The sequence below is a fragment of the Cupressus sempervirens genome, chromosome 7, assembly GCF_028749045.1.
Source record: "Cupressus sempervirens isolate cs-2001-9-10 chromosome 7, ASM2874904v1, whole genome shotgun sequence".
NCBI lineage: Eukaryota > Viridiplantae > Streptophyta > Pinopsida > Cupressales > Cupressaceae > Cupressus > Cupressus sempervirens.
This window is the reverse complement of record NC_143124.1, coordinates 819276387-819420565: the sequence shown is the minus strand read 5'-3', so window position 1 is coordinate 819420565 and position 144179 is coordinate 819276387.

The following is a 144179-nucleotide window of genomic DNA, read 5'->3' as shown; positions in this document are numbered from 1 at the left end:
CTTCCTACCAAATAATAGTATAGGGCTTTTCTATAAAACAATGCTACTAGCTACCACATTTCTAAAATGATCAATTGCATGCCACTATCGACTATACTCTTGCACCTATGCTTGGTGCAAGCACTAGTACTAGTACTTAAGATACCACTGAATATCTAAATCATTTTTTTTCAAAGAAGCTGTAAGGCATAATTTGAGTGAATTTAAATACTTGAGGCAATTTCTGAGTGCGGATGTTTCAATTCCTTAGTGTCAAAACTTGAATATATTTCATGCTTATCATTTCCTCTAGCAATTCTTATGTAAAACATCATTAAAATAATTGTTCCCTTTGACAGCATCAAAGAGTGTATATATACAATATTTTTGAAGTTGTTTTGTGCTAAATGAACCTTTTCTGATCAAGTCTTGTAAATATCTTTGTTGGTACAACTGCAGATTTCTTACTGGCTTTGTACTAGTACCCAAGATTAACATTGATGACATTAGTAGAATTCCAAGTTTTGCTCTTGTATTCCTATTAATTGTACTTGATTGTTGAATATGTTACAGAAGAAAAAAATGCCAGTTAATTTACAGATTGGAATTGACTTGAATTGCTTGATGTATTTTTTAAATGTTGAGATGCATATACTAAGAATTTTTTGTTGCCGCAGGCCAAGCCATAGTTGACAAACAGGTCAAAGCTTCCAACTATTGTGGATCCTGTGATTAAAGAGTTACTGAACTTGAAATATCTTCAGCAAGTAAGTTGCATGCAAAATATTTATTTTGAAGGGAATTGACATTATTTTTAAAAATACATTCAGTTTATACAATTTTACTCATGTTTTGGTGGATAAAAACTTAACGTTCTTCCACATTTCTTGCCCATTTTATTTCATATCTGAAATAAGACATAATCTTGCCATTTTCAAATAGCTAAATGTCTTTAACTGTGATTGGAATTTGCCATAAAATTTATTTTTAAGGTTAGATTGTTAGCTAGTTCTGGTTGATCGCCATTTGAAAATTAGAGGTGCTAATCCTTTCATTGAAGAGAAAATTTATAGTGCACTACATATCATCACACTTACCCAAAAATGTTGAGCCAAACATTTGATTATCTAGATTGAAAGTCATTGTCCACTTCATAATCTTAGCAAGAAGAACACCATAAGCACTTGTGAACCAAGTATTTATGATGAAGCAAGAAGGAAAGAAAAATGAAAAAATGTGTTGAGTCGAGAGATAGACATTGGGAAGAAAGCCATTGATTATAAAAAGTATTAAATCAAGTTTAAAAATAATGTTTTAATTGACAAGCACAAAGCAAGATTAGTAGCTAAAGAGCAACAAATTTTCCTTGTACATCTGTGCACTATCTCCATGATTCCATGTTTGGTCCTTAGCCTCTTTGCAATAACCAGATGATCGATGATTGCCAAATAGTGCCAACATACTATGTGGAAAGGCCCTTTCTAGATCATGTCTCAATGCAACAATTTATCAAATGATGGCGCTTTGAGGGGACAATGATCATCTTCAACCGTGTGACTTTGGCTCATTGCTTCAAATTTCTTAGAGGATATAGAAACTTACTGACTGTAAACAATAGGTATGTTCTTAGAAAAAAAATCCATACTCATTGTAAACAAAAAGTATGGACTTAATGCATATTTCATGAGTTGTGGTTCATAAAAACCCATACTTATCAAATTGAATTGTTTTTTTAATACCCAATGCATTGAAGTGACACTTACAATTTGAATTCATAACAACTATTTCTCATCAACTTAAATTGTTTGTTTAGTACCCATTGCATTGACGTGACACTTACAAGGTTGAAGTATTGCAACTTCCTAGAAGGTCTGCCTACTCAATTCCATGATGATCCAACTTTCCTTGATCGTTGGGAGAATGATGCAGAAGCATTAAGGTCAAGGTTGAAGGCATTAGAAGACATTAAGGTATCAAGATAACCAACATGACCATGTTAAAATAGTTGATGTAATAAGACCCTGTGAAAGTCCTTTTTGATATGTTTGTAATCATTTTAGTTACATTTGAAAACATTAATTAACAAAAACCATATGTGCAGATATAAACATTAATCACAACATGTCCAATCTATTTGTAGCTATATTTTCCTGTGAAGAAAGACCATGCCTGACAATTTGAACCCAGAACAAAATAATGAGACAATGGTTGCATTGTGGGCTCAGTTTCAAAGAAAACCTGATAAATGTTATTTCCCTTGCAAAAAGTGTAAGGGCTTAAAGAATTGAAGAATTCTAATCACAACAGCCCAGAGTCATTGTAGGCAATATGGTCATGTTGAAAGGGGGCCACAAATTTTGTCCATTGCTGAATGTGGATTTCCTACTAGAGGAACATGGAGGTGTGAATATCCAAGCTGAGGATAACACTCCCATGGAAGAAGATGATAATGTACTAGAGGACATGATTGAAGAAGATGGTACTGAGGCAAGTGATGAAGAGGCTCACAATGATGGTACTAGAAAATTTGATAATAATGATGAAGATGGTCTTGATATACCTTTACTTGAGAAGGCACACGAGCCCTTATATGAAGGCTCCCAAACAACTCTACTGTCGGCTATAGTGTTGTTGGTGAACTTAAAGGTTATGAATAGTGTATCCAATGTAGCAATGTCACGTATGCTAAGGTATGTCATTTTTGTCATCTTCAATGTTAGCATACAATTACTATTCATTATATTAACAATGCATATTTGTTGTTGTAGGTTGATTTGTGAGTTTTTGTTACCACCATCAAACATTTTGCCTCGTTCGTACCAAGAATTATCTAACATTATGGATCAAATTGGAATGAATTATCAGACAATACATGCATGTCCCAATGATCACATTCTATATCATAAACAACATGAATTTGCAATAGAATTCACTTATTGTGATGTTAGTAGATATCGGTCAGATCAAATAACAAAAAAAGTGCCTCACAAGGTTCTTTAGTACATTCCCATTATTCCACGTCTTGAATGGTTATTCAAGTGTACTAGCTTGGCACAATTTATGGATTACCATGCACTCAATAGAAGTAAGGATGACATTATGCGAATGCCTATCAATGGTTCTGCATTTAAAGAGATAGAAGAAACATGGTCACACTTTAAAGAAGAACCTCATAATCTAAAACTTTCATTGGCGGCGGACGGTGTCAATCCATATGGAGATATGAGATATGTTTACTCAGTATGGCCTATTTTTGTTATTAACAATAACATTACTCCTTGGATGTCCATAAAGAGGGAGCACATAATATTGTCAATGATTGTGCTAGGTATTTTTTATTTTATAGTTATCTAAATTAATTTATAAATAGTGCATAAAAATGGTTATAATAATTATGTAATGTTTATGTTCATTCAATTGCTAGGTAAATACCAAGTTAAACATATGAACATGTATATTGAGCCCATAATTGATGAGTTGTTGAAGTTATGGAATGGCATCACTATGTATGACATCTCTAGACCAATAGGACATCGACAATTTGAATTCCATGCAATGCTTGTATGGACAATACATGATGCCCCTGGGCTAACTCATTTTTGTGGTATGTTATATTGTTAAGATTACATATTTTTTGGTATGTTATAGTGCTTACACATTACTATCGAATGCTTAAGTTGAGCATAATCATTGTACATGATCCAATTATACATGATCTTTTAGGTCTTTAGACAAAAAGAAAATTTGCATGTCCAGTTTGTGGTCCGAAGATGAAATGTCATCATTCAAGAAGTTTAGGAAAGCAGGTGTTTGATGAGTTTAGACACTTTCTCCACCATAATCATAAGCATTGAATTGTCAAAAAATATCTTTTTAATGGGAAAGAAGAGACATCATCAAGGCCACGAAGAATCACACCTCATTTATGGAAGTTGGAATACGATCAACTAAATTGTCGAGGTAATGTCCAATTTATCGTCCAAATTTTACAATTTGTATTTTGATATTGTCTTATATTTACTAATGCTGTAACTGATACTCATGAAGGTCATCAAGGCATCAATGACCAACTTCTTAGAGGAATGAAAAGTTATCCTACTCAATTTAGTAGGTTACCATACTACAAGGATCTCCCAATCGCACATTTGTTTGATGCTATGCATATTGGAAAGAATGTAATAGAGACACTATGAAAAATGTTGGATGGAAGGCATGATAGAGAAAAAATTGCTAAAATTTGTACTCACATACATGAATCTAATCATGCACTAAAAGTTTTCATTGAATCAAATAAGAATGGAGACTGCATAAATACAAGTGCCCTTCCTTGGTTATTAACGGAGCAACAAAGTGATGCATTAAAAGAAGTCATTAAAAAAAAAAATTCCAACAAGATTTTCTGCAAATATAAGCACTCTTCTTTCAAAGAAAGGTGATTTTGGGCTAGGGTTGAAGACACATGATTGGCATACCTTCCTCAAGGTAAGTCATATTTTCTATTTATGGTATATTTGTAAGATTGAATGTAGTACCAATTGCATTATTTAATAATATATTGAAATGATCATTTTTTAGTGATTATAGTTCGTCCTACCTCTATCCCTTCCATAATAGTTTGACAACAATATTAAACAAGTTATATATGATCTTGGAATATACATGAGGTTAGAAGAGTATTTTTTCTTAGATTTGTAGCTTTTTATTTGAAATCTATTGTATAATTTTATTTGAAATCTCCTCTATGTGTTTTTTCATGTTGAATCTCTTTTAGGTGGTTATCATCTAAAGAAATTGATAAAAAAGATATAAAATATTGGAAGAGAAAAATTCCACAGCTTATGTGTGAAATGCAAAAGTGTTTACCTCTAACATTTTTTAATGCTCAAGAACACTACCTCATACATCAAGTTGAGGAGATTGAATTGTGTGGACCTGTACAAGCTAGATCAATGTGGATGGTTGAGAGGCACTTGAAATTTATGAAGGGCTTGGTTCAACAAAGAGAACATCCTGAGGGTTCTATGATAGAGGGATATACGATATACCTAACCATAGTGTATATCAGTGAATATCTTCCAAAGTTTGTAGCAGGTATCCATGTAGATTGTATTTGGAATCCCAACTGTAATGACAAATTCAAAGGGGAGTACCTAAAGGGGAAAGGTAGATTGAGGAGGGTGAGAGGTAATTATAAGTTTTTTTTTGTAATATAACAATTCTTATCCATCATCAATATATATAAGTTTTTTCTAACTTGTGTAATTATCTTCTTTATAGTTGGTCATGAGTGGGATGCACTACACTTGTACATTGCAAACAATCTTGATTGGATGACAGTGTGGATTAAACAGTCTCAAGAAAATGGTCACTCATTAACATGGGATGGTGTTGCATCATTGGTTAAAGAAGCTCATTGTAATGGAGATCCCAATGTTATGCCAATGGTACTTGATCTAATATATGGCTTAAGAGATACAAAGGTATGCATAAGATTACTAATCATGAGACATAAGTTTAATATCAACTCACAAATCAATGAGAAATTTTTTGACATGTTTGAATAATTTTAGGTCAAACATTACAAAGTTATTTACTACCATGGCTATAAATTTTGCACAAAAAAGTTAGATGAAATGAAGAAAATGTGTGATTCCGAGATAAGTGCTATGTTGGCGGTCACCAATATTTCATCTTGAACTGACATACATCCTCAACAATTTGAAAATTGATACTATGGCATTTTAGATGATATACTTGAGTGCGAATTTGATTCATTCAAAATAGTTCTATTTCTCATCAAATGGTTTAGGTTACGATTGAATTGAAATGATTCCGATAGGACTGTTATTGAACACGATAGCGGATTTACTATGATTAATACAAGGTCATTTGAGCCAATCGAAGATGAGCCCTATGTTCTTCCAAGTCAATGTGAGCAAGTGTTTTACTTTGGTGTTCCAGACAAGCTAGGTTGGTCATTTGTTGTTAGACATGACCCAAGAGGAAGGCCAGTAAAGTATGATGTGATCGAAGAAGAAGATATTGAAGAAGCACAAGAGGAAGTAAATGATTATCAGGAAAAATAGTTACCTAGTGATGAAGAAGAAGAAGATGGTGATGATTTTGGTCATGCTAATGATAATGACGATAATGATGATGATGATGCTGATGAAGATCATGATCATGGTGATGAAGATGGTGATGATCATGGCGATGATGGTCATGATGACGATAGTGATCAAGAGGATGATGATGGTGATGAAGATGGTGGTGGTGATGATGATGGTCAAAGTGACAAGTTTGATGATGATGATGATGATGATGACATGGATGAAGATCATGATGATCAATGAAATCTTCAGATACGATCAATGTCAACTATGATAGGGTCTTGTATGATCAAATATTTCTTTCCAAACCATATGTGCACATATAAACATTAAGTAGAACATGTCAAATATTTTTTTAGATATAAACATTAGTTACACTAAATTTTTAACTTAAGACAAATGATTTACATATACAATCTACTTTATTATTAATTTTTTTTTGGTAAGTCTATTGCTTTAATTTTGCGGCTGATTTCTAAGACTTACTAATTTTTTTCACAGGGCGATATAGATGCACCATCTCAGACACCTTCAATAGAGGTAAACATTAATTATTATAAATTTTAATGTTAATATAGAAACAAATGTCCTATTATTATGTTCTTTTCTTTATGGATTTGGAGTTATTTTGATGAAAGTATACGAATATTTGATGTCACAAATGATAGGAAAAAGCTACAATGATCGCTGATCAAATGCAATCTAAAATACGAGCATCATATCTACATGACATTGGCCTTAGTACTGACCTTGTATTCATCACCCAAAAAATTATGCAAAGATACACTGATGAGCTTGTTAAAATTATCATCAAGGGTAACAAAAGTGACAAGAAAGAGGCACTGAGAATAGAATTGGACCACAGAATCCAATCTTTGAAAGTAACCAGTAATAGAAGTTCAATAGATATTAATCTTTTATAGTATCTTATGGATCACAATCTCTAATTTTATGTTTTCTTGTATAGACATATGTGCCAGTTACGAGGTCACATGGTGAACATGGTCAGGATTGTTGCACAGTACCTTTGTGTAAGTAACACTTTGTTTGTTTTGATCAACATTATAACACTTACTTTTTTTTGTGTCGATGTTTCTCACTAGTATCCTATTTGATATTTATCCATTGCAAATTTCTTTGCTAACAATATTCTATTCTTCAGCTCATGATGAAGTGCAGACTCCTCCTTTAGTTGGTGGTCCACTATTGTCTGCTACATTGTCGGCAACAAGGACCATGCAAATATCATCGTCTATGCCTAGTAGAACTAGTAAAACCTTGTTTTGCTATATTTTGTAATGTGTTATATTTTGTAATGTCTTTCTACAAGTTGATGAACAACAAAGTAGCACATTAGTGCTTAAATGATGTCTACAAAAGCTTGCATACACACAAACACATGCATACACACACCACACATACATACATACATACATACATACATACATACATACATATATATATAGCCACACATAGAGAGACATGGACATAGGCAGGGAGGTAGACCAACAGAGAGTAGTACTAAAATTGCCATTTAATTGTATGATGTTTCAATTGATAGAGCAACAAAGAGCAATAAGTACTGAAGCTGATCCATTTCCTAGAGTAGTTCGTGTGATTAGTACTAGTTCGTATGGAGGGACATTGTTGATGAATAAGAAAACTATGTTTCCATTAAGAGAACACAAGCTTCCAGGTGCTTTAAAATTGATATTATTTAAAGTGTAAATTTAGTTTACTTTTACATTACTCATTTTGGACTGATAAATCTTTTATGTTTTTGTAGGTAATAATGCTTTCTTTCAACATCTTTTTCATATGACATTGAGACTATTTGGACCCACTATACATAAAAGGTACATAGTTTCATATCATTGCTACATAATTTTTGTTTTCTTCTATTTATTGTAATATATTAAAGTTATTAATCTAACAATCTATTTGTTTTTAAAAAGGTGGAATTTACAAGCTGTGGAATTAAAAAATCAGTTGATTGCATCCATTGAGGAGAAATTTGGGAAAAACATTTTTGACACTGGCCTACTTTTGAAAAGTGCAACAAAGTATATAAAGATTGTGAGGGATCAATATAGAAGGGCTCTTAAGGATAACCCAAAGTACGACCATCCTCCTATGGTTCCACTAATGGAGTGGAATGAAATAATAGAAGATGCAAAGGAGAAATGGGTATGTGAAGATAGAGATAATGAAGCAGCACAGGGAAAAAAGAGGTATTTCATTATAGTATTAAGTACATTGTAATCATGCACTAATTATTGATATTTGTAAATATATAATCTAAGATGTTTGAAATTGTTCATAGATTGCAAGACACATCCATGGCTACAAAAGCGAGAATAGAAAAGGTTGGCCAACACAAACTTGGCTCCGGTGGCTATATGAATCTGCAGGCTTGACTTGTAAGTAAAGCAATGAATTTTGTATTTTTTTTTTAATATAATGTTGCAAACAATTTTGTTTAATGAAACCATACATGGAAAACTAACGTTATCAAGCAAAAAACATAGGGCACAGATTTAAATGTGGAGGTCACAAATGAAGAGAGAAAAATTGCCTTGAAGGAAGGCTATAAAGTTGTGGTTACACACCTACGTGAAGAATCTGTAAGCCTTGCCCAAGAATCTAGTGCAAGAAATGATATCTCACAGGTAAATTGGTCAGATGAAAAGCAAATTAAATTAAATAGTTGAGAAGATTATTTTTTGGTATTAGTTTTAAACATAAATTGACTACATAACAATGTGCATAACATTTTACTACAACCTTCATATCCTACCACAGAACCTGCTCCTGATGAAGGCCATGATGTGCATTATAGTGGTGGAGATTTTAATTTTCTATTGGAAATTAATTATGCAATTATGAATACAATTTAACATCTTCAATTGGAATTTGACATGTATCCTTTTTTTGAATATTTCAGAGCATGTTGAACATCATGCTGAAGGAGTGGACCATGTTCCAAGTGTTCAACATGTTGACACGGTGGCATATCAAAATGTTAATGTAGATGATGTGGCATTTTCAGGTAAGAAAAATGCATTTTATGTTGTGCTCGTACTTAATTACAAACTTGTAACAGTTACAAAAAGAAAAAGAGTATGCCAATTTATCGCATTCACTTGTTCTTGCAACAGAGCCCCCTTTAGTGCAGCAACCTTTTGAAGGAGGAGAATGAAGCAGATATGGATGGTCCTATGAGCGCTTTTCTTAAGAGAGCTCAGAAAAACAAAAAAAAGAAATGATGTTTTAAAAATCTTCTTTGATAAACCTTGTTAGATAATGAAAGAACTTTGTTTTAAGTAATTTTTGATGAATGATGCGTATAAATAGCGATTTTTAATTTATGTTAATGAATATTGTTACGTGTTAATGAAGTTTTGATTAGTATTGTGTATTAATGAATTTTATATCATATTAATGAATGTTATGTGATTGTATTGATTGAATGTTATAGTTCATAAATGGATGAATGAAAGAATGAAGTATGTAATTAAATGATAATGGGTACTTTAGATTGGTGTTATGGGGAGAGGGGTGAGGCTAAATGAGCTTCCACCTTCACATGGTTGACCTTGTTAAGTAGAGAATATTATAGTATTCTTGAAACCAAGTGAAGCTCAAATTTGTTAAGTCTTCAAACACACATCCCAATTCTCTTTAACAAGACTGAAGTTTTTTCACTTGTAATAGTCTCATTGCAGTCATCTTTTGGTTCCTTGAACATATAGTTATTTCTTAGTTTGAATCCCAATTATTAGATATTTGTCCACATTGGAGTTAGTTTGGCATAGAAAGTTGCATATTTTATTATATATATTTAGTCAACTGAAAAAAATGTAGAAAACATTCCTATAGTTGATGTCTAACAAAAGAAGACAAGATGCATATACTATTTAGCATGGAAATCCTCATAGGTGAATTGTGTGTGTATGTACACACACACACACACATATATTTATGTATGTATGTATGTATCTATATAACTTCAAACAAATGTGTAGACTCAATTAGCAAGAGAAACCAACCTCAAATCCTGCAATGCAGAAGGAACTGACCTTTGAAATGAAAAGTGTTTATAATGTAGGTAGATTTGCCTTAGATCTCCTTTGAGGTCTTCAAAAAATCTGCCTTGTACTTATGAATACTCCACCAAGATTTGGAATAATGTTTTTCAATAAATTCTCTAAACTTGGAATATACCTTCATAAAAAATATGCCTTAGATCTGCTCATCATATTCAAAATAAGCCTTCACATGTCTGTTCACTTAGGTTTGATTTAGGTCTTCCACAAATTTGGCTTATAATTATGCTCTTGAATCTCTTAAAATCTTCTTTTTATTCAAATTATATTTAATGAATTGATTGATACAAATTTCCTCATACTTGAATCCAAATATCATTATCATTGTCAAACATAACACAGACATAAAATCATTTTGGTTATTCATTTGTTATACAAGTTAGTCTTATCTTTTTGGTTTCGACAAGTCATACACTTATGCATCTTTGGGATATCCACAAGCTATTAGAGATGTTTGGATGGTTCATGTCATTTTTTGTGCGTTGTTTGTAGGGTTTTTTCCATGAAGTCTAAGAATAGACATGTTGGATGTTTGTTATAGACATGTCCACCTATAAGAAAAGTATCAAATGTAGAAAAAATGAAAAGAAAATCTTGTAAGGGTTTTAGGTGTCTTTGGAAAGGTTAGTGAAGTTATAAAACCTTTGAAAAGGTTAGTGAAATATATTAAAGGCATATACGATTGTAAGTTGTCAAAGTTGACACTTTGTGTCAAATTAGACAACAAATTTCAGTTTATAACTAACTTGTAACAGTCAGATAGTTAGATAGTAGTGGTTGTTTACTATTGTTTGGTTATTTAGAAGGGATTTTTTGAGTGTTTGTGGGAGAAGTAGAGTTGGGGTGGTGAGACAAGGCATTGTGAAAAATTTTTAATCAATAAAATAATCCTATTCTCTGCAATTCAGTCTCTGTCCCATGGAACAGTGAGTTCCTATGATGTATCAAATGAATTTTGACTAATATTTAATATGAGAACATTTTATTATTTTTGTTATCTTGTCCATGCATTCTTTTAATTTCCATTGTGGGTTGAGTAAGGAATAATAGACTGGTGCATTCAAACCAATGACTGGTTAGACACAATCAACTATACTTATTCTGAAGTTTCCAATGTAGATTCTCTCCTACCACCTGTAGTCATTGTTATTGGTGGGAGAGAATGAGGTAGTGATAATTTATTAGTACTAGATTAACCAAATGTAGGAGAGTGGGAAAACTTGGTGTAAGTGCAGTGTTCGATGGTAATTTCTGATGGAGGTTTAGCCTGGATTAGACACCAGTCTAATAGACAGTGGATCATTTAATGTTTGAAGATGTTTGGGGGTGAATCCTTCATGTTTGGGGGGTGTCTTTATTACCAAAAATGAGATAGTAGAGTACTGCTAGTGTTATGATGGGAAAAATATGTCTTTCTTTGTGATAGACTATTTCTAAGTGATTTTTGTTGTTTCTTGCTATTGTCAAGCAGTCTTTGTTTTCCTTGAGACCATGAACAAAATTATCTACCATTTTTGCTAATGATAAACTTTTGACTTGAACAATGATAGATTTTATTATTAATGATTATAGTGGAACAACTTTTGACTTGTTCAAAAATTTTAGTCGAAGGTGTTGGAATTGATAGTGAACCCCAAGTTCCTAGAAATCACCTGCAACCAAAATGGATGTTACATATGTGTCTAAGAGAGAATATGATCCAGAAAGCATGCCTACTTTGGTGGTTTGGCTATTATTGCAGCACTACAAAGTTTGTTATAGTGTTTCTCATTTTTTTAAATAATAGGCAATTAGTTCATGATTTCATCATATCTTATAGTGGAACAACTCCAAGAATCTTGGGTAAATTGAATGCTATAAGACTTTCTTGTATAGGACACTCAATAATGTGGGCTAAGTGGTGGGCACAAAGAGGAACAAGAAAGGATATCTACAAGTGCACAGTGCAGTAGAATTCAAAAATGAAATTGAAGTGCTCTCATATTTTCATTATAAGAATCTAGTTAGGAAAATTGGTTTTCATCTCCATTCATGATGGAACTTACAATGATGCATATCCAAAACAATCTTTAACTTCTAGCAAACAAGTTAAACCTGAAGATAAGCTATTTGAAGACTTGGTTGACTTTGCCAAGGCAAAAAGTAGAACTTCACCCAGTAAAAGTGAAAGGTTTTAAAAATTAGAGGTTGTTCTCTGGGATGGTTTGTACTACATATCTTCAAGTATCTTGCTACAAGTAATGGTTTAGGTGTAGCATCAGTCTTATTGAAGCCACTATATATTCTTTTGTTCAATTGAGGTTTAATATTCTTTATGTGTTATATTATTCCTAGTCCACTGCAATTTAATTTATTTCTTGGTACTTTTTTTTTTCTGATATGAAATTCCTTTTGAAGATTTCTATATTGAAACAAATTTATGTTCTTACCTAGAAGGTAAACAATTTTAGTAATAGTGCCAAAAGATCCATATATATATATATATATATATATATATATATATATATTGCAATGTATTGCTGAAGCTTGTTCTATTTCAGATCTCAAGTAGTGTGTGAGCTGTTGGTGTTTCAAACTGCTGAAACTATCAAGCAACAAAATGCTTAATATCATAGTGAAATGACTCACACAATTTAGGGATTAGCCAATTCCCAATATCAACTATATGAATGAATCACTATAACCCAACTTCAATAAAACCAAATGATGGTTTCCTACTCTTTTGGCTCTGCTAAACCAAGGTGGGTATACCTAGGGATAATTCTAATGCAACTGTGTATGAAATTATCTTAGTTTCATTATGATTCTCATCTATTACCCTCACATACATACACAACTCGCTTCAATTCTTCAATGCTCTCAAACTTATACACATCCCTTATCAACAGATTTGGTCATAATTCTCCTAAAATTTACAAATATTCTTGGAAATAGCAGCTACCTAAGACTTAGGAATTAGATATAAATGAGTTGAGATCAGCATTTATAATTCTTGAATAGGATTGAAAATAATTTTGATTTTGTATGATGATTTGATATGCAGCAGCAGAATTCATCCTTGTTTACTTCTGATTTATAGGACTAGTGCCTTATCCATTGGGCAAGAAATTGACTATTGGCTGGAGATCTAATTCAAATAACTTGTATAAGAATTAATCAACTGCAATCACCTATCTCCATTCTTATGCAATATCCCTTTTATGAACTCATAAACCCTATTGATTTATTGAAGCATTTATATAATTGCTTGAATTAAAAGCAACAATAAAACCAGCATACAACCCATCCAGATTGCATTTAGCCAAATAAACCTTATTTAAATGACTTCAAAGTAAACAAACCCATAAACTGGAGATAGAAATTGATGACATAGATATAGTGTAACTACCCCTTTGTATTATCCTTTTGATATGTCTAATACAATAACCAATAGAAAACCAATTGAATGCCTATAATAGATTGCCATTTTTGTCATTTCAATTTGCTTATCAAAAAGTACAATGGAAGCAAACTCAAAACCTCTACATACTATTGGAACGACTGAATATGTACTCTTCTTGAAAGAAACAAAAAATTGCACAAGTCTCAGACCATTACAATGCCTTGAAAACTCATTTATATAGCATGAGTTGCAACAAGCAAAGGGAAATTGTGATATGACAAGTGTCCAAGGAACCAAGCATCATACAAAAGACAAAAACTATCACAAAAAAATGCCAAGTGTATCAAATATTCACTCAGGTAGGCCCGTTCCAATTTTTATTGTGAATCATCAACATTTGATTTGTCTCTCATTATTCTAGCTCCTTAGAATACGTGGCTACCAAGCTAGCCAAAGAAGGATGATCTTGTGATACCTCCAAATCAATTTTCTCTTGTGAGTTCTCACTGCTTTCACCCTGAGTAGGCATTATTACCTTTTCCCCTTTTCTTTTTTTTTCAGTTTTGGTGCTGAGGTATCAATAAATTGCACCTTGCCTTCTTGTTTCTCATCATCATCTAAACTGTTCTCCTCTAACTGCTTGTCCAAGAGAAGATCTGCCATCCAAGTGTCAAATTGTATATCATCCGGCCAGCTAAACTGTAGGATATTATTTTTCTTTCTTAAAATATAACCAGCCTCTATTTTAAAACCAAAAAATTCTTGCTTCAAAGAATCAAAAAATAATTGGACTTTAACCAATTCCTCTGTCATGGTGGCCCACCAGGGATGCCCGTTTTCATTAATAACTTTATTTATCCTTGTGTAGAAAAGGTCATCCAATTCTTTACTCCACTCTTCCTTATTTTTCAATTTCTTCTTTCTATCCAAGGCACAAGGAAATAGATCAAATTTTTGATTCGTGTACTTATTCAAATAAGAAACAATTTTTAGTTGCAGAGAAACTCTCCTGTTATCAAAATCTAATGAGTCATTAGCAATATCATACAATTTTTCAACATGGTCATTGGAAGATCTTATAACTGAAAAACATAGAAGGGTGATTTCCTTTTCCCTTCTTCCCCATTTATTAACAATAGGCTTGAGGGTATCATCATGAGTTTTCAATTCCTCCCATATATCTATTACTTTTGCCAACTAATCAAAGAATAAGGGCCACTCAATTTGTCCACTAAATACATTAGAGCCTTTCTAAGCTTATCCTCATATTGCGTATTTAACTCTACATGTAAGGCCCATAGTTTTCTCTTCTCTTCTTCAAATTCCTCAGCTATATAATATTTAGACCTTTGAGGTGTGTCTGGTATCTCTACAAGGGGGGGTGGATTTAAAACGTTCCACTGGAGGATGGGGGTATGCTATTCTTGGCCTTGTGGATTTCCCCATTACCTTGTTTTCAAGTTCAATTCTCCTTTTTACCTCCCTATTATAGGCCTCAAGAAGTGTTTCATATTTATTTTGTAACTCAGACATAACCTATTCCTCCTTCTTAGCAATGGCCAACAGAAACTTAGAAGAATCCACATTCCAATATGCTGCCTGTACATGTGAAGTGTCAGCAACCCTTCTTACAAGTATATTTCCCATCAACCTAGACTCATCTAATTGTGATGGTGTGGCTCTAGATCCCTTTCTTAATGACCAACTAACCAATGCATCTTGATCTTCAATGAATGAAGTGCCTTGGAAGTCTCTTCTATTTGGGTCTTGCAACTCCAATCTACTTGAAACAAAATTGAAAATTAATGCATTTGCAATATCCTAATTGGGCAATAATAAAATGTTAGATGCCTTTATCATTTTCCTCCCCTCCTCAAGGCTTATATTCTACAATTCCTTCATCATTTCTTCTTTAATTTGGTTTTGCATGGAAGTTTCATCCATTTCTAGATGCTCTGTTTTCATCATTTTACATTTCTCCTCGAAAACATTCATGTTTGTCCTCCATACAAACTGCTGAAAAACCCTTGATTTCACAAAATTGTCATCAGTCAAAAATTGATGACTTGTCTGCTCTAATACATGGTCCAACTCCCTGCCTCTATAATTAGCTATTGTTAGATCCAAAATTGGGAGAGGAAGTTCTGGAGGGTTACCCTCATCTAATTCTGCTTGAGTGATAAAAATATTTCCCTGTGATCCCATTTGTTCAACCTATTCACTAGTGAGCTGCTCTTCTCCAATCCTCAAAGGGGATTGGGTGGGTGAATATTACTCATCTTGAGGCCTTTCTTCTATCATTACCTTTTGCCTCTTAGGACTAGACTCTTCAAGTCTCTCCTCTTGGGCTATAATGGTAGATCCTATTATTTGTTTACCCTGGTCTATAGGAACCCTTTTATTCTGAATTATAGTATATTTGGGCCTCTTTTGTACAATTATTTTATTAGTTCTCACATTTGGAGTGAAAGCCAACCTCCTCATGACCTCTTTGGCCTTATTAGGATATGAATCAATAAAAATTTGTTTCTTTTCATTCATGACCTCCATTATTTTAGGGAAGGTATTCATGAGCTTACTTATTTTGTCAGCCTCTATAATAGCATTATCCAAAGGATCATATTTATTATCAAAACAATGAATGAATTCTAAGACCTGAAAATAAACTCTCCATTTTTCCTTTTTAGTTTTCGGCTCCTGCAATGAGAATTTATTCCTTATAATATCCTTTGAATAATAAGAATCATGCTTGACTGGTCCCAACTTGATTCTATGCCTCAAAATCTAATTGAAAAATCCCTTAGAATCACAAAAATGGGGATGAGAGACAACCATCATATACTGCTCCAAAATTTTATACAAAAAGATCCATCCCCCTTTTGTAATCACAAACTGATGGACCACTATGCAGGTAGGGAAAATTGACCCTAATTTCCTTTTCAACAAAATCATTTCTTCCACTCCCCCTAACTGCCATAAAACTTCAGCCATTTCCACCTTCAAAGGAACTTGGTAAGGCAAAACATGAGGGTTCCCCTTGAAACCATAGATTCTAAAAATAGTAGAAATAGGGTAGGGGATGATATCTCCCCAATTATGTGAAACTTTCAAGTCATGGGGGTTATCCATAGGCTTGGTGAGACTCATTAGTACTCTAGGGATTCTGGGATTGTCACTCAATGAGGTATCTCAATTTAGCAGCAAAATATCGATCAAATCTGACAAAACTAGCATTACTTGCATCCCAGGTCATATCTGCACTCCACAACTAGACTGACAATATTTCTCCATTGTCCTCTCTGTTTAGTTCCATATCATTACCAAAATATGTCACTCCTTTGAACAAAAACATATGCATTAATAGAGAGTAGTGACCAAAAAAAATTTCCACCTTGCCCTTTGCAATCCCAGCTAAACCAATGTGAATTTCTTCAGCCAAAAAGGAAGCAAAATAAAAAATAACATCTACACTAAAGGAAGCAATCTAAACCATCATGTACATGAAACCAATGGGCATAAATTCTTTCTCATCTTCACCAAAAAATCAGCATAAGGTTCTGTATATCTCTATAGCTCAGGAAGTGAAAAGACTCTTCTTAAAAGGCTCTCTAGAAGCTGCAGTAATTACTAGCAAAGTTCCTATTGTACCAATATGTGCCCTTAGTGCACCTCTCCTAATTACATCCTTCTTTGCTTTATATTCATTCTCTAATTCTAGCAGATTGATTTGCACATGGTAGTCTAATAATGGTTCTAGGTGAAAACCTCTCTAATTTCTTTAGGAGTAATTGAGACCAGAGGCATACCATCTTTTATTCTTACAACCCTAATGGCTTGGTCATAATTCTTAGCAATGGCTTCAAGAAAATCATAATCCATGAAAACACTTGGGACTACTAACTTTCCCAAATCAAAATTCCAGACATTAGCAGGCGGGGCAAACAACTTTCTTTTTGAAAACCACTTTTTAAACAAGATAAGGCCAGTTTGAGTAGTTGTTGCATCCCTAACCTAGTTCCCCTTGTCATATAGGCCATCAAAAATTTTAAGCCTAGGGTTTAACGAAATTAACTTTTTAACTTGTGCAAGCTCTATAGTGTAGACACCTAAATTCGATTACACTATTTTAGTAATCCTATTTAGTTATCTAAAAAGGGCATTATTAATTAAGCTTCTATTTAATTAATCCTTTGTCATCCCCTAGTTGATTAATTTAATTAATCATCTATAGTCCTAATTGATAAATCAAATAATCTATTATTTATCAATTAAATCCGTTTCTCCTATCTAATTCCAAAAATCCCCATTTATTAAATAAATCTATTTGATAAATGAAATCCTCAAATTCAAAAACCCCTAACCTATCTCTAATCCTCCATTTAGCCTAATCCACCCCATCCACCCATACTAACCAAGCTTAGCCACTAACTCACCCACCCTCATTAATGCCATCCACTTGCACATCTCTAACATCCCTAATCTAATCTTAAACCCAAGCCTAATCCACCCCCTAATGTTGTCACATTCCTTAAACAAGTTTAAGACTTTCCTAATCCAAACCAAAGTCTCCCCTCAAAAAATCCAACCACTAAGTCATGAGTGCTCTTACAAAACATAAAAGACTCTTACAAGCCCACTCATGACTCTTACACCCATCTTCCACACTCTTCCCTCTTCCACACTCATTCCTCTTACATCCCTCTTACATACTCAACCCCACTCATCATGCCTTTAACCAACCCTTTACCCTACCCTCTCACACTCATCCTCCTTGTGACAAGTGTCACCTTCCCATTGGTGCTAAACAAGCACAATCCATGTGCTCTCCTTTGAGTGCATCCTAGCCCTCCTTAAGCCTTCATCCATCCTTGCATCTAAGCCCTCCATCCCTCTACCCCTTAGCCTATAAATTGAATCCCATCCCAAGCCATTTCATCAACAATCTTTGAGCTAAAGTTACCATGCCCTTTTGAGAGCCAAAAGCCATACCCATACCCTTATAATGCCAAATTGAGAGCTCACAAAGCTACCAATTTGCCATTACCCATCTCCATTGAAGCAGCTTTTGAGCATCTTGAGCATACATCCATAGAAAAAGGACACATCTACAAAATCAAGAAAGCATGGAGTGTTTTCTCTTGTGAGGTTTGCACTTCTTGTTTGCTTTCTTTGTCTAAGCATATATGTGAATTTAGTTTTTTTGGTTTGTGAATGCTTACTTTATTTGTTAATGTTCTTTGCACACTAAAATTCTTGTTCTACATATAGTAGATTCTCGGAGTAATTCTAATAAATCATCATGGACATTCCTATCCATATAATTAATTTTCCTAGAGAATGGTTTCTTAGGAGGCATTTTGACAGTAGTGAGAGAATTGGAATACCATAGATGTTATAATATGAGTACTTACTTGACTTGCTGAACTTGTTCTTCTCTGAACTTCTAAAATTTCTCTTGAATGATAGAAGAATAGTTTCATGTCTTTACCAGGCTTAACACAACACAATCAATCAGGCTCTTGTGCTTAGAAAATTTGCAATCTCTATTTGCATGGGACTAGAATTAATGAAAATCTCTGTGCTATACTCTATTTCTCCCACACGCAAATCTTTCACTTATGATAAATGCGTTGAATAGAAAAATAGAGTGGCATCACACTTTCTTTTTTAAACTTATGCCGTTAATCCTTGAAAAATCCTATGATCTGGGAATGACAACTAAGTTGACTCAGCTTTCTTCTTAAAATATTGGCAGTCAAGCCAATAAAATACCTCCACTTGTACCTTTCCTTCAAGGCTGGCACTTCAAACTAGGCCTATGGATGACTACAGACACATGTCATCAACTCGCTAACTCGTTATACATAATTCTCGAGCACCTTTCCACAACGAGTTAGCAATGATCACTTATCTTACTTTAATCATGTGGTAGATAATTGAAACAACCTTTAAGAACACAATGGTGGGTCCATTACTCATTAACTTGCTATACCTAATTTTTGCACATCTCTTTATAGCGAGTCAATGAGCATCGTTGATCTAGACTTGATGTTGTGGACAACAATTTTACTTCAATAGTAGTGGGCCACACTCGCTAACTTGCTATACTTAACTTCCAAGCACTTCTTAATAGCGAGTCAATGCCACCCTTTGATCCTGGCTCAATCTTAGGATCAAAAATCTTCATACCTAGTACACGGGAAGTGGGTCCATGATATTGCTGTTGCTCAACTAGCTCAACACATTGGCACATATATATATATATATTTTCTAATCCCTACATGACATCACATGTCTTGGGCCTCACTGTGTCTGTGACTTTCAAGTGGGTCGCTATATCACTACCGACATAAAAACCAACAATCTAGCTAGCGATATGGAGAATTCTAATGAATCAAAATCTTCCTGCTCAAAGATGCTCAATGGGATGCCACCGTGTAACTCGATCTACACAACTCAACCTTATCACGTCACTCATTCAGGGTCCACCTTTGAGGAGTTTTAGTTACATTACCAGTTTTTGAGCAATTGCTACATCGCTACCAACATAGATACCAACAAACTCGGCTAGCGATATGGCGAGTTTCGATAACCATTTTAAAAATAATGCCCAAAAAAAGAAACTACAAAAGACATTAACTTGCAGAGGGAAAAAAGTAAAATGTGCACCATATCTTCATTGGGATCCTCCAAAATTACTTCTTACCTTAGAAGGACGCTGTCTTTGGAAAATTTAGGCATTTTCTATATCGCCACCGACAAATCACAAGTATTTCCTGTTAGAGACTTGGCAAATTGCCAGATAAATTTGAACTCCGGTGACACCACTTGCATGTTTTTTCGCACATGCATTCCTTCTTGAAATTGACAGGTTTGGGACGTATCACGTGGTCATAAGATCATCCCATGAACACATTTTGCGGCATCAGATTCCACTTTTCAATATCACAGGTAATTTTTCATTGATCAGTATCTTGCTATGCATAACATATGAGCATCTTGCCATAGTGAGTATGCGACAACTGTGGATTCAAATCGGATCCGACGGTAGGACTAAAACCCTTTTTCATAAAACTCAACCACAATGTCCAAATAGGTAGGAGAATAATATCCATTCTTCGTCCCCTTTTTTCAAAAAGAATTAACGCCAGGGTAAATTTTAAAAGCCAAACCTAGGGTTTTTCACAGACTTTCAAAGGTATCAAAATACACTAGACAAAAACCTAAAACCCTATGACTTCAAGAGGATTCTCATCTAATTTTTTTTATGATTCAAAGAAAATTTGATACGCAAAATATTAGACCAACATGAGCATTATCTTTTCTTATCATAGTATTTGTGGGAAGTAATTGCCTATGTGGCCTTCCACTATTCTCTAGTTCACAATTTGATTGTGGCATTTTTTTCAAAGAAAAGCTTTACAATTACAAATCTAGGATATTTTAATAGATCATTTACTTGTGTGATGGGATAAAACCCATTTTGGTGCCCTAAAATAAGATAACTATATATAGAAACTCAATCATTGAGACATTTCATATGGACTTGAGCTATCTTGATCTAGGCTTGGATTTGTTTCTATGCATTTGCTATAACTATTTCTGGGCTTTAATTTGGAATGTGAGACGCTTATTTTGTTGGCAAGTAATTTAAATAGGAAGCATTTTCTATTGCTAATGTCTGAGAGTTTTTTTAATAAATGATATCTAAGTTTATTATTATCAATATGCATGAAATCTTATAATAGGAGAATATTATCAATATGCATGAAATATTTAAGATCATACAAGATTTTCTTTCATCTAGAGTTGCATAGGTGTTGAAACTCCTTTATTATATACAGGTTGCTGCTGGAACTAACTGTTTGAAAACATCATAATGTGGGTTATTTTCATATTGCAGCACTGTTAGCCAATTAGAAAAGATGTAGATTTGAAATATGTTTCACTTTTTTTCATCCTAAATTAAAATAAATCTACATTATTAATAGTCATTTTTTGTGTTTTAGGTGCAATTTATCAGATAACCCCCTTTTTGATATGTCTTTTGAGTTAGTCCTTTGCTCAAACAATAAATTAAAAGATCATTTTATTATAGGGCCTTGAAGTCAGAAGTGGAGATCTACCATAGCCTATCATGCTCACAAAGGGCCAAGAGTTTACTTTCACAATCAAAAGAGGAGAGGGCTCTGAAGACTTTGTAAGCGTGAATTATGATGATTTTGTGAATGATGTGGAGAAAGGAGACACACTACTTGTTGATGGTACGTTCTCTTGTGCTAGCTTGAAAATTCATTTATTAGCTGAAAAGAATAGAGTTACTAATGTTATTCACAACATTTTCATAGCTTTCTATTTCTTATCATTATTTGAATTTCTCTAGGAGGGATGATGTCACTACAAGTGAAGTCAAAAACATCAGATTCTATAATTTGTGAAGTAATCGATGGAGGAGAGCTTAAATCATGATGACCCTTAAATGTGCATGGAAAAAGTGCTACCCTGCCTTCCATTATAGCTTAAGACCATTTTATCAACTCTCACACATGCATACAAAATTAGATTTATGTTGCTTATTGACATGTACATCTCAATCTGCTTCTTTCTTAGGGACTTTGATTTCATTGTGATTTCCCTTTTTTGTACCTTATATTGATTGATTGAAGTTACCTAGAATATAATTGAATGATATGTTTATCAATCTTGAAATATGTGTAATATTTTTATTTTGTTGTTACTTGTATATGTGATGAGTTGTTTTGACCAACACAGCATCTGAGATAGCTTAATTTGGTATTTGATAAAATCTATTTCTTTTTTTTTTTTCACAGATAAAGATTGGGATGATATTAAATTTGGAGTTGAGAATGGCATAGACTATTATGTTGTTTTCTTTATTAAAGATGCTAAGGTGGTGCATGAGTTGAAAGATTACCTTAAAAGTAAACCTTTGAAACAAAATTTTAACTTTTCAGTGTAATATAATCCTTTGTAGACAGTATTGGGCTTGATATAGCATGTTCCCTTAATTTATATTTTAAATCAAAATTTAAAATGTGATAAAATATCAATGCATTTGTATTTGTAATTATGTGAAGGTTGTGGTGCAGATATCCATGTGACTGTGAAGATTGAAAGTGTTGATTCAATACCAAATCTTCATTCAATTCTTTCTGTGTCAGATCAGGTAAGTACAGTCTCCCTAGATTAGAGGTTTTAGTTAGATAAGTTGTTACTTTATGATTGGTGATATTTCTTTGAATGGGGTTAATAAATTATGTGAACTCATGCTTGTCAAGCATTATATAGAAAGTTAAATGCACATGCTACTTTGTTTACTATTTAGTCATGCATGTATTTGTTTGGATGTTGGTGCTTTTCCATTGTTGGTTTTTGATGGCTTTTGTATAGCTTTGATGTAAAATGCAAAATATAAAGCTTTACTTGTGAATATGTTATAATCTTCTTTAAATTGTTGGCAAGGACTATGAGCTTCAGTAAAGATGTTTTTAAATCAAATTTTTTGATTGTCTATCATTTAGTGAAGTTAACTAGAATGAGAGCATCATTTAGCTACCTGATTGATTCCTACCTATTGAGTTTTCATATTGTAGTTTCCTCATAGAACTCAAGATGGTTTTGTCAAGAAACGAGAGAGAAAAACTTAAACGTGGACAGTAATATCTAAATTGACACTTTGAAAGGAGGGATAGATATATTCTTTATGCTATAATTTTCACATGAATTAAATTAATGTGATTTTTTTCCTATGTGAGTAAAATCTGTGAGGCCATATAGCCTTTGGAGATTTTTCTAAATGCGACATAAGTTGGATAAAATGGCATAACTCTCAACTGTGAAAATCTTGACATCTTCCTCATTCTGAGACTATTTTCTTCTAATGGTCATTTTTATGTCATCACAACTTCTCATAATTGATTGTACTAGGTACATTCCCATGCAAGACTTGTTGGTATCTTATGCTTATGAAATTTTAGTGTATGTATTTAAACATGGCATTCTCTTCAAATTCTACTATCATAATTCATAAATTTGACATTAGTTCAATCTCATAAATTATGCCTTTGTTATCTTTGTCCTCTCCATCTTTTAGCTTCACAACAAAGGTCTTAGAAGTTGTGAACTGTCAAGAAACATTTTTCTACGAGAGGAAATGCACTTTTCCAATTCCTAATAGAGATGTTGTGGCATGCAAGGGCTATGGGTATTTTTGTGCAGCTGTCATACCATGCATGGGAAAAGATCTTCTATTTGCCATAATTTTTGTCAGTGCTTTTTTGAGAAGAATTTAGGGTTAGCTTTAGGTTCATTCTAGCTCTTATTCCATCTTGTCACCTTTTGTTTGGGTATGAGATGCCAAATTTTGAATACATAAGATGCAAGCTAGGTTTTAAAAGCTAAGAAACATTGTCTTACAAGTTAAATTTCAATAGCTAAGAAACAATGATCTTATTGTTTTGTTAATTTTTACCTTCTTTTGAACTTGGTATCCAAGATTTGTTGTTTTGTCTCTCATAAACACCACTTAAACAGTATTTGGCTAGTCTCCAGCATATCTCACACACCCAAATATTCAATCATCTCAGTTGAGGTTGAAAGATACCACCCAGAGGACTAACCAAGATAGTATCCCAAACAAAAACACCCTTGTCTTTTGTCCCTATTCAGGTAAATATTTAGCTTTCCAAATGTCTAGAGTCAATATAACAGTTTATATGTCAATCTGATTAAACTATGAATGATCATGCATCTCTTAGTATTCAAGGCTCCACTATTCATCTAGACACTAGTGTCAGAGTAAAGAATTATCCTGGAGTAGTGTTTCTACAAAATAGCTTGTGTTCTCGATCTATAGGATCTCCATTCTTTAGTACATGTGTCTAGTTTTGTGATTTGTAGAGGGAAGGGCACCATTCTTTAATGCAAGTGTCCATTTCTAATGGCCATACAAGGTTGGAGCACCCAGATATTATGCAAGTGACTTGTAGTGGTGAATATAAGTTGTGTGTCTTTGTCCTAGTCTCTGTCCTGCAGAAGCATCTATCTTGAATGCTAGTGCTCCATTTGATTCTCCAGAATAAAAAATTTCTTGGATCCTTGTTCCTGTGTTTCTATTCCCTTTTCTTCTATCTGCTGCTACCTACAATATACAGTAGTATAAGCTTACAGTTTTATGAAAGTACTTTTTTGGAGGTTTTTTGATATTTATATGCTAGTGGTCCCTTGGACATTATTGAATGTTTTCTTTCATTTAGTTTATTTATGACAAGCATTTACACACTGCTTACATGCGAATGGTCATAGCCACCTTCATTTTTAGCCACACTCATTCAAGTTATGCATGTATTGATTTTTTTTATGGTATTTTTATGTTGTTTAGGATTCTAACAGTTGTCTCTTCCTTCCTCTTCTTTAGGCTATGATAGCTCAAGGGGATCTTGGAGCAGAGCTTCCTATTGAGGAAGTTCCTTTACTCCTGGTAATTTTGTAGAATTTTTTTATCATCAGTTAAAATGTTACACATATCAATGAAATTCATTTCTTGAATTCTCTTATTTGCAACCATTCTTATTGAATTCCCTATTTACTACCCAAGATTAGGCTAATATTTCAAATCACATTGGGTATGATGCAGTCTTCCATGCTGACACAAGCAGTGTTAACTTGGAAGGGCTTTCTATGCTTCCCTTATCACAAGGTGCACCTTCTTTTGCCATGGAAGTCCAACTAGATGCTCTTGGGCTTGGAATTCAATTAAGCTTCTTGACATTATTCATCTTACTTTTTAATTATTTGCAAGACAAAAAAGTAAAGATGGAGGCCAGTTTCAAAATGCTCTCTAATTTGTCATCTTGCTTGGTTTTTTAAGATCTTTTTATCCTTCATTGTAATCATAATGCAATTTCCTAAATAGAAGCTAGTTTTCACTTGCTTGATTTGATAGAAGAGCAGAATTGGGTCTAGAAGTATAGAATTTAGTGTTAAATTATTAATTCAGCCAGCTGAATAGAACTACAGATTACTTAGCAATCAGGTTTGGAAGTCTATCATTAGATCCATGATGTAACCTGCAAGAGTGAATGGCGGATTTAGCATTAAGGCTTTGATCTATATTTTAATTTATTTTTTATAATTTCTAAAATGAAAACTACTTTTATCTGTTTAGTATGTAAAGTTTTGATATTTTTTCACAACAAGTTAAATTATGATACTTCTAGAACTAGAATTTAATTGTGTAGTTTTTTAGTTAAATTTGTTGGTCTATTTTTCATAAGTAATCAATGATAAGAACCCACTTAACTGATCCATAATAACTTGTCCATTTATTTCCTTCCTCTTTATTTGTCTTTTTATTGCATCCATCTACTACCATCATTCTCATGAGAGAGATTCTTGTATATAGCTACTCATGAGAAATGAGTTCATAAATTCAACTAAAAAGTCATAGATTTTTATATATAACCGATCATTTATTCATGTAAATGAATCAATAGATTGGATTCAAAAGTTATGTAATTGAATCCTAATAATTGTCTTATAGTTGGAATATATTTATGCATAAGTAGAAAACATCATTCCATAGTAAATTGGTACATATGAAACTGAGTTTAACTATGAAAAGCTTTGTGATGCACAATTAGTTTGTTAAATTAATATGTACTGACAATTGTTCTTTTTATTTCTTACTAGGCCAGTCTTTTCTTGAGAGCGGCAGGGGAGGTGGAGGAAAAGCTTATGGAGAACATCAATAAGCTAAAGGCAGAAATGGTGAAATTGGAGGAAGCAGGACACATGGCAAGACTAAGAGATTATAGAAACAGATATGTAAGGATGAAGATTGTATACTATGATGCCTTCAAAGAAGTGATTTTCAAGGAAGAAAAATGGAAGCTAGATTTTCATGCCAACCTTAGCAGGCTTAACCTTGTTGCCTTTTATGATAAGTTAGAAGATATGGTGGAAACCCATGATTGAATGGGGATTATGAGTGAGACCAATGGGGATAAATATGATGGGCAATGGCTTGATGGGTTGAACCATGGCCATGGAGTCTACAGATGGGAAAATGGGAGTTGTTATATGGGGACCTAGAGTAAGGGGCTCAAAGATGGGAAAGGTACATTTGATCCTGCATGTGGTAATCAAACTAGGCTATGCCACCTTTTGGAATCCTTGCCTTCCAATGTGGATCAGCATGGCGATCTCTCCATTGATGAGCAATCTTGTTGGAAGGAGAGAAGCTCTTCTATGTCTAATTTTGAGGTTTATTTGAATACATCTTATGCCCCTAGCTCCAAAACAACATCCTCAAAAACCCTTGAGTCCAGAATAGTAAGAACCTTTTCCTTTGATGGGATAAGAAGCTCAAGTAGTGAGGAATTTGATGATATTGACGAGGGTGTCAGAACTTGTGATCCCAAAATTTTTCCCATGGCATCTGCTATCAAGAGAGAATATGTTCAAGGAGTTTTGATTAATGAGGTATCCAGAATAAATGTGCCTCCCAAGGCTATGAAAAGAGGGCATAAAGGGCAGCCAAATGAAAGTAAGAGACTGGGTGAAATTATCTATAAAGGGCACATAAGTTATGACTTAATGTTCAATCTGCAATTGGGAATCAGGTTCGCATATTTATTTGCATATTCACGCATATGACTAGCGACTTGCTTAATATTTTACATTTATATGGATATGCCTTGTAATGTTTATTGATTTTGCTAACAAGAAATTCAGAGTCAGACTAACAAGAGAATAAAAAATGTATATGTGTAATATTTGAATGATGAAAACAATATGATTTTAAAATGTGTATTTATTTTTAGTCAATTTCTTGTTATTGAAGAAGACTGTATTGAAATATACTGTTGAGTTTGTGTGTTTGTCCCTAGACATATTGGATTCACAAAATTTTGAATTTGCCACACTTGGTTTTGGGTGTACAAGAGATTTACATTTTAAACACTATGCATACTAATTTAGTCTCATCTATGCAATTTTTGCAATTAGTTGAAGAAAGTGGGAGTTATTGTTCTTAGTTTATTTGGCAATTTTTGTCAACATCCTTGGAAATTGATGCATCTTTGTATCTTAAGATGCTAGCTGTAACTAAATGAGTCCTTTAAGCTATACATTTAGGTGTGGTATCCAACTAATTGTAGTTGTAAGGTACACAAATTTTATATTGTGGGATTCCTTAGTTTGCCTTAATGTTCCACAGGGTTTTAGCATCCTATTGTTTTTCTTTTCTTCATTGTTTACTAGTGTGACCATTTTACAGGCACTTCTTCATATGCTGCCAAATTACTCTAATCATGTTCACACTTATGAAAGCACATTGATCACTAAATTTTTTGGTCTACATAGTATCAAAGCAGTAGGAGGACAAAAGGTATTTTCTATACCTTCTTACTCTATTTTCCATTTAATCATTGACATAATATGTCAATTTTTGGTAACTAGACGTTATTTTCAAAATTAAACATGGTGAGTGGGCTTAAAGTGGCAACTTGGTGGGGCAAGTTGGCAAGCCGACTTAGTGAGGTCACTTAGAGACATGACATGATGAGCTGACTTGGTGAGCAAGCTCGATGAGCAAACCTAAAGACTAACCTTGATGAGGCACTTTGGTGGGGTGACTTGATGACTGAACTCAAAGAGTCAATTTGGTGAGCATACTTGCACTACTACATTTGGGTTTAATTTTTGACCTTTATTGGTCAAATTTTCGACCCAATTTTCAACCAAATTTTGACCAAATTCGACCAAACCATTGGTGAAAATTTTTTTGCTTGAAATTTCAACCAACTCACTGGTACATGATTTTTCTCAATTGTATAACTAATTATATATTCTTCATATTAGTTATTGTCGATGTTTTTGTAGCATTCTATAAAATAGTTCACATGTCTTGCCTATGATATGACATTTTACATGCATCCTACTCTCTCTCATTCGGCTAATGATGGATTACGCAGAGTGATCTGAAACCATGATGCTAAAAAACACACAATCAAATCTAAAATAAACTTGCACTACAAATGGATTATGGAAATATGATATTGGTAAAATTGCATGCATGTCTACGAGGACAATCAAAACTTAAACATATATTTGTCTTGGTAGACATGCATGTAAAATTAACAATATCAAATTTACATAATCCATTTGTAGTGCAAGTTCATTTTGGATTTGATTGTGTGTGTTTTTTAGAATCATGGTTTCAGATCACTTTGTGTAATCCATCATCAGCCGGATGAGAGAGTGTAGGATGCATGTAAAATGTCGTATCATAGGCAAGACATGTGAACTATTTTATAGAATGCCTAAAAAAAATTTACACCTTCTTGTTGGTGGGAATTTCCACCTTCATTGGTCGAAATTTCTACCAATGCTTGAGTTTTTTCGACCTTTTTTGGTGGAAATTTCCACCAACGCTTAAATTTTTTTCAACATTTTTTGGTGTAAATTTCCACCAACACCTAAATTTTTTTCTACCTTTGTTGGTCAAAATTTCCGCATTCATTGATCAAAATTTTCACCAACGCTTAAATTTTTTTCTACCTTTGTTGGTCAAAATTTCCACCTTCATTGGTTGAAATTTCCACCAACGCTTGAAATTTTTTCTGCCTTTGTTGGTCAAAATTTCCACCAATGCGCAATTTTTTTTCTACCTTTGTTGGTCAAAATTTTGATCAATTCTAGCATGACCTTAGAAAATGGCTTGTTAGGTTTTTGACCAATAGGTTGGTCAAAATTTTGACCAACTAGTGACTTAGTCAAAATTTTGACCAGAAAAATATCGACCAAGGGGTTAGTCAAATTCGGTCAAAATTTGGTCAAAAATTGGGTCAAAAATTCGACCAATAAAGGTCAAAAATTGAACCCAAATGTACTAGTGTTTACATGATTTAAATGTATGTTCTTTACATGTTATTTCAGTTTACCTATTGAATGCATGAGATGGATGTGTGGTTGAAGTTTTACGGGTTCATATTTTAATTGCTAATTCACCCCCCCCTAGAAGTTTACTCTTTCTACTTGTAATTCCAACAAGTGAGACCAAGCCTATGCCTTGACCTCTCACAATTTGGCTAAGGCATTGAATTGATAAGTTCATACCTTGCATTAATTTTTAGAGGGTCTTCCCGATCAAATTTTTTTATGAAACAAAAACCCATTAGAGTTCTCACTGTCCTGACTTCAAAAATATAAATTTTATAGTGTTATGATTTTATTTACTATTTTTACATTACTTTTTAATCAAAGGTGGTACCTAAATGTAAAATAGCAAGGTTCACTAAAACTTCAATAACTTTTTTTATTTTATGATTTTTCTTAAATTAATTTATATGTCATCAATCTACATACAATTCTTTTGAAAATAAAAGAAGTTTTGAAAAAAGTAAAATTTTGATCAAATTATGGTGTCTATACATGAGAAGTTTAAAAATTTACATTTATAGTCAATTAATAATTAATAAAAAAAATTATTCAATATAAAATTAAGAAAAAATATTATCATTAATCTTAAGTGTATTAGGTAAGTCCCTTTAAAAGGATTTACAAAAATTCATTTATTTGTGTCAAAATATGGTGTTCGTATACAAGTGTGGTATGGCCCTAAAACATACATTTTGAAAATGTGGTTTTTAAAGATCCATACCAAAAACAAAATCTATCATATGGGTACACAAATAAATTACATATTCAAAAAGTAGATTTTGAACACTACAATTTTTAGCGCTGAAGTTTTTTTATATTCAATCTCTAAGTGCCTCAAATTTTGACATCAATTGACAAGTAATTTCAAAAATAGGAAAAACAGTTCCACTTTTTGCCCAAAAGTGAGACCCAACTTCTTGCACTTACACCAAAATCATAACTCTATCCTTTTTAAAAAACACTTCTAATTCTTAGCCTAATCTTTACCATATTCTAAATATAATTTGAATCTTAATCCATATGCTAACCCTAACTTATACTTTATAGTTATGTATGCTTATGATTTCCACAATGTTTCTTTAATCCAAATATATTAAATCATTACCATGTTCATATTCTCTCCTCCTCTTTTTGTTATATTCAAGTATTTAAAGATATATTAGATATAAATCTATGGTTTTAAAGATGCATTTATATTGATATTTTAAATTTATTTTAAGTAAATAATAATTTTGTAAATTTTTATGTTGTACACATATATGCAGATTATATTTGATGGACGCACCCCCACCCCCTACCCCTGCCCCCACCCTAACCCTAACCTATACTTTATAGTTATGTATGTTTATGATGTCCAAAATATTTCTTTCATCCAAATATATTAAATCATTATCATGTTCATATTCTCTCCTCCTCTGTAGTTAAAGATGTATTAGATATAAATCTATGGTTTTAAAGGTGTATTTATATTGATATTTTAGATTTATTTTAATTAAATAGTAATTTTGTGATTTTTATTTTGTATACATATATGCAGATTATATTTGATGGACCCACCCCCATCCCTACCCCCACCCTTACCCCCACCCACTCCACCTCCACCTCCACCTCCACCCCCACCTCCATGGCCACCTAGTCCTCCTCCACCACTTACCCCAGAGGATCTACATGAGAGCATCAGGTACAACCTTTACGAACATAGTATTAGACATGAGTTCCATCCCCCCTCACTTACTTCACCTTGTAGTTAGCATGCAAGACATTGTACAATCTATTGAACATTTAGACAGTGGCATAGATAGCTTCTGACTATCGAGGCAAAACATAGGTGCCTTCTATTATGATGACCTATCTTATAGAGAGGTCCATCAACTGAAATTACAAAAAGGACATTTTAAAAGATATTTTATAAACTTGAAGATAGGTCTTGAGATAAGTGAGAATAAGCCTTGTATATCTATTAGATGGTGCACACATCCTCATATATCAAAACACTTTTGGGAGTGATGGTGGATGGTATTTGACCATCCACCACACCCTAATCATGAGGTGTCCATGTACTTTCTTAGGAAACTATGGGCTGAGTTTGAATTGGGTTTGAAACCCAATTATTTTGATATTAGACCATTTCAGGGGGTTGGTGGAGGGATGCCTCAGGATAGGCCTACGGCAAAGCTCAATGATAAAATGAGGAATCACAGACGTCCTCAATGTCTTATTCCTCTTCCTACACCAATTGTCCTAGTGCCTCTCCATCATCAAGCAATGCCATCTACTCTTACTTCATTGAGCACCCTTTCAGGCAATTCAGTAGACTGGTGGATGTAGGTGGTAGATATTTGTCCACTTGGAAATGTTTGTACTAGTTGTGGAGGTATATGTAGAGGCCCCTAGAGTGATGCTGATGTAGCACATGATGACCATGATGTTGAGGGCATTGATTTTGATGACAATGCATACAATACTCATGGTGGTGGTAGTGATGATATTGACGTGTCATCATTTATTGACCTTCATTGTGGAGAGGAAGAGAGTCAAGAGAAACAAGTAAAAATTTAATTAAAATTTATAAATTACATTATTATATACTTTCTACATATATGCATAATTATATTAACCATATTAATGTATGTTGATTTTCAATTAATAGAGGATCGATAATATTGTTCCTCCTATGAGACAGTATAGTCTTTTTTCAAGAGCTTCAAATGTTAGCACCCCTCATACATTATACATTTTGAATTACACTATAAATAATGTACATTGGAACTCAAATTTAATAACATGTACTCATATATTCCTTTTATCTAATTGTGTAGGGATTGCCATCTGTTACACAATTCGATGCTTGTATAGGTCCCCATCCATCAACCAATGAGGCACAAGCTCAAATACCTATGTCATGAACTTTTGAAGACATAATTTGTACTATTTTTATGTACACAATGTTATTAACTTATCTTCAACTTTGATTCATGTATAATAATGTATTTTGGTTTTATGAACAAGAGATAGATTATACTTTTCCATATAGGCCTCAATATAGTCTATTTTTGACTCCTTCATCTTTTGACCATTTTAGACATGTTGATGATCATCATGGTAACATATCTTTTAACACATTTGTGACACTGGATACTACTCAAGTATGATATATATGTTTTTATTTCAAAAAAATCTAGTGTAAATTATGTACATTTTAATTTACATACTTTGTAATTCATGTATATATAATTTTGACTCAAGGTTTATGTATCCATGATTTTAGGACTATGTTTCCATGAGTGTTGCTAGGACTACATGAATAAACTAGATGGAGATACATAGATCATCCTTTTGAGGTTAGTATTGTGATTTATACATAGTTCATTATGATATTTATCAAATTTAAAAAAATTATGTATTCTATTATAGGACTTCACCACTACCACATTTGGTAGGTTTTATCGTGCATCTCCCCTAGTTATAGAGGGACACCTATCTCATGTGGTATTATTTTAAATAAGTACTAAATATTTTAATTTATTTGCAAGCTAGATTTTGAAACCCATTTCAATTAAGCATGTACATATTGTCTTTTGAGAATGTGACACATGATGCCTCACAGGATGTCCCACATGATGAGACACATCATGTTACACAGGATGATCAATCTAAGTCCTCTTCATGCGGAGTAAAGAGGACTGTAGATCAAATAGATTAGGTCTTTTGGCACCTTTAGATTATGTTTTTATGACATATATTGTTTATTCTGATACACTTTGTATTATGATAGTTAACTGCATTATATATATATATATACTTCATAGATTATGTTATGACATGTTAGACCATGTTATATATTTTTATGACTTCTTATCATGCTAGTGTATCCAATATAGATTATTATTTAATATCAAGTGCACACCTTTAACTTTCAAATAGAAGTGAACTCCTATATTTTACACAACTAAACTCATATATTATTAAAAAAAGTAAAGTCATATAAATTTAAAATAAGTGAAGTCATATATATGTAACACAATGTGAAGGACATAAATAGAAGTGAACTCTTATTTTTAAATATTTACAACATGTTTTGATTCAAAATAAAAAATTGGTTCAACACATTTCTTCAAATGAGATCTTGCAAAAAAAAAAAAACACAATTTGAAATGTTAATAAAAGCATAAATTAATAAGACATATTTATATTATTTAAATATGTGTAATGTATGTACTCACTATGTGTAATTGCACAAGATGTTGATGGTGGATCCACCTTAAACATTTAAACTTACATAAGTTGTACTTGAGACCTAAGTAAGAGGTATATAGAAGTTCTCAAATTTGATATTGACAACACATACATATACTTAAATTATATAAGTACATATACAAAAAGAGTGTGCAATAAAGAGAAAACTTACATGTGTGTATTTTGCAGTCATCCCACTGTACCATCTGCATCCTCTCTCTTTTGCAATTCATCTATGATTATCTTGTGCTCATCCATTAAAATTATCCATAATACCTTATTGGCTGGTCTCCCTATGTATCTTTCTAATTTGATATTCATCGCCACAACCAAATGAGAATAGTGTAAAATCTTCTTTTCTGATTGGTAGTCTTGAAATGCTGGTAAACAATTTCTTCTTGTTAGGTATGTACGTAGCCATGTGTCACTTACAATGACATACCCAATTGGATACTCAAAACCATCATCATCTACTTGATGACATATCAAATTTTTCTTAGGTTCCACACATCTAGCTAGCCAATACTCAGTCTGCTCATCACTATTATTAGGTGTAATAACAACATAAAAATGTCCTAAAAGATAAGATAAAGAGCATAAACAATAAATAATCACATGTGTACATAAATAAATAATATAAATTGAAGCATGATCACAACAAAATTTAATTAAATTGTGCATAATAGGTTGTATGAGGTCTAAAATATGACTATAGTCTTCTGATGCAAATGTAACATTTGGGCCTTCATTTACTATATCATCTTGAAAATGTGTGTTAGCAAGTGCTAATGATTTATGTTTCCAATCTTCAATCCATTTTGTATTCTTGCATTCTTCCCATTCACCTGTGAGACAAAACTGACAAAAATAAGCAAGTTCCCTAGTCCATATAGTCCAAGTGTTAGAATCTAAATGTCTAAATGAATGCCATTTAGCTATCCCACTAATTGTCTCAGAGTCATATCTTGAAAGGATATTCTTGTCTTCAACTAGGCAGAAGAAATGTCTAATTGTAGAGTTCTAACTTGATCCTATGTATATATAATTGTTACACCATTCCACAATCTCATATGTATTTTTGAAATTGGATTTTTCCTCAAATTTTAATTGTTCTCTTCAAATGTCTCTCTTCATGCATGCAACACCACCATCATGTTCTCCTTTACCATATCTAGCCTCAAAAAAATTCCACACACGTTGGATATTAGTTTGCCTATGTGTCCCACTCAACTAATAGAACATTCTAGCATTCTTGAATTGTTCTGTACAATTATCCAACCATATCCATTAATGTTATGTCATTTAAATTTCTATCTCTTAAATTATCATAAAATACCTTGAAACAATATTGTCAAACTTAGATGAATGAAGTTTATTGTCACTCATATAGAAATGGTATTGTCTCAATATTTTTCAATCCTCCTCTGCACTATCAGGTGCATGCCTATAAAATATATGAACAATAATTACTACTTGCACTAAATTGTAATATTGTGCTTGTACCTCATCTTACGGTGCAAGTGTGTAGTTCTCTACAAAGTCAACTACTAAAAGTATAGTACAAATTGGAAACATATTCTTACATATACAAAATTGTCCATCAAGCCATCTAGCATATTAAGAGTGTTTAACATATTTTGGTATGATTACAGTCTTAAAATCATCCATAAATGCATGACAACTAAATTTATCAATAACTAGATCACACATTCTTCCAATCTTCCCATCCTTCAATGGATATTCAATAGTTTTGAATCTCTTTACATGAACTAATTATTGTCCAAAGTAGTCAAAGATTTTTCATCCAAACATTCATCTAACAAAGAAAGATTGCCACACATATCACATGTACTAGAAAGACATGCATTGAAAAGAAAATATTGGTCATTAGGTGGCTTACAAAATAAACTTGATATGAAATCCTTTATAGTTTTAGGTGGTATTTTTATACCACATTCTGGCAACATTTCTTTACTATGCATGGTAGCACATATAGATCAAAATACATCATAATGGTAACCCAATTGAACATGAGTTTTACAACAACATGTGATTCTTTTCTTGTTAATCCTTACATACCATGGTTTATACTTTTCAAAAGATTTTTGACTAATGGTAATACTTAACACGTGGGTATGTGTAGGATCATGGTCAACCAAACTATGCTCTTAAGTGGCAATAAAAAATTAGAAAACTACGGTTATGTCAACTTGACATGCAATTTTCTACTTGTTATTAACTTTATATCAAAAAGTTGAGAGAAAAGAATCTCTAGAAAATTGAATCTAATTTCTGAAGTACTAGGACTTATCTCAAAAAAATAAAAATTGATTGGCCAAAATTTTGAATTTTAATGCAATATTACAAAATTTCAGAACAAAACTAAGAAGTAGATTTATGTCTGACCACCTTAATCAAAATTAAATGATAATATTTTTTAATAATATTCTAGATATAAGAAGTAGACTTATGCCTGGATCTGACACATATTTTTAGATATTTTTATTCTAAATAAATAATAAATAATTAATCTTTGATTTTAGTACTTTTAGAATAAAAAACTCTTGTGTCTAACCACCTTAACTAATTCAAAACTTTGCAAAATTCATTTTTTCATTTTTTTCCCTTATAGTAGAAGAAACATAGAATGTGATGCATCTTTTGGATTTAAAAAATGTTGTACCATTTGAAAGTTATAATTATTTTTCAAGTAGTGTGTTAGCCATCACTTTATACATAACTCCATTAGAAAATAAGTAATAATTACTTACCAAACTCATAATTTGAAAAACCTTAAATTTATGGAAAGATAATAACATTCTTAAGAAACCCTTCTCATTTCATCAAATTTTGGTGAAAAAAATGTTGTCAGCTACATGTTTGAAGTAAAAATCACATAAAAATAGACCAAAAGTACATTTTAAGGATGTTTTAAAAGTTGACCATATAGGTTTGATATCAAAAGATATAGTATATTAGAAATGCTTTAGAATAACTGAGAGGGGGGGTGAGTCAGTTATTCAAGGTCCAAATGTTATATTCAAACTTTTCACTAAGTATAGTGAGCCCATTCAATCATTCATTCATCCAAGCTTTAAGTTTTATAACTAGCAAGTTACTGTAAATCAACATGCAAGCATAACACATAAAAAATCAACACATAACATAGTGATCTATGTAGAAACCCAATTTGGGAAAAACCTCTAGTAACATGCTACTCAATTCTCACTCTTTTGAAGTGATGCCCTATGAAAGGCCTATCCTATTAAAGGCTTACAACACACTATTAAATGTGACCTTGTTAGAGGATTTAACCACCCTATTAGAAGTGGGCCTGGTTAGAGGAGTTTAGAACATTCACTAGGAATGCCACCCTGTTAAAGGATTTAAAAATGGCTATTAAACCAATCTAAGTCCATAAGATTTTCATATCTAATACAATTTCTAGAGAGTATTAGAAAATCTTTGAACTAAATACAACATACAACTTAACTTGTAGATCTCAGCTCATACCATTGCCTGGCCTTCAATCTCTACAACTCTGATAGCTTGGCCTCCTTTCAAGCTTAGTCTCCTTGAGTCTCTATGCTTAATTAGTCTCCTTGATTCTCTATGCTTAATGTACTAGTGCAATCATTTCTTCTTGACCAATTGTAGAACCAAAGCCTTTGTGCTCTTCCTTCTTCTAGATCTCTCCTCCTTGACACCCTTCTAGCCACTTCACAATTTGGCTCTTTGGCAACAACAACATCAGTAGCATTTGCTTCTTGGTTTGTGACTCCTTAAATAGAAGTCTTGGAGTTCTTTTCCCACTCAATTCTTCCATTCTTTAATTTCAATTTGTATGGATTAGGTAGGATTCATTATATCTAACCCCTATTTAGTTTCCTCTTGAATTCACCTAAAAAATGGTTTACATAGAATTTTGTGCCACCAACTCATCATCCTTATCCTCTAAATAGTTCACAAAATTCAAGGTAGCCACTTTGTCGGCTTAGATTTGGTGAATCTATGTTATTTAAAATAATGCAGCAACATAGCACTATTGAAATATTGGTGCTCAAAAAATATTGTGTTACTTGACATCAATTGTGTTTTTCTTGGTGCTCAACATCTAAAGATCACTGGCACCAACTAAGATTTTCTGATGCTTAGCACCTAAACTTCACTCGACATCTGAAGATCACTTGGTACACACTAGAATTTTTTGTTACTTGGCTCCAGCTAAGAATTTTCTCGACTTCAACTAACTTGCTTGACATCCACTAATGATCTTAGTTTAAACTTTGCAGTCAACCTTGTTATAGCTTGTTCCTTCAATGTTTCTAAGTATGACCAACCTTTGTATCTTTGGGTATGCTATCAATACATCATTTAACCATTGTCTTAACTAATCCTTGTACTTCATTACAATATTATAACTCAACCTTTCCCTTAGGTAGTCTTGTTACATCTTGTTGATCAAATCTTCTTCATCAATCAACCAAGTGATAGTATTGGGATCTTATAAAAAAATGTCATTCCTACAAATAGCAAGTTTGACATCAATAACAAAAAAATGATTGAAAATAACAATCTTCTTTGCAACAATCTCCCTCTTTGATCTTCATCAATGAGCTTTTCAATTAGATATCCAACAATCTCCCTCTTTGGCATTGATGGCAAACCAAACTGATCAACCATCAGACTAAACTATTCAACCAAATGCTAACTAGGTTAGAACAGTAAGTCAAATGGCAAAATGTAATTGTATTACCATCAATTTTCACATCTCCCTCTGCTAACTTGATTGCTTCATTTCTGCTTCTCCCTCTTAGCTGTTATAACATTGTTCTTTGTTTTTCTCCTTCTATATTGCTAATCTTCTGCTCACTTCTCCCTCTATCTTCATTTGATTAGTATCTCCCTCATAATTTTGATCACATGTTGTTGATCAGTTGTCTACTTCTCCCTCTTTAACAACAATGTCAAAGACATATTAACATCTTAATATGCAAGTGTAGCTTTTACAAGTTCATTCTATTTCTCCCTAATCACCTTGCTTGTAACTGATTTGGAACTTTAGCACTTCTATTGCTTTAGGCATGAACCATAAAGTAAACATCCTCTACATCAATGTGTAAAATCTTCAACAATCAGCTCATTTGATGTAGGGAAATCTTGGTTTTGCTTCAAGTAGCTTTGGCTAGGGGTATCACCCCTAACTTACCTCTAAGATATTCAAAAGCATCTTTAGGTAGTGCTTTTGTGAAGATGTTAGCAATCTGTTCCTTTGAGCAAACATATTCTATCTTCACTTGTTTGTCTTCCACCAACTCTCTTACATATTGATACTTGATTCCAATGCGCTTCATTTTAGCATGCATTACAGGGTTCTTTAATACATTGATAGCACTTGTATTATCACAATAAAGTATCACAAGCTCATTTACCTCTTCCTTCATGCCTTGTAGCAAATATTTGATCCATACAATATTGGTTCAATTTATAGCAGCTGCAACATATTCAGCTTTAGCAGTAGACTATGAGGTACAACTTTGTTTTTTGCTGGTCCATGTAATGAATCTTTTTCCCATAAAAAGTGCTCCTTCACTGGTGCTTTTTCTATCATCAATGTTACCTCCCCAATCTACATCAGTGTATGCTTTTAGTTTAAATTTTTCACTCATCTTGTAGTATAAACCAAAGTCATTAGTTCCTGTTAAGTACCTCAGTATTCTCTTTACTGCCATTAGGTGATTTTCTCTTGAATTTGAAAAAAATCTTGCCACTATTCCAATAACTAATCCAATGTTTGGTCTAATATATACAACATATTACAACCTTCCAATTATTGATCTATACAATGTTTGGTTCACTTTAGTAGACTCATCATTCTTGGATAGCTGATGTCCTATTGCCATTGGTGTGCTAATTGGTTTTGACTCTTCTAATCCAAATGTTTTGAGTATCTTCTTGATGTATTTTTATTGGGTCTCAAATATGCCATGTTTCAATTGATGTACTTGTAATCCAACAAAGAATTTGATTTCTCTAAACATTGACATCTCAAATTCATGCTTCATTTGATTAGCAAAATCTTTGCATAGAACATCTTTTTCTTGAAATATTATATCATCAACAAAGATTTTTTATATCAAAATGTCTTTACCTTTTTTAGCTTTGATGTTCAATTTGTTGTTGTTATTCATTCTCTCAAATCCTATCTTCACAAGATATTTGTGCAATCTCTCATACCACGCTCTAGGTGCTTGCTTCAATCCATAAAGTGCCTTGTGTAGTTTGTAGACCATGTCTTTGTTCTTTTCATCTAAAAATCCCTTTGGTTGTTCTATGTAGACTTCCTCCTCTAGTATACCATTTAGAAAAATAGACTTAACATCTATTTGGTACACTTTGAAACCTTTGTATGCAACATATGCAAGTAATTTTCTTACTCCTTCCATTCTTGCAATAGGGGAAAATGTTTCCCCATAATTCAATGCTTCTTCTTCTACATAGCCTTTGCAAACTCATTTGGCTTTGTTTCTTGTTATTTCACCATTCTCATCAAGTTTTTTTCTAAACACCCATTTGGTACCAATTACATTCTTGGTAGCTAGTCTTGGAAGTAGGGTCCACGTTTTGTTCTTCTCAATTTGATCTATCTCCTATTTCATGGCTTTATACTAGTCATCATCTTGTAGAGCATCTCTCACTATTTTAGGTTCAACCTTGCTTAACAGGCATGATTCATTCTTGAGCCTATTCCTTTCCATTGGTCTAGTATCATTGTCACCAATGATTTGATCTGTAGGGTGATGTCTTCTCACATACTTGGCTAATCTTGGTTCTGTCTTTCTTTCCATGTTTGATCCTTCATCTTCAGAGTCATTTTGTTCTTCTTCATTTGGCACTTCATCATCATTCTCATGTATATTGTGTTTAGAACTAGAATGTGTATTTTCTACATTTTATAGCTTAGCTTCTGAATGTAGCTCAACTTTCATTGGATGAGACTCAGTAGATTCTAAAATTTGTTGTTGATTCCCAACTTGATTTGTAGTATTGTCTTCAATAGTCATTCCTTCATAGACATATACAAAGGATCTATAATGCTCTGATTACTTAGACTCATCAACTTAAACTTTTTTATGTTCATCAAAATTTATATTTGCACTCTCCACAATCTTGTTGGTGTTAGTGTTCAAACACTTATATGCTTTTCTTCTACTTGAGTATCCTAGGAAAACACCTTCATCACTTTTTGCATCAAACTTTCCATTTCTAGTAGCTTTAAGAATATAGCACTCACAACTAAATACTTTGAAATGTTTGACATTAGGTGAGTGACCATATCATAATTCAAAAGGTGTTGCATTTGTACCTTTCTTGAATTGAACTCTATTTAGTGTCTAGACTGCAGTATTTATAGCTTCTCTCCAATACTTTAGTGTCATATTTTCCTCCATCATCAAGGTTCTAGCACAATCAATCATTAACCTATTCCTTCTTTCAACAATACCATTGTATGGTGGAGTTCTTGGTGCTAATGTTTGCCTTTTGATGCCTTTGTCATTGCAGAATATCTCAAACTCTTTTGATGTAAACTCACCTCCTTTGTTTGACCTTAGGCATTTGAGGCTCTTTCTTGATTCCTTCTCAACTTTTCCCAAATACCACTTAAACATTTGAAATGCGTCAAATTTTTTCTTTGAAAACATAGTAGTCATCATTGTGGAATAGTCATCTACAAGTAGCATTATGTATATGTCTCCTAGGTAGCTTTGCACTTCTATTGGACCACATAAGTCTATATGGACTAACTCTAGTACTTCTTTGGAAGTGAAGTATTTTCTTTTGAAGCTAGACTTAGCCATTTTCCCTAGTTGACATTGTTTGCACATTATGTTTATAGGTTTCTTTGATTTGGGCAACCCTCTGACCTTCTTCTTCTTGCTGATGCTAATCAAATTATCAAAGCTAACATGACATAGCCTTTTATGCCACAACCATACATCATCAAGTCTAACAATAAGACATGTTGCATCTTCCATATCTAGGTAAAATATATTGCTCCTAGTTTGTTCACCTTTTTCTATCAAATTTCCATTAGTGACATAGATCTTGGTAGTTTTGTTTCCAAACTTTACTTTGCAACCTACATTACCTAATTGTGACACAGTCAACAAGTTGTAGTTCTATCCTTCAACATAGTGTGCATTATCACATGAAATTTTCTCTGTGATTTTAATAGAGCCTTTTCCTTTGATTTGACATGGAGCATCAGGTAAAAGCACAAACCTGTGTCACCTTTTGTGATATTGTGTACCATTTCGGCCAGAACCCTTTCGGCCGTAATGGATCCGATCGTACACACGTGGCAGTTTTGCGTGCCTACATGGCACGTACCATTTCGGCCAAAACCCCAAGCCAGGATAAAACCTGCCGCAAACTTCTAGTGGCTATCATTGTTATTGTTACAGTTCCTGAATGTTTGGAGAGCGAGTTAAGGGTTTTGGCCGTAACTGGTTGGTGGTTTTTTCCTCCCTATTTTTTAATAGTTTTTAAACATATTTTTTGATTAATAGATGTTAATCGTACTTAAAATAGTTGTTTTTTACTTATTTTGTGAGTGAAATGCTTTAAATTGTTTATTTTTTAATATGTTTAAATTATTTTAATTTTTCTAGATTATTTTAGAATGGTATTTAAATTAATTTGTTAGCAAAAATGTAGTTAAACATGAGATAAAAACGTAGAAAAATATTAGGAAAAACATTAGGGTAAAATATAGAAAAACATTAGTTAAAAGTGTAGAAAAACATTAGGTTAAAATATAGAAAAACATTAGGTTAAAATATAGAAAAACATTAGGTTAAACTATACAAAAAAATTAGGTTAAAATTTAGAAAAACATTAGGAAAAAAATTATGTTAAAATACAGAAAAATATTAGGTTATGAGGTAAACATGTAAAAAAATATTAGTAAAAAATGTAGCAAGCTTTTAGGGAACATTATTCAGTTTCTAACATAACCTGATTGATCTAGAGGTGAAACAATAATATCTTATGGTGAAATTAATTTTGACATTAAATACACCTTCTAACATAACCTTATATTAACTACAATCATAACCCATACCACATTCTAACCATAACATAGGCCCTCTACTAACAAAATGAACCACACTTAGATATTGATGATGTTCATTTTAACAACTAGTTATTGTTAGGTAATAATGATTCTTACATTACCAAATGACACATAACGACCTCATGATACATTTCTAGGTATTTTTATCCATATATATGTTAAGGGGACCTAGGGACTCCTACTAGGTCATTACGTCTGTTATAGGTTGTAATAGGTATTCATATGTTTACTAGCACACATTAGGTATTGTTAGGTAATAATGAGTCTTACATTACCAAACAACATATTACTTGATCACTTATGTCAACTGCATTTTTCAATATGTTATCCATACATGTGTGTCTTAAGGGGACATAGGAGTCGTAATAGGTCATAGTATTTTTTATAGGTTCTAATAAATCTTAATATGTATTATTAGGATATAATAGGTCTTATTAGGTAATGATGATTATTACATTACTATATGACACATAACCACCTCATGATACATTTTTAGGTATTTTTATCCATATATATGTTAAGGGGACCTAGGGAGTCCTACTAGGTCATTATGTTTGTTATAGGTTGTAATAGGTAATCATATGTTTACTAGCACATAATAGGTATTGTCAGGTAATAATGAGTCTTACATTACCAAACAACACATTACTTGATCACTTATGTCAACTGCATTTTTCAATACGTTATCCATACATGTGTGTCTTAAGGGGACATAGGAGTCGTAATAGGTCATACTATCTTTTATAGGTTCTAATAAATCTTAATATGTATTATTAGGATATAATAGGTCTTATTAGGTAATGATGATTCTTACATTACCAAATGACACATAACGACCTCATGATACATTTTTAGGTATTTTTATCCATATATATGTTAAGGGGACCTAGGGAGTCCTACTAGGTCATTACGTCTGTTATAGGTTGTAATAGGTATTCATATGTTTACTAGCACATAATAGGTATTGTCAGGTAATAATGAGTCTTACATTACCAAACAACACATTACTTGATCACTTATGCCAATTGCATTTTTCAATACATTATCCATACATGTGTGTCTTAAGGGGACATAGGAGTCGTAATAGGTCATACTATTTTTTATAGGTTCTAATAAATCTTAATATGTATTATTAGGATATAATAGGTCTTATTAGGTAATGATGATTCTTACATTACCAAATGACACATAATGACCTCATGATACATTTTTAGGTATTTTTATCCATATATATGTTAAGGGGACCTAAGGACTCCTACTAGGTCATTACGTCTGTTATAGGTTGTAATAGGTATTCATATGTTTACTAGCACATAATAGGTATTGTTAGGTAATAATGAGCGTTACATTACCAAACAACACATTACTTGATCACTTATGTCAATTGCATTTTTAAATACATTATCCATACATGTGTGTCTTAAGGGGACATAGGAGTCGTAATAGGTCATACTATTTTTTATAGGTTCTAATAAATCTTAATATGTATTATTAGGATATAATAGGTCTTATTAGGTAATGATGATTCTTACATTACCAAATGACACATAACGACCTCATGATACATTTTTAGGTATTTTTATCCATATATATGTTAAGGGGACCTAGGGAGTCCTACTAGGTCATTACGTCTGTTATAGGTTGTAATAGGTATTCATATGTTTACTATCACATAATAGGTATTTTCAGGTAATAATGAGTCTTACATTACCAAACAACACATTAAGATCACTTATGCCAACTGCGTTTTTCAATACGTTATCCATACATGTGTGTCTTAAGGGGACATAGGAGTCGTAATAGGTCATACTATTTTTTTTAGGTTCTAATAACTCTTAATATGTATTATTAGGATATAATAGGTCTTATTAGGTAATGATGATTCTTACATTACCAAATGACACATAACAACCTCATGATACATTTTAAGGTATTTTTATCCATATATATGTTAAGGGGACCTAGGGAGTCCTACTAGGTCATTACGACTGTTATAGGTTGTAATAGGTATTCATATGTTTACTAGCACATAATAGGTATTGTCAGGTAATAATGAGTCTTACATTACCAAACAACACATTAAGATCACTTATGTCAACTACATTTTTCAATACGTTATCCATACATGTGTGTCTTAAGGGGACATAGGAGTCGTAATAGGTCATACTATTTTTTTTAGGTTCTAATAACTCTTAATATGCATTATTAGGATATAATAGGTCTTATTAGGTAATGATGATTCTTACATTATCAAATGACACATAACGACCTCATGATACATTTCTAGGTATTTTTATCCATATATATGTTAAGGGGACCTAGGGACTCCTACTAGGTCATTACGTCTGTTATAGGTTGTAATAGGTATTCATATGTTTACTAGCACATAATAGGTATTGTTAGGTAATAATTAGTCTTACATTACCAAACAACACATTAAGATCACTCATGTCAACTGCGTTTTTCAATACGTTATCCATACATGTGTGTCTTAAGGGGACATAGGAGTCGTAATAGGTCATACTATTTTTTTTAGGTTCTAATAACTCTTAATATGTATTATTAGGATATAATAGGTCTTATTAGGTAATGATGATTCTTACATTATCAAATGACACATAACGACCTCATGATACATTTCTAGGTATTTTTATCCATATATATGTTAAGGGGACCTAGGGACTCCTACTAGGTCATTACGTCTGTTATAGGTTGTAATAGGTATTCATATGTTTAAACTAGCACATAATAGACTGACCTTACTATCAACTTTAATAAAACTATATCCCATTTACTTTATTAACATTCTTAACTCTAATTCAAACTAGTAAATTAAGTCATGAGTTCTAAATTTTAAATTAACATTTGCTAACTAAACTCATTTACTTATCTAGTAACAAATTTTTCTATCCCTATGTCCTAACTCTCATCTACACTCCTCATAATCATCAAAGCATTTACATCAAAATTTAGATTTTAGTCAAGAATTATATTTTTTTATTGCATGTATGTAAATGTGTGTACTTAGTTATCATTTAATCAAGAAATTTTATTTTATTTTTATTGTATATACATGTACATGTACGAATATTTATTTTTCACATTTGCATGACCACGTTACAATGTACATTAGATATAATTTGTTTCAAAATACATATGTATGTTACATGATTGTTCATTTAGCACCATACATTTAATGTTGTGTATTTATATGTACATGTGTTTCAAATTAAATTTAACTTTTAATTATTTTAATTTAAATAGACTTGTATGTTTATATTTGTATATATATGCATGTGCAGATCTCTAGATATTTATCACTCAGATTGTAGCTTCACATTCATATTCTCATATTTATTTTCATATATACATTATGGCATCCGGTTCTGGGGATCATGCTCCTGCATCCTCAGGGGATGCCAGTGTTCGTGGTGGGGGTCAAAGTGCTGAGTCTGGTACAAAATGTAGATCGACCTCCACCCATGATAGACAACAGTTATTTAGAGATACAGTGGCGAGATTATCTCGTGCTATGTAGGTTTTGGATAGCTCACTTTCCTCTTCTACCACCCTCCCTAATAGGGAGAAGGTCATAGCGATGCAAGAGGAGTTATTGCGTATGATTTAGACAGTTGAATCATACAACCCTTTTGATGATATGAGCATTGAGACATTTTATTCTTCTTTATCTCACAGTGTCACTGGCATTGTGAAGTACACACAGATTGATACTGAGGTTTCCATCGGCATGGTGAAAACCATGTTTCCATCTTATGCAGATTGTCACAGAGTCAGAGGCTACTTTGCGATGAAGTGTACTGATCCACTCGTTGCACCATTGATGTATCCTCGTTGGTTGGCTACTCATCATAGATGGCCACAGAAGGATGAGTTCCCCCTATATTTTTGCAAACAATTATTTGCAGAATTTCATTTAGATTATGATGTTGACTATATAGATTATCCAGGGCATGTTGGCAGGGTCAAGGGAGACTTTTTGATAGATTTAGACCTACGGACACTCCTGTGCCCGTTAAAAAATAGAAAATGGTGGGTCCAAACCTTTTGGTTATGCCGAGAGGTCCATAGATGGCTACTGCAGGTGAGAGTGTTCCTGATGACACAATTAGGACTCAAATTTTTTTGAGCATCGCCACCGTTGCCACACAGTTACACAATATTTCTTCTGATCGATGTAGTTGATATATGCTATGGTCTCAAGGTACCGCTCCCACAGCTACATCATCTAGCACACCTGTTGATGACGATTATGGAGTTGCAGACATACCTTCTCCTGTAGACATTTTTGTAGTCTCAGAGGTGGATGCATTGCATCATTTGGCATCATATTTAGCATTTGATGTTTTAGATGCATATCGAGCATTATCTACACTCTCAAGGATTCCACTTCGTGACATGAGCTCTCAGATTAGACATATTTTGTCACGTACAATAGTCCCAGAGGATTAACAGAGGCAGGAGGACATTCCTGCACCTTCTACTACTCCTACTGCTACACAGGCCCAGGCTACAACACCAGCCCTCAGGACCCTATAGCACCCCCCCTACTCAGGATCTCAGTGGCACCATAAAGCCTGGTCTATTTACTTCCATGCTTTTAGATCAGGGCCGCACTATTGACTTGGATGCTGATACTATTTTTTCATTACATGATTCAGATATCAGTCAGATCGGCAGAGCATTACATAATGCTATGGTAAATATCTCTATATGTTTAGATTTATTTTTATTATAGTAAATAATATGTCTATATGTTTAAATTAATGTATATGTGTGTGTTTGTGTATGTGTTATAGGGTTTGAGTGATAGTATGTTACATTTTGCTGATCTTTAGACACCCATAGATCCTACACGTTGTGAGTCCTAGGTATGTTACAATATATATATATATATATATATGTATATATATATATATGTATATATATACATATATATATGTATATATATACATATGTATATATATGTATATATATGTATACATATGTATATATATGTATATATATACATATGTATATATATGTATATATATACATATGTATATATATACATATATATACATATATATACATATATACATACATATATATATATATATATGTATATATATATATATACAAGGCCTAGGATCAGGAGGGGGGATGTAGCTGATTAGATCATATGTGGCCTTTTATTTTATTACACACATGTTATGTCTAGATACATATTTATATGGATAGTTTGATATTTTATATGTTATATCCATAGGCATACATTTTATATCCAGACACTTTGATGTCTTATATGTTATTTTCAGATACATGGTTTATATGGACACTTTAATGTTTTATATGTTATTTCTAGATACGTGTTTATATCATGGACACTAAATGATGTTTTATATGTTATTTCGAGATACATGCTTATATGGAGATTTTGATGTTTTATATATGTTATTTCCAGACATTTGATCTACATGATCTATTTTTATACATTTAATATGGGTACATTATATTCTCCAGATATATGCACATGTATGTTATTGATCTTTTAATGTAGACGTCTATTTTATTGATCTTTTGATGTCTTCATCTTTTATGTAACTTATGTATGTGTTATGCACATGTTTCTATATGTTATTCATATTTTCAATATTCAAGTTTACATGTATATGTATAGTTATTCATCTTAATGCCTTAATCTAAGTGTAATTAACTATATAATTTTAATGGTCGATGTACATAACAATATAACATATATTTAATGACATGTCTTAATTAACTGTATAATTAACTATATTTAGTCTAATTATATTTAATGTAGATCATGTATTAACTATATTTAATGACATGCCTTAATTAACTATAATTAACTATATTAAATCTAATTATATTTAATGTCTTAATAATCAAGTCTATTTAATGACTTAATTAAATCTATTTAGTGACATGCCTTAATTAACTATAATTAACTATATTTAACCTAATTAACTATAACTAACTATATTTAATCCTATTAACTATATTTGATCTAATTATATTTAATGTCTTACTAATTAACTCTATTTAATGACATGCCTTAATTAACTATAATTAACTATATTTAACCTAATTAACCATAACTAACTATATTTAATCTAATTAACTATATTTAATCTAATTATATTTAATGTCTTAATAATTAACTCTATTTAATGACTTAATTAACTCTATTTAATGACTTAATTAACTGTATTTAATGACATACATTCTTAATTAACTATAATTAACAACATTTAATTAATAAAATATAATTTACATGTAATTATATGTAACATAGTTCATATAACATATACATGTAATCTTAACATAACGATTATATACAAACATAAAGAATGTATCATATAAGAACATATAAAGATTATATGTACATACAAATACATACAAATACTAAAAAGGTTGTCTTAAGGGGAGGTCCTAAGAGACCTGGTCTTAAATGAGATATCCATGTCGAATTTAAATAAAAATAACAATACATGTCTAATTTTGCATATGCAAGATAAATGATCCAATGCACAAAATCTATATAGAACAAATATCCTATCAATATTAAATATGAAAGTATAAGAGCTATACAGGCATAACTCAACTAGAGCTCCACAATAAGTACATAGGTAAACTAGAGCTCCACAAACAATGTATTGTTAGGATCCTCTCTACTTTTTATTATCTCTAGAAGTTTTTGATGTTCTTCAATAGGCAATTTCCACTTTTGATTTCCATGACGTCCTTTTCTTTGTACTGCTTCAAATTGTAATTTGGTTGCTATAACATAGTTACTATAGTGTAAAACCTTTTCTCCAAGCTTGTATTCAATAAATTCAATACCACTACCAATTACCCTTGTTTGTTGATAATATGTTCCTTCAATAACAACTGATCCAATTGGATATGACTATTCATCAGCATCTATAGTTCCTTCTAGCAACTTGTGTTTTGCTTTTGTGCATCTTAAAAGATAATAGTCCACATTTTCTGCATTATCTGGTAAGGCTTGAACTGCAAAAATATCTCCTACATGTATATAAAAAAAGAAATATAAATTAATTTTAAAACAAATACACATGTATATTAATTTATATATATGTATATATGCACACAAACCTGCCACAACTAAATCAGAAATGCGCTCATAATCAGTTGAATATACAGGATCATGAATGTCAATGTCAATGTCAACATCTTCAAAAGGAGGTTTTCTAACTATCTCATTCAAATCCCAATGTGAAACATATCCATTCTCAATATTTCACATGCACTCACTACATTGTCCTTAATGCAATCATCACAAAAACATGTTTTCTCTCTTACTTTAAGTATTGGAGGTTTATGGTTTCCTGTAGTCATCACTTGATGTAAACTTCTAATTCCAAGAATCGTTTGAAAATTGTAAGGATTAGATCGATCTATATCTGTTACAAATTAAAAAACTAATTGTCATATTTCAAAATAAATATTTAATTAAAAACTCAACTTGATTTGAAAAAGACATTAAAAATAAATTTATAACTTAGTTCACCTTTCACCTCCCAAAAGTAACGCTTATTGTATTCAGTATCTCGAGTAGCAAAATGAACTTTGCACCATTCAACAATTTGATTTGCGCTCTCTATCCTATTCCCTATATGTACATAAAATATGCATGTATATAAAATTAAAAATATATGCTATTAGTGTATTAAACATGTACATTTAAAAAATGCATATATTTACCTGCGAGTTCATGTTGTCGAAGCGCACGTTTTATACATGCTCCTACTCCATCATGCTCCCCTTTTCCGTGTCCACTTTCAAAGAAATTCCATAAAAACTTAACATTGGTTCTAGCATGTTGCATTGCTAACCAATTAAATGCTTTTGCAGATTTGAATTGTCCAGTGAACGTGAAACATGATAAGTATCTACAATTATCCAAGTACATATATTAAATAGAAATAGACATGTCCAAATAAATACAAGTTAAAATAAAGTTAAATAAATGTATAACTATTTCGTGTATACTAACCTGCACATCCATCAGACCGAATCCAGTGCTCTGAAACATTTATTCCACGATTTTTGAGATCTTCAGAGAACATTGCAAAACAATGAGCCACATAACTCCTGTCATGAACTTTATCATGACTAATATAGAAATGAACCTCTTTGATGATGATGCATTCATTTTCATCCAATCTTTCTATCTGATCCACCTCAAATTGTGCATGTCTATAGGTCACTTGCACAAATATTGCAACTTGTTCAGAATGATAATATTGGCTTTGGAGCTCTGTATGAGGTGCAAATGTATAATTCTCAGAAAAATCTACAATTGAAAGTATACAACTAGGTGGAAAACAATTTTTGGAATCACGAAACTGTTTAGCTTGCCATCGTGCACCATGACAATGTTGGATATGTGGATATATCAATGGACAAAACTTGGCCATGAACTCATCATAATGCAATTCACTCTCCTTCAATACAATTTTTTTGAATTCATCCCCTCTATTATTTTGGTATGTCTCATATTCATATCTCATCCATGAAATTGGTGTGGATTCATTAATATTCTCAACTTGCATAATTTGAGAAAATTTGTGTAAATCTGCACAAACTTCACACTGATTTTTGATGCATTGCACTTTGAATTCATCTGAATCTTCTAATTTATCACATAATATGGACCTCACAAATTGTGTTGTACTACTAGGGATGACCAAATTAGGATCAAGTATTGCCATAACTTTTTAAAATGATTGCAAGTGTAGACCAAATTCAACATGATTTCTACAACAACAAGTTTCTCGCATCTTATTTATGCGTACAAAGGAAGGACGTAAACTCTCAAACATTCTCTAACATATTTTGACATTTGAAAATTCTTGTTTGAATGCTTCAAAAAGTTCACTTTGAGTTATATCTATGAAATGTTTTGGATGTTAAATTTTGGCCCCTGTTTCTTGATCTTTAATTTGTATAGTATCACACCTGTTGGAAGAAACACGAGAATGTGTGGTCCAAAATTCAATAACTTGTCTTTTTACTTCTTCAGAAATCCTATCTTTTTGAGGAACTCTACAAATATTCACCCATTTATTCTCAATGTTATCATCTAGCATATTTCTCCTCTTGATGTATCTCTGGACAGTTCTTCTAGATATATGTAGTACATTAGAAATTGCACGTACCTATTTTCTTTGTGTCAATTTTCTACTAGATATAGTAGTCATCAATGCTCTACGTGCATTACTCAAATCACCTCCTCGAGTTGTGTTGTCAATTTTTTTATAAGAATTTTGCAAATTTTCAACTATTGTTTTATTAATATTATGAGCATGGCTTTTCCTGTTATCAACACCCAACAACTCTAAGACAGGTCTCATAACTCTTCTCCTAAATAACTGGACAAATAATTGTGCCTGTCCAAATATACTTTTATCCTTGAAATATTCATCCCACATGTTCTGACAATGCTTTTTGATAGTGTTATCATTTATCATATCTTTAGATGGAATTTGGTTAAAAAGTAGTTCTTCATCCAAATCCATCAAATTTTTTATGCTTTCTAATTTGTCTCTATCAATAGAATTGCCAATTTCTTCCTCTTCATTACTTTCATTTTCTTTATGAATCTCATCATGTTCAGGAATTTCAGTAGGTTGTTTTGAGCATGTTTTGTATGGCCTTTCATTTTGTCATCTCTTTTTCTATCATATTTCCTTGATCTTTTCCTTTTACTACCCATTGAATAATTCAACCTATAGGAAAAAAAAAAAAAAAAGATTTCACTAAATATCAGCTAATGGTTCAATATATAATACATAAAAATAAAAATAATTAGACGAGAAAAAAAGCACCTTCAAAATATTCGATCCTTTGCAATATTGATTAAATCCGCAAAATAGTTGTTGAAAATTGCTTCAAAATTAATTGTTTTTTTCAAATCTTCTTCCAATTTTCATTGTCCCTGTATATTTAATTATTTAAAAAAGATAAAACAAAATTTTTTTATATCAAAAAGTCACACTAACTGCTAGCGGTTTCTCAAGCTGACTAGGGGTTTCGGCCGAAACTGTTCTGACCGAAACTGTTATGACCGAAACTGTTTCGGCCGTAACTGTCTATGTGGCAGCCTATGTGGCAGCCAAACAAGAAAAAATTAGAACTTCTATAAACATCTCACTTTGAAGGCCAATTTGACCTACTAAATTGAAGTATTTTTTAAAACTAAAAATATTCTTTTGTAGTTCTCGGAGTCACGATTATGATTGTATAATTTTTTTAAAGTTTTGATTATGAATAATATGTTATAATTTAAAAATATTACAAGTAGGTATGTTAAGATTCAGGAAGATGTCTATTCAAAAATAAGAAAAAAATAGTAAATCATGTTAATTTTTTTAAAATTTTTTTATGGTGCACTAGAGGAGAGAGTCTTCTTCAAGAATATGTAATTTAAAAAAAAAAAATGTAGATTTGATGGAAAAAGTTTGATGGGAGAAAAAAATTGTCTATTTCTGATAACTTTGACTTTGACCAGTTATAACTTCAAAAATGTTAGCCAAATTTCAATTTTTCTTTTTTAGTGCACCAGGTATACATGTTAACTCTAACATATTCCAAAATCAAACCAAAATATGAACATTTGCATATATTTGTTTGACGGGAAAAAAACTCTATATTTTTAGTATTTTAAAAAAATTAAAAAATACACTTTAAAAATTCAAAAATAAATAAAATTTTCACTCAATTTTTAAAAAAAAAATTATAGACATAAACTTCATCCAATTTTACACATTTCATTAGTTTACATCATCTTCAAATTCTAAGCACAAATGTCACTTTTATTTCGTTAAAGTTGAAGACTTTAAATTCTGATATCACTTCTCCTTTATAAAAGGTGACACAGGTTTATGCTTTTACCCCATCATTACCAAATCTAACACTATTTCCATCATATTGAGTAAAGGTAATCAACTTTCTTTTATCTATTGTCATGTGATGTGAGCATCCACTCTCTTTGATCCACTTTTCATTCTTGTTCACACAGGTAACCAATGTTGTTGCTTCATCTTCATCATTATCTTATTCATCATTCTCATCAGATTATTCTTCAAGAATGTAGCATCTCTTGCATTTTTCCTTGTAGTCTTTTCTATCATCTTCTCTCTTGTTCTTGTACTTGTTTACTTCTTTTTAGTTCTTCTTCTGTATACATCTTGTAGCAATATGACCTACTTCATTGCAATTGAAACATATTATAGGGAGCTTACCTTTGAATTTACCTTTGCCTCTATGAAATCTCCTAGCTAGTAGTGCTTCTAACTATTCCACATCTTCCTCATCTATGCTACTATCACTGGATGCATGCTTTCCCTTTTTTCTCTTCTTGCTTGATGTCTCTTCCTTAGTGTCTTTTATTGTCATCTTGGCCTTGAAAAAAGATTCAAGGTTCTCAAGTATTTAGTTGTCAAAATTGGATAATTCTAATGCAGTAAGTCTTCCCACTATTCCTTCAAAGGTTAGTGTGTTCTCTTGTACACACCTCAACTCTTGAATGGCTGAAACTCTGATAGCATAGATAGGAAGTAGAGTTCTTAAGTATTTGCTGATGACAATTTCTTCTTCCAATTGACCACCTAGACTTATTATTGCACTTACCACTTCTTTTATTCTTGCAACATATTTAGTAGCATTTTCACCTTCCTCCATTTTCATGTTATCAAACTTTCCTCCTAGGCTTTCTCCTTTTTCTTTCTGGACATTTTGATCTCCTCCATAAATATCTGATAAGGCTTTCCACATCTTGAATGAAGTGTCACAATCTTTGATGTCATCATATTCTATATAACTAAGTGTAGAGGCAATCTCCAACATTACTTGATTGTGCTCGTTCCTTTTCCTCAAATCATCTGCAGTAAGAGGTGTTGTTGGATTTACATGTTCCATTCTAATTGAGGTTTGTGCATAGTCACATATTGATCCAAGGTGCAATTTCACCAGACTCTACCATGGAGCAAAGTTATCTTTGTTGAGCGTGGGAACTTTTCTTTTGGACATCTTGATCTTCCTACTTCTAGTACCTTGAAACTAAATCAGCAGATGGCTTTGATACCAATTGTTAGAAATGATTTAGAATAACTGAGTGGGGGGGGGGGGGGGGGGGGTGGGGGGAGGGGTTGAATCAGTTATTCAAGGTCCAAATATCCTATTCAAACTTTTTACTAAGTATAGTAATCCCATTCAATCATTCATTCATCAAAGCTTTAACTTTTCTAACCAGCAAGTTACTATAAATCAACATGCACACATAACACATAAGAAATAAACACATAACACAACGATTTAAGTGGAAACCTAATTTGAGAAAAGCCTCTAGTAACATCCTACTCAATTCTCACTCTTCTGAAGTGATGCCTTGTGAAATGCCTACCCTGTTAAAGGCTTACAACACACTATTAAATGTGACCCTATTAGAGGATTTAACCACCCTATTAGAAGTGGGCCTGGTTAGAGGACTTTAGATAATTCTCTTGGAATGCCACCTTGTTAAAGTATTTAGAAATGGCTATTAAACCAACCTAAGTCCATAGGATTTCCATATCTAATACAATTTCTAGAGATTATTAGAAAATCTTTGACCTGAATACAACATACAACTTAACTTATAGATCTCAAGTCACTTCTCAGCTCATACCATTGCCTGGCCTTCAATCTTTACAACTCTGATAGCTTGGCCTCCTTTCAAGCTTAGTCTCCTTGAGTCTCCATGCTCAATGTACCAATGCAATCATTTCTTCTTGACCACTTGCAGAAGTAGAACCTTTGTGCTATTCCTTCTTCTAGATCTCTCCTCCTTGACACCCTTCTAGTCACTTCACAATTTGGCTCTTTGGTAGTAGCAACATCAACAGTATTTGCTTCTTGGTTTGTGACTCCTTAAATAGAAGTCTTAGAGTTCTTTTCCCACTTGAATCTTCCATTCTTTAATTTCAATTTGTATGGATTAGGTAGGATTCATTGTATCTAACCCATATTTTGTTTCCTCTAAAAACTTCTTGAATAATCCTCTTGAATTCACCTAAAAATGGTTTACATAGAATTCTATGCCACCAGCTCATCATCCTTATCCTCCAAGTACTTCAAAAAATTCAAGGTAACTACTTTGTTGGCTCATATTTGGTGAATCTACATTATTTAAAATAATTTAGCAGCTTGACACTATTGAAATATTGGTGCTCGACACATACTTTGTTACTCAACATCAACTATGTTTTTCTTGATGCTCAATATCTCAAGATCACTCGACACACACTAGAATTTCTTGTTACTTGGCTCCAACTAAGAATTTTCTTAGCTTCAATTAACTTTCTTGACAGCCACTAATGATCTTAGTTTAAGCTTTGCAGTCAACCTTGTTATAGCTTGTTCCTTCAATGTTTCTAAGTGTGACCAACCTTTGTATCTTTGGATATGTTAGCAATACGTCATTTAACCATTGTTGTAACTGATCCTTTTACTTCATTACAACATCATAACTCAACCTTTCCCTTAGGTAGTCTTGTTACATCTTGTTGATAAAATCCTCTTCATCAATCAACTAAGTGATACTACTTAGATCTTATCAACAAATGTCATTCCTACAAATAGCAGGTTTGACATCAATGACAAAACAATGATTGAAAACAACAGTCTTCCTTCTTTGCAACAATCTCCCTCTTTAATCTTCATCAATGAGCTTTTCAATCAGATTTCCAACAATAGTAGACCTTATAAAGATATTAATTATTTTCATTTAGTATCAGGGTGGGTGAGAAAAAAGTTGGAATAGATTTTGAAATGGTTTGAGATATTACAAAACTACAGATTTTTTAGATTGCCACTCTTTGGCACACCATGATCCTGCACATACCCACCTTATCATCTAAAATTTTTCTAAATAATTTAGTTTGAGTCATGCCCAAAAGGTGTTTAAGATGTGTATCACATATTTTTGTGCCAACTCTCAATTTAAGAGTTTCTCTTGAATTAGGTGATACTCTTGTATTATCATTCTAAAAAATTTCAAGCAAACTTTTGACTTCACTAGTAAGTTTCATATCGGATCTCAGGAGTCTACCACTAGAAGTCCACAAACTATTCATTGGATCACATTCAAAGTTAACCCTTCTCCGTACAACTCTTTCTAAAGTCTTAAACCTCATGTTAAGATATCTACTTAGGTTACTAATCAATATTTTGTCACCAGTTGATTTGTTATCTAAAGTTGTTGTTATTGCTTGTCATGCTACATTCTTATCTTTAGAGTGACTTCTCTTTCTGATAACATCAAAGGCACTAGCAACAGTGGACAGAACTTGTTTTAAAGACTCATTTTTATTCTTGAGTTTTGCATACATTCCTAAATTTTTTATTACTTTTCTCATTTTAGACATTTTAATTAGTTGCAACATCAACAAACATTGAAACCCAAATTTCTTCTTATAAAAAAAAATCTATATAATGTATTAGCATGTGTCCCAATTTGTCTCCATGAACCCAATCCATGGATATTATTTAGCACATCATTAGAAAAATTAAAATTATGTTCATGCACTTCAGTATTGATCATTCAAACATGTTTGTTCATTACTTGGTGTTTCTATGTCTACATTCATACCATTGTTATTTTCAATTGGCATTTCATTTTCAATGTTATTTGGAATTTGAATCTCATTTTCATTTTCTCTTGGTATTTATTTTAGGGCTTGTATTTCCATTGGAGTTTGTTGTGCATAATCATTTGACAATCTATTCTCATGAAGAATACCTAAATCATTTAAATCATAACCTGCTTCTACAAAATTACCAATTTCATCATGAGAAAAAACTTTAGGGTTTAGAGACACACCTATATTGAATGTTTGGTTAGAATTTGCACCTAATTCTTGTTGTAGTGGGTTCTCTTCTCCAACCTCTTCATCCATTGTGGTATCCTCAATGTCTTTCTCTTCTAAAACATTGCTCAACTCTCTAATTCTTTGTCTTCTCTCTCGTTGATGTTGTGCTTCATTCTCTTTTTTTGTTGCAATCTCTTCATTTGTCAGAACTTTTACTTTCTTCTTTCTTTGTTGTTTTGATACCATGTTTGCACTAGTTTTGAATTCAAATAAATAGCTCAAGCAAATTGTAGAAGATGATAAGAAAAAAAAAATCATGACAAAAATTCGTTGTTGCAGCTTGAAACTGTTAATCAATCATTGCAATGATTGATAAGTGCTTTGTGGGTCATCTTTTGGGGCCCAATGGGTACTTAAGAATTGGACACCCAATTTTTAAACAATTGGGTACCCAATTATAAATTGGGCACTTGATATTTAAATAATCGGGTACGTGATTCTAAATCGGGCACCCAATTTTTAAATAATCATGTACCCAAATATTTAAATATAGGGTGTCCGATTTGTAAAATGGCTAAATTAAAATTGGGTTCCTGATTCTAATGCCATGGATAGGAATTTCCCTTTGGCATCAGGTTTTTCCTTGGGGAAAGGCATGGTATAGGCTTGGTGGGACCGAGATTGTGCCTTTATGTATTAAATCTTGACTAAGGCAATTAATTGACAATTCTAGGAATTGTTGTAATTTTTATACAGTCTTTCCCATTCAATTTCTTGACAAAAAAAAACTCATTATAGGTCTTACTATTTTGATTTCAAAAATGTAAATTTTAAAGAGTTATGAGTTTTTTAAAATTCTATTTTTGCATTATTTCTTAATCAGAAGTGTCTCTTAAACATAATATAGTGAGATTCACTAAAACTTTAATAACTTTTTAAATTTTCATATTTCTTAAATTAATTTACATGTCATCAATCTTCACACAATTTTTTTTTTTTAAGTTAAAAAAATTCTTAAAAAGTTAAATTTTGATTAAATAATGGTGTTTGTACACAAGATGTTTTAGAAATTAGCTTAATTGTCAATTAAGCATTAATAAATAAAATAATATTTATTAAATAATTTAAAAAAATTATTCTTATCAATATTTGTTGTGTTAGATAACTTCATTTAAAAGGATTCACAATAGTTCATTTAGTAGTGTCAAATTATGGTGTTCATACACAAGCATGGTATGGCCTAGAATCAGACATTTTGAAAAAGTAGTTTTTAAAAATCACTACCAAAAAAATAATCTATGATATGGGAATACAAATAAATTACATATTCAAAAAGGAGATTTTAGGCACTATAATTTTTATTTCTAAAGTTTTTAAATATTTAATCTCTAAATGCCTCAAATTTTGGCATCAATTGACAATATATTTCAAAAACAAGAAAAATACTTCCACTTTTTGCCCAAAAGTGAGACCCAACTTCTTGCACTGACCTATAAGTGTCTCAATATTATCTACTATGGTTTTTAACATTGATAAAATTGGAACCAATGTAGGTATGTTATTATATGTGGCTTGAAAACCCCTCACTTTGACAAGATTTTCATGTATCAAGTCTTCAATTCGAGGAGGGTTTTTGAGGGGCTAGTGTATCATTTAGTGGAGGGTTTTGAGGAAATCTATTTCATGGCTTAGTGTTATTGACATCATTTGGGTTAGTGATGCCTATTAAATTGCAAAGAATTCAAAAATTACTATTTGTATTAATAGTTTTTAATTTAAAAAAATCAGCAATTTTTATTAAAAAAACCTAATTTTAAATATAATTCAATGAAAACAAACAAATAAACAAAAAAAAAACTTACTTGAGGTTGCTTAAACCCTATTCCCAATTTGAAATCATATACTCGAAATGGGAGCAAAAAACAAACAAGAAACAATGAAAAAAATGAGTGCTTGGTTTTTTTGGTTTAAATTTGTTGTCGTAGGTTTTAGGTACCTAATATTATATCAAATACCCAATATAAGATTGGGTATTTGATATGGGATTAGGTACTCGAAAAGGGTTGATATCACCTTTTTCCTTTAGTATTAGGATGGGTGGAAAAAAGTTAGAGAAGATTTTGAAATGTCCTGATCCTAGAAATACCCATAATAGAAATAAATATAATATTGCATGAGTTGTATTAAATTTGTGGAGTACAAGTTATGGTACTACAAAACTCTATAAGAAAAATTTAATGGCTAAAAGTGTCATGTAATCAATTTAGGACACCTAAGTCACAAATGATCTCTATAAAACACCAAAATATACATATTTATTAAGAATTGATATTTTCAAACTAAAAAGTATTATTCTATTTTAATGAATATTTCTTTGTTCACCTCAGGTTTTTGTGCTAGCTGTGTAGGTCTACTCAAACAAACACTATAAGGTTTGCTCCTATCACTCGATGCACCTTACAACATATATATATGTAAAACCATGTCAAATATCTCAATATCATGCATCAATATCTATTCTTCTTTAAATTAAAATATATTTAATTTTTGTCAAATTTAGGTGAAATTAATTAATAACATATACAAAACCATGATACAGATATCTGAACCTCATAACATAGTGTAATTCTAAAATTAATATACAAGAAGTAACCATCTTCTTAACAACGCAAAATTAAACTCGCACTAAGAATAACTAGTAAATGAATCATATATATACTGAGGTGTCATCACTATGGTGCTAAGATATTGCATCTGTATACGGTAAGCTCATAGGCAACACATAATGGGATTCTCTATGGTACTCGTGAAATGACATAATAGAGACTTGCCTTGTTCTCTATACTTAACCTTACTGGTTTAAGTCATAGGTAAGGCCAATTATCTTTTGTATGTAATTAACCGACCCAATTTATCTTAAAATTATCACTGAATTAATTAACTGAATAGAATAATTTGATATTCAGCCACCTCGATATATGTTCATTATAGATATCCTTAAAATACACATCAAATAGATATTCTAAGAATGCACATGCAACGAATAACAAACAGTTTTCACATGATATTTCATTCTTCATCTTTTAAAACTCTCATCTTCTATTATCAAATTTGAAAGTAAACTTAGGTTATTTTAACAATAGAAATTAATACTACAATATTACGATCTTGTAAATATAACTAAATTGTTACATCAGTTTAATGATATTTACCAGTCGTAGTACTATACTACTTATTCCTACTGTTATAATAAACTAAACTTATCATTCGAAATGACCAAGATAATAAACAATGTACATATGATATTCTTGCTTTTAAATGACATGTCACCAACGTATATCATAATCTGTCTCATAACTTAAAATGACTTTCCATTTCATTTATAAACAAAAATACATCTTTATATAAAAAAGATTTTGTTTCAAACATCTTATCTCAAAACAATCTGCAAATGCTTATTAAGACACTTCATAGCAAAATTAAACATAACTGAATCCAAGTGCAGCCAATGCTTAACAAAAGATTATTTACAATGTTACTGAATATCCAAGTGTCTATTGAAGTTTTACAATGGTTTAACAATAAGATACCACCCAGATATATCTACAATCAGCATATTAAAATACAATATCTAAAATCAATTTAAAATACAACTCACAAGTATTCAATGTAACTTACATCATATTAATGGCCAAAAGTGATTAAGATGTAAAATCCCTAAACTATAAGATGCTCACTAGTCATTCACATAATGACCTTGGTGATACAACAACATCTATCTATGTCTTTGTTATAAAATAATGCCTTATTTAGTTGTGAGAAATTCCACAATACAACAATTAATTAAGACTCAATTTTCATTATAAATTAATGGGTAAATTATGCTGTCGCAGAGAATTTTTCTACTTAATTCGAGCTTCCTACTAACTATTTGACACAATGTCATTACCTTCAGTTATCCCATACTGTTCACTATCTTATTGTTTCAATATACAATAACTGAGCTATAGAATTCAAACATTCTATTTTTTAACAATGACATATCCCTTATTTTAAATCATTTATATCTTAAAAATAGAGTGATTGTGCCCTAATCAGTCACGAGTTTGCAACCTAATTTGAGCTCGTGTCTGTGGCCAAACCACACATATCTATGTATTCAAGATATGGGTTCCTCAGAGCTCGGCCCTGTCAAAGCCGAATACCCAAATATAACATAATCACATACAACTAACTGTTGCAAGCATGAGGCTCTGACCAGGTTCAACTCGAAGAAGAAATATATGTTTAGGGCAAAGCCTAAATTTATAAATATAGCAATCTCCAAACTAATATCTCCATACTCCACATTCAAAGATGAATATATACAGGGCTAAGCATTGCACATAGTGCCATGCTCTGCACATATCCATCCTCGAGTGTCAATACACAATAAGTAAAACTGATAACCATTTACAACATGCTAATCGAAATAACATTGCAATTGCAAACAGAGAGAGAGAGAGTAGGGTAAGAAATTGCCCCTACATGAGTACTAAAGATGGAAAATGCTCTACAATTAAACTCAATGCCAAAACCCCAAAAGCCAAGTCAAATCTGGTAAGCAATCTCTACAATGCCAACACACATAACTCACAAATGACTTCACAATGGGGTGAAGCAGAAGAGCCCAAAAAAATAATAGACAACTTCTGATGAGTATCTCCATCGATCTTAACCACATAAGAAAGTTTCCCTTCCAACCAAAACCCTTCATTATGCTGATACCTTAGCAACAAGATCATAGATGTAAAGCCAAACAGAGTAATGTGGCCTAGTTTCTGGCGCATATTCTGCAAAAAAACCCAACTCACAACACGAAATGGCTGACTAAACCATTGGTGCCATAAATCCTCATAACAAGTATTCAATAGACAACATGAATCATAGAGCCGTGTATTCAGCAGTACCAAGTCCACTGCCATGAATTTGGCTTTCAACACAATGAATATGTTTTCCTCTTTCATGGGATTCGATGCCCTTTTTGTTAGATTGTGGTGACTGATCAGGAAAGTACTGTACATACTTCATAAATAGTGGGGTTTGGGGCATCGCCCCGAAATTTTTTTTTTTGGAAGTAGCCGAAATGGTAGCCGACATATTATGGCCAACATATGGCCGACATGTTATAACCCTAAAGTGGTTTAATACTTGTATAAAAAGGGCTTAGGGTTGGGTATTTTTTATGTGTGGTGATACAAAATTGGTTCTTGCGGCGGTATTGAGCTGTAAGGGATTACAGATTGTAATCAGGTTGTAATCACTAGATTGTAATAAGATCAGACTTTCTATTTGGTGGACGTAGCCTAGGGATTGGGTGAACCACGTTAAATCTTGGTGCCTTGTGTTCATTTCTGTGTGTTCTATTATTTTTGTTATTGGTTATATTTGCATGTAGTTTTTTTTTTATTTCTGTCCGTGGTTTATCCTAACAAGTGGTATCAGAGCCTAGTTGTTTCTTAGTTATCCTCTACAGGAAAGTCTCACGATTAAGTGGGAGTCTCACGGTTGAGTGGGAGCAATGGCAGATGATGGTAAGCTGAGGGTTGATAGGTTTAATGGGCAGAACTTCCAGTTATGGAAGATGCAAATGGAAGACTATTTATATCAGAAGGATTTATGGAAGCCGTTGGAAGGAAAAGCCAAGAATCAAGGAACTATGTCAGAGGCTGAATGGGATCTTTTGGACAGAAAGGCACTCAGAAGCATTCGGTTATGCTTGGCACCATCGGTGGCATTTAATATTACAAAAGCAAAGACGACAGAAGATTTGATGAAAACCCTAGCGACACTATATGAAAAGCCCTCCGCTTCAAATAAGGTATTTCTCATGAAGCGTTTATTTAATATGAAAATGGCAGAAGGTGGATCTGTTGCAGATCATTTAAATGAGTTTAATACTATTACTAGTCAATTATCTTCTGTGGGTATCAATTTTGATGAAGAAATTAGGGCTCTCTTGATTTTGTGTTCTTTGCCTGAAAGCTAGAATGGCTTGGTAATGGCAGTGAGTAATTCTGTTCCTGGATCAAGTACCCTAAAATATGATGATGTGCTCGGTGTTATTTTAAGTGAGGAAACTCATAGAAAATCCTCAGGTGGATCTACATCAGGAAGTGCTTTAAATGCACAAAGCAGGGGCAGAACAACTGAAAGAGGAAGTAACTCTGGAAATCGTGGGAAATCAAGAGGAAAGTCAAAGGGGAGGAGGTCTCAGTCGAGAGGACCTGATGCAGGAGCATCCAGAGGTATAAGGGCAATCCTGTGTCACCCAAAAAAATGTACTTAGACTTAGTTTCTATTTTATGTCTTTACATTTTTGGATACCCATTTGGCTCAAATAAAGGTTCCAACTCTCATAGTTCAACTATCAGTGCATTTGAAAATCCTGAAAAAATAGGAGCATGCAATTTGACCATCATTTTGGTGACCTAGAAGGTGTGACTTGGCCAGATGAATGTAATCGAGATTTAGAGCATTCCAGAAAAAGAATCAGGTCAAAAGGCCCCACGGTTTGAAAGTTATTACAGTTTTTCAGGTTTTGGAGACCCCCTAAGAATGCTTCAAAGTCAGGTTTGGGGCATTAATGACCTCGAAAAGGGTCAAAAAATGTGGGATGAGTGAATCTTGTCCATAGGGCTATAGAGTGCTTCGAGAGCTTTTCGAAAATGTAAACGGTTCGTCAATCGGAGTTACGGTTCAAAAGTTATGCCTCTCGGAAGTTCGGCTACCGTTTCTGGATTCTTCTAGAATTGCACCGACTTCTAACGCAGCTTCCGGAACCTTCTATTTTGTCGGTGGATGCCTACTAGCACTTTCTAGAATGTACTCCTAGTCCTTAACCCTCCAAGGTCTATTTAAGGAGATTTCTGGCATTGTAAAAGGCAGTTCGGATTGGAGCTTGAGAGGAGGTGCTAAAAGGAGAAATATTCTCTAGATTTATGCTATTGTAAGCCTGCAGGGCATGCTTTGAAGTTTATTTTCTCTGCACTGTTTGTACTAGCATATTTTCTCAGTTAATATAATTCCCCTTTCTATTGTGGCTATTCTATTATTGGCTTGTGTCCCCATCAGGACCAAATGATTGCTGGTACTGTGGGAAACCAGGGCACAAAAAGAAAGATTGCTGGACTCGAAAGAAAAATGAAGGAGATAAATCAGATGGAGAGAAAGAGGCAAATGTGGTAAGTAATAAATCCGAAGAGGATGCTTTGCTTCTGTCTTTAGAGAGTGTTGATGATTCATGGGTTTTAGATTCTGGTGCTTCTTTTCATGCTACACCTCATAGAGGTTATTTCATTGATTATGTCCAAGGGGATTTTGGGCTTGTTTATTTGGGGGATAATGAACCATGTCAAATTCTTGGAAAGGGAAAAATTAAGATTAATTTGCAGAATGGGAATCATTGGCTACTACATGAGGTAAGACATGTTCCAAAGCTGAGTAGGAATTTAATTTCAGCAGGGCAACTCGGTGATGAGGGTTGTGTAATTACTTTTAATGATAAAAATTGGAAGATTTCAAAAGGTTCCCTTGTAGTAGCAAAAGGTGTGAAAGTAGGCACCTTATATCTTTGTACAGGTCATATTGTTCCTTCTACTTTGATTGTTTCAGAGAAAAATGAATATTCAGGAACAATTACTGCAGTTGAGCAGGGAGAACAAATAGCTGCTATAGATTCTGATACAGCGCTGTGGCACAATAGACTTGGGCACATGAGTGAGAAAGGTATGAAAGTACTTCATTTAAGAAAAGTTTTACCAGGTCTAAAATGTGTGAATATGGATTTCTGTGAAAGTTGTGTGTATGGAAAACAAAAGAGAGTGAGTTTTGTAAAGACAGGGAAGGAAAACAAAAAGGAGAAATTAGAGCTTGTGCATACAGATGTATGGGGATCGGCTCAGGTATCTTCCCTTGGTGGCTCTCATTATTATGTTACATTTATTGATGAAGCAACTAGAAAAGTATGGGTTTATTTCCTTAGACAGAAATCTGATGTATTTCAAACTTTTAAGAAATGGAAATGCTTGGTTGAAAATGAGACTGGTAAGAAATTAAAATGTCTCAGATCTGATAATGGTGGTGAGTATTGCAGTCATGAATTTGAAGATTATTGCTCCACTAATGGTATTCATAGACAAAAAACTATTCCAAGGACTCCACAGGAAAATGGAGTGGCTGAACGCATGAACATGACTATAATGGAGCGCGCAAGGAGCATGAGGTTGCATGCTGGGTTGCCCTTACACATGTGGGTGGAGGCTGTCAATACTGCAGTATATTTGATTAATAGAGGTCCCTCTACTCCTTTGGGCTGTGGTATTCCAGAGGCAGCATGGACTGGTAAGAAGGTGAGTTATTCTTTTCTCAAGACCTTCGGTTGTGAAGCTTTTGCTCACATAGACTCTAAAAATAGAACCAAGCTAGAAGCAAAATCAAAGAAATGTGTCTTTCTTGGATATGGCATTAATGAATTTGGCTATAGGCTTTGGGATTTTGAAAATCATAAAATTATAAGAAGCCGGGATGTCATATTCAATGAAAAAGTGTTGTACAAAGATCTGTTGCAGCAACATGAGAAGAAAGAAGATGATTATGTAGTGCTGGATGATACTCCAAAAGCTGATATTCCAGCCATTCCTCATGATGTGCAACAACTGCAACAACAAATACCACACACACCAGTGAATGTTAGACGGTCAAAAAGGCCAATTAGACCTCCACAAAGGTTTTCTCCCTCTTTGTATTCTATTTTACTTACTGATGCTGGTGAACCTGAAAGTTATGATGAAGTTGTGCAGGTGGATACTAAGATTCAGTGGGAGTCTGCAATGAAAGATGAAATGGACTCTTTGCTGAAAAATAAGACATGGGATTTGTGCAAGTTGCCTGCAGGTAAAAAGGCTTTACAGAATAAATGGGTTTACAGGTTGAAAGAAGAGGAAGGAGGTAAGAAAAGATTTAAGGCCAGGTTAGTTGTAAAAGGATTTGCACAGAAAAAGGGAATTGATTTTGATGAGATATTTTCTCCTGTTGTTAAAATGACTTCTATTTGTACTGTTTTAAGTCTTGTGGCTACTGAAGATTTGCATTTAGAGCAGATGGATGTTAAAACAGCCTTTCTTCATGGTGATTTGGATGAAGAAATATATATGGCTCAGCCACAGGGTTTTGAGGTCAAAGGTAAGGAGAACTTAGTGTGCAAATTGAAGAAAAGTTTATATGGCCTGAAGCAAGCACCTCGGCAATGGTATCTGAAATTTGGCAGTTTTATGCATGAGCATGGATATAACAGGTGTCATTCAGATTATTGTGTTTAGTTTAAGCTATTGGATGATGATAGCTACATTATTTTATGTCTATATGTTGATGATATGCTTATAGCTGGGTCTAACATGCATCATATTAAGAGGCTAAAATGCCAGTTAGCACATGCATTTGCTATGAAGGATTTGGGGGTAGCAAAACAAATCCTTGGTATGAAGATTTGCAGAGATAGGAAGAACAAAACATTGACGCTATCTCAAGCTGATTATGTTGAGAAGGTGTTGCAACGTTTCTCTATGGAGAATGCTAAAGCTGTCAGCACACCTTTACCTGGTCATTTGAAATTGACTAAGGAGATGTGTCCCAAGACACAGGAAGAGGAGGATAAGATGTCCTAGGTACCCTATGCTTCAGCTGTAAGAAGTTTGATGTATGCTATGGTATGCACTAGGCCAGATATTGCACATGCAGTGGGAGTCATTAGCAGGTATATGAGTCATCCAGGTTTTGAGCATTGGAATGCTGTCAAGTGGATTCTTTGATATTTGAGAGGAACATCCAATAAGTGTTTACACTTTGGGGGCTCTACTACTGATTTACAGGGCTATGTTGACTCAGATTTGGCTGGGGATATTGATACCAGGCGGAGTACTATAGGTTATGTCTTTATTGTTGGTGGGGCAGCCGTGAGCTGGGTTTCTAGGCTACAGAAGATTAATGCTCTCTCCACTACAGAGGCAGAGTATGTTGCTGCTACAGAGGCAGCCAAAGAGATGATATGGCTTCAGTTCTTCTTGGAAGAATTGGGACATCCTCAGAAGGATAATTATTTGTTCACAGATAGTCAGAGTGCCATTCATCTTGCTAAGAATTCAGCTCTGCATTCTAAGACCAAACACATACAGTTGCGGTACCATTTCATTCGGTCAGTTTTGGAGGATGGACAGTTAAAGCTAGAGAAGATACATACCAATGAAAATCCAGCAGATATGTTGACAAAGGTTGTCACAAGGGAGAAGCTGAACTCCTCTTCAGCTTCAGTTGGTCTTTTAGACTAAATGTGAATAAAAGAACAGCAAAGTCTAGGGTGGTTTGATCCAGTGGAAGCCCCATGCGATAGTTGTATTGCTACAGGATCAGTCTCCAAGTGGGAGATTGTTGTTTAGTGTGGAGCCTGATCAGTACCCAAGTGGGAGATTGTTAGATTGTGGTGACTGATCAGGAAAGTACTGTACATACTTCATAAATAGTGGGGTTTGGGGCATCGACCCAAAATATTTTTTTTTGGAAGTAGCTGACATGGTAGCCGACATATTATGGCCAACATATGGCCGACATGTTATAACCCTAAAGCGGTTTAATACTTGTATAAAAAGGGCTTAGGGTTGGGTATTTTTTATGTGTGGTGATACGAAATTGGTTCTTGCGGCGGTATTGAGCTATAAGGGATTACAGATTGTAATCAGGTTGTAATCACTGGATTGTAATAAGATCGGACTTGCTGTTTGGTGGACGTAGCCCAGGGATTGGGTGAACCACGTTAAATCTTGGTGCCTTGTGTTCATTTCTGTGTGTTCTATTATTTTTTGTTATTGGTTATATTTGCATGTAGTTTTTATTTTATTTCTGTCTGTGGTTTATCCTAACACTTTTAGGGTTGTATGCCATTTAAGAAATATTAAACCCCTTTTAAAACAAAATAGAAAATATTTATGCCAACCTCAACTTAGGGTGTTTAGACCCTTTTAAAAAATATATATATATCTGGGCATATGCACCGAGTTGTGGTGCCAAAAAGGTGACAAGGAAATTTTTTTTTCCTATTTTAAAAAGCATGTACGCGCTATAGTGCGTACGTTCTTTAAAAAAATTAAAAGTATATATGATGGGCTGCAAACCCACAGCTCATCATTTTCATCAGCATTTTCTTCTACTCCTATAGCGAGCAGTGCGTACGCGAGTTGAAGATTCAACATTTGCACCACCATTTTCCAAAATGCCTCCTCGTCGACGAAATCCAAGACCAGAAGTACACCCACGACGACGCCGTAAGTGATATAAACCTAACTTTGCATTGTTTGATATATTTTTCATATTGTTTTGTAAGTTTTTTATATTCTTTTGTAGGGTTTTTACAAATTTCATTTAGATTTGTTTATTTATTTGAATTTCAATTATTTTTTATCAGGAAATGTTCATAATCAACCAGAAAATCCACAAGAACATCAAAACCCTCAAGAAACCGAAAACCAAAACCCTCCTCAAGAAGAAGAACAAATTCCACAACCCGAACCAATTGCAAGACCTCCACCAGGCACACAAGAAAATATAAGAAATGAAATAGAGAGAGACAAAACTAAATTAGAAGGAATCATTGCTCAGTTGAAAGAATCCGGACAAACCAATCCAATGAGGGCTCAATTGGCATCATCCCTCAAATCCATCAACACTCAAATAGCCTCAGTTAGTGGTCAGTTAGATATTTGGCGGGTTAAGAGGGATGAACAAAAAAGATTTTATGCAAATAAATTGTCATATGAAGATGTTAGAAAAAAGGAAATACCAAAAGGTAGTATATGTGCATTATTTAGAAAACTCGGTGAGCAAAATACTGTTAGAGAGGGCACTGAACGATTCCCCATCCATTGGTGCATACATGATGCTATTAGAAATAATTTTTGGGATAGATGGTGGATGGTTTTTGATGCCCCTCCTTGCAACAATCACGAGGTCCCCATGTATTTTTTGAAGAAATTATATTGTGAGTTTGTCCTTGGGGAGATCCCCAATTATTTTGATATGTTAGACTCCCAGGGTAGAGGTGGGGGGTCATCATTTGAGAGGCCAGGAGCACGTCATGACCCTAATGTAGTTAGGGCAGCCGTGGTCCATCCACAATGCGAGCATGTGATTATTCCTTTAGTTGTGAAGGAACATGTGGAGGCCAGCACTCTAGGGACTATAAATGCTTTGACGCAGACCCTCATCCATTCCATGAGCCCATTAGTTGAGGGGGAGCCTTCTATACGTTGTGGTCACATGTGCACTTCATGCGGATCCCTATGCACATTTGGCACTCATGTCGGAGATGGTGCAGATGATGGGCTTGTCACCGATCAGTTCCTGAATGAGACATTTGGCATTGACACACAGGTAAATTACTAATTTGATCACATTTCATACATATAGTGAATGATTAATTAATTAGGATTTATTGACATTGTTCAAAATTTAGGGTCAAAGTGTTCCTGGGCCTAGCAACGATCCTCCAGGCCCATTTTTTGTCCCTTCGACGAGTCCTGAGGTATGTATCAATTTAATCATTTTAATTAATACATATATTTATTACATAATCATATTAAGGATTGACCAAAAAATTATGCATGTGCATCAGTTCTCCATAGGACCCTCAACCTTTACCACAGATGCAGAGCAGAGACATCATACGAGCTTCACACAGGTACATTTGTTTCATGTTAATTTAATTCATTTGATTATATTTATTCCATGTTTCATGTTAGATATAATGTGTATTGTATGACATGCAGCTCATGATGTTGGACACACCTCCTCATTTGCAATAGTCTGTTGATAGTGGAGTGGCCGCAGCTGTGGCTAGCTCATAGCCACTGATGGAGGTATGAAAGAATTTTCTTCATTTTAGTTGTTGTTTATAATAGTTAATCTCAAAATTTCTAATGTTATTTATAAGTGATTATATTTATTGAATTGTTGTAGGGTCTTGTCACGCCTGATCGTCCACGAGCATTTGAAGTGGACTTACAGAGTGACTATTTGTTGGCGGTAAGAAAATAATTGATTTTTTGAGTACATATATTTGATTTCAACGTATAATAAATATTGATTCATATCTACTTTCTTTGTATCAGTTGGACCTGGAGAAGAGCCTCAACAAGAGGTCAAGTGAGCATGTCAGGAGGGCCCCATCATCTCCACTGTCTCCCTCCACATGACGGCAGAGGACGTCGAGAGACTTGTTTCCATCCCCTTGTGGGAAGGAAAAGATGTAGTTGAGATATTTGATACATATATATATATAGACTTGTTTCCTTCCCCATGTATATATATAGGCATCTGAGAGACATATTTGATACACATTTGATGTACATATGACATTCTATATTTGATGTATGACATTATTGGTTAATATATGATATGTTTGTTCATATACGACATTATTGGTTATCATAATATATTATGTGTTTGTTAATGTATATGACATTATTGGTTATCATTTTATATTATATGTTTGTTCATGTATGATGTTATATTAGATATGTTCGTGTATGACATTAAATTAGATATGTGCATGTATGAAATTAAATTCAATTGCTAGAGAGTTGCCATTATGTCTACCAACTAGTAGATGTTCTTTTTTGCTTTATTAGTATTTCTCAAAAATTTCAAAGAAGCTGTTTCTGGTGAATAGTTGTAAACAATTGTGATCATCGACTTCATGTACTCATGGCTTTGGCTGCGAACACTTGTAACTTTGGCTATAAGCATCCATGGCTTTGGCTATGTGCACTAGTGGCTTTGGCTATGAGCATTTATGGCTTTGGTTGTAGGCACAATATAGCCTTGGCTGTAGGTTGTCTTTCTTGTTGCGTGTCGAAGTTACCTTCAAGAATATCATTAGTCTAAGATCATTACAATTAAAATACTATGACATAATACCTTGGAAATAATAGTCTTTAACCCATTACTTTATTTGTTAAAACATCATGTAGTATCTACTATAGTCCTTCTACTCAAATATGTTTTCAAAAATACTTAGTATGGGAAAGAAATGTCTATGGAAAGCTTGTCAAATAGGATATTGAAGAACTAAATGTGGATAGTCATTAGTACCCATCAATAAGAACACAGACATCTTTCTCAAGCAAGCCATATGACATTAGCAAGTAATTTATAAATTTCCTTTGCAAATAACTAGAAGATGCTATGAATCTTAATACAGAGTTAATCACGAACTCATTATTCCATCCAAGAAGCATATATCACCCTAAGCCAATTAACTGACAGGATAAAAATTAATTCAATTTCAACAAAATTTTGAGTATAACAAGCATCTTAGGGATTCTTACAAGAATTAACACGATGTTCACAAGAGCATTACAAGTTCTTTTAATGCTATTTCACATATTGTAATCATATTCAGTTTTGAATGGCCATTTGTGTTACAAGCATAAATGTTCTTTAAGGTCTTTTAATTCTAGACATGAATTTTATTATGAAGCTTTTTTATGACAACCCACTCAATGCATATATTGTTGTTCCACATTATGCTAATTTGACTTTCATTGGTTGATTTGGGTCTAGATATGATATTATTCACTACCTTTTATATATATATATATTTTGTAGTGAGGTTCTGGCCTGAATGAATGTATTAATCATCGAAGTTGTGAACCTTAGTCGAGATCCCTACAAATATATTTTCAAATTGGACCTCAAATAGTTTTCTCAGTCACCCCCTGTACACAGATAATGAAATTGTAGTTAATTACAACATTAATACTGAATTAACACAAGTTTAATTAAGAAGTATTATGTACCTCAATAGGCTAGATTATTATTGACCGGGAAGCTTTATCTTAGAGTAGTTGGTTTCCTAAATCTTTAGCGCAATGAAAGTCTTATGGAATGTGGAATTAGGTCTGCTAGCTAAGGAACGTTCTTTAAAAGGTAGAGGAAACTCAAGACTCACGTGTTTCCAATCAATATAAATGTTTAAATCACTTCTCTAATTTTTTCTATTTATGATCTTCTTAAAACTTAACTTTCTAAATGCATTGATGGGGAAATAAAGATCTTCTAGGAACTAAAGGCTAATCATGTTTAATACTTACAATTCTCTGGTTTTATCTAATAATTTAAAAAAGATTGTACAAGTTTTTTCAAAGAGCAACACTTGTCACTAACATCATAAGAAGGAATATCCAAGGAGACTTACCATTGATCCCCCACCACCAAATTCAAGAGAAAACAAAATTCCACTACTAAAGAGATAGTAAATTTGATCATCCCTATTCTCTCCCTTATCACAAAATGATTACCATCAAAATTTGCATTTCCAATTGCATCATGTGCATTGAAGTGATAGTATCATTTTCTCTCTCTTACCTAATGTCTCCCATTTCTGAAACTCCTGGGGAAGGGCAAGGCCATCTTCTCAGTACTTCAAAATACAAGGAGTTCCACTTTTTCACATATTGATAATCGTTGACTTAAAGTATAGTCAAAGTATTGACAACCCATAGATATGCCCCATCAAAGATCACAGCCCTGTGGCATTTAGTGACCCTTAGGGACATTCTGGTTCAGCATGCCTGAGAACGTTCGAGCACTGAAGGGGACAGGAAGAGGTTGGGGATAGGGTTTACCTGGGCACTCGAAGCTAATGGAGCAGACAGTTTGATCCCACGACAAAAGATGAGAGAGATTTGGCAATTGGCAACTTTGTGCTGGCCAACACTACAAGTTTCAGCATCACTCGAGATGGCATTGTAGAATGAAAATGGAATGTGATCCCCAAAAAGTGAGAGAGGTTATTGTAGGTCTCTACAAGATAGTTCTATAGGAATTGGAATCTCATCCATATCTTGCACGAGCTCCGAGATATGCCCCGTCAAAGATCATAGCCCTATGGCATTTAGTGACCCTTAGGGACATTCTGGTTCGACGTGCCTGAGAACGTTCGAGCACTGAAGGGGACAAGAAAAGGTTGGGGATAGGGTTTACCTGGCCACCCAGAGCTAATGGAGCAGATAGTTTGATCCCACGACAAAAGATGAGAGAGATTTGGCAGTTGGCAACTTTGTACTGGCCAACACTACAAGTTTCAGCGTCACCCGAGATGGCATTGTAGAATGAAAATGGAATGTGATCTCCAAAAAGTGAGAGAGGTTATTGTAGGTCTCTGCAACACGGTCTTGTAGGAATTGGAATCTCATCCATATCTCACACGAGCTCCAAGATATGCCCTGTCAAAGATCACAGCCTTGTGACATTTAGTGACCCTTAGGGACATTCAAGTTCGGCGTGCCTGAGAATGTTCAAGCATTGAAGGGGACAAGACAAGGTTGGGGATAGGGTTTATCCGGCCACCTAGAGCTAATGGAGCAGACAGTTTGATCCCACGACGAAAGATGAGAGAGATTTGGCAGTTGGCAACTTTGTACTTGCCAACACTACAAGTTTTAGCATCACCTGAGATGGCGTTGTAAAATGAAAAAAGAATGTGATCTCCAAAAAGTGAGAGAAGTTATTGTAGGTCTCTACAACATGGTCTTGTAGGAACTAGAATCACATCCATACCTCACGCGAGCTCCGAGATATGTCCCATCAAAGATCGCAGCCCTATGGCATTTAGTGACCCTTGGGGACATTCTGGATTGGCGTGCCTGAGAACATTCAAGCACTGAAGGGGATAGGATGAGGTTAGGGATAGGGTTTACCCAAGCACCCAGAGCTAACAGAGTAGACAGTTCAATCCCACGACGAAAGGTGAGAGAGATTTGGCAGTTGGTAACTTTGTACTGGCCCACACTGCAAGTTTCAGCATCACCCGAGATGGCGTTGTAAAACAAAAATGGAGTGTGATATCCAAAAAGTGAGAGAGGTTATTGTAGGTCTCCACAACAAGGTCCTGTAGGAACTAGAATCACATCCATACCTCACACGAGCTCGGAGATATGCCCCGTCAAAGATCACAGCCCTATGGCATTTAGTGACCCTTGGGGACATTCTAGATTGGCGTGCCTGAGAACGTTCAAGCACTGAAGGGGATAGGAAAAGTTTGGGGATAGGGTTTACCCAACCATGTGGAGCTAATAGAGTAGGCAGTTCAATCCCACGAGGAAAGGTGAGAGAGATTTGGCAGTTGGCAACTTTGTACTAGCCGACATTGCAAGTTTCAACATCACCCGAGATGGCATCGTAAAATGAAAACGGAGTGTGATCTCCAAAAAGTGAGAGAGGTTATTGTAGGTATCCAAAAAGAGTGTTTAAAAATGCAAAAATAGTGGGGGGTCCTTTGTATGGTTTGGGAGTTTGACCGTTAAAACTAGAAATTGTCCTAGTAGTAAGTGCTGGTAACAGTTTTGAAATTTGATTGTTGAGCGTTGAGAAACCTCAAGTTTGGGATTTTTCTTGTTGGTTTGAGTCTATAATAACCATTTCGATCTGAAAAGTCGAGTGTTGAAACCATTTAAGAAGTATTTGCATAGTTTTCCCTAAAATTTGAGTGCATAAAAAGGGGTATGTGATTGCTCCCAAGGTGGATTTAGTGTTTTCTCCAAACAAGAGTTGCATTTTATGTTTGAAGTCATCTAATATAACCAAAGTGAAGGTGTTTTAACCATTTTGGGTTTCTAGAGACGTTGCAAAGTAAGAGTTCTAGAAAGCCCTAGGGTAAAGGGGCTAGAAAGGAGGGTTTTGTAAAAACCATTGTAAACTTGATCATGAGACCAAAAAAATAGAAGAATCCTTGCATTTGAGTCATGTCTTAAGACTTTTTTGGGTCATGGGAGTTCCAAAAGTCAAGGGATTGTGAGTTGCTTTGTAAATGGCCTCAAACTAGGCTTAGTTGGCAGACTGAAATAGCCAGTTTTGAGTGATATTTTACAAAACAAGTGTAGTTGGTTTTGGAGTATATTTTAGAGTGAGGAAAAGGGTATTTTAATCACCCAATAGTTTAGGAAGTTCTGTGGAAAATTTTGGAGAAAACAACAAATTAGTGACTGGCAAGGGCTAGTTGGAACAAGCCTAGAAGAGGCAAAATTGAGAAAGTGTAAGAGATGAGTTGCTGAGAGTGTGCAAGGAGTTGGAACATGTTATATGAGATTTTTTGAGATGATGCAAGGTGTTGAGGCCATGATATGATGCCAAGGACAAGTTTTGGTACTTGCATAGGGTGTTCCAACCAAGCTACAAATGCATAGGATAGGACCTTGTAAGGTACTTGCAAATTATGGTTCTAATGCTGACAAAATAGAACTCCCACCAAACTTGGAAATTTACCTTATCTTTAATGTCAAGGACTAAGTTCAATATAAAGGGCCTACATTCGTAGAAGGACAAACAAAATCAAAGGTTGAAGAAGTCACTATCCCATTATAATCTCAGCCAAAAGCTGAAAAGGTTATGGATTCAAGAATCAAGAAGAAGACTTGTCATGGCACCTATATGGAGCATCCTATCAAATGGAAGGATCAACCAGAATCTGAAGTAACATGGATAGATGAGAGTGATTTTGTAAAGAAAGGTATTCCTACGAAATTCCTTTAGATTTATCCACCATGAGTTCTTTGTCACATGGGGAGAATGGTGCAAGAGCACCTAGTGAGTTTGAAAATTTTGGCCTAATTGGGGCTCTAGACCTAGTAGGTCAAGTAAGAAAGAAAAGGACATCTATGATTTGGGTTGGTGAGTGGAGTCTTGTGATGATTAGGAGAGTTTGGAAATATCAAGTTGAGGACCATATAATAACCCTAGATATTACATTGGGGTTTGTGCCCAATTTTTCCTAGTAGAGAGAAAATGCCTTCATTTGAATATTGGGGTGATTGAAGTTGACATAGTCAATTGGTGTGCATAGATCCTAGGGAAGGAGATAGTTGGGAGATATCCTCTTGGGAATAGGGTCAGGAAGAAACCCTATAGGATCAGAAGAAGTCATTGGTTAGTTTGGGCATAGTGGCCTAAACTAGCAGGGTGGGTCTCCTTACATTACTTTTGGTTAGAGAATTCCAATTTTTATTTGTTCAAGGCTAAGAGACATATAAAAAACTACATTTTCAATTATGATCTCAAGGCCTGCATGGCAGTCCAAGTACATGGATGGATGATGAAATAATTATTCTTGAATTGGCTAGACCACTTTGTAAGAACAATTCCATGTGGGGTGTTTCTCTCAAAAAGGTGTCTTCTAGTAATTGATGATCATGGAATCCATATGACATGGAAAATAATTGATAAAGCAAAGAAGTTGGGCATAGATTGTGTGTCACTTGTAGCATATACCATTTATAGGTGTCAATCATTGGATGTTAGTTTTTTCTCACCATTAAAATCTTACTTAAAACATATTTGGAATGTGTGGTTGGCTAGGAACCCTCAAATCAATATTGGTCGTGAGGAGTTAGGAATGTTATCCAGCAAAGCCTCCAATTTGGCACTTACACCCGATAATATAATGAGTGGTTTCCATAGGATAGGGATATGGTCTTTGAATAGGGAGGTTTTAGTGAATGATATAGACCCAAGAAAGTGCTTCATTGTTGATGAGGATGGAAAATAGGGATCTAAACCACAACCCACAAGTAGTGGATCAGAAGAAACAACTACTATAGATGATGCAAATATTGATGAGTTGTAAAGTGAGGGGGAGGAAATCACTATTGAATCCTTCCTAAAAATCAGTGGCTTATTAGATGAACCAATTAACACTTTGTTGAGGAGTTATGGACAAAATATGAAGGGACTAGGTACAATTGCACCTAAAAGTACCCAACCAGAAAACCTAAACCAGCCAGTGGACTATTATAGGAGATAAAACCTTGAGTATACAAAAAACATTGATATTAGATTAAGCTTGCTAATGCAAGAATCACAACCAGATTGGTTGTAGGAGGTTGTCACAAACCTTGGGTAACCAAATACTTGTGGGAATGAAAATGTTTCCCTTTTAATTCCATCTCCACCACATGTTGACCCCAAGGACGTCATCTAATGCTTTGCAAATGGTGGCAACCATGATGAAATAAATAGTTAACAATTTTTTGATACCCAGGCCCAAAATGACTATGATGGAGATGTTGATTTTATATGTTACATGCCACTAGACAGAAAACAACATAGTGGTTTACCCAGCAGATTCCTATAGCTACCAAAGAAAAGGATACAAAATTCTAAGGAACAAGAGAGACTAAGAAGTTATTTTAGGCTAATGCACTTTACATGAAGAAGAAGATCAGGGATAGGAAAAGATTGCAAGAAATGAGATCTTAGATGCTATAGAGAGGGGAAAATGAGTTGCGGAGAAGGTTGCACTAAAGGAATAGAAGAGGAAACAAAGAGAGGATAATCTAAATGTTTGAAAGAGATATAGACCAAATATTGGAGGTGCACCTTTGACAACTATAGAAATTATATTTACAACACTAGTGGAAGGAGATCTAATTGTACTAGCCCTAGAATCAATTAGTATGCCCAACATACCTCTTCTCCCATAGCATAAATCACATTCTGATATGTTCAATGCTCTAATCCCTAGATTAAGAAATATTCTTACTTAATAAGTGTAACCCCAAGCATTGTCATCATAGTTGGCAACAAATGGTGAGAGTCCCAATCAACTAGTGAAAAAAATGAGTAAGTTGATGGAGCTGAATCCTACATTACACACATCTCCTAGTAGTGGACAGGAGGATGTTGGGATTGGGAGCATAGCACCTATTCCCTTTCCCAATTTTATGGACAATTGATGGGAATTCAATTAGATGGGAGAAATTCCAATTTTTTTGAAGCGATAAAGTTTTGTGATGTATTTAGAAAATCTAAGATAGACTTATTTTTTATGTGAACTAAACCATTCTTACATTACTATTTAAATGTATTTGTATTGTTATAATAGTTTGATTGTTGGTCATGGTGTACTACTAGCATACCTAAAATTTTGATTAATTTTTTTGGTAAATTAAGTCGAGAGATATCTAATTTAAAATATGTAAAGTTTAGAAATATAAATAGTTCATCATAGAGATATTATAGAATTAATTTATTTTAAATAATAGAAATAATCATAACAAATAGATAGAAATAAAAAATAATAATTTTATACAAAAACTTTTAATTTATTTTAAATAATTAAATAATTAAAACATCATAGAATTAATAATTCAGTATAATCATAACAAATAGACACTAAACAATCCCAAATTCAAACATATGAAGGTCCAACTAGAATAATGACTTTAAATAACCAAATACCAAAGCCAAACAAAGGAAATGGGGCTTTTACCTTAAATGAATAAATTACATGAAGAAGGGTGGCTGGCTGTTTGGAAATCTACTTATTTTTCTTCTCTCCCTCCTGTCATCCAAGAGAACATGCAATGAAAGAAAAATATCGTCACAATAAGAAAATATAAAAAATATTGTTCTAGCTTTAAAAAAATTGGAGACATCAAAACATAAAATCTAGATTCTAAACAAATCAAAACATAAAATCTATGATTTAAACTAAATCTCATCACTTACGCATCATAACAATACGGTTCACATTAGTCATGTGGACAGTCTTGGGGAAGAGGTTGCAACAATGTATTTGGATCTAGTTGATCACTCATTCTCTCTCTCTCCCTCTCTCTATATTCAATCTAACGAGCCAACTGGATTTGCTCGACATTTTAATGTCTCAAGTATTGCCTCGTGGTCTGACTCGCGAACTTTCCAAAGATTCTTATTATTTGGTTTTCCACCATATTTTATCAAGTGGACATTTGATGCAACAACAAGATTTGAATAATGAAGAATCTTCCTCTCTGTTTGCCAATCCTCGAATAACCACAAATTAGGGTTCTTCATAGAATATCATCTAAGCCATGTGCCGGTTATAACCACCGCACCGACATGGTACTCTAAACCTTCACCATCTATAATCGAGTGGTCCAATTTTTGTTTGGCTTGAACACAATGACACAAACAATAATCTATCCCTTCTTCATTATCTTCAGGTGCAATAACAACAAAAACATGGCCTACAGTGACAAATGTACAAAATGCGGTCATTAATTCAGAAAATACTTGCGTAAAAGTTATAAAGTTACATATTGAAATTACAAAGATATATAAATATATATATTACCAGGTTGCACTAGATCAGACAAGCCATCAAAGTCAATAGACGATTTCATCTGTACCATTTCCAGTGCTTTTGGGGGACGATAGGTGTCAATTGGGTCCAAAACCCGTATATCCCATTTGTCCACCCATTCAGTCGACTCACAGTCATCCCAATTTTCCTCTGCACATGATGGACAATAGCATGTCATTTTTCATGTGTGGATATTCCATGAACCTGCATCAGAGCTTCTAAAAGAGTGCAACTCACTGGATCTTGTTAGTGTGCAACAATCCTGATATGGTGCAATGTTAGTATTATCTATCAACCAAAAAAATCTACGAACCGTAGACTCACCTTCTTTACCTAGATCCATTGTAGTGTTACACCACTGGACGATGGATTTTGCATCTGTCAATATTGCTCCATCTTTGTACTTTAGTTCTTCATGAGCTAAGGCTCTTTTGATGCATGCGCCTGCACCATCATGCTCTCCCTTTCCATGACCAGCCTCTATGAAATTCCACATGTATTGAATTCTACACAACTTGTGCATCCTGCTCAACCAATAGAACATCTGTGCATTCTTGAATTGAGATGCACAATTGTCTGACCAAATAATGTGCTGACAATATGTGATGCCCATGTTAGCCAAATCTCCATAAAATAGTTGAAAATAACCATGTACGAACTTTGTAGAATGTGATCGATCATCGATGATGTAAAATTGGTTGTAGTGTGTAGTTCTCTGTGAAATCTATAATCAAAACAATGGTATCTAGTGGAAACATATCCTTGCACAACTTGAATTGCAAATCCAACCATCGAGCTCTATGGGTATGCCTTGCATACTCATAAATAATGTTTTCACAAAAAATCTTCATGAACTCATACACTGGAATCTTTTCAATGACTAAATCACATCTTTTACCATGTTTCCCATCTTTTAGAGCATATGTCACTGCCTTAAATTTTCTGTAATCTACTATTTCATTTTCAATTGCATGTGTACTATCCATATGTTGACAAGTTGATAAAAGTTGCAAAGAACCACAAAATAAGCATGTACCATCCAAGCATGATGTCTTGTAAAATTTTTGGCTGTCCCTTATTTCACATAAAATGTTGGATATGAATTCCCTTGAAGATCTTGGTGGCTCATTTATGTCACAATCCTGTAAAACAAACTGAGAATGCAAAATTATGCATATATGCCTAAAAACATCAAAATGGTTAGAAAATTCAATATGTATCCTACAACAACAAGTTGTGCATGTGTGATTTATCTTCACATAAAAAGGTTTACCCATCTCAAAAAATCTTTGACTTATTCAAATTTGAGGATACATACCAATAAATTTTGCAAAAAATTGTGTCTGAGTTGTGTCCAAAAAAGTTTAGCATGTGGCTCGTGATTTTGGCTACCAATCCTCCTTCTTACAACATCTCTTTGATTAGGGGAAACACGTGTGTTATTTTTCCAAAAATATTCGATCAATGATTTCAAAGCTTCACTAATTTCTTTATCCTTTCGCAGTAGTCTACCGCTAAATGTCCATAACTCATTTTTTGTTGGATCTTCCAATCTCTCACGCCTTAGCATGGCTCTCCTTAGATTACCTCTACCAATTTTTAATTTTTTTCTTGTCTTTCTCATGAGTCAAGCTTTCTTCATTTGGCTACTTACTATTGTCGATGTAAGTACTCGTCTTGCGATATTACTATCTTTGGTGCGTGATTTAGAACCCACTTTGTCATAAGCATTCATTAGATTCTTTACAATATTTTTTTCATTTGAATCATCCATCGTTCTTAGCCCAAGAATCTTCATGATAGGCCTAAATTTTAAATTTCTCATCATTTCAACAAATAATTAGCATTGACCTGTAATATTTAATTCATCAAAAAATAATCTCCACATATGATTAACTTTTCTTTGACAAGTATGCTTGCTAATCTTATCAGGCATTGATTTCAAAATGTTACTATCAATATCAATCAAATATTTTGGTCTTCTAAAATGAATTCTAGAAGGTGTTATAATCTCTTCAATTCTCTCAACATTTTGAACATCAACATAAGGTTGAGTGTATTGCGTACCTTGAATCGAAGATGATGTGCCTTGCCAATAAGATGCAAAAGATGGAATATCACCTACTTGATGTGTTGATGTTGTGCCTTCAACATGACATGATGGAGTGTGTAGCGGAAGATATGAATCCAACATTAGATATGACTCCAACATTAGAAGATGGTGTAGCTTCACAATTCAATTGTCTTCTTGAGCGTAATAGTCTCATTCATTCTCTTTGTCTTTCCAATTCTTCCTCTTTGTTTCTTGGTACCGGTGGTTCTTGATCCTCTTCGAAAGTCAATTCTTCATTATTGCTTTGCAATTTTTTTTGCTCACGTAGTAATTTCATTTTATCTCTTTTAATTGCCAAATCTCTCTCCCTATCTTCATTTGTTTGATTTTTTGGTTTCTTCCTTGGCATGATGATGATTTCTACATGTCAAATTATTCAAACATTTGAATTACTTAAAATGTGTAAATTACAAATTATTCAAATACATATAAGAATTATAATTATTTGAATGAATACACAATATATATATATAAAATGACTTGTCAAATTTCTAACCATTTTGAAATAACATTTCATTGAAAAATACAAATTTTAATGAATTCACTATATATTAAACAACATATCAAATTATAATCAAATTTGTATCTATATATCAAAAAACAATATTTAAAATAGATTGCACTAACCTTTTCTATACAAGGAATATTCAAAAAGTCTTCAAATCGTGTATCCAATGGTTGAATTTGGTGTTTTCTAGCTTCCAAAAGTGTTTGCCACCTTGAAATAGTGTTTGTTAGCTTGAAATAGTGTTTGGCACCTTGAAAGAGTGTTTGCTGTGTTGAAACCCGCAATTTCTGTCGGGATAACAGAGTGCAAAATAGAACAAAAGCAGAGAATGAATGAAACGGGCCCCAAAGTTGCTTTTTGACCATTTTTAGGTGATTTCACATAGTGCATACACGCTATAGCGCGTACGCACTATAGCACGCATGCAATATGTGAGAACACATCACTCTCCACCCTCCCTACTCTCTCTCTCTCTCCCTACTCTCTCTGTCTTCCTACTCTCTCTCCCCTCTCCCATCCCCTACACTCTCTCTCTCTCCCCTCTCCCATCCTTTACTCTCTCTCGCTCTCCCTCTCCCATTGCCTACTCTCTCTATCTCTCTCACCCTCTCTCCTCTCCCATCCCCTACTCTTTAGATCTCTCATACACACACTCCCAACCTCCCTCTCCCACTTCTTACTCTCTCTCTCTCTCCCCCATCTCCCTACTCTCTCTCACACTCTCACATCTGCTACTCTCTCTCTCCCATCCCCTAAACTCTCTCTTTTATAGATACACACTCCCATCCCCCTCTCTCTCTCCTCTCCCATCCCCTACTCTCTAGTCTCTCTCTCCCATCCCCTAATCTCTCTCACACACTCTCTCCCATCCCCTACTCTCACTCACTCTCTCTCTCCCATCCCATTCTCTCTCTCTACCACCTCCTACTCTCTCTCACACTCTCTCCCATCCCCTACTCTCTCTTACACACACTCCCATCCGCCCCTCTCTCCCATTCGCTACTCTCTCTCTCTCTCTCCCCTCTCCCACCACCTACTATCTCTCTCTCTCCCTCTCCTCTCTCTCTCCCATCCCCTACTCTTACTCTCTCTATCTCCAATCCCCAACTCTCTCTCACACTCTCTCCCATCCCCAACTCTCTCTCACACTCTCTCTCATCCTTTCACTCTGTCTCTCTCATCTTGTACTCTCTCTCTCTCTCTGCCACCTCCTACTCTCTCTCACACTCTTTCCCATCCTTTCACTTTGTCTCTCCCATCTCGTACTCTCTCTTTGCCACCCCCTACTCTCTCTCACACTCTCACACTCTCTCCCATCCCCTACTCTCTCTCTTTCATAGACACACACACACACACTCCCATCCCCCCTCTCTCTTCTCTCCCATCCCCTACTCTCTAGATTTGTCACATGCACTCCTATCCCCCTCTCTCTATCTCCCTCTCCCTACTCTCTCACACTCTCTCCCATCCCCTACTCTCACTCTCTCTCTCTCCCCCATCCCATTCTCTCTCTTTGCCACCTCCTACTCTCTCTCACACTCTCTTCCATCCCCTAATCTCTCTTACACACACTCCCATCCGCCCCTCTCTCCCATCCGCTACTCTCTCTCTCTCTTGGGCCACTCTCTCTCCCCTCTCCCATCCCCTAAACTCTCTCTTTTGCAGATATACACTCCCATCCCCCTCTCTCTCTCCCCTCTCCCATCCCTTACTCTCTAGATCGCTCACATGCACTCCCATCCCTCTCTCTCCTCCTCTCCCACTCCCTCTCCCACCACCTACTATCTCTCTCTCTCTCAAGTTCTCTCTCTCCCTCTCTAATCTCTCTCTCTCTCTCCCATCCCCTACTCTTTCTCTCTCTCTCCAATCCCCAACTCTCTCTCACACTCTCTCCCATCCCCTACTCTCTCTGACACTCTCTCTCATCCTTTCACTCTGTCTCTCTCATCTCGTACTCTCTCTCTTTGCCACCTCCTACTCTCTCTCACACTCTTTCCCATCCTTTCACTCTGTCTCTCCCATCTCGTACTCTCTCTTTGCCACCCCCTACTCTCTCTCACACTCTCACACTCTCTCCTATCCCCTACTCTCTCTCTTTCATAGACACACAGACACAGATACACACACACACACACACGCGCGCTCCCATCCCCCCTCTCTCTTCTCTCCCATCCCCTACTCTCTAGATTTTTCACATGCACTCCCATCCCTCTCTCTCCTCCTCTCCCACTCCCTCTCCTAGGTCACCTACTATCTCTCTCTCTCCCTCTCTAAACTCTCTCTCCCATCCCCTACTCTTACTCTCTCTCTCTCCCATTCCCAACTCTCTCTCACACTCTCTCCCATCCCCTACTCTCTCTCACACTCTCTCCCATCCTTTCACTCTATCTCTCCCATCCCATACTCTCTCTCTTTGCCACCCTCTACTCTCTCTCTCACTCTCTCCCATCCTTTCACTCTGTCTCTCCCATATCGTACTCTCTCTATACCACCCCCTAACTCTCACACTCTCTCCCATCCCCTACTCTCTCTCTTTCACAGACACACACACTCTTATCCCTCCACTCTCTTCTCTCTCATCCCCTACTCTCTACATCTATCATGCACACTCCCATCCCCCCTATCTCTCTCCCTCTCCCTCTCTTACCACCTACTAGATCTCTCTCTCTCAAGTTCTCTCTCTCCCTCTCTACTCTCTCTCTCTCTCCCATCCCATCCCTTACTCTCACTCTCTCTCTCTCCCATCCCCTACTCTCTCTCACACTCCCATCCCCTAATCTCACTCTCTCTCACCCATCCCGTACGAGCTCTCTCCGCCACCACCTACTCTCTCTCACACTCTCACACTCTCTCCCATCCCCTATTCTATCTCTCTTACACACATTCCCATTCCCCCTCTCTCTTTCTCCCTCTCCCACTCCCTCTCCCACTGCCTACTTTCTCTCCCCCATCCCCTACTCTCTCTCTTTCATAGACACACACTCCCATCCCCCCTCTCTCTCTCCTCTCCCATCCCTTACTCTCTAGATTTGTCACACACACTCCCATCCCCCCTCTCTCCCTCTCCCACTCCCTCTTGCACCACCTACTATCTCTCTCTCTCAAGTACTCTCTTTCCCTCTTTACTTTCTCTCTCCTATCCCCTACTCTCACTCTCTCTCTTCCATCCCCTACTCTCTCTCACACTATCTCCCATCCCCTACTCTCTCTCTCTCTATCACCCCCATCCTATACAAGCTCTCTCTACCACCCCCTACTCTCTCTCAAACTCTCACACTCTCTCCCATCCCCTACTCTATCTCTCTTATACACATTCTCATTCCCCCCCTCTCTCTCTCTCACACTTCCTCTCCCATTGCCTACTCTCTCCCATCCCCAACTCTATCTCTCTTACACACTTCCATTCCCCCTCTCTCTCTCCCTCCCACTCCCTCTCCCATCACCTACTATCTCTCTCTCACTCTCTCCCTCTCTCTCCCATCCCCTACTCTCACTCTCTCTCTTTGTCACCCCTACTCTCTCTCACACTCTCACACTCTCTCCCATCCCCTACTTTCTCTCTTACACACACTTCCATCCCCCCTCTCTCTCCCTCTCCCACTCCCTTTTCCATTGCCTAATCTCTTTCTCTTCCATCCACCCTCTCTCCCTCTCCCACTCCCTTTTCCATTGCCTACTTTCTTTCTATCCCATCCCCTACTCTCTCTATCTCTCTCTCCCCTCTCTCATTCCCTACTCTCTCTCTTTCACACACACCCATCCCCCCTCTCTCCTCTCCCATCCTCTACTTTTTCTCTCACTCGCTCTCCCTCTCCCACTGCCTACTCTCTCTCTCTCTCTCTCTCTCTCTCTCTCTCTCTCTCTCTCTCTCTCACTCTCTCCAGGCTCTCTACTCTCTCTTTGCTACCCCCTACCCTCTCTCACATTTTCACACTCTCTCTCTTTCTCTCTTACACACATTTCCATCCTCCCTCTCTCTCTCCCTCTCCCATCGCCTACTCTCTCTTCCATCCCCTACTCTCTCTCAAGCTACTCTATCTTCCCCCTCTCCCATCCCCTACTCTCTCTCTTTCACACACATGCACTCCCATCCTCCTCTCTCTCACTCTTCCTCTCCCACTCCGTCTCCCACCACCTACTCTCTCTCTCCCCCATCCCCTACTCTCAATCTCTCTCTCCCAACTTGTACTCTCTCTCACACTTCCTCTCTCTCCCATCCCCTACTTTCAATCTCTCTCCCCCATCCTGTACCCTCTCTTTGCCACCTCTACTCTCTCTCTCTCTCACACTTCCTCTCTCTTGCATCTTGTACTCTCTTTGCCACCCCTACTCTCTCACATTTCCTCTATCTCCCATCCTATACTCTCTCTGCCACCCCTACTCGTTCTCAGTTCCTCTCTCCCCTCTCCCATCCCCTAATTTCTCTCTATCTCTCTCACACACACAAATAGCCATTCCCTCACCCCACCCCCCCAAGCTCTCTCTTGGTTTTGGTTTGAAATTTAGGTCTCAATAGTGTGTGCACACTATAGCGCGTGCGCACTACCTCGAATTCAATAGCATTTTAATAGCGCATGCGCGCTATAGGGCGCACGCGCTATTCAAAGCTTTGCATTAAAACCAAGCCTAAGGCTTGGATTTTCCTTAGAGATCCAACCCAAAGGTTTGGAGTTTATAAACAAGTTTGAGATGTGTTTTCTAGAAAACATACAAAAAATGATTGATTTTTCTTGTGTGCTCCCCTTCAAGATTCCTCGTGGTTGGGTATCGATAAGATCAGGTTACATAACATTATAGGTCTTTGTGTTAGCTATCTAACCATATAATTTATTTTTAATTTGAACTATTTTAAGTCTTTCATCTATAATTTCTTTTAAATGTATGTTCATTTTTTGTCAAAAACACCATGTACTAATTGGGCTATAGATTTTAGCTCATTCATCGAATTTTGTAACAACTTATTTTTTTAGAAACTAGACTCCATTCTACACACTTTGAAAAAAAGAAGTTTTGATTTTAGATTAGTTTTCAATCATTTCTAGGGGGAGCACACAGATATTTCACATTTTTGGGATGGGTCTAATTAAAAAATTCATTAAAAAAAAATACACATTATAAAATTACCCGAAAAATCTGGGATAAACTACATAGTGTTAGGTATCTTTTGACTGGAGCGATTAAAGAATTTCAAAAAAAAGTTAAAATTTTAGGGGGGCCACACTTTGTACTATGTTATGTTTTTTTGGAATAAACAGTACCACTTTCTGTGGCCCCCTTTTTTGAGGACCTAAAACTAAACCATTTTGAAAAAAAATTAGTAGTTTAGAAACTAGATTCAAAGGACTACGACTTTTGTTTTTGTCATATCTTAAAATTTTGAGCGTAAATATCTTCAAATTCTTGTTGAAGTCCAGAATTTTCTGATTTTAGGAAAAAGGTGTCCACTTATACCCCCCTTTTGGCACCACAACTTTGTGAACTTACCCAATTATGAGTCCCTTAAATAGAATCCAGGAATGAATCAATGGTTAGGATCAACCTTGATGAATGGTTAGGATTAGATAGAAGATTCAGTTGAAATGGAAGCTTCCTTATGCAGGTGAAGAGAACTATTTTAGATTTGAGTGTGATGAGTAGTTAACTAAACTTGTCATAAGTGTGAGAGCAAGTTAACTAGATTGATTCCATTTTGAACTGAAGTGAAGATTTTGAAGATATTATTTAATTTAATAGGTGAGATATGATCTCATAAATGCATTTTCTATTTAATTGAATAATCATATTCAATTAATTAAAATAAACATAATTATTAAATTAAATAAATTTAATCCCTTAGTAGATTAGCCTTAGGTGATAACTTAATTTAATTATAGTATAAATACTTAATAATTAAATTAAATCTTAATCAGTAGGTTTAATGTGACTAATACAAGTCAGTACTTTGGGAATTAGATAGAGAGTATGATTAGTGCAGATTAAGGTTTTCTGCATTTGACCATTAAGTCAATTAGCAACAATCGGAATGAGAATTGCCTAATAAGATAGAACTTTAGGATTGATTAAAATAGACTAGAATTGGTGATCATGGCAATGAGCCAATTTTAGGGTATCACATTTTGCCCCTCTTTGAATGAATGTGTGAGCAACACATTCAATTCAAAGAAAACTAGAAAGCATGATGCGAAGATCAAGAAATGAGATTGGTTCTGAAACTGATGATACAGAGACCAATTGATGAGTTTTTTTGAGGACCATCTTCAAAACAGAGGTTGATCCTAAGGAATCCAAGTAGAATGCCTAGATATCCAAATTGATAAGAATTTAAAGGTTTCCTTCATAAAAAAGTTTAACCTTTAAGGATCTAGATAGAATATCTAGATACCTGGGATTGATAGAATTTAAAATATTGTATCCAAAATAGAGCTCAATCTTTAAGGATCTAGATAGGATGTCTGGATACCTCAAAGCGATAGCATTTAAAAGATTGTCTCTAGAATAGAGCTCAATCTTAAAAGATCCAGACAAGACGTCTGGATAATTGAAAGTGATAGCATTTAAAAGATTGTCTCCAAAATGGAGCTCAATCTTTAAGGATCCGGATAGAACATCTAGATAAGTCAAAGTGATAGAATTTAAAAGATTGTCTTCAAAACAGAACTCAATCTTTAAGGATCCAGATAGAACATCTAGATACTTGAAATTTGATAAGCATTTTAAAAGGATATCTCTAGAATGAAGGTTAACCTTTAAGGATCCAGATAGAACAGCTAGATACCTAAAATTGATAAAAGATGAAGATCAAATTATGAGTCATGGAATCATCCCCGAAACAAGGTTTGATCCTTAAGAGTCAAGGTTTAAATTATCCTGATACTTTTAATTAATCAATGACAAGATGTTAAAGATCACAAAGATTCTAGAAAGAGGGAAACAAGATGCCCCTAGTGATGAGATGCATCAAATGATGAGGACATAAGATGGCAAGGAGATGCCCCAAGCAATAAAGATTCAGATTGATTTGAGTTTCAAGTTCAATGATGTAATCATCTTGCACACTTGGGAGTGAAATTGAAAAATGACACATATGATGTAAAGTAGTAGATAAAGATACTTAGAAGAAATCTAAGATTCAATAGAATGGAGAAGAGATCAAAATGATTAGAAGAAAATTCAAAGTTGATTATAAGTGATTTGGAGGTCCAGAAGACCAAGTTTAACCAAAAGTTGACCATAGTTGACTTGAGTTAACTTTTTCCAAAATAAATTTTGAAAATTTGAAGAATTTTGAGTTGAAAAGATTCCCAAAATTGTAAAGTATAAAAAAAAATTGGACTACACAAGTATTCAATCACATTAGTCCCGAAAATTTTAAAACATGTTTTTGGGCTACTTAGGTGTGTTAGATTTTGAATTTGATCCCAAAAATGGGGCCAGAATGGTCAAATTAGCCAGGGGGGTTATTTTTGCACAAATTGGAGCACTTTGAAAATTTAGATCAAACTCTATATAAGGGCCTAAGGGGTCATTTTCAATTCATTTGCACATTTTGTCTTTAGTGAATAGGAGCTCTAAGAGGAAGATGGCAGTGAACGTGAGATATCATCATTTTGAGCACTCTTGATGACACAACTAGCTGGTGGAATATGGACCACTGGTGTGTGATTGATAACCATCCTTCATACTTTCATTTTCATGCATTTCAAAGTCATTTATTATACTTTTAGCACATTTTTAGGAAGTCCCAATTGGTCTTTGCATGAGGCTATCCTTTCTTGTGTGAAGGCAATCTCTTCTCACATGAAGATTTGCCTACCTAGCATATCTTTGCGTGCATCGGTGGGGGTTCTCACATAGGAGATACCCACTTCTTGCACAAAGAATGTGAGAATTTCACGTAGTTGGTTGTTGCCTTTCCCGCGAGATTGTTTCCCTTTTCTCAAACACTTGTTTCTTTGCATGAGAGAGTCTCTTTTTGCACAAGGTGTTGATCATTTATGTGGGCTCACATTTATTTGCATGAAGACTTGTTTTCTCACACGAAGATGCACAACCTCATGTGAAGAAATGAATTCTTATGCAAGGAAATGAATCTTCACACAAAAATCTATGACAACAATTTGTTAAAAAATTTCACTTTTTTGCATTTTTAGCATGATTTTCGCATTCATTTCTTTGTTGTTGTGATTTATTGATTGAGTAATGACTATTTTCTTGTTGTCATTGTTGTTCATGTGTGGAAGAGGTCTTTGATGGTGTGTCATTCAGATCCCACTATCCGTTGTATGGGGCTTTGTTGCAGAGCCTAGATGTAGTAGACATGGCTCATATTGATAGACTGGGGCTCACTTCTCTTTGCTAGATCCCAACATTGCTAGTGAATCATAGCCTTTTGATTGCCTTGGTGGAGTGTTTCCATTCAAAAATGAACACCTTCCACCTTCCTCAGGGAGAGATGACTGTGACTCCTGAGGACTTGTATAGGATCTTGTGGATACCATTCCATGGATTGAGGGTATCTTATGACATAGTGTCCTAGGTAGGTACAAAGGCCTTATGTGCCATTTTTTAGAGTGAGCTAGCTATTGGACAAGCCATTACCTCGGATGAGCTCATCCACACATATGGGAAGACACATAGATTGGCCTCAGTTTTAGCCATATTTATTAGCTATTTCTTGGTACCTGACAGAGGGTAACGTAGACTAGAGTATGGGAGAGGGATTATGCTACAGAGGATGTTGGATTCTCTAGAGAGATTTAGATGGGGCTAGTGCATGCTCACCCATATGTTTTATGAGATGCATGAGATTGTATACCATGAGTGGAAGAGTATGGCCACTAGTGTGTATGTTCTACAAGTTTGGGCATGGGAGCACCTGCTAGTTACATGAATTTTTTTTGAGGATGCCCGAGAGCTTGCAGAGCCATATATTTGTAGATATACAGGATAGATTACCTAGGTAGGCCTGGGTAAGATAGAGCACTAGCAAGAGTGTCTCGATGACTTGGTCTCTGTTGTATGGTAGCCCTGGCAGGAGACAGAGGAGTGGGATGATGCTCCTAGGGAGTTAGGGTGGATTTTTTGTTTGCGGCTACTGGTGGGAAGGACCACATAGATTATAGAGTGGTTCACTATCAGTAGGGTATGGAGATAGTATGGGAGGTAGCAAGACATCTCCTAGGATTTTTGTGCATATGCACGAGTCTTGAAGGATCTTACAAGGGTGTGGCTAGTGAGATTGTATGCAGAGTAGTCTATGATCAATGTGCACAACCTAGTTGTGGCATAATGAGACTACCATCTAGAGGTTGTATATGTAGGGGTGACATCATCATATTAGTCATATCTTATTGGTCACCCCTTCTCACAATTTAGAGATCCCTTGGGGAGAGCAATACTAGCCCCATAGTAGGTACCAATACAGTAGCAATAGGCTCCCTAGTAGCAGGCACCACAATGCCCACCACTAGAGGTATGACAAAGAGTCATACAGGTTCAAATTCCTACACAATAGATGGGGTCAAATCTAGGGGCTAGGGGCAATAGTGGAGAGAAAAAATGGTGGCTGAGGATGAGGGTGCAGGAGTAGGCACCCATAGAGTAGGCACCCAAGATGCTCGATGAGGAGATGTAGGAGAAACTTGCCACAAGATCCTAGGATGTGTTTTGACGACAGCTAGAGTAGATTCGACAAGCTTCCTGACAGATCAGAGAGCTATAGATCATAGTAGCAGTGAGGGATGCATGACTGGCTGAGTAGGATCAAGAGATCCTGAGATTGCAGGAGTTAGTACAAGCAATTGATCAGAGGGTGGATATGCTATAGGATGACGTCAGGTTGCAAATGGCTCGAGTGGCTTATTATTTCTTAGCATACTCCATAGTTGTGCCCAATGAGGCTCAATAGTTTCCTCAGTTTTCCTAGTATGCCCAAGATTCTAGGGGTGTACATCCTCCTGCAAGACCAAATATGCCTCCTCCTCCCCCTCCTCCAACTGCTAGGGGTGATGGTGTGGGTCACAGTTAGCTATTGATGCTGTTATCCCCAATTTTGATTTTGGCTATGTATCCATTAGTGTGCCAACACTATTTTGTATCATTTTTGACTGATAACACTTGAGTAGAGCTCATTTTTTTGTACTGACACACATTTTTGAGATATATATATATATATATATATATATATATATATATATATATATATATATATATATATATATATATATATATATATATATATATATATATATATTGAGATGAGTATCCCTATGTACATGTCATTGTCAGTGTATGTGCTTTACTTTGATGTTCATGAGATTTTTATGTGATGTTTATGAGATGCATGTGTTATGTTATGGATGCATGTTTGATTTGATATGATGCAATTATGTAGTGTAGATGATATGAGTATATGGATGCAATGCATATGAAAATGAACTGACATCTCATGGAGTCTTGCATGTTTTTCCTTGATAGTAATAGGTGCCCCCTTGAGGAGTGTGTGAATACAAACCAAAGAACCAAACACTTGTGTAGCCATGGAGAATACTAATGCATTTATAGAGATCCATAATCCCCCATCACGAAGGATGAAATAGAGTGGCAATTGAATTGTGTGCTTATGCAAGTGAAGTATGCAATGCAAGATTATGTTAAGTGCAACCCTAGCTTTGATTACCAAGCTTGGACCATTTATCATTGCTAAGAATAGAATGAAATCCCATATGTAATAAAATTTCCACTGACATTTCAATCATGGGAATATGAATAGGGCATACGTTGTAAGTTTTTCAAGATTAAATGTAAGCATTCAAGGTACAAGAAACCAAAATGACCAGAACATTTGTCCCTATTATTGTAGCAAGTTAACATAAGCATCAAAACATAAATGATAGGATGACCAAAATGTTTCTTGCATGGTAGACTCACCAAACACATGAGAGATCCATCTCGTGCTAAGTATTCAATAAGTATTCTATCTGCAATGACCCTTACATTCGTAACTTGAGATAGAAGTGTGCTAGATATACTGATAGTGACCCATACGTTCACTTAGCAGGATGAGTATCAATATGTACTATAGCATGAAGAGTTCACTCTAACAAACAAGGAGAAGAACCAACATTATTAACATATTTTAATAAAAGGAGTCGAGGTACACCCAATCATCTAATATGAAATGGACACCCCTTTTATTGGAATAGGTCAAACAATTGGAACAAAACTACAGACAGAAAGAAAGGTAAAGATCATGCCACTAGTCATTACTTCTCTAGTCAAAATGACATCATTGAGTTGCTCGAGGAGACATGATAAAGTGAAAACAATACACACAAACAAAATACTTCACATATCCAAACAAGTATGTTGTTTTGAGTTCAAAGTTTGTCTCATAGAATTGATGTCAAGTGTCAATGTCTAGAACATGTTTGAAAGGAATCCCTTTAGTAGGGTGACAATAGTAGGTAGATGTAGTCAAAATGACCACTGACTAAGGTCAAAGATGAATCTTTGAGGTGAAGAACCTAAGAGGATTGAGAAATAGTAGATAGACATAGCTAGGATGACTGGTGACTGATGTAAGAGAGATCTTCCATAAAGGAATCTGGAGATGTGACCCCAAGCAACAGTAGGTAGACACAGCTGAAATAACTGGTGATTGTTGTGAAAGAGATTCTACGAGGAGAATCTTGAAAAGAGTGACACTTAATGGCAGTAGGTAGACACAGCTAAAACAACCGATGACTATCATGAAAGAGATTCTATGAGGAGAATCTCAAAAAGTGTAAAACTAAAGGGAATTCCTCAGAGTTGTGACAAGACCTGATCCATGGATACATGAGTAGAAAGTAGAAAAAGAAATAAAGCAACTGTACAGAAAGCCAAAAGATATGCTGTAAGATGGAGCATTGGGAACAAGAGGTACCTATTTACCAGGTTTTCACCTTCTTGGTAGAAATTCCTTTTTTGCTACCATGATGCTTGTTTCCAGGTTTTCACTGTTAAGAAGTTAGCTTGTGTGAAATTGAATCTATATTGTTTATGTCTATCCTCAAGTTAATATTACATAACTAATTCATTAATTGTATATATATAAATATAATATTATATATATATATATATAATATTATACATATACATATATATAATTAAGATTATATTAAGAATCTACGCAATGTAATCAGTTTGTATGTAATCAAATTGCCGATAGCACATTATGTTAAATTGTAGTTCAGTTAGATTGATATAATCATGATATTCATTATAAATGGTAAATCATCATTAGATATATATTCTTTATACATACATATTATTACATATTATATATATATATATATATATATATATTACATATTATATTATATATATAATAATTTATATATTATATATCGTTAGTTATATTAAATATACTAACAATTGATGATTAACTATAGAGACATGTCTCTTTATGACACATGTCTCCTCCTTCTCATATTTATATATATGAGAAGCAAATCTACAATTGGAACACATCAATATGATGGCAATGTTATTACATTTGCAGAGATCCTAAATTTAACATGGTATCAGAGCCTACTGCAGATGTATGAAACCTAGAAAGGAATAATGAGATTATTCATAGAGGGATCCTATAGTAAAATCAAAAATACCAATAAAGGTTATGGCACAATAGATACATTGATGGCCCTATGGCTTCTTGTGGCAGAATATTTCTATTCACAATTTCACCCACTAGTGGATGCATTGTAAATTGAAGCACTAGGCATGAAAAATGTTTGACAAACTTCCTCAAAGAAATGTCATTTCTTGGAACCTATATTTGTTATGGATGTGTATAGAACAGATCTATAGATCTACAAGAGAGAGCGCATCATAAGCAATGGCTTGCGAAGATAGTGAAGGTAGTTGTGTTAGTCTGAAATTTTCCTTTTTCTGTAAATCTATCATCGATGAACATTACTTCGCTAGAGACGTGGAAAAGAGATCAAGATCTGTGGGAAGTGAATTGCAGCACAAAGTTTGAGTTTTTTTATCACTAGCAGCATGAATGTGAATGTAGGCATTTGTTTGAGGATGGAAAAATTCTTCCTCAAATTCATCCTTTTTGGTCGCAAAGTAAAATGATTGATCCGAACAAGGAAAAAATCTGCTTCTAGGTCAGGTAGTAAATTGTCCAGTAGTTAGAAGAGATTTTTTTACACTAAAAAAGCACGAGTATTTCCATACAATTTTGTAGGACTCCGAAAAAAATGCAAATGAAAGAAGTTATCCAGAAGTGAAACCCCAGCGGTGTCAAAAATTTGCATCATTATTTTTAAGAAAACGTGACCAGCATTGGAATGATTTTTTTTTTTAATGGAGATCTAATGAAAGTCAAGAGGTTTTGGCAAAGCAATCGAACAATAACAAGTCCTGTAGGAAATATTGGTAGAAGTAGCCTAGGAAGGATAATGTCTCAAAACTTGGAATGTTGCAGTCATCATGTGATTCGAACCAAAGATTGAGTGGTACCGAGAGGATTTGATTCCCCTGCTCCAGGGAAAGTAATGGGAGAGAGTGTTAATAAATATTATGGGATGACTTGTGTTAGTGTTGTTCCAATATATCCTATCCATACCAATTAAGACAATCATGGAAAGTATAAAAGTGGATACCACCATCAAAGGAATTAATCACGAATATCGAAACCCTTGAAAAGAAGGTGACAGTTGACACATCACCTATCATAGTAATGAATTGAAATTTCTATAAGTGCTTGAACCAATAGATTAAGGTTGAATACACACTCCATCCCAATGTTTAGAAAGGTGGTGGGCTAGACCATTCAACCACGAGTAAAGAAAATTTAAGTATTGAGGTAAGTTGATTGTGTTGATTAATTTGTGTTAAGTTTTATTGTGTAAAATTTTAAATTAAAAAATAAATATTATTAAAATTTTGAATATGATATATATTTTTATACATGTATTGATTTATACATGTATAAGTGTATTTGAATTTTATATATTCATTCAAAATGATATTTAATAAGTTTGATATAATTTTTGTCAAATATAAAGAGATATGATATGGGAGCATAAAAGAACTATGTGCCTTGACCTTTTTTTTTGAGAATTTTAGTGCAAGAGTTAGGAGATTGAGATTCAGAAGGAGCCTAACATTTTCTTTAAATGAAACCTTGAAAGAGGGAGAAAATAGTGGAAATATGTATTTTGAAGAGTACGATCTCCTCAAAACCAAGGAAAACTTTACTACATATCAAAGTGAAAGGTGATAAATATTCTACAAGGAAACTTCTTATCTGCATCCATCGCTCTTGAGACAAATTGCTACAGTATCTGGTTTTTATTGGCATCATTTATTAGGTGTGGAAAATGTATAATCGAAGCTTGACATAACGCTTCAATGTGCATACATCCGTTGGATCTACGGAAAATAAACTTAAACTTGAGTCTGAGGATTCATTGCTACTTGAAATTAGAATCAGAAAGAGCATGGATAAATTAAAAGAAGCTATTCTCACTATACCATTAGTATCCTTATCCATGCATCACATTTGGGCCATTGAAATCCACTTAGCACTAGAAGAGGAAAGAAGCAAGAAATGACAACCCTAAACTCTACAAAATCAATCTATGTTAGCACCCATTTCATGTTCACCAATCCCAAATAAGAGTTTGCATTTGGCAAAAAACATTCACCAATTCATTATGGACAAATATAATACCATAGGTCTCATAATATATTGCAACAATCTTAGCACCCACTATATGATCTTAGATGGAAGATAAATGAAAATTGATTCTCTATGCCCAAATCCATTAAAAAAAAATTATCTTCAATCAAAATAAGTAAGAAAGGATAGTTGAAATTGTAACGAGAAGCAAGTATATCTATCAAGACATTACATAATCCAATCAAATATCTTTCCAAGGCACATTACAAAGATTTATATGTAAATCTTTGAGTATTGATTATAGTGATTGAACAAATACAAGAAGACAACAAAAGGAAAATATTTCCTTGATGGGGTAATTTAATGGATATTAATTGCTAGCTTTTTATAAACATGGGTATAGGATTGCATAACCTATCATATGAAAATATCCTCAAAATGTTAAAAGGTTGACAAAATTTCACCAGATCTAATATGAAACATATTGATCCTACTACTATGGAAACCTAGGGCAATTTTTATGTGACCACATTAAATTTGAGGAGTAAACTCTTTCTTTGGTTCTACTAAAATTGTCTGTCAACTCAAAAGTATATATAAAAGTGGGAATTTTACATTGTGGGGGGTTGAATAATTACCTCAACCAACGTTTCATTCTCATTGAAGGCATTTTCTAGTAAATGATTACCTTAACCAATGTTTCATTCCTCATTGGTGGCAGATAAGTATTCATTATCTTTGATTATTATATTTACTTATTTATTATTTTTAATTCTACACATACTATAAGATTAATTTTCCTTGATAATTTTTTCCCTTGTATTTGAAGTTGATATTGCAGCAAGAAGGTTGGCACTTTTCATATGCTACCAAATATTGTGTAGACTCAAACTTATGAAGTAGCTCCAAAGATGTTATGATTTATAATTCATTAGTCTTATGATGATCAAGTTCGATAAAGTGAGGATCTTGAAACAAATATCCATGATGATCGATATTATGAATATCTTTCTTTATTAAGAGGGAGTTTTACACTTCTTCTAAAGGCAATGTTGGAGTTTGGAAGATTTATAATAAGAGAGAGTCTAGAAATACATAGGTTCGACTTTGTGATTTTGATGGGCCTACCTCTATGTACATCATGAAGAAGTATTGACTTATCACCTAAAGGTTGAAAAGATTAATATTTTATTCAGAGGGAGTAGACCATATCACTTCAAGAGGTAAACTTGACATGATTAATGTTTGTTGTTTCTTATGCACTTATTGACTAACATCATATGGTTGATGATCATATGCATATAATGATAAATCTAATTTTGTAGAAAATGTTCCATGACTTAATGTCACATGACCTTGTGATATGTATCTTAAGGATGATACTGGTGCACTTATCGCAAGGATGAGTTATATGGAGGTGCACTTGCATCATTTTGTTGCATCATATGAATGAATTTATAAAATTTCCTTGCAAGCTTGTTTTGTGAAAAGTGACAACTTTTCTTGTGAAAGGTGATGACCTTTCATGTGTTTTGATCCTATTATAAAGTGACGACTTTATTTTAGTTGATCTATTTTCAAACAATGGTTGAATTTGGTGTTATCTTTATTCTTTGGGCCAGATTTTGCTAGACAGATTGATAACCTTCATGGGTCTTTTGGGTGAGAGCCGGACACCATGATAACCCATTGTTTTGAAAGTTTGGGTTATCCTTGTTTACAGGTCTTTGGGCAATAGCTGGACACCATGAAAATCCATTATGTTTTGCTCTCTCTCTCTCTCTCTCTCTCTCTCTCTCTCTCTCTCTTAGTTTAAAACATAATGATGATTACACCCTATTGTGTAAGCTAAACTTGTTTCAATTTCCCTTGCTAAAGAGGGAGTGTTAAGAAGTTAGCTTGTGTGAAATTGAATCTATATTGTTTATGTCTATCCTCAAGTTAATATTACATAACTGATTCATTAATTGTGTGTCTACACACACACACACACACACACACACTTAAGATTATATTAAGAATCTACGTAATGTAATCAGTTCGTATGTAATCAAATTGCCGATAGCACATTATGTTAAATGGTAGTTTAATCAGATTGCTATAATCATGATATTCATTATAAATGGTAAATCATCATTAGATATATATTCTTTATACATACATATTATTATATATATAATATATATATTACATATTTTATTATATATATAATAATTTATATATTATATATGGTTAGTTATATTAAATATACTAACAAATGATGATTAACTATAGAGACATGTCTCCTCCTTCTCATATTTATATGAGAAGCAAATCTGCAATTGGAATACATCAATATGATGGAAATGTTATTACATTTGTAGAGATCCTAAATTTAACATTCACCAATGGCACTTTTCTTATTTTTCAATTTTTTTGTATTTTTTTTTTTTGATTTTTTGATTTTTTTGGTGTTACCAAGGTGCCTATTGCTAGGTTTTCACTAGGGTAACAATTTTTTTAGGACATATAGATATGTACAAAGAGCTAGTGAGATCAGATCAATTGTAAAACCACTTCAGGTGGAGGGTGTTGATAGGTTCTTTAAGAACTTCTTGTTTGGTTGCAGAAAGCTGGTAGGCCCCGAATCCATATATTGTAGTGATGATGTAGGGACCAAGCTAGTTTGGTTCAAACTTCCCTTTTTGGACTCTTTGCTATTGATTCTTAGGGTTCTCTCTCAAGATGAGATCACCCAGTTGGAAATCACGTGGCCTGAATTTTTGATTATAGCTTCTTGACATTTGTTGCTGATAGGCTCATAGATGATCACACGCTACTTGTTGTTGTTCATCTAGTAATACTAGCTCTTGAAGCTAAGCTATCCTATAATCATCATCAATAATAAGGCCCTTCATAGAGATTTTTAAGGTAGGAATCTTGACCTCTATTGGAAGCACAACATCTGCTCCATAAACCAAAGAAAAAGGCATCGTACCTGTTGGAGTCTTGATGCTTATCCTATATGCCCACAAGGTTGGATTAATCTGGAGATGCTAGTCTCTCCCAAATTTTCTAACTGTGCGATGAAGGATTTTAAGGATAGCCTTATTGGATGCCTCAAGCTGGCCATTACCTTGGGGGTAATTGATCAAAGAACAATGTTGTGTGATTTTGAATTTCTTGCATAGTTCCTTGAGGTCTTTGTTCTTGAACTATCCTCCATTATCAATAATGATTGAGGATGGTACACCATATCTACAGATGATGTAGTTTGTGATAAAAAGAGCTATAGTTTTCTCATTGGTGACTGCGAGAGGTACTACCTCTACCCACTTCATGAAGTAATTTGTAGTTGTGATAATGAACTTATGTCCATTAGAAGAGGTTGGGTAAATCTGACCCACCAAGTCAAAGGCCCATTGTTGAAATGGCCATGTTGAAGTAGAGGGAATCAACTCTTTGGCTAGAGCATGGATCAAATTCCCATGAAGTTGACACTGCTTGTAGGATCTAGCATACTTGATAGCTTCTTGCTCCATTTTAGGCCAATAGTAACCAGCTCTAAGGAGTTTGCGAGCTAGTGTTAGGCCATTTGAGTGAGATCCAAAAATGCCCTCGTGGACATTAATTAGTGCACATTTGGACTCTTTAGGCTCTAAACACCTAAGAAGTGTTCTGTCCAAGCCTCTCTTATATAGATTGTTAGTAATAATGACATATCGTAAAGCATTACAAATTAGATAACGTTTCTCATTCTAGGCCAGACCTTCTAGAATGGTTTGATTATGTAGATAGGAATAGATGTGATGGTAGTGGGATGATTCTTGTCTTACAATAGAACAAATCATCCTAGAATCAGGGGTGTTGTAGGCTGGGTAGTGTAATGCTTCCACCAAGAACTCATGTTACAGATCATTTTCAGGCATTTGTAGCAGGGAGACCAAAGTAACCATGGCATCAACCACTTTATTATTTTCTTGTGGAACTTGTTGTAAGGTAATGTGTGAAAAATATTTTTTCAAGTCATCAACCATGCACTTGTATGGAATTAGTTTCTCATCCTTTGTTTCATACACATCATTAACCTAATTGATGACAAGTTGAGAGTCACCGAAGATGTCCAACTAATCTACTCTCCATTCAACTTCAATTTTCATGACATTGATCAAAGCCTCATATTCAACAATGTTGTTTTTACAAGGAAATAGAATCTTGTACACTTTGGGAAATGAATATCTCTATGGTGTTATGAAGAGTAATCTAGCACTCGATCCTTGTTGTGTGAAGGACCCATCAAAGAACATGACCCATGCTTGGTCTGTGAGTGTTAGGATTGAATCATCAAGAAAATCAATGTTCATTGGTAGGAGACTTTGCATAGGTGTATCAGCCAGCTAATCTCCAATTGCCTATCCTTTGATAGCTTTTCTTCCAATATACTAGATGTTGAATTCACTAAGTATCATAACTCACTTAGCCAATCTTCCTGTGAGAGCTGCCTTACTGAGCAAATACTTTAGTGGATCTATTTTAGCCATGAGCTATGTAGTATGGGCAAGCATGTAATGTCTCAACTTTTGGGAAGAAAAGACAACTGTTAAGCAAGCTTTCTCAATGATGTTGTAGTTCCTCTCATAGGAGATCAATGTGCGACTCAAGTAGTAAACAATTCTCTCTTTGTTGTCATTGTCTTCTTGAGCCAATAGGATTATGAAATGTACAAAAGCAAAGGCTTCCCATGGATAGGGGGCATTAGGATGGGTATATTGACAAGATCTTGTTTGATCTGTGTTAAGCTTTGCTCACAACCCTAGCTCCAATTGAATTTCACACCCTTATGTAAAGTCTTTGTGAAGGGTTGTGATCTATCTGCCAATTGTGAGATAAACCTACAAATAGGCTAGAGCTTTCCTTGTAGACCTCTCATTTGACTAATGTTCTAAGGTGGTGACATATCCATTATTACTTGTACTTTCTCCAAATCCACCTCAATTCCTTTTGTAGACATGATGTACCCTAGCAATTTCTCTTAGGATTGAGCCACAAGCTAAATTTTTCCATGCGATCTACCATGGGTCCTAAATCTTGTAGATGAGTATTTTGTTTGGCACTTTTGACCAAGGTATCATCCATGTAGTCCTCCATGGTCTTATGCATCATGTCATGGAAAATTGTGGCTACTACTCTCTAATAAGTTGCACCAACATTTTTCAAACTGAATGACATTACATTCTAGAAAAATGTTCCCCATGCACATGTGAAACCAGTTTTGTCCCGATCTTTTGGCACAATTTTTATCTAATTGTAACTAGAAAACCCGTCCACAAGTGAGTACATCGTATAACTTTCCATCATGTCCACTATCATATCAATATTGGGAAGCAAAAAATCATCCTTAGGACATGCCAAGTTAAGATCATGGAAGTCAGTAAAAACTCTAATAGATTTATCATGCTTGGAGAATGAAACAATATTGGATATCCATTCAGCATAATCAATTGTGTAGATGAAACCAACTTTTAGAAGCTTCACCAGTTCTGCGCTGACAAGCAATGCAATGTGAGGTTCCATTTTCCAAAGTTTCTATTTAACTGGTTTGATGCCTAGTGCTATGGACAAGTGATGCATGATAAGATTAGGATCCAATCTTGGGATGTTAGAGTATGTCCAAGTAAAATTTATCTTCTTTTCTCTAAAAAAGGTAATGAACTCTTCCTTTTCTTTAGGTGACAATGATTATGCTAGATGTATCATATGAGGATGTTCTTCTGTACCTAGGTTAATTAATTGTGTTGAGTCCTAAAAGTGACTTGGAAGTGCATCAAATTTCTCATCCATGGGCACCTCAAAGAGGTTTTCACCATTCGATACGTCTTTTATTTTTACTTTTTTGGGTTTCGACACTGCCGCATTGTGGTTTTCACCATCAGACCTTTTGCATTTTTTCTTTTTAATTGTATGACTAAGATATTTGATGTTAGCTTTAGTCATGTTGACACTATGTTCATTGGTGGAATACGTTATAGGTTCGACAACGTTTAGGTAGCAGGCAAGAGCATAGTCATTCTGAAACATGAGGACTTCACTAGATGCATCAGGGTTCCAGTCTATAAGCTCAAGATGTGTGAGTGAAAGAGTAGTGGCTAGTTCAATTGCATTCACGGTATAGTCATTAAGTGCTTGGACTAGCAATTCAAAGCCTATGGTGACTTCATCCAAAGGTGTGTTTGAATGCCTCTGAGTACTAATGCCAGCAATTGACAACTCTAGGACATTAGTTAGATCAGACCCATCCAACCTAATCCTAGACATTTCACCCACTTTGATTTAGTTTTCATAGATATGAACTTGGTCAATGTCTTTATTAGTAGTTTCTTCTAAAAGAGAGTCAAAATCATATTCCTTAGAATCAACGCTACATGGTGAGAGACTATAGAACTCCCCAATAGTGATAGGGACATACTAGCATTCATCATTTGGGTTCTTACATAGGTACTCAATATGTAATGATTGACTAGACTCTCCCTTTTCTGAGTAAGCTTTGGGTTGATCAATATTGTCCTTAGAAGAATCACTAGTATCATCCATAGTGCTAACACATGGTACAATGTCATTTGGCTCAGCAAAGAATTTAGCAAGATCATGAGGAATAGGATAAGGATATGGATCTTCATCGTTAGATTGTTCCTCTTGAGTGTCTGACTTAGCTTGTGACTCATTTCTTGATGAACTCTTAGGTTCTAGTATGAATTTATTAGGTCCCAAATGGAAAAGAACCTTCTTAAATCCTAGGCTAGTTGTATCACTATTGCCTTGATAGGATCAATTAGGCCATTGTTATTGCACCCAATAGGGCCAATTCCCTTGTAACCAAAATGCATCATGAGCCTAAGACCAGGCCCATATGTCTCAGGAGTGATTTCTCGAGCTTTCTCTGTTTAGTCTACTAGAGTCTTTTCTCTATAAAGCCATGCAACAATGGCTCTATTTTCACTTTCATCCTTTGGAGCAATTGTAACCTTGACAAAAGTGCCATTACTTGGTTTGAGGTGTCAGCACAAATAGCTTCTTTGCCTCTGAGGGTCTCTGATAATGACAAGGAGACTTTGGAAGAGATGTTAATGATAGCACTGGTTTGATATGGTACTCTCCCATGCCAATTTCTTTTAGTTTAAATTACTACTCAATTTTTTTCAGCTTATGGTCATGATAATCAATAGATTCCCAATTATTAGGGATGAAAGTTTTAGCAGCTTTGAGCATATTGTAGGTATAGCTAGTGGTGGCAAGAATAGTAACTTTAGAGCCATGAAATGGGAATTTGATGCATTGGTGATATGTGGATGGCACAACACACATCTCATGTATCCATGGCTGTCCTAACAAAATGTTGTAAGCCAAAGTAATGTCGAGCACTTGACAGGTGACATCCCTTTCAATAGGACTAACATGAATGGGTAAGACCACAAGACCTAGAGACTTTAGTTCCACTTTTTCATATTCTTTGATGGTGATCTTGTGTCATGGATCAATAGAGTGCTCAACATAATTCAATTGTCTAAGCAGAGTAGCAAAGACAATGTTTAGGCCAGCGTTGTTATCGATGAGTACCTGATGAACATGTGTCTGATGTGTCATAACTATGATGTGTAGAGGTTGATTGTGTGGGTGACTCAGTGAGTTATCATCCTCCTCAGAGAAGGCCATAAGATAAGGTGAGGTTAGGTGACCTACCATGGATTGAAATTGCTCAATATCAAGATCTTGAGGAACATTTTCCTTAGTGAGGGCTTTGTCTAGAATTTTCCTATGAGTAGGAAAGATTTTAAGTAGCTCAAAGATAGATATCTAAGCATTAGTTCATTTCAATTGATCGAGAACACTAGAATTGGTTTTTGTTGAGTTCATTGTGAGTTTTCAACCTTTTCCATATGGAAGGGCTTTTTCTTTATGTTGTTTAGGATTGAGAGTAGAAAGCATAGGGCCTTTGAGCACCAACTTGGTGCAAGAGTGAGTAACAACATTAACACAGTGTTGTGAAGGTGTGTTATCTATTGTGTTAGAAGTAGGGCCTCTCAAGAAAAATGGTGTCTTGGGTTTATACTTATCTTGTTTTCCCTTAATGGTAATGACATCATAGTATTTAGAATCCATAGGTTCAACCATGTTAATCACATTGTCATCATTGGAATATGCATAGTTGATCTTGTTGTTAGGTTTTGGTTTTAAAATATCTCCTTTTTCATAGGCTGGGAAAGGCTCTTTGAATGCCTTGTGATCCAAGTTCTTGTTATGTCCATCTACCACAAGTTCACTAGCATCAATCATATCCTAGACTTTATGGTGCAATTTTATGTAGTTTCTAGTTTTGTGTCCCTTATTTTGGTGATACTCACAGAATGAGATTTCATTCCACCATGGTGGATGTGGTTGCAAATCATAGGGGAGAGGGTTATCTATTGGTGAAATAAGCTTTTTTTGTAGCAATTTTTTTTAAACCACATCCAAAGGTTCACCCAAGGGTGTATACTCTCACTTAGGGCATGTGGCCCATGAGTTTCTCAGTTTGTTCCTAGATGTCTTATTGTCAAGTGGAGGCTTCTCAACATTTTTGGTTGCATTGAGACAATCTATGCGATTAAGTGCTACCTTAGTAGGTTTGGGAGTGACATTGTTAACAACTCCATGATGTACAATTTCTCAGTTCTTGTTGACATATTTGGTTTTATCCTTGTTGGAGGTGGAACCTTGTTTTGTGTCCTTCTAAAGAGTGAGTTCACCTTTCTTACCCATAAATTCCTTGATGCAGATAGCTTGTGTGATCATGTCTTCAAAGGTACATGGACCTTGAAGTTGGACTCTATACCCAAAAATCAAGTAAGAGGTTGTCAATGAAAATGTCAAGCTTCTCCATTTTTGAAATTTTGTAGGAATACTTAGTGTAAAGTTGTCTCCACCATTGGAGGAATGTGAGAAAGGGCTCTCTAACTTTCTACTTAAGGTTGCATAGATCTCGAATATTAGAAAGGTGTTGAATGTTATGAGAATACTGCTAGACAAATAAGTTGGCAATTTCATCAAACATCTTGATACCAAAAAGTAAGTGTGAGAATCAGTCTAAAGCTTGATCGCCTAGGCTCCTAGGGAATAAACACATGAGGTATGTCTGATTGTGTATAAACTCCATAGACAAGGCACCAAATTCCCACAAGTGATCTTGGGGATCAGTGGTGCCAAAGTACTTGTTGTAATTAGGTAGCTCTATACCTCGTGGGAAAGGAGGCATGTTTATGCTCTTGTCAAATGGGAATAGACAAAGAGCATCCAATGTGTATGTTTTGGCAGGTTTCTCTTTCTCATGCATCATTTGAGCTAGTTTGTCTTGCATAATTTTCAGTTGTTTTTGGAGTTTGGAAGTCTTGATTTCCTCTTTAGGTGTAATAATGGTTTCCACATTGAAATGAGAGGATAGCTTAGCTCGCTCTTGGGTAAGTTTGAGAAAGTACTTTTCTTTCTCTTCGTTAAGTAGAATTTCCATGACCTTTTGAAAGTTTTTGTCTCTTCAACATTTTTCTATGTGTTCAAGGAGTATTTCCACCTCTTCCTATTCCTCATTAGTATCAAGGTCTTTTTCTTTCTCTTTTTCATTCCTAGGTGGTTCTTGATGTCTACTATGACTACCATGTTCAGGTTCATGATTAGTCATTGTAGGAATATGTTTAGTTTTAGTATGCTTTGTTTCAAAAGGTCCTCTGGAAAGGAAGTCAGACATTGTGTTTGGAGATACAGGACCTCTATTAGTCTCAAGATCCTCTTGATACAAAGGATTCCTAGTTTGTTGCAAGTTTATGGAGAATGTTCATTGAACTCGAGGTGACCTAATAGGTGAGAGTGATCATGAAGATGCCTCACTAGACAAATCGAATGCAGACTATGTAACAAAAGGAAAGTGACCTTTGCCACAATTATGACCCCAAGCACAACCTCATCTAAGTCTAAGAGGATAAAACACATTGCTGCTTCTTGTTGTGATAGTCGTAGACAAGGACAAGAAGCAAGAACTTGGACAAGGACCACACTAAAACTTAGTCTCAATAGGACAAGACAAGAATGTTGTATACTAAGGCACGAGTAGTTTGATTTGAAGGCTAGAATAGCCAAAGGTTATGACTATCATAACACAGAGTATAAGAAGCACTAAAGAATAGGAATCCAAAGAATTAAAGCATGAGACTAGAAAAAGTGTGGATCAAAAATCATTAGCTAAGCTAAATGTCATAGTCCATGACTATGTACAGATAGAGAAGGGACAAGAAAATGTAGGAAAAAAACTAAATGTAAGTCACAGATTGGTTGAATAAGTTGATTTGATAGTTTTAGAGCAATGTCTCACATGAATATTCTCTATGAGTCGTGCAAGAGAGTCTATAGGGTCAGGTGAAGACTCAAAATAGCAATTTAAACTCACACAAACACTTTCTATTGTAGCAAAGATAGTTGGCAAGATCTCGCATAGGCATATGCAAGTTCAAGTGTGGGCATATGAAAGTTCTTGTGTGAAGACCTAAATTGGATCGTGCGAAAAAGTGAGTTCTCACACAAAGAAATGCAAGATTGTGCATGAAAATCAAGACTAGATTGACAACAACATTGGATTTTGAAGAGATTTCTTGTCTGTTCAGATAGTTTGGGTAGACTAGTTGGACTAACTTGTTGGATAAACAACAAGGTTAACTCTAAAAAATTGTTTGGGTAGTGTTTAAGTTTCAACCAAGGCAAAGTGTTTTCAAACAAGACATTGGGAATCAATCAATAGTGGAATACAATCCAACTAAGGGCAAAGCAACTAGGAGGGGTGAAGGAGTCTTGACTCTTAGTTTGTTTGAGGAAGTTTGGACATCTTTTGGACTTAATAAAAAACACACTTTATCCCTAGAAACAGAAAATGGTAGAGAAGCAAAAACCTTTGTCCCACATCTTATGCGCATGTGTGTACCTCACACAACCATGTCACCCCCTAGAGGGCACCCATGTTTTTGGAATATTGAAAGGACTCAATAGTATATGCTGAATGAGCCCCCTTGTGGCAGGGAACAAGCACATATACCACCTTCAAACATCCAATAGCATGCCTATGGTAAGTTCTATAGGAGAGATTCTTCCCCCTCCTTGCACAAAGATTATGCCTCCTTTCAAAGGTGAACCAGGTGGCTTCTAACTACAAGGTTCTTACTTAGCTTCCATTCATATTAATTCTTGGTGGCTCCACAAGCAGAGTTGAGACCAGCAACCCACACTAGCATCTGAGAGTGCACACACTTTCTTTAGCAAGATTGGGGTTGGCACTGGCTAGTGCAAAAGACAAAGCTTCCCCTTGATATGTGATATCAAGAATCAAGGGAAAGAAATTAATCCAGCTTTGGAGTATTTTTCTCTATAAAGCATCCTGACTATAGTGAGTTGGAATCTCTAGTGAAAGAAGTGTGCTCACTTCGATTGTTCTTGAAGGTTGGATTGACTCAGACTGGTAGTCTGGATTTAAGGGTTTGAGTTTCTGATTTCCCCCAATGGGAAAGAGCATAATCCTCTACCTTATTTCCTCACCCAAACACATAGAATAAGTTAATTTACCAACTTAGCTTAATCAATCCAGACTTGTCCTTTCTTAAGATTCTGATTCCCTAAAAGAAAACCATCATCTCTTCATAGAAAAGGACCCATACTAGAGAACCACTAAGCTACTTGCCTTCTTTAGAATGCCATCTTTCAAAAGTGTCTAGGTTTTTGATTCACCCTTGTTCATGACCTCCATGTGGTGAAGAGCATAATCCCCTATTCTTCTATCTTGCTCCCTAGGAAGTTCACAAGCCCTAATTAATCCATGCTTTCAAAGCAAGAAAGAAGGCATTCTATTTTGTGGGTTTTTTTAAAGTAGTCTTTGTCAAATGTATCTTCAGTAATCATCCTACAAACAAGGGTCAATTTCTATTTGAGTGGGTTTTATAAGGAATCTTCATCAAAAAGTCTTGCAGACAATATTTAAGCTACATAAAACTAGAGAAACAAAATAATAAAGATCCAGAGAAAAACACGTTAGAAAAAAATGAACGAACAAAATGCTAAAAAGTGATAAAATTGATCTTGGTATTGTAGAATTTTGTGCAAAATCTTACATAGGGTCATGTAAAATCTTTCACCAAGTTACATGAGAAAATGATGTGTTGCGCAAAGACTTGTGCAATGGGGCACTTTTTCATGTGATACATTTTAAAACTTCATGCGAGAACCTTCAAATCCTCACATGAAAATGCAATGTCTTGTATAGAATAGTATAGATAGAATGCTAAAATAACATAAAAATTTCATATGAGGGTAGAGAAATTGATTTCCTTGGCCCCATGATAGGCGCTACAAATATATGGGTGGAATGTGGCCTTTGTTTAACACGCATACACACTTCAACACAATCCTTGTATATGGATTCATCTTGGAATGAACATGTTATTGTTCACCCAAGAGGAGTCCTGCAAGATAATGTGTTACCTTCTATCTAGGTGGATTTTGCTTGGTTATGCTCTTAGACTTGAGGTATAGGCAATCGAACCATGCTAGAATGAAGGGTTTAAATGTGATTAAGCCTATATGAATATGCAAGTAATCTAAATGATTATGCAATTAATCTAAGAATAGATAAATAGAATTAACTAAATGAATGTATATTAATTCTAAATGATATTAATCTAAGAAAATGAGAACTTTATGAAAAAAAAAAAAATTTGTATGCAATTCAACAGTGATTCGATAGCAATTCAATTCAACCTTTGTAATGAGGAATTATGAGTCCCTTAAATAGAATCTAGGAATGAATCAATAGTCAAGATCAACCTTGATGAATAGTTAGGATTAGATAGAAGATTTAGTTGAAATGGAAACTTCCTTATGCAGGTAAAGTGAACTGTTTTAGATCTGAGTGTGGTGAGTAGTTAACTAAACTTGTCATAAGTGTGAGAGAAAGTTAACTAGATTGATTCCATTTTCGAGAAGTAGTTCACTCAAAGTTTCCATTTTGAACTAAAGCGAAGATTTTGAAGATACTATTTAATTTATTAGGTGAGATATGATCTCATAAATGCATTTTCTATTTAATTGAATAATCATATTCAATTAATTAAAATAAGCATAATTATTAAATTAAATAAATTTAATCCCTTAGTACATTAGCCTTAGGTGATAACTTAATTTAATTAAAGTATAAATACTTAATAATTAGATTAAATCTTAATCAGTAGGTTTAATATGACTAATATGAGTCAGTACTTTGTGAATTAGATAGATAGTATGATTAATGCAGATTAAGGTTTTTTGAATTTGAACATTAAGTCAATTAGTGACAATTAGAATGAGAATTTCCTAATGAGATAGAACTTTAGGATTGATTAAAATAATCTAGAATTGGTGATCATGACAATGAGCCAATTTTGGGGTATTACAATATGCACAAAATCTATCCCTCCATGAATCCCATTTGGTCACCTTCTTATAGTGACCATTTTTTCTATTGTGTTGGTTAGGGTAGAGTGGTGGCGAAGACTAAAAGACCTCAACCTACTAACCAAATTAGTTATTTTGGCATTGTGTTATGTGAAACTTTTAACAAGGCCTTCTTGAATAGATCTTATATGATCTACTGAAATTAGTGGAGTCCTTGCATGTGGTGGTGGTTGTTAAGAGGAAACTATTTGACGGTTTTGCATATTTGGGACTGCCACTTGAGGGTTTTGTCGTTCAATTTTAGGTGTGTTTTTAGGTTAATGTTTGTTTCTTTGGAAAGAGGTGGCCTTTAGTTTCATTTGTGTTTACTGGTTCTAGATATATTTTAGATATATTTGATTATTGAATGATTATAAAAAACACAAATTAATACACAAATCCTAATATAATATAATATAGAGTAAAAACAACAAAAATGAAAGATATCTAACCTTTTTGTGGAGGTGCCATTGAAGATTGCTAATAAAATAGATGGGTTGGAGGTTGAGAAACCCAAACATGATCACCTTAGAGGGGGAAATTGATGTTTTTCCTATGCTATCTACAGTTTTGGGTGTAAAAAATGGACCAAACTAGTGGGCTAACAATTTTTATTTTCACTAATCGTAAGTTAATCACGTAGTAAGTTGAAATGTGATCACATTATGGACAAGATGAAGCTTTTTAATGTTATTTTCTTGGTTCATTAATGAGATAAGACCCATTTTGAAATTTGATGAAAAGTACACATACCGTGATCATGTTATGTGTAATTTTCACTTTTTTTCATGGTGTCCACTATTTTTCACACCATCTTGGTGCACACACCCTTCATTTATCTTCCATTGTACTTGTTTATTCATTATTTAACTTTCAAGCTTGTTGTACTCGTGAATAATTCCATTTATTTGGAGCAAATTGTTTACACTTTTTCTTAATAACTATTAGAGTCATTAAATCTCTATTCCATCTATCCATTCTTTTGACTCGATGTTTCAAAAACCTGTGACTTTCTTCTACATTTTTTTTCTTTTACATTTGATGGTTACATATTGAAGTAAAATGCCAAGGGCCTTTTATAATAAAAAATTGCCTATGCATTTTTCAAGGGCTTTATACCCTTTATGTGATGAGTTATGTCATCCTTTCCTATACATGTCATCCTTCTAGGATGTTATTCTCTTGAATTCTTTGCCTATTCTAAAACTATAGTAGTAATAATTATGATTTACTTTGAATTGGGTATCTTTGTCATCATTATTTTGTGCTCTTCACATAGCGTGTAGTCTTTTTTATGACATTAGCCATAATCCTGCAATTGAAGATTGAAAGTTTTCACAAAATGATTCGAGGTATTTCTTTGAAAATGGGGGCTTTTAATCTTCCTTTAACATCCTTGATGACCAATAAATTAATTTTCCCCTCCATTTTAGATCATGGCAAAATATATCTATTTGAATTTTATGATTTTCAATGATTTGACGACTTCTGGGTCTTTTATATTCTCTTTTTATAAACTTGCCTCACAATTAATGTAGAAATGACACTTACTATTTTGGAGTTAGTCATTGATATTTCCATATCTTTTTTTCATGCAAATCTTTAATTATAGAGGTTGTTATCAACCTAAAAGATATGAAGATTATATGTTTAAATAATTATAAAAAAGAAAAAAATATAACCTTTGAATCTTTATTATGAACATGTGTTATTAATCTGTTTATAAAAATTATGAGAATATGCTCAATCATAAATGTTGAATATGGGTAATTTTATTTGTCCTGTGGCATATAAGTGTTCTGATGTGGAGCCTAATCAGACTTGGAGGTTTATTTGACATGTTTTTCTCCCAATATTATTTCTATGGGGGTTTGGGGGTAGCATCCCCAAGATGGGGTCAAGGGGCAGCACCTCCAAAGCTAAAAATGCCCTTATATTGTAAAAGGTGTTGGCTACTATTTTTCTATTATTATAGCCCTAATTTTGTAAGTGGCAAAAGCTTGTATAAAAAGGCTTATGGTTAGGGATTTCATTATGAATGGTGATATTGTAGCTTCTTGCGGTGGTATTGAACTGTAAGGGATTATGTATTGCAATTAGGTTGTAATCACTAGATCATAATAATATTGGACTTGCTGTTGGTGGACGTAGCCCAGGTATTGGGTGAACCACATTAAATCTTGGTGTCTTGTATTCTCTTTTATGTGATCTACTACTTTCAAGTATTGGTTATATTTTCATGTGATTATTATTTCTATCTGAGGTTAATCCTAACAAGTGGTATCATAGCCAAACGGTCATCATTTTTTTTAGCTAGACCATCACCATTTTTTTTAGCAATCCTCTACAAGAACGTCTCATAGTTGAGGGGGAGTCTCATGGCTGAGTGGGAGTGATGGAAGATGAGGGTAAGCTAAGGGTTGACAAGTTTAATGGCCAAAACTTCCAACTATGGAAAATGCAAATGGAGGACTATCTCTATTAGAAGGATCTATGGAAGTCATTGAAAGGAAAAACCAAGAATCAAGGATCTATGAAAAATGATGATTGGGATCTTTTAGATAGAAAGGAACTTGGAAGCATTTGATTATGCCTAAAACCATCAATAGCATTTAATATTACACAAGAAAAGATGACAAAAGAGTTGATGCAAACCCTAAAGAAATTGTATGAAAAGCCCTCCGCTTCAAATAAGGTATTTCTCATGAAGCATTTATTTAATATGAAAATAATAGAAGGTGGATCTATTGCAGATCATTTAAATGAGTTTAATACTATTACTAGTCAGTTATCTTCTGTGGATATCAATTTTGATGAAGAAATTAGTTCTCTCTTGATTTTGTGTTCTTTGCCTAAAAGCTAGAATGGCTTGTTAATGATTGTCAGTAATTATGTTCCTAGATCTAGTACCCTAAAATATGATGATGTGATTGGTGTTGTTTTGAGTAAGGAAACTCATAGGAAATCCTCAGGTGGATCTACATCAGGAAGTGCTTTGAATACACAACACAGAGGAAGAATGACTGAAAGAGCAAATAATTCTTGAAATCATGGGAAATCAAAAGGAAAGCCAGAAGGGAAGAGGTCTCAATCGAGAGAACCAAACAACTACTGGTACTATGGGAAACTAGGACATAAAAAGAAAGATTGCTAGACTCAAAAGAAAAATGAAGGAGATAAACTAGAAGGGAACAAGGAGGAAAATGTGGTAAGTAAAAAATCTGAAGAGGATGCTTTGCTTCTGCCTTTAGAAAGTATTGATGATTCATGGGTTTTAGATTCTAGTTCTTCATTTCATGCTACACCTCATAGAGGTTATTTCATTGACTATGTCCAAGGGAATTTTGAGCTTGTTTATGTGGGGAATAATGAACCTTGTTAGATTTTTGAAAAGGGAAAAGTTAAGATTAAGTTGCAGAATGAGAATCATTGGCTACTACAGGAGGTAAGACATGTTCCAAGGCTGATTAGGAATTTAATTTTAGTAGGGAAACTCAGTGATGAAGGTTGTGTAGTTACTTTTAATGATAAAAATTGGAAGGTTTCAAAAGGTTCCCTTGTAGTAGCAAAAGGTGTGAAAGTAGGCACCTTATATCTTTGTACAAGTCATATTGTTCCTTCTACTTTGATTGTTTCAGAGAAAAATGAATGTTTAGAACTAGTTGTTGCAGTTGAGTAGGGAGAAAAAATAGTTGCTATAGATTCTGATACAACACTATGACACAATAGACTTGGGCACATGAGTGAGAAAGGTATGAAAGTAATTCATTCAAAAAAAGTTTTACCAGGTTTGAAATGTGTTTATATGGATTTTTGTGAAAGTTGTGTGTATGGAAAACAAAAGAGAGTGAGTTTTATGAAGACTGAGAAGGAAAATAAAAGTGAGAAATTAGAGCTTGTGCATATAGATATATGGGGACCAGCTCAGGTATCTTCCCTTGGTAGCTCTTATTATTATATTACATTTATTGACAATGCAACTAGAAAAGTATGAGTTTATTTCCTTAGAAATCTATTGTATTTCAAATTTTTAAGAAATGGAAATGCTTGGTTGAAAATGAGACTGGAGAGAAATTAAAATGTCTCAGATCTGATAATGGTGGTGACTATTGTAGTCATAAATTTAAAGATTATTCCTCCACTAATGGTATTCATAGATAGAAAACTATTTCAAGGACTCCACAAGAAAATGGAGTGGCTAAACGCATGAACAAGACTATAATGGAGCATGCAAGGAAAATGAGTTTGCATGCTAGGTTTCCCTTACACATGTGGGTGGAGGCTATCAATATTGCTAAATATTTGATTAATAGAGGTCCCTCTACTCCTTTGGGTTGTGATATTCTAGAGGAAGCATGAATTGGTAAGAAGGTGAGTTATTCTTTTCTCAAAATCTTTGGTTGTGAAGCATTTTCTCATATAGATTTTGAAAATAGAATCAAGCTGCAAGCTAAGTCAAAGAAATGTATATATTTTGGATATGGCATTAATGAATTTGGTTATAGGCTTTGAGATTTTAAAAATCATAAAATCATAAGAAGTAGGGATGTCATATTCAAAGAGAAAGTGTTGTACAAAGATTTGTTGATAAAATGATTATGTAGTGTTGGATGATACTCCAAAAGCTTATGTTCTAGAAATTCTTCATGATGTGCAACAACTGTAACAAAAAATACTACACACACTAGTGAATGTTAGACAGTCAACAAGAAAAATTAAACCTCCAAAAATATTTTCTCCATGTATTCTATTTTACTTATCGATGCTAGTGAACCTGAATGTTATGATGAAGCTGTGCAAGTGGATACAAAGATTCAATGAGAGTCTACAATGAAAGGAAAAATAGACTCTTTGCAAAAAAAATAAGACATGAGATTTATGTATGTTGCCTATAGGTAAAAAGGCTTTATAGAATAAGTGGGTTTATAGGTTGAAAGAAGAGGATGGAGGTAAGAAAAGATTTAAAACTAGGTTAGTGGTAAAAGGATTTGCACATGAAAAAGGCATTGATTTTGATGAGATATTTTCTTGTATTGGTAAAATGACTTCTATTTGCACTGTTTTAAGTATTGTGGCTACTAAAGATTTGCATTTGGATCAACTTGATGTTAAAAAAACCTTTCTTCATGGTGATTTGGATATATATATATATATATATATATATATATATGACACAATGACAGGGATTTGAGGTCAAAGGTAACGAGAACTTAGTGTGCAAATTGTAGAAAAGTTTATATGGCTTGAAGTAACCACCTCGGCAATGGTATCTAAAATTTGACAATTTTATGCATGAGCATGGATATAATAGTGTAATTTAGATCATTGTGTTTATTTTAAGAGGTTGAATGATGACAACTACATTATTTTATATTTATATGTTGATGATATGCTTGTAGCTAGGTCTAACATGGATCAGATTAAGGGGTTGAAACACCAGTTAGCACATGCATTTGCTATGAAGGATTTGGGGGCAACAAAAAAAATCCTTGGTATGAAGATTTTTAGAGATAGGAAGAACAAGAAATTAAAATTATCTTAGGCTAATTATATTGAGAAGGTGTTGCAATGTTTCCCAATGGAGAATGCTAAAGCTATCAGCACAACTTTACCTGGTCATTTGAAGTTGACTAAGGAGATGTGTCCTAAGACACAAGAAGAGGAGGACAAGATGTCTAAGGTACCTTATGCTTTAGCTCTTATAGTGCCTGCCCCTAGTTCGCATTTTTGTTATTTTGGTCGAACTCTTTTAAGCTAATTTTATGTTTAATGATTAGTAGTATTGTTTGGTGATTATCAGATATTGTCTTAGATTCAATTGATTTTTACTCTATATTTCATATAGGCATGATGATTATACACTATTTTTAGATATTGATGGTTTATTATCACATGTGTTTTCTTATGGATACTTACCCCATACTTGCATATGTATGGTGTGCGTGTTTATTTTCTTTATGTATGGCATTTCTGATGGGGTTAAGGAAGAGAGTCGTAGTCACCTGCTAGTCGAGATCTACACGATGCACCACTTCCTGCCATTGCCTATTTAGCTTAGAATATTGTGTTTGTACATGCATGGATTTTATGCAGGTTGTAGGTACCGGGTATCGACTTCCTTGAATTGCCAGGATGAGCGTACCCTATCGCATTATCTCAATGTTAAGAGAGGGGAGATAAATCCTTAAGTCCAAATCCCATACCTTTAAGCCATTTGTCGTAATTGAAAATTAGAACAAGTATCTGAGTTAGTACCCTCCAAATGCATCAGATGACGTTAATTCGTGATTATAACCCCTTTTGTTGATTTTGTATGTGTTTTGTTATGATGGGTTTTTGTATGTTGTTTTATGAGTCTTTGATGTATTTTCTATTAATTAAATCTAATTAAAAGATTAATTAATGAGTTAATTTAATGAAAATTATTATGATATTTTAATATTTAATTTTATTTAATTAATTGAGAAATTAATTAAATAAAAAGAATTAAATCTTGGAGATAAAAGTTTTAAATATAAATTTCGAATGTGATAATATTTAGTTAATTTAATAATAATATATATTTAGAGTTCATTTTTAGATAAATGCTAAATATTATTATTATTTAAGTTAATTAAATATTTTATCAATTAAGTTTCTAAAATAAATTAAAAAGTGAAAAGATATTAATTTATTAAAGGATTCTAGTTCACATGATTTGTGCATGAGTTTAAATATTAGAAATTAATTAAAAAGATAAAACAATTATATGTAATAAAGATATTTCAATTAATAAAGTGTGCATGAGATTAAAGTAATAAATTAATTAAAGATAGAAGTCGAGTGAATATTAAATAAAATTATTTAATAAACCATTCAACATGCTTAAAAAGATAAAGCAAAGATTAATAAAAGCTAATTTTAGAGTTAAGTCTTGTTAACACAGAGTTCTCTCGGGTAAAAGTATAGTTAGTTCCCCGATTTAAGGAGAGTGAACCCTTATCACAAAGGGAAGGTTCATTTTCAAAACATGAAAATTTTTGGAGACACGAATTTTGGGAACAAATTTTGGGAAAAGAATTTTGGATGCAAATTTTGGAGGAGAATTTGGATGCAAATTTTGGAAGCGAATCGTCTCACAATTCTCAGGTGGTTGCGTGTTAGCATCAGGTTCAGGTAGGGTCTTGTGTTTTGATCACTGATTGAATTATGCAATTTCCTTCTCTGTCTTCTTCGTGCCTGTGGATTGTGAGTTTGAATTTCTCTGTGATGAACCCTTAAACATTTCCATATTGTAAATTCAAAATTTTATGTGATGAAAGCTTAAAATATTTCAATATTGTAGATTATTAGATGCTTGTCAATATATTCTGCTCACATAGAGATTAGAAAAGAAATTAGAAAATCTTAGTTTTCTAGATTTAAAAAATAAAAAGATTTAATTTAGGAAGGGTTCGAATCTAAAAATGAGAATTCTACATTAAAAATTTGAATGGTTAACAATAGTTTTTATATATATATATATATATATATATGCATATTATTGAAAATTGTTTTATCTAAATTTTATAATGGATAAAATTTAATAACATAAATTTAAGTTGAATTGATTTTAAAAAAAAGGGTTTGGGGTTTGAAAATTTAAATTAAAAAAAATTTTAAAAATGAAATAATAAATAAAATATATAAAAATTAAATACATGCCTGTACCTGCAGCGACATCATTTAAATGTTGCAGTCCTTTTTAAATGCACGGCTATGTAAATGGTCGACGACCTATTATCATAAAAGGTAGTATTTAATAAAGTTTTTTGTTGATAAAACTTTTGTTAGTGTTTTAACTAAAGACAAGACACGTGAGAGTTTATTTATCTAATAATGTTTTATTAATGATCTTTATTAATATTTAATAATTTAAATATTAATGCATTTTAATATAGTTATTGTAAATATTAATTTATTTATAATTTTTGGTTAAATATTAATAAATTAATAATTAAGGTAGATATTAATATAAGAATTTAGATCAATAATTATTAATTAATTTAATTAAAATTAATTGAATTAAAGTTAATTAATAAATGGGTATTATTTGATAAAATTATAGCATTTGATGCAAGTTATTAACGAAGTTTAATTAATGATGTTAAAAATTTATAAATAATGATTTTAATAAATTCATAATTGTTTTATTTAAAATTATTAAGGATCATTTTTATAACTTAATAAATAAAAGATTATCCTTAGATTGTTTATAGAGTAATTGTGCAATCGTTTAAATATAGCAATGGGTTAATTGTAAGGGCTAATTGCGAAAACTTATTACTTGAGACATACATGAAACTGGAACTTAAAACCTTACATTAACTCAACAATATATTATCATTCATGCCCAACTGTGTGATGATTCCGTTCTATGTGACTTTTTTGTTGTCTATGTTTTGGGGTTTGTTCTAGCATTGACCAGTCTTAGGTTGTTACTAGAGGCTTGGGGGTTTCTGAATGTGAGGTTATGATGATTTGTTCTCGATCTTTTCAACCCAACCAAGGTAATGTGATAGTATGCTCTATGATGGATTATTTCTTCGTTATTGCTTTCTAGTTTCCTTATGTGAAGCTGAGGTGTATGTATATGAGATACCTAACTTAACCATTTTTGAGTCATCAATCAATATATTCGATTTGCCTTCCAGTCGCTTTGAGAGGACTAAGATGTTTTGGATGGTTTGCTCTTGATCATGTCATGTTGTGACATGTTTTGACTTGACCATTTTGGAGTCTTCGATCAGTATTGTGATTTATTATTGGGATACTTTCTAGTTGCTCATTGGAGAACCATTGGATATTGTGATTTATCATTGATGCCTTCAGTTGCTGATAGAGAACTATTGTGATCAATATGATTATTTGATGCTTTTCAGTTGCTCATGGAGAACTGATGTGATTATTGTGGATTATATTTATGACATTTTTCAGTCGCTTGTATAGGGCTGAGGTGATTTTATTATGATTCTTTGATTGATATTTCATGAGCCTAGGGTAGGTTATCTATGTGTAGTGTCGGGAAGTGGCTTGCAATGGGGGTCAGGGTCCTAAGAGGCTGCTTGGAGAAACCCATTGTAAGTTGTTTTTATAAGTGATAACATTTACACTAAATGGGGATTAAAATGAACCTAATAAGATAATTGTACGTTCTCTCCCATGCCTTGAGTGCTAGTACATAATAGGATGGGGTAGAGAGAGCGTTTGGTTGCGACCTTGCATTTTATAGTATGCCTCATTAGTACGAGAGGATACTAGTGGCCATAGGAACACAGAAGACACGAGATTCCTAGGGGATTGCTCTAGTAACTTCCAATGTGATTCGTGCGATGACACTTTCCTGCTTACATAGTAGGTTTCCTACATGTCTTTGTGGTGCCTCTGGGTTTAGATGTCAATCTATGTGTTGGAACCTTTGAGTTAGTATACTTTTAAGATTTCCTAGACTTAGAGAGTACTTGTGATTATGTGCTTTGATATCCTATTTGGGACTTGAGACTATCTCCTCAGCATGGTGGGAGTGGATCACTTAGGTCTCACACGATCGGGTGGTAGTGCTTTTCACTCTTACCATTTGAGATCTATCTGTTGCTACCATGGCTAGAGCTTCTTGGTATGCTTTTTTATCATGTATAGATGATGTTGTTTACTATGCTTTATTCTAGTATGTTACATTTCTTTATGCATATGATGTAGTATGTTTTAGGAGTGATGTCCCTATTAATATAGTACTGATGATCTCTTTGGTGATTTGTGATGTTATGTGTGGGGATGGCTAGGACCCATGATGGTCTAATGATGCTATTGACGGTTGGGAGGAGCCACACACTTAGATTAGTTGTGTTTTATGATGGATGGATGTATCATGTATGGTATATGGTTTCATTTATTTTACTATACTTTGTATCATGGATTCTTGGAGGATGATGTATCTTTATTTCTACTTATGTATATTCTTTTAGCCTTTCATACCCTATGACATGTACAGTGGATGATTGAGCATTGTGAATTAATTTGCCAAGAGGCATTCGGAACAAATGTATATTAAATGGGCATTGGACTTTCTTATTATTCTTTCAGGTGGATGTGGTAGTTGTTAGACTTAGAATTAATTAAATTTAAATGTTTAACAAACCTAGTAAAAACTTTAAGTTAATTCTTTTGGATCCTTTGGCGGGGCATTACACCTGTAGGAAGCTTGATGTATGTTATGGTATGTACTAGGCTAGATATTGCACATGTAGTGGGAGTCATTAGTAGGTATATGAGTCATCCAAGAATTGAGCATTGAAATGTAGTCAAATAGATTCTCAGATATTTGAGAGGAACATCAAGTAAATGTTTACACTTTAGGGGCTCTACTACTATTTTATAGGGCTATATTGACTCAGATTTGGTCAAGGATATTGATACCAAGTGAAGTACTATAGGTTATGTATTTACTGTTGGTGGGGAAGCTGTGAGTTGGGTTTCTAGGTTACAGAAGGTTAATGTTTTATCCACTATAGAGGTAGAGTATGTTGCTGCTACAGAGGCAATGAATGAGTTGATATGGCTTTAGTTCTTCTTGGAAGAATTTAAACACCCTTAGAAGGATAATTATTTTCTTATAGATAGTCAGAGTGCCATTCATCTTGCAAAGAATTTAGCTCTATATTCAAAGAAAAAACACATACAGTTGCAGTACCATTTCATTCAGTTAGTTTTGGATGATGGATAGTTAAAGTTGGATAAGATCCATACATATAACAATCCAATAGATATGTTTACAAAGGTAGTAACAAGGGAGAAGCTGAATTCCTCTTCAGCTTCAGTTCGTCTTCTTGATTGAACAAAATAAGAAAACAACAAAGTCTAGGGTGGTTTGATATTCCAGTGGAAGCTACAAGTTTAGTAGTGCTATGATTAATCTCCAAGTGAGAGGTTATTGTCACTTAGTCTGATTAGTCTCCAAGTGGGAGATTGTTGTGATGTGGAGCCTAATTAGAATCAAAGGTTTATTCAACATAGTTTTCTCTCCATATTATTTTTACGAGAGTTTCAAGATGGGGTCAAGGAGCAATGCCCTTGTGGGGTTTCATGGTAGTGCCCTAGATGCGATTCTTGTCTTAGTACAGGGTGGGGTCGAGGGGCAACACCCCTGTGGGGGTTTCCAAAAATGCCCTTATATTGTAAAAGGCATCGGCTACTATTTTTCTATTATTCTAGCTCTAATTTTGTAAGCCACCAAAACTTGTATAAAAAGGCTTAGGATTAGAGATTTCATTATGAATGGTGATATTGTAGCTTCTTGTGGTAGTATTGAGTTGTAAGGGATTACAGATTGTAATCAAGTTGTAATCATCGGATCATAATAATATTGGACTTGCTATTGGTGGATGTAGCCTAGGGATTGGGTGAACTATATTAAATCTTGGTGTCTTGTATTCTGTTTTATGCGATCTACTACTTTCTAGTATTGGTTATTTTTGCATGTAATTGTTATTTCTGTCTAAGGTTAATCCTAACAATAAGTGCATCTTGATTAGTCTTTCATTTTCTAATAAGATCTTTCAAATAATAGCATATAATTATTAGATGCTAAATTTGTTGAATGGATACTACATTGAAAACAAACATTGCAACAACACCATGTTATTTTCTATCACTTATTTTTATATCCTCTTCCTCTATAATAGCATCACTTTATGTTAACATTAATTATGAACTTATCCTTATGATGTTTGACTTTTGAATTTAATGTGAAAATTCTCATATTAAATCTTTATTGTTGAATAAAACTATAAAACTATAAGTTTTGTATCATTTGATTTTTTTAATTTGTTACTACAATGTCTCTGATATTGTTCAACATCGCTCATAGATATTGGTGAATTATAGACTATGCCTTTTACATAACCTTTATCTTTCACTTTCTTGTGGCTTTTATTTGATCATCCCATTGAAGTTTGATCACCTCAAGTATCATGCACTTGTCTGTAGTCTCCTCCTAAATTATGAATGTCAACATTTCCATATTGATTGTGTGATAACACATCATTGTTAAATATATATACCACTTATTAGCCGATAGGCTTTCCTTCTGGAGTAGCATCTAGCCAGAATTTGTCTCATGCCTATAAACAACTATTAGAAAATGATTTTCAGATCATGGTTTTAGATTATCATTATTATTTGATAACTTCCAATAAGATGACAATAAGAGAAAGATTAGCCAATATTCACAATTGCTTGTTTAACTTTATTTATGCCACAATGTTTTAATGATAGGGATGGTGGGAAGATGAGACTTTTACAACAACCAGTAAGAATTTATTGAAAGTTCTTAGATGTCTTTTCACCAAATTAATTTCTCACATTAAGTCTGAGAAATTTCATTAAAATCGTACAGATTCTCTAAAACATGGTTACATGCTAGAGATAGAGCAAAGGCCGAGAGGGAAGAACATCTACAAAGCCCTAAAGCCATGATGTGCATAATGGTGGTTGGGCGAGTGAAGAAAGTGCATCTCAACAAGTAGTACATGACATCAATTGTTCAGGTTGGTTTGTTTTATTGACGAGAATGCAAATGGATCATTTCAATTTATAAGTATCCACTTAGCCCACTTACACGACAATAAGCCAATAGGAATTTCATATGGATTTGAATCTTTTTACAATCAGTGTCCTAGTGACACCTCTACTTCTACAACTGACTGTAGAGTATGCATTGGTGGGTGTTTGGTGATAGAAATTTTGATTGTAAATTTGACCCATTATTTTTTTTTGTAGTTTGAGTAGAGGTATTTTTGTGGTTTGTAGGAATACAAGATTCTAGACAATTCACATTGGAATTGTTTGATGCCCTTTTGAGAAGAAGGGTGCTAGAGAAACTACAAAACATCTCCAAGGAGGTCTTGCATGACTATTGGTGTTGTATACCTGATGGAAGCTTCTAGTCATAGATGTAGATTTTCTTTGACCTGTAAGTTTGCATGCATGAACCCAAGATTAAATTTCTAGATTTTTTTAACAAATTATGTTATGCCTAATTTCTTGAATGGAATCATTTATGCAATAAAATAAATATTTAGACAACCATATTGTAGAAGCAAAGGTGAAGGAGGTGAGTGCTACTAAGTTAAAATTTAAAGTTCTAGAATCGTGCAGATATGATACCATTCATGAACCAATATTTTTGGCCCCAAGTTATATGTTCATGTTGATGTCATGGAAACATTTACAAAATAGAGTGGGTTTTCTCAGGGGATTATGTTGAGTGCCTTTGTAAATAAGACTTGAATGTTGGAGGAACAAACTAGAGAATATGCAGCCTTGATCATCAAAGAGCTTGTTAGCGATAATCATGCAGTAAAAATAAAAGCTTAAATCGTCAAGTTTTAGCAGTCAATGTTTAAATTCTGAACTATTCGGAAGAAAAAAAAAAGAAGTATTTTTTGCAATCATAGTTTTTCTTTTAAATTCATTTTTGTTTTGTTTTTTTAGTTGTCAAAGCTAGAAATCTTGTTCAAAGGGGACCTTGGAGATGGACGTAATCAAAGCTATAACCATTCTCTAAGGCCTCCAAAAATGAGGTGGGGGTTGTTAATACACTAAGGAAAATGCGTGTTCTTGCTGGGCTTCCTAATAGGATTGTAATTGACGTTGAAAATTTTTGTTGCAACCTTTGAACTCCACCCTTCTTTTCACAAAGAATTTGACATCAATTTTTCTCAAAGTAGCAAGCTCTATACAATAGTCTAGTTGCAAAGTAAATATCTTCAGATTATGACAAATTTGGGGAAGAGATTTTAAATAGCATGGCATTGATGCCTCTCTTCTTCCAACTCCTATTTCTGACAAGATTACCAACTCCTTAAGTACTCCATTACCCATCAAGGCATACATATTTTAGCAATGTTAATACACCCACAAATACCATCACCATATTTATATTCTGCTACATCAATGTTCACTTGGGAGGAAGAAAACAACCTTTCTTGATGTTATATAAGATTAATTGATTATATAAGATTAAAAGATTATATAAGAGGACAATAATTATTTATTTTAAAATTAAGATTATATAAAAGGACTATGATTATTTATTTTGAAATTAAGATTATATTGGTATAGAATATTATACGTTTTAAAAATATATTTTAAAAAATTATTAAAGAAATTATTATGTAAATTTAGATATATTTATAATGTTAGATATTATAAATATAAGGTTTAACATCTTTCATTTATATTTTATAATTATAAGAAGTAGTTTTATTAAGTGTAAGATCATTACATAAATTTACTATAATTATTTATTTTGGGGTATTGAGATTTTAGAAAATATATACTTTTAAAGAATATATATTTTTTGCATATTTTATGTTATCATATTATTTTTTGCATTGTTAGTAATTTTTATTAATGATTTAATATTATAGTCTATTAAATAATTATGTAAAATTAAATAGATTTAAAAAGTTTACAAAAGAATCTTGTGAAAAATGATACTTTACTTCCATAACCATTATAACCATTATGTATTATAATTTTGTGAATATATTTTTCTTTTTCTTTATAGATTATAAGAAACAACACTATCTCATAAATAACTACCTTGTGCAATAATACATATTTGAAGATTCTCAAATTGCTATACTTTCTTATGTAATATTAAGTTTCATATAAGCTTTCATTTAAGATTTGTTTGGTGAGGTTTGTGGTTAGATAAGATAAGATAAGATAACATAAATTTATTAATGTCCAACAAGAGACCAACGAGGGTCTAAGGGACTAGAAATAGTACAAAGGGAAAATGCCAACAGGGGGAAACACCAAATGGTGTCCATAGAAAGAAAGTAAAAGAAAAACAACAAAAGAACCAAGAAAATGGATAACAACTAAGAACTCCTCATAGGTGAGAAGTAGTCTAGAATGGAAAGGTGGACATTAGAGCAATTAGATGCTTTAGAAGGTCACCTCTAAGGTCTACTAGAGGGATGTTGTCAAGTGTGATCTCTGCAGGGTCTCATAGATCTAGTGTATTTAGGAACCTATCTTTATGCTATATCTATGTTTGTAGAAAGAGTTCTGAAGATTTGCACAAGTTACATAAAGTTTTGTAAAGACTATTCCTAGAGATTGTTTCTAGTTGGTAGTTTTTGGTATTTGCATTGTATCTTTTTGGTGAGGCTGAGGATAACCATCATCATTAGGGAGGCCAAAGAGGAAGAAGGAAAGTATGGAGCTAGTTCAATGGATGGGATGTCTTTATCAATCGATAAGATAAATGAGAGCCTCACTAAGCCTCAAGTTATCAAATTAGATGATTCATATGTAAGAAAAGATTTATAGGATGTCTATGACATATTAAAATCCATCTATAAACTTAGGAAAATTACTATGATTGTGGTATTTGACACATTTTTGCTTGATCCTAGACGAGCCAATTGGTTCTTCATAATTGTTGAAGAGGAGAGAACAGATTACATTCAAATAAAGTTTCTAGGGCTTTAGTAGCTTTTACATTATTGGTATGCAACATGGTACATATATGTTAAAGCATATATTTTTGAGATCGATTGCATACTTTTAGATGTTGGGCAACTATTTGTCAATTATTTTGGATTGAAATATATAACATATAATTATTTTAACATTTTTAAGTTTTAATGATTGAATCTATTTCTATTTTTAAGAAAAAGATGTCGTTGATATGATCTTCCCTATTTCTTTGAATATTACCATTTGAGGTTTCTACATAAATGTTCATTTTGAAAATTATGTGGCTTAAATTGCATTTCATTTTCTTAGATTGAATAGTCGAATTTAATTAAGCTGCATATGCTTGCACAACACTATTTGCACATTTACTAAACTTGTTATGTCATATATATTTTTAATGATATAGTTACTATGATATTTTTTTCACAATGTATTGAATTATATCAAAAGTCAATTGTATAGTTTTTGGGTCAAACTCATTGACACCAATGAGTTTCTAGTTGAATTTGAATGGTAGGAAAGCATGTGGTTGATTTAGTATTCCTTATTCAAAAGTTGAATATGCTCATTTTAAACCTTGAAAGTTATGTTGCTGATTTAATTAATGATTATCACTATTATCTTCATTTCACCTCTCCTCATTTGCAACACTTTTACAATGCAAGGAAGATAGGAGAAACCTAGTTTATTAAAATCTCATATCAATCTTAGCAATTTTGAACATTGAAATAAAGAATCTTGGTTTATTACTACAAATTCTACAATGTGTAGATATTTTATGGTGAATTCTTAATGGTATTGCGCTTTGGTAAATAGGTTACTGAATACAATACTTCTATTGTTTAAGCACTTTTGTTGTTAGATTACCAAGCATCACAAGATTAAAGATGCACAATTTTTCTGTTCTTGAGTATCTTGATGTCATATAGTGACATTAAGTTAATAGCAAGCTAGTAAATTATTGGTAGCAATTTTAGGGTGCCTTTCATCTTGCATATTTTTCATATTCCATCTTTAATTTTATTAATTTTGTAAATTTAATGGTGTTCCGAGTTCCTCAAGGGATTTTGATTAAAAACTAGATTTTGTTCCTTTTATATATCTTGTTTTCATAAAGTACGAGTTGTTACAATTGTAGTTTTCATGGTGCATCATTTATTTCTATAGGATTGATGGCTTTAAGAGACATGACAATGAATAATTGTCAATGTGGTACTAGGCCATCTTAGTTTTTTTATTGTTTAGCACAGAAGGTGGAAAGAAGTTGTTTTAAAACAACTTGAGTTGGATATTTAGTAACAACTCTATTTTTATTCAAGTTAAAATAATATTTCTAAGCTTGCGAGTTTGAGAAAAAAAAGATGTGATTTTATATATGATTTAGAACCTGAAAAAGTAAGAAAACATTCTTTTCTTGCAAGCCAAGTAAAGCGGCTAGACTCTATATATGTAAGATTGTAGTAGAAAAGTCATATTGGATTGGATTTTATTGTATTCTGCAAGAGAAAGTTTGTTGTTAGGATGAATAGAAGATCCAACAATTGTAGGTTTTTCCCTGAGTTGGGGTTTCCTAGGTATATTTATGTTATTGTCTAATTATGTTTAGCTTCTCTTATTTTGCTTTTGCTATTTGCTTCTGTTAATTAACATAGAATATTAATTTTTATAAATTAGACCAAGTTTCTTTCTTTGGATTTATTGTGTAATTGATTTGTAACTGGGTTAAATAAGAACTTAACATGGTATCAGAGCCAAGGAAAATAAAGCCAAGATTTGTGATATGGGTTACAGAAACAAAGATTTGTCTCCAATTTATTTTATGGCAATGAAAATCAATGATTGAGTAAACATAGGTTGTAGGGTGGCTATGGTGATCATTCTTTGGCATGGGTTTGCATATTGTAGATCCAAGGAGCAAGGATGAGTTGCGTGGAGACATTGAGGAAGATATTTCCTAGATGAAGAGATTTCCTCTATATATTGAGAGGAAGAGATTTCTTGTCCAAACATTCAAGAAGTGATTTCTTGGATGAAGAGAGTTCCTTGATATATTAGAGGAAGAGATTTCCAAGATATATTTTGTGGAAAAGATTCCCAAGAGAGGAATAGATTTCCTAGATATCTTGTCTAGAAGAAATTTCCAAGAGAAGCTGGGGAAGATGGAGAAAAAAAAAATTCAACAAGGAAAGTGGAGGAAATTATTCTTGTGGATAGAAATTGTCATACTTTTACCAGTGAATTTTTTAGATTCTCCTGAATGTAGTTTTCAACACAAGTTTTTGTGTGCACATTCAATGAGAGTTATTTTCTTAGTAGAGAGAGGATTGTGAGGTTGAAGTTATTTTTGTATAACTATTGTTACAATCTTGTAGCCTATTTTTGCTCTTGAAGCCAAATAGAAGGTGTAGTTGCATATTTTCTTCATTAGAGATTGAGTGGAGAATTGGATATAAAAGCTCCAATACATTCCTATTAGCAAAAAAGTAACAAGTATGGTGACAAACATTTGGTGAAGAATAAGTTTGTATTCTTTAGAGATAAGTTGGGTGTTGTGTAGAACACCTTCCTCACTAAGAGGGAGTGTTTGTTTTTTTATTGTTTAGCTAAAAAGGTGGAGAGAAGTTGTTTTAAAATAATTTGAATTGGATATTTAGGAATAGCTTTATTTCTATTATTTAAAAGAATATTTCTAAGTTTGTGAGTTTGAGAAAAAAAAGATTTGATTTTATATATGATGTAAAGCATAAAAAAGAAAGAAAACATTCGTTTCTTGCAGGCTAAGTAAAACAACTAGGCTCTATATATGTAAGATAGTAGTAGCAAACTCATATTGGAGTGGATTCTATTGTATTTTGCAACAAAACGTTTGTTGTTAGGATGAATAGAAGATATAGTAGTTTCAGGTTTTTCCTCGAGCTGGGGTTTCCTAGGTATATCTATGTTATTGTCTAATTGTGTTTGGCTTATGCTATTTTTCTCCCTCTATTTACTTCTATTAATTAATGTAGAGTATTAATTGTTATCAATCAGATTGAGTTTCTTTCTATTAATTTATTGTGCAATTGATTTGTAACTAAGTTATAAGAATTTAACAGGTCATGCCTCTTAAAAATCTCACACATGAAGAGTAATCCTAGGTGCCAGTTTTTTTGTTGCCTAGATAGGAAAAATGATGTTAAATGGTTATATATTTTATGTTCCAAATTAATAATGTATCTAATATCTTTAGTATGAACTAATGTATATTTTATATTGTAGGGGAATAATGGTTACAAATATTTTATGTTCTTTGATGATGCCTAATCTAATCTATACACTATGAAGGAGATGACTGCAAATTGTGCAAGGTGTGAGAGGTGGCTAGGGCTAAGATTGCTTCAGTGGTAAAAGCTGATTTTTTTTTTATGTTGTCTTCTATTTGTTATTATCAAACTTGTATCTTGGGAGAATATGCATATATGTGTCTAAAAAATAGGGAACTTTCCTGGTGAATTAGGTTGATGTTTTATGAGTTAACCCAATATTTAATTTGTTTATGATTTGTATACAAATGTTTGACTAATTTATGCTAATGTTAAGACTATTTACAAATTAATATGGTACATTTCAAGAGTTATTAATTTTCCTTTGTAGCATGATATTAATAACAATAAATAGATCCCATTAAAATAATGTAACATAAGCTACATTTAAAATCATGCTAAAATATATATTTAAATTAGATTTCATTCATGTTAAAATAAAGAATTGAGGCTTTAGAAGATTCAAGTGGAAGGCAATTCTACTCTCATCACTAATGCTTGTATTAATAGAAACACTCTTAACTAGAGAATTAGATATGTCATGTCTAATATCTAGAATATGTTGGATACTTTTGAAATATGTCATATTTCCCATGTCTTCAGGGAAGGGAATTCTATACCTGACCTACTCATGAATTGGGGTTCTAATAGTGTTTACCTAGACTCTACAGGCATGGACATCTGCGTGAATAATTTTCTAGATTTGAATCATCTTATTTTTATTAAGAGATTGTTACGTTGTGATCAGTGTTTCCAAGTGGCCTACACATGTCCTATTCTTTTCACCAGCTTGAAGGGAATTCTCAAACATAATATTTGGAAAAAAATTTAGTTTTAGCCTTGATTCAAGATGTAGTAGTATAGTCCAAGCATTCCCAAAAGGGGGTTTCTTTGCTTTGAGATGATTGTGTTCTTGTTTGGAGTTCTATTTTGGCTGTTGGTTTGTTGTGTAGTTTTCCTTTTAGTTCAAAACTTCTTTTCTATTGTGTTTATCTTCTATTTATATATATCAGGGTTTTTTCCTTTTACCTAAATAAAATAAAATAATAAAATAATAAGACATAAGAAATTTTTTTTCCTTATGAATTCTAGGTGAATCAAGTAGTCCCAAACCATAATCCAAAAACTACCATCTAGATTTTAAATTCTTGAATTGTTCAAATTCTAGTTTGAACAATTTTCACATCACTAATTTAGTGTTTTGAATTCATCATGGAGTAACAAGCTGATGCAAAGGATCAAAGATAAACTTCCATAAGGTTAAACTATGCCTTAATGTGGGCATATACTATTTCAAATGTATTTGGGCCACTTTCATGTGCTTAATCTATGACACTTGTGACAAGCACATTCAATAATCTCATACTTTTGTATTATGGCATTCCTCCAAGTAAGTGTGATTACTAGAACACAAATCAAGATAAAATAAGGTATATGTGAGTAAACTTTCTGACCCATCAATCTAATGGAAATACCCATTTGCCTAAGTATTCAATGGAAGAAAGATGTCCTTATCTTTTGCATGAAGTCAAGGAAATCAAAGAGAACAATCTACAATGTTTGACTGTAAAATTAGAGACAACGTCAATATTGGTCTCAATAGAAAATTAATTAGAACCATTTTAAGATGACAAGGTTAGAGTTGAAACATCCAATTATAGATTAATTCCTTGCAATTAAATCCTTTTTTTTAATGAATAGTCTTTTTCTATTAATAAATAATATATTAAGATTACAATTCACAAAAAGGGTTAGGGGATACAAGATCACCCCATGAGTGTTCAAATGACTGAAGCTAGAATCATAAACTATTCATTGAAAAAAATGACAAAAACATATATAGCAACCTTAGGTGACTAAAGCAATGCCTATTGAGGGAGGTGGTTCATCATGATCGTGGAATCCTCAATCATCTTTGGGATTGGGAGGTAGACTAGGAATAGTCCAACTACTAGCAACAACATCAACAACCTTAGTGGCCTAGCCAACATCCTTCATATCTGGTCGTAGAGGTGAAATAGCCAGTTCTAGGCAAAAAGGCCATTTCCTAGAGTTCACTTGTCGAGCACAAGGAGGAAGAGCCGAGGACTAGCCAGTGCCACCATGGGGCAGGAAAACCAAGCGGCATCTCCATGGGAAGCTTGGGAACATGGAGTATGTGAGTGGTGGCTTGAAGAGTTGTGCCTCTGATGGTGACCTCTAGGAATCAAGTGTATGAACCGAGGCATGTGGAGGTACCCTGAAAATAGTACAAGGGGCATTGCCATAGTGATTAAGTAGCTCTTACAAGTGGGCCACCTCCAAGGCAACTTTTTTAGCTTGTACTTGAATCTACATCATTACATTATTACAAATGCATGCTTTAGTGTACATAGCAATATTAATATCAATAAAACTACGAGTGAAAAGAAAAAAATTTCTATCTTTCCACAGAGTGAAAAAAATTTGCATCTTGAAGGTATGCCAAATCTAGGTAAATTTCCAAGGGATCTTGGGGGAATCACCCAAAACAACCATGTGCCAAGAAAATGGTTCAGGCTAAAAAGGCTGAAAGAAATCATGAATCTAGTGCCAATAATTTTGAGCATGTCTACAAAACTAGAAAACATGCAGAAAAGACTTTGGTTGTCCACAAAATGGACATCTAGGATCCAAAATCCCAATATGCTTGAGCTGAGATCCAAGGGGAAGGCCTTGAAAAGATAGGCACCAAGAAAAATAGGCAATCTTGGGTTTTGTAATAGCATTCTAAATAGTGTCAAAGCACTTTCTCCATTGAGAAAGAGAAGATTGCAAGTGCCATCTTTGATTGAGCATATCCACCATCGGTAGATGGGGAGAAAGCCATCTATAACCTAGACTTGATTTTTAATTGCTAAAAGGAGTGGTAGGATACCACTTCCAATTAGTCCACCAAGGTCTAATAGATTGAATACCCACTTTATGAATTAAGTGAATTGGAATTACAAAAAGCAATAAGTCAAAAGTTTGCCAATCTGGACGGGCAAGATGATACTAGATTTGCATATATTCCCAAGATTTGGAACTCATGGAAACCTTAAAGAAAAGATCTTTAGGAGTCTTGATACCTCATTTAAAAAAATGCAAAGCATTAGCACCTTGAGTCTTGGTAAGGGAATACCCTAGATGGCAAATAGGGGAGACCACCAAATGTTCTGTTGATTTAAAGAAAGGCCATCATGGACTTCATCACTAGACCAACAAAGCCAAGGTTTGATAGCTTCCAAGCTTTCCATATTCTCTTGATAATAAAAGATCCCTGTATGAGCATAGGCTCTTGAGTGATGAGAAAGATGTGAAAACTACTCCCCTTCCATGTAAGACTGTTAATGGGAAATCTGGAAGAATTGTAATGCCAAACCAAAATCTTCCATGCTTTATCTCTAGTGATGGCACAAATAATCCATTTGGCACATAGAGCAAGGCCTTTCTTCTATGTGGAAAGTAGGCCAAGGCCTCCAAACTCTTTTAGGAGATAATAAAAATCCCAAGCAACTATGTGAAAGCCATGATGATTTGAACCAAAGGCCCAAAAAAATCATGGAGCAATCACTCTAATTTTTGATAGGAGGATTTAGAAGGGGTCCAATAAGAAGAATAATAGACATGTGTTGCTGCAAGAACTTTCAAGCAAATCTAGAATTTGCCCGCAAGAGAAAATAGTTTTATAAGCCAATAATCTAGTTTCCTAGTAATCTTGGCAATCACTACATTCCATAGATCCATTGGTGATGCTTGAAAAGAAAAAGGAATGCCTGGAATATGGAAGATTCCCTATAAGCAACCCATTTCCATTCAAACAAGCTAAGCCAAGGTGGTGCTAGCAAAAAAGACTAGTGGTAATAGAGCATTTTATACCATTGATGTCATCTACATGGATGCCCCCTCACCAAGCCCTCTGTTGAGCCTATAAATAGAGGGCTTGTCTCAAGGATTTGCATCTCTCATTATTTCATTGTTACCATGTCATTTTGAGTTTTGAGTTTTCATGCTTAGAGTTTGCATTGTAGTTTGATTTCCATAGAGATTGCTAGGATCATACTAACAATTTTGTAGCTGATTTAGTTTGCTTCATGCATTGTTCATTTATTTTTCTTCATGCATTTGCATTTCCATTCCATAGCTTACATTCTTAGTTAGTTTCCTTTATTGCATATCATCTTCATTATTGAATGCTTTCAAGAATGGCTTTTCTCCATAGCTATTTCTTGAAGTGTTCTTCATCCCACATAACTTATGATCTTAGTGCATTTTCATTCACATTTGCATAAAAATTCAAGAGATTCATACTTTTGTTGTGTTTGGGAGACCACACCAAACATACCCCCCCATCTTAACACACCAATAAGGCCTCTTATGGGTGCCCTTGTTGACTTGTAGAGGTGGCTAAAAGATTGGATTTGTTAGCTACTTGGGGTTGCAAAACCCAAGCAAGCATTAGTTAGTATTTGTTCCTTTCATTTTGATGAATCTTTGATGCACTTCCAAGGTTTTTAACTAATGTTTTCTTGTTAACTCATGCTACTAACAAGTTACATTTTCTAGCACACATTTTGGCATGCCCAGTGGGACCCATGTCCCTAGTTTCATTTCAAAAATCTGTAAATAATCCTAGTTCTGTCATAAAACATCACATTGTCATCTCTGCAAGCTGTAGCATCGTCTAAGATTGTCATCTGCGCAGTCTAGCGTCTTTGCAAACTAGCATCTCCATTCTTTAGTGTCTATGCAATAGTTCAAAAGCACACTTGCATTTTTGCTTAAACCATTGTGTCGTCTCTATAGATCAGTGTCTGCACGGATTAGCATTTGCGTATATTGGCATCTCTACATTTTATCTAATTTTTTACAAAATTTCTATTCTATTGTTTGCAAATTTTGTTTTGTCCTCTCCGCTTCATAGATTGTCATCGACATTATGGGTGCACTAAACTGTCATCTCCACCTCTAAAACTGTCATCTGCAATTTTTTAGCGACCTTCTACTTTTTCGTCTTTGATTTTTCGATGACCTTTTTTGTCGTCTATGATTTTTTGGTGACCTTCTATTCTGTGGTCTGCGCTATTTTGTCATCTGCGTGGTTTGTCATCTACGAATTTTGTCGTCTCTATCTGCATTCTATCGTCTGTGGTTTATTTTTATTTTTAAAGTATAAATCAAAATTTGACTTTTAGTGGTTTCGTAAGAATTAGGTCATTTTAAGCCTATTCATGTATAGAAAAAATTACAAAAAAATTTAAAATAAATTTTTCCCATAGTTAGCTTTCATTTTTTAGATCTTGTTGAAGCTAATTAACTTGTTTATTGTAGCATTGTAGATGGGAGCATTTTAAACATCTAACCATATTTTCTTGCAGGTTTTTCTTAATGTTTATTACTTTTGGGAATTAAGTTTGAAAGACTTAAAACAAACAATAGTGATTTTCATCACTAAGAGAATTTGTAGTGATTTTTATCACTTAAACTTAAGGGTTGATGAACTTGCATGTTTAGTCACTTTCATTTGAATGTATGATGCAAGTTAATAAGGAAACCCTAAACACACTATTGAATGCCTAAAGGAAATTTTTTGTGAATGCTCACACTTGTTAGAATGCATAGTTAGGCTAGCAAACATTTGGACTTGGTGCATAAAATTGAGATGAATGTTTAGGGTAGAAACAACATTTGGATTTGGTGCATAAAAAGAACTCACACTATCTTGAATGCCTTAAGGGACAATTGACATGTATGCCTAGGTTAGAACATATTTGGATTTGGTGCTTAAACTGAAGTCACACACTCTTGAATGTCTTAAAGTAAATTGACTTTATTTTACGCATCTTTCATTTTCAATATTTCATTTATGCACACTTGCTTTATTTTTTTGTTGAAAAATTCATATTTTTTATTTACATTGGCACCATTTCAAGTTGGAAAGAACATTGTATGCTTTAAACACGTGTGTCTCCAAATTAGATTACAAAATCCAAAGCTTCATTGGGAAAGAACGCGTGTCTTTTTGAACCCCAAGGCCACTTACATATTCTCTTCCCTCACGCCTTTGGGTGATCTTGGGTGCACAAGAAATAAGTGGTCTTGTTTTTATTTTTTTTAGGAGGCCTACTTGGGGATTTCATCACCCCTTGGGATGACCTCAACTCTAGTGTTCTGGGGGAGTATAAATAGCAGGAGGTGAATCGAAAGACACCTCTCTTGGAAGAAAAATATTGTCACTCTTGACTAAGCCCCAAAGAACTTTATACCTTTGGGAAGTGAAGGAGGAGATTTGGGTTACCATCTCCCCTTGACTATGTGGCAGTATTTTCTTCTATCTATAGATTTGAGCCTCACGTACCTTACATATATCGAGAACACCCTCTAGTTGATCCTTGTACATCCTAGTCAAAACCTTGTAGGTTTGTTAGTGTGTTCTACGTGCTTGAATGTTCAAAAACCTCCCCATTCGAAGGGAAAAAATACCATCTAAACTTATCTTGTATATATTTCCTTGTTTGATTTTGCATTCCAAATTTGAAAAATCCAAAAACATTATAAAACACAAAAATTCAAAAACATTGTAAAACATAAAAATCCAAAAAAAATCATAAAAGTTCAAAAATCCAAAAAAATCAAAAAAATTTCAAAAACAACAAAAACAAGTCTTGGTTTAGGGTTCCCTAGTCAAGTTGTCCATATCAATTCTACATCACTTCTTCTATCCATCACAGTCATCACCCTCATCCATCTCTTATCTTCATCATTCAAACCATTCCTCCACATCTTAATCATCTCCATTTGTCCAAATCACTTCCTCGTCATTCCACCTCATCCATAATCTTCATCCTAATCATGGTTCATAATCTGCATCAAGATCCAATTCCTTCATTTAATGATTCATCCTCATGATTCTTAATCCAATCCCTTGTCAAATTCATTCCTTTCTAATCAATTTCTAATTCAATCCATTTACATCTTCAATTCAAAATCAACCAATCTTTCTTCATCTATTCAAAGATTCTTCTAATTTAATCTTCATAAAATCATTCTACTTTGGACATAGGAGCATTTTCATAAACATTTGACTTTAATTCAAATCTCACATTCACTTGTTCACAATCTCATAGGGTTTCTATCAAATCAAATCAAACCCTCATCCAATCAAAATCAAATCAAATCAAATCAAGTCCATCCAATTCAAATCAAATCAACGCAAAGTCCAAAATTACTCTTAGTCCCAAGTTCATATTCCATCATCAAATCTTCCATCACTCTTCGTCTAACATCTATGGATCTGAGTTGGTTTAATCAAATGATTGATGATCGTCAAAGACAATATGGAGTTATACCTCCTGTTCAACTTGCATATCAAATGCATCCTCACCACTTCATATCCAACTCTCATTTATCTCATGTTCATTATTCTTCTACCTTTGATAAGGGAAATCCACCTCATTATCCTTTAACTCCATACAATTCCATTCCTAGCCCACACACTTCCTCAAACACAAATGCCCTTGCCATGGAAATGGAACAATTAAAGAATTATCTCTTGGCAAGCCAATAGAAAGAGGCCACCTTCCATGTCATGTGTCCTCTTTCCCTATCTTTCGAAGATCCTAGTCCTCATGTCCCATCCAACCCCAACCCTCCATGCAATTCCCTTCATAATCCTAATCCTTCAAAATCCACATCATCCCCACCTCGTAAGGGGTTTTTCTCATCATTATTGGATAAATGTAAAGAACAAGATAAAGTGAGCCAATCACCCAAAGTCATACCCCTAATTCCATCTCCACACCTTCCTCTAAAGCATGACATTATAGATTCCTCTTCTCCTCTAGATTTGAGCATTTATCCATCTCATTGTTCCCCTATCCCTCAAGATCCATTTATCCCTCTTAGTCCATCTCATGACTCCCTTCCTAATGAAGATCAAGGCATTCCATGTACCACCAATTCCATTCCATCTCAAGAGTTAGACTCCATAGATCCTCCATTTCATGAAGAAGTTTCTTCCATTCCATCCACTCCCACTCCTCCATGTCAAGATCAAATCACTCCATCCCATGAACCTCTTCCATCTCATGATCAATGCATTACACTCCATGATCCTCTTTTAAGTCAAGGTCAAAGTACCCCTGCATTTTCCTTTCATGATCCCACTCCATCACAAGATCCTTTTGTCCCTCATAATCCCCTTCATGATCCTAAACCTCCACATGATCCTATCACACCTATCCAATCCTCTCACAAACCCCATATGCATGGAATCACATCTTGTATTAAAAATAATAAGTATCCCATTGAAGAAATAACATCTCAAGATGTTGGTGCACCTTCCACTTCTTCCAACCCCACAATTCCTCCATCCAAACCTAAAGCTTCCCATCATTCATCTTCCAAGTCCATTCTAGGTCCTTATATTCCATCCCTTCTAGGTCCTTATGTTCCACAACCAAATCCTTCATCCCTTCCATCCATTTTGGGTCCTTACATACATCCATCCATCATATCCATGTCTACCATTTCATTCCCTCATGCTCCTAGCAAAGATCAAAAAAGGCACACATCCTTGAATTCCCTTCAATGTTCACCATCCATACGCTCTCCTTCATGCACCCCTACCATGGCCAATGGAAGAACATTGGTTGCTAAAGTAAAAGAAAATAATGTCAAAAATCCAAAAAATTCCAAGGATCAACATGTCCCCTCTAAATCACATGTTCAAGAAAAGAAAAATCTGATCCAAAGCAAAATCAAAAGGCCACAAAGGCTGAAAATAAAAAATGCAAAAATTTTGTGGATATCAAAGCTACTTAATGTAGCAATGAATCTCAAAGAAAGATTCAAAATGACATCCAATTTGGCTAATCCAAAGGCTTCCACATCTATTTTGTGTCCTTATATACCCAAATTCACCATCCCAAACCCATCGTCTCCTTCATCCATTTTGGGTGCGTATATCCCAAAATCCACACTTTCTCCTACATATCCTCTAGAATTTCCTCCTTTTCATCACCCTTCAAGGTGTGTGCCAATGATGATATTTCCTCCTCCTCCATCCACTCACTCACAAGCCTTCCAACCTAGCATCCATCAACCATGTCTTCCTCCCACCCACTCCACCCCCTTAATCCAACCTTTTTCATAAGCCATTTTCCAACATTCACTACCTTACCAACATCTATGTGAAAAATAGTAAAAATTCCTTGAAAATAACAAAAAGAAAAAGGAAAAGATATCAAGGGATCCCATCCATGTATCTAGATGCTTGAGTCCTCCCTTTCTATCCATTGCCTCCCAATTCCGCTTATCCATCCATTCACTTTTCCTCTTCCACTTGCACTCTACACTGGGGGCAAGCTCCATCTATATGAAGCTTCCATACATATCTTCCCTCCTTCCCTCCACTATTCATTATCCTTTTCCATCTTTGATCTTGAATTTCACTTTCCTTTCATCTATTCATATGCTCACTTTCCATATCCCTTACACATCATCAATACATTTTCCTGCATATGTCCATAATCCTTTCATATCTTTGATCTTGACATGCTATCCATATCTTGCATCCCATAGGATTTGTCATGTTCATCCATTTTCCATCCATACTGCTTCATATTTTCATTCACCTTTCATATGTCTTTGATCGTGGTTATCCCTACCATTTCATCCACTTCATATCCCACATTTCCTCCATACCCTTCATATCATTATCCCTTTTTCATACCCTCCCTCCCATATCCATTATTCATTCCACTTTCATACCCATGCTTGTGATCACTATTAGAGGCACACAACAAAATGTTCATACATGCTTTGGAAGAAGACATGCCATCTTTTCCTCTGCATGATATCCTTCGTACCATCTTTCCATTTTCATGCATCCTTTCCCACCATATTTTCTTCCATTTTCCTATCCTTTGTATGTGGCATTTGGACTCCTTCAAAATAGGGTCCTTGGTTCTACATTTTCCCTCATATCCTTTCACCATTCCTTTCATCCACCAACTCACATTGCTTTTCCTCCATTTTCCATCCCTTGGTTATCCCTTATCATTGGTTCTAATCCATTCCACCTTCCATCAATTTCTACCTCTTCCAGTGCATTCAATTAATTCATTTCTCCTCTAATCTAGTCATATTCCCTTCTTCTAATCATTTCATTCAAATCATTTCCATAATCAATTCCATCATTTTTCCATCTATTTGCATATATCTTGATCACATTTCTTGTCTTCCATTCAACACATTTTCCTCTAGAGAACTTTACCATTTTATCTCTTGCATCACCCTTCCATTCCAATTCAACTCATCACTTATCTTATCATATCTTATCCAAATTCTTCTATTTATCTCATGACATTAAGCTTCAACCCATCAAAATGAGCTTATCAAAATAGTGATTGCAAAAAAACTTACACAAATTCACACTTAGACTAAATGATTTAAGAACATTGTTCCTTTCACACTATTGCCACTGAACAATCACAAACATTTCAATACAATTCAACCAAACAATCAAATTTTTCCTTATAGGATGAATCCTTCCTACACAGGCTTAAAAAAATTCACTATCAAAATCAAGTTCATGGCAAGAACTATGGACTGAATGACTACTTGGTCATAAAGTCTTTTTGATGATTTTATCTTTGTGTGGCAGTGATGGCCTCTACATGTGTGCCTCGATCTTCACTATCTTGGTATCATTTGAATGGCTTAACTTGATTACATGTGTCATTTTGCAATATGATCTATTTTCATGATTCTTTAGCACATGTCTGTCAATTTTTGAGTTATGATTATACATTGCTCACTAGGGGCAATGGGTTAGCACACCTTCCACCAAGATCCCTAACAATACTTTAGTTGTGCCTAGACCTCTCTAGTGTGTATATGTCATTTGTTCCATCATGACTCTGAAACCTACATCTATTGTGTCAGGAGTCTAGTCCATGCAAAGGAATCCTGTCATCTATGCTACTATAGCATTTGATGCATAACTCCCTTTGCAAAATCAAAATAAGGTGTGCTCCCCGTATGAACACAACTGAATCTCATGCATTCATGTAGTTAATTTGCACTTAGATTAATCATTATCCACTTCACCCCGATTCATGTAATGTCATCTTTCAAGCCTTTTCTCTCTCCCTTTTCCTTCCTATGTCTATTTTCGAGAAAATGGGGCAAATATATATTCCTTTTTCACCCCATTTCCTCGAGGGGGCACCCTCCTTCCTTGTCTTCACTTTGACACAACTCCTAGGACTCCTATCCTTCTCTGGGGCAACCTATATTTCTTTTCTTTGATATGATGTCATCCCAACATCACATCAAAGAGAGGAAAAATGTAGACACTTGAAATTGTCCCTAAACACTATATTAATTAATTTTAATATTTCCCATGACATTGTAATTAATTATTAATTAATTAAATATAATTCTCACATTATTCTACTTATTTAATTAAATTAATTAATTAAATGATTTCATTCTCTTAGTTATTTAAATTTAATTTAAATACTTCTAGCCTTAATGTGTTAAATTAATTTAACATATGATCCTCCATCATCTCCTTTTTAAAATAAATTTCATTTATTTAAACCCTCACATCCCATTAATTCCCCTAAACCCATGATTAAATTAAATTTTGTTTAATTTAATCTTAAGCCTAACCTAGAGCCTAGCCTATAAGCCTACTTCTTCTCTAATCCCACTTAATCATTCATAATCATCTCCCTAATACCCCTCATTAGCCTAAGAGTGTGCTCAGACATGTGTGAGATGGCATGCCTACACACTCTTGTCTCCCACTCTTCGTCTCAAGTTTTCTCACAAATGTGTGAGAAAACTTTGAATTCTTGACCATTTGGCATGTCACCTTATGTGGCATCTACATGGATGCCACCTCAACAAGCCCTCTCTTGAGCCTATAAATAGAGGGCTTGTCTCAAGCATTTTCATCTCCCATTATTGCATTGTTACCATGTCATTTTGAGTTTTGAGTTTTCATGCTTAGAGTTTGCATTGTAGTTTGATTTCCATAGAGATTGCTAGGATCATACTAAAAATTTGGTAGCTGATTTAGTTTGCTTCATGCATTGTTCATTTAGTTTTCTTCATGCATTTGCATTTCCATTCCATAGCTTACATTCTTAGTTAGTTTCCTTTATTGCATATCATCTTCATTATTGAATGCTTTCCAGAATGGATTTTCTCCATAGCCATTTTTTTAAGTGTTCTTCATCTCACATAACTTAGGATATTAGTGCATTTTCATTCACATTTGCATAATCATTCAAGAGATTCATACTTTTGTTGTGTTTGGGAGAGCACACCAAACATACCCCCCCATCTTAACACACCAATAAGGCCTCTTATGGGTGCCCTTGTTGAGTTTTAGAGGTGGCTGGAAGTTTGAATTTGTTAGCTACTTGGGGTTGCAAAACCCAATCAAGCATTAGTTAGTATTTGTTCCTTTCACTTTGATGAATCTTTGATGCACTTTCAAGGTTTTTAACTAATGTTTGCTTGTTAACTCATGCTACTAACAGGTCACATTTTCTAGCACACAGTTTCAAATCAATTTAAGGCATTATTGATGTTTTCTTCATCCCCCAAAAGAATGAGAAAGGAATCATTAGAAAAATGACCATTACCAACTAGGAAGAGGATTCTAGCAAAGAAATGCCACAAACTAAACTTGAAGACATAGAGTGGACTAGTAGATAGCCAAACCCTTTAGCAGCAAGAACATAAAGTGCCAACGATAGAGGGCAACCTTGCTTGATGGAATGAAAAATCCCGAAGGCATCACATTGGACATTATTGATGGTTTTGCAAGCATTAGTATCTCCTAAGAGAATTTCCACAAATTGCAAAAAATTGGGACCAAGACCAAGAGCTTGGAGCATAGCCAATATAAATGGCTTTTCTATTCAGCCATAGGCTTTAGCAAAATCTATTTTCAAAAAAATAGTTGGCTACTTGGACTTGCAAGTCCACTCTATTCCTTCCCAGTCTATAATAATGTTGTTAAGAATATATCTGGACTTGATAAAGCCAATTTCTTGAGGCCACACAATTAAATGATGGAGGTGGCAAATTTTGAGAGAAATTGTCTTGGCAATGATCTTATAAGACACATTCAAAAGAGTAATTGGTCGCCAATTGCAAATGTCCTTAGGATCTCTAGCTTTAGGTATGAATTTAATGTTTCCTTTGTTGATAATGGTTCCTAAACTTTTAGAGTGATAGGCTTCAAGGTAAACTTTGTGTAGATCAGGACCAATATGCTCCTAGAGGTGTTTGCAAAATTCATAAGGGAACCCATCACACCCAAGGGATTTATCATCTACCATGGAGAAAACTACCTCTCTAAGGTCTCAGAGGGTAAGAAGTTGCTCATAGAAAGCATGCTGGCCAACTACTAAGAGGTTTGGAGTAACATAAATACACTTTCTGAGAGCTTCCTTCTAAGCAACCAAATTTCCCTATGAAGCAAAAGCATTCTCATAGTGATGAAAAAATGCTTGTACGATGTCAAGGAGACCAAAGAGAATATAAGTGCCTTGTTTTATTTTTTTAATCCCAAAATTTGCATGTTGGGCTCGAAGAGCCTAGAAGAACTCTTTAGGGGCTTTATCACCAACCTATAACCAATGGAGGTGAGCTTTGATTTGGGCTCCTTGAGTGGCATAATTATCTGCAACCTATTTATCATGGTAAAGTTTGGCAAGATGGATTTTAAATCAACATTAAAAGGATTAAGGGTGAGACCCTCATAATCTTTTTTGAGCACAGAAGTAGTGGATTCATAAGATTGCCTTTTGAAACTACCAACTACCATCCATAGATGAGCAAAAAGTGAGTAGTTCTAGTAATGGCATCATTGCACCACCAAATCCACCTTTTCTAGGAGTGTGGACATGGCTCTAGATTTTAGACACAGGATATGAGCAATAGTGGAAGCATGCATCAACACAGACATGATGAGGAACAATTGTAACTTGACAACTTTCTAGATAGTTTTTTGTCCATGAAATGACAAAATAGATGGGATAGTGATTAAATAACAACACATCTAGCAAGGGAATGATAGGTAAATCTTGATCCTCAAAAAAGGAGAATAAAGATTATGCAGTAATCATTGCATGATCAAGATGCTTTAAAATGTGGTTAGAGCTAGCTCGAAAGTTGGAATAAGTGTGCCAAACCCCACTACGTTGGTGCTGGTTAATACTAGGATAAAAAAAGGCTCAATTTATTGCACATGTAGTACTAGGCTTCACTTTCTCTAGCTATCTAGTAAAAAGGAAAAATACCATCTTTGTCAAAGGCCACCTCAACCATATTGAAGTCACCACACATAACTCAAGTAGTTGGAGGCAAGTTGTTAGCCGACCAACCCCACAATTGAGATCTTTCTACAAGATCATTGGGAGCATAAATATTAATCACTCCAATAGAATGATTGTTAATGGAAAGCAACAACCAAATTATTCTGTTCATGGGATTAAAACCGTGCGAAATAATAGT